General features: G+C 36.0%; 11 protein-coding genes and 3 pseudogenes across 13 annotated transcripts in view; 12 read left to right on the top strand and 2 right to left on the bottom strand.

The window, feature by feature from the left end:
- Nucleotides 1-1,275, bottom strand: part of LOC143558017 (zinc finger BED domain-containing protein RICESLEEPER 2-like) — a 2,280-nt gene extending 1,005 nt beyond the window's left edge. The window contains exon 1 of the mRNA XM_077046951.1: nt 1-1,275. This exon is cut by the window's left edge and continues 583 nt beyond it. Coding sequence (XP_076903066.1) covers nt 1-1,275 — 1,275 coding nt within the window.
- A 1,948-nt stretch (nt 1,276-3,223) lies between these two features.
- On the top strand, nt 3,224-7,181 carry LOC143558036 (uncharacterized). Its single transcript, XM_077046966.1, has 3 exons — nt 3,224-3,603; nt 4,413-5,790; nt 5,900-7,181. The coding sequence occupies exons 1-3, from the start codon at nt 3,234-3,236 to the stop codon at nt 6,837-6,839; spliced, it is 2,688 nt and encodes an 895-aa protein (XP_076903081.1). The 5' UTR covers nt 3,224-3,233; the 3' UTR covers nt 6,840-7,181.
- A 1,378-nt stretch (nt 7,182-8,559) lies between these two features.
- LOC143558026 (protein neprosin-like) lies at nt 8,560-11,912 on the top strand. Its single transcript, XM_077046959.1, has 5 exons — nt 8,560-8,574; nt 9,748-9,834; nt 11,365-11,526; nt 11,621-11,674; nt 11,778-11,912. The coding sequence occupies exons 1-5, from the start codon at nt 8,560-8,562 to the stop codon at nt 11,910-11,912; spliced, it is 453 nt and encodes a 150-aa protein (XP_076903074.1).
- Nucleotides 11,913-12,066: 154 nt separating this feature from the next.
- LOC143558027 (protein neprosin-like) lies at nt 12,067-18,136 on the top strand. Its single transcript, XM_077046960.1, has 8 exons — nt 12,067-12,343; nt 14,120-14,175; nt 14,261-14,347; nt 15,306-15,390; nt 15,562-15,698; nt 15,782-15,835; nt 16,242-16,376; nt 17,777-18,136. Exons 1-8 carry the CDS (start codon nt 12,067-12,069, stop codon nt 18,134-18,136), a joined length of 1,191 nt encoding a protein of 396 aa, XP_076903075.1.
- Nucleotides 18,137-25,655: 7,519 nt separating this feature from the next.
- Nucleotides 25,656-26,629, top strand: LOC143558028 (protein neprosin-like). Its single transcript, XM_077046961.1, has 4 exons — nt 25,656-25,799; nt 25,883-25,936; nt 26,033-26,164; nt 26,246-26,629. The coding sequence occupies exons 1-4, from the start codon at nt 25,656-25,658 to the stop codon at nt 26,627-26,629; spliced, it is 714 nt and encodes a 237-aa protein (XP_076903076.1).
- Nucleotides 26,630-51,648: 25,019 nt separating this feature from the next.
- LOC143558037 (endoglucanase 25-like) lies at nt 51,649-55,104 on the top strand. Its single transcript, XM_077046967.1, has 6 exons — nt 51,649-52,039; nt 52,715-53,028; nt 53,107-53,568; nt 53,634-53,769; nt 53,841-54,013; nt 54,632-55,104. Exons 1-6 carry the CDS (start codon nt 52,018-52,020, stop codon nt 55,031-55,033), a joined length of 1,509 nt encoding a protein of 502 aa, XP_076903082.1. The 5' UTR covers nt 51,649-52,017; the 3' UTR covers nt 55,034-55,104.
- A 618-nt stretch (nt 55,105-55,722) lies between these two features.
- Nucleotides 55,723-60,245, bottom strand: LOC143558039 (DEAD-box ATP-dependent RNA helicase 3, chloroplastic-like). The gene is made up of 10 exons (XM_077046968.1): nt 59,804-60,245; nt 59,177-59,313; nt 58,634-59,048; nt 58,452-58,550; nt 58,024-58,248; nt 57,575-57,952; nt 57,342-57,485; nt 57,158-57,253; nt 56,076-56,392; nt 55,723-56,010 (listed from the first exon to the last, which is right to left on the bottom strand). Exons 1-10 carry the CDS (start codon nt 60,221-60,223, stop codon nt 55,932-55,934), a joined length of 2,310 nt encoding a protein of 769 aa, XP_076903083.1. The 5' UTR covers nt 60,224-60,245; the 3' UTR covers nt 55,723-55,931.
- Nucleotides 60,246-62,040: 1,795 nt separating this feature from the next.
- Nucleotides 62,041-67,201, top strand: LOC143558040 (uncharacterized). The gene is made up of 6 exons (XM_077046969.1): nt 62,041-62,229; nt 64,453-64,526; nt 64,741-64,890; nt 64,987-65,272; nt 65,374-65,607; nt 66,636-67,201. The coding sequence occupies exons 1-6, from the start codon at nt 62,083-62,085 to the stop codon at nt 67,023-67,025; spliced, it is 1,281 nt and encodes a 426-aa protein (XP_076903084.1). The 5' UTR covers nt 62,041-62,082; the 3' UTR covers nt 67,026-67,201.
- A 3,815-nt stretch (nt 67,202-71,016) lies between these two features.
- LOC143558018 (glycine-rich domain-containing protein 1-like) lies at nt 71,017-74,368 on the top strand. Its single transcript, XM_077046952.1, has 7 exons — nt 71,017-71,199; nt 71,313-71,430; nt 71,894-72,277; nt 72,366-72,617; nt 72,777-73,297; nt 73,383-73,507; nt 73,756-74,368. The coding sequence occupies exons 1-7, from the start codon at nt 71,018-71,020 to the stop codon at nt 74,316-74,318; spliced, it is 2,145 nt and encodes a 714-aa protein (XP_076903067.1). The 5' UTR covers nt 71,017; the 3' UTR covers nt 74,319-74,368.
- A 9,044-nt stretch (nt 74,369-83,412) lies between these two features.
- LOC143558020 (F-box/LRR-repeat protein 3-like) lies at nt 83,413-88,750 on the top strand. The gene is made up of 7 exons (XM_077046953.1): nt 83,413-84,045; nt 84,128-84,253; nt 85,915-86,019; nt 86,123-86,519; nt 87,296-87,425; nt 87,509-87,803; nt 88,441-88,750. The coding sequence occupies exons 1-7, from the start codon at nt 83,413-83,415 to the stop codon at nt 88,684-88,686; spliced, it is 1,932 nt and encodes a 643-aa protein (XP_076903068.1). The 3' UTR covers nt 88,687-88,750.
- A 3,789-nt stretch (nt 88,751-92,539) lies between these two features.
- On the top strand, nt 92,540-97,474 carry LOC143558029 (phospholipase D zeta 1-like; annotated as a pseudogene). The gene is made up of 17 exons (XR_013139660.1): nt 92,540-92,654; nt 93,352-93,453; nt 93,545-93,660; nt 93,746-93,897; nt 93,976-94,040; nt 94,169-94,272; nt 94,355-94,504; nt 94,577-94,733; nt 94,849-95,313; nt 95,635-95,745; nt 95,840-95,986; nt 96,131-96,328; nt 96,424-96,525; nt 96,606-96,737; nt 96,816-96,881; nt 96,977-97,038; nt 97,246-97,474. The product of XR_013139660.1 is annotated as a phospholipase D zeta 1-like (transcript).
- A 3,466-nt stretch (nt 97,475-100,940) lies between these two features.
- LOC143558030 (disease resistance protein RPV1-like) lies at nt 100,941-106,321 on the top strand. The gene is made up of 8 exons (XM_077046962.1): nt 100,941-101,474; nt 101,664-102,762; nt 102,856-103,218; nt 103,322-104,080; nt 104,918-105,503; nt 105,608-105,668; nt 105,842-106,035; nt 106,140-106,321. The coding sequence occupies exons 1-8, from the start codon at nt 100,972-100,974 to the stop codon at nt 106,319-106,321; spliced, it is 3,747 nt and encodes a 1,248-aa protein (XP_076903077.1). The 5' UTR covers nt 100,941-100,971.
- Nucleotides 106,322-110,384: 4,063 nt separating this feature from the next.
- LOC143558031 (phospholipase D zeta 1-like) lies at nt 110,385-116,242 on the top strand (annotated as a pseudogene).
- Nucleotides 116,243-119,711: 3,469 nt separating this feature from the next.
- Nucleotides 119,712-122,005, top strand: LOC143558032 (disease resistance protein RUN1-like; annotated as a pseudogene). The gene is made up of 3 exons (XR_013139661.1): nt 119,712-120,246; nt 120,436-121,534; nt 121,628-122,005. The product of XR_013139661.1 is annotated as a disease resistance protein RUN1-like (transcript).
- The last annotated feature ends 22,174 nt before the right edge of the window (nt 122,006-144,179 follow it).

Consider the following 144,179-nt stretch of genomic DNA (forward strand, 5'->3'; position numbering starts at 1 on the left):
GTCTTTTGCCATGTTACTAATAATATCATTTGTATTGCGAATTGCTTCTTCAATATGCAATTGAATTTTCCACACTTGATGAAAATATAAGTTGGAAGTCGGATATAAGCTTCCAGAAAACAAAGTAGTGATATCATAGAAAGGTTTCAAAAATTTTGTGATTACTTCCACCCTTTCCCATTCCTCTTCTGATGGATTACTCTTAAAATTGGAATCAACTAGTGCTAACTGAGAATAAGCCCGACGATAAGCCAATGCACAATCAAGCATAAGATACGTAGAATTCCATCTCGTTACGATATCTTGACGAACATGTTTACCGCACCGTAATGAAAGTAATTCGATGCATTCTGCGAACTTACACTTCCTAGCAGCACTTCCTCTCACATACTTAACCGAATCTCGAACCTTTTCAATGGCTCCTTCAATTACTTTAATTCCAGCTTGAACAACAAGATTTAATACATGGGCAGAACAACGCACATGAGTATAATCACCATCACACACTAATACGTTATTCAAACGCAAATGACTTTTCAAAGAAGATACCAAAACATCATTATACTTTGCATTATCTAGTGTTACTGTGAAAATCTTTTTCTCAATACCCCATTCTGCTAAAAAGTTGATCATGTGCTCTGCTATGATGAAACCAGTGTGTGGAGGAGGTATAAATCTAAAATTTAGTACCTTTTTTCTTAGAACCCAATCCTCATCAACATAATGAGCTGTCAATGCCATATATCCGTCCGTCGTGAGAGAAGTCCATAAGTCAGAAGTCAAACATATCCTACTAGTTATGCTTTGTAATTTATCTTTAAGAATCATCTTCTCCCGATCATATACTCTTAAGATATGCGACTTTGCAGTGTTTCTTGTCATGTCCTTCACATCAGGATGTAAGAATTTATGCAAATCTCGTGTTCCCTCATGTTCAACATAACTAAAAGGGTAGTTATGTTTGATGATTGAAATTGCTATCTTCTCTTTATACATTTCTAGATCTAAAGGGGCGCGCTTTATTGGTGGACCTAGCTCATCAATATCAAAACACTTAGGGATATGTCGTTTTAAGTTCGATGTTCCCAAATTTGAACCAACCTTGTACTTCTGTCCACACGCTTTACAACTTACTTTCTTCGTCCCATCAGGTTCAACCATTACGCAACCAAAGTAGTCCCAAACATAAGAACGTTTACTTGAATCATTTGAATTAACTTCATCATCTCGTTCCTCACCTATACTATGTTGATCAAAACCAGTGTTGCTTGACATATCGCCAAATATTCTTGAATCTTGACCTACCAAAAGTCATGTAAAAAATATTAACAAAAGTCAACATTTCGGTTTTTGGTTCGGTTTTCATGTGTGCTCTAATCCCTGACAGAAAAAAAAAGTGGCAATTTGAACAATCTAAGTTAAAGTAGACCACAATAATACAGTTATAAAGGTACATTGCAATTAAATAAATCAATTAGTAAGTTAAATACTACTAATCTAATTCAATAAATGAGCAGTTGCACCTGCTGCTTTAGTATAACAATAGGATATTATAAGTTACCGAATTGAAATCGAAAAGGTTACCGAATCAGGAGTGTGGAGGATTAGAAGACGATGAATCAGGATTTGATCGGCGAAGATCTGCGATAAGATCGCCTAATTCCTTCCGTGAGGTTTCTCTGCCGAACATGAATCCATACCGGAAGAATTTACCCACGGCGGTGGTGATTGGACGTCGAATGGCGGCGACGGCGGGGCTGACGGTGATTGAATCTGCTGAGGCGAAGATGAACTGATGAACTGATGAAGTCACGAACCCATGGTTTTCACTGGAGATCTATTCCCTAACCCTAAACAACCCATTCTAATAAAACTATCAACCCAATTTGACCCGTCATTCTTAAACGATTTTTCATATTTAACCCATTTCAACCCTTACAATTAAATTACCCAACCCATTTCAACCCAAAAGGTTTTAAATTTAACCCAAACTGACCCAATTAAATGACTTTGGGTCAGAATTGCCCCCTCTAATATAAACGAACCCATGATGAAACAAATAGTTAAGACTTAAGATCCTGTTTGGTTCTAAAACCAACTTTCGTTTAACTATTTGGTTCATTTAACTATATATCTTAATTACTCATCTTGATTTTGATCATATAAACGGCCCATTCATGATGCTTGGTTTTCTTTACACAAATTGTTACGTGATAAACCGGTAATCAAGCTATAAGGCATTAAGACCGATAAAGAGTAGAACACTTATGATATGTTCGTTTAATTAAATGAAAGAATGAAAATGGAAACTAAATCCCATCAAATCCCACATTTCACGGGATTTCAAAATCCCACCTATTTTAAAGGATTGTTATGGAAAATAAAAACCTTCCAAAAAAAATTCAAAAAAATTAATAAAAAAATCATAACTCAAAATATAAATCAAAAACGAAAAATGTAAAAAAACTAAAATGTTTCCTTCCTTGTCCTCGTTCTTCAAAAAAAAAAAAATCTCGAGAATGAAGAAGATTCCAATTCCAATACATATTAACCAACCAAACACATGAAAGGGATTCTCAAACATTCCATTCCAATTCCAATTCCAAATCCAAATCCAATTCCAGTTCCAATTCCAAATCCTTTAAAAAGTCTGTGAAACGAACGGGCTCTTAGAGAGAACAAGGGTATAACCCAATTAAATGAATCGATACCTTGCATTTCATCATGCATCACTTTTTACAAACTCGTAATTAAGATCCTCACATTAGTCTACCTATACAAATGCGCCTCTAACTATTTGACACCTAACAATTTTTCACTCTTCACACCACTAAGATATGTTATAGAATCTGTTGGGGCTTTATGTGAAATATAGTATTTAGTTGCGATAATTTTATATGATTTATTATATATTATCTAAAATGATAAAACAAATATAAAAAAACATCAAATGGTGCCTCATACTCAAGCCAAGCCCCCAACTTACGCTCCCGTCCATGATGGTGTCTGCGCTACGTGGTTAGAGCCCGTAACACATAGACTAACATTTTATTTATAAAACATAAAAAGAAATGTGAGTCACCAAGAAACGCTAACAAACCGCAAAACTCGGTCATGTGATGTCGTCTTCTTAATAACCAAACACGTTAACACACCGTAGGGTTTTAACCCATAAACCTTTTGCTCCCTTCGTCAAGCTTCCATCAACGGAAGCCTAACACACACAAACCGCCATGAAACACCTCACTTCCATAACCATCTCCCTCTCTCTCCTCCGCCGTACACCATCACTAACCACCATCACCCATTTCTCAACCTCATCACCTGACGCCACGTCATCCTACCCCTCCCACTCAAGACGTAGTAGTAATCCAGAGGACGTGAGGAACGTTAGGGTTTCGGTTTGGTGGGACTTCGAAAACTGTCAGGTGCCGTGTAATGTTAATGTGTTTAAAGTTACGCAGTTTATAACGTCTGCCGTTAGGTCAGTTGGAATCAAAGGACCGATTCAGGTGACGGCGTTTGGTGACGTTATGCAGCTGTCTAGGGCGAATCAGGAGGCGTTGTCTTCCACTGGGATCAACCTTACTCATGTTCCCAATGGTTTGTTTATCCCTTTATTTATTTATTTATTTTTTAAATTTCTGTTGATTAATTGTGAATTAGGTTTTTGAAATTGATTAGTTTACTTGAGAATGATTTATTAGTGATTTTATATTCAATTGTTGAAATATGTTTATATGCAACTTGCTTAAGAATTATGTTATAATTTTTTGCCCAAATTGGACCAGCAAATAGAGTTTTAGTATTGGCTTAGGGCTTAATAATTAATACAGCTAGGGGTGTGCACGGTTTGGCTTGGGTCGGTTTTGGGCTAAAATCGTAATTTCGGCTTTTGAATTTTTGAAAACCGTTCAGTTTTCGGTTTGGTTTTGTCATTTAAGCTTGAAGTTTTTGGACCAGAAAAAAAATTTGGCCCATAATAATGTACTTCAGCTTAATTCAATTTGTTAATTAATAACTTATTGGTTATTATACATTTGGGCTAAAATATTAGAGTTACATATTTATTAAATTCTTATAAATTACTTAAAATAAAATATAAAAAATGGGAATCTATAAGTTCGGTTCGGTTTTTTCGGTTTTCATTACAAGCAAAACCAAAACCCATTCTTAAGTTCAGCTTTCACAAAAAACATGAAACCAAACCGTCGGTTGTTTGTCGGTTTTGCATCGGTTTTCTCGGTTTCATGCACACCCCTATGTAACAGAGTAGTCATCATGATTTGTTGGTTACTTGGATGAACTGGTTACAGAAAGTACTCTTTGCTCCTATAATTTTATATGCAGAATCATAGTCTTATTAGAATGTGTACAGTTAGTAACTGTTAAGTTTCTATTGTTTCATACAGGTGGAAAGAACAGTGCAGATAGGTCTCTTTTAGTAGACCTAATGTATTGGGTATCTCAAAATCCACCACCCGCTCATCTTTTTCTAATATCTGGTGACAGAGATTTTGCCAGCACGTTACACCGCTTAAGAATGAATAATTACAATGTATTGCTTGCTAGTACAGATAATGCTCCTGCAGTTCTTTGTAGTGCTGCAAGTATCATGTGGCAGTGGCCTTCATTGGTCAAAGGAGAAAATTTAACTGGAAGGTATTTCAACCAACCTCCAGATGGTCCTTATGCTTCATGGTATGGCCATTATAGAGTCGCTCTTGAAGACCCTTTTGCAGTTTGTAACCATGTTTCTAACCAAACTTCATCTGTGCAATCAGACGAGGTTTCTAATTGTTCAAATTCAGACAATATTCGCCCAATTCCAAAAGCAGTTATGAATGCGGTACGCAGCACATTGAGTTTATATCCTAAAGGGATACCAATTACAGAACTTAGAGCTGAATTAGGAAAGAGTAATATTACAATTCAAAGGGATTGGTATGGTCATAAAAAGTTCTCAGCTTTTCTCATGGCCATGCCAAATTTGTTAAGACTTCAATCTCAGAAAGACGGTCAACATATAGTACATGGAATTAGCCCAAAAAGCCAAGGTCCCGATACTGTTTCTGGTCAGGGTACTACAAAAGATTTAAAGGACTTGGTTCCAGTTGTTGATGTTAAGGAGGATGTTGCTGACAACACTTCTGTGCCTCCAAAATCAGATGATCAAGTATTGCCAGCATCTTCCAAATTAGATGATGAAAATGTCAAAACAGAGTCGCAAGCAATTCCTATAAAACAGGAGCAGCTGCCACAGCAAGCTGTAGAGCCGCCTCCTGTTATTGAGAAGAAGATGGAAAAAGGTGAACTCAACTCTGGTCAACTGCAATTAGTAAAGATAAATAGAGGTGAATCTGAAGCGGGAACTTTTAAGTCTATGTGGAGGAAATGGTTTAGAGGTAATGATGGTCATCAACTGATGATTTCTCATACTGATACGGTTAGTGTTGATGAAAACTCTTCGGTTTCAAAAGATCAGTCATCTTCTTCATCAGCTAATGAAGTTGTTCAAGATGCAGAAATTGGTGAGAAATCTACAAAAAGTGGTGAGAAAGTGGTGAGAAATTCAAGATGCAAGCCTCCTGGCATCTTTAATCGGATTGTTAAATGGTGTAAATTTTGGGAAAGTGATAAGAAATCTGATGACCTGAAGGCAGAATTGAGTAAAACTGATGAAAAGATATCAGAGATGCAGGAAGTTTTTACAGAAAGATTTTGGAATGACATGCTGGCTTTTTTAGAAAGCTCCAAAGGTTCAGCCTCAGTTTTGCAGTCTAAAACCAGGTACATACTTCTTGTAACATATAGCTTGTAATATGACATATTTTATGACAGTTTTAAGAAAGGGTTAACTAAAGTTGTAGCTATTTCATGTGTTTTTGGTTTTAATTAGACAGGAGATGGTGCACAACTTCCAGCAATTCGGGCCGTCTCAACTTCAATCTCTGACTGAAAATCAAATCTCACACCTCATGGACTCGTTAATTTCAGAGAAAAAATGGGTGGTAGAAAATCCGTCCAGAATTTTTCCTTTCAGAATTGTCGGACCTTCTAGAAGCAGCTCATCCACCAAACCTTCAAATTCAAAAGGATCCACGAACACCGACTCACACGGGCAAAACTATGAACCTGAAGTGAAAACCTCTTCCAAAAACCGAAGTATGATATTACGTGATTGCCAGAAGCTTGTGAACGAGGTTGTTAAAGAACATCCAGATGGTTTCAAAATCAGCAGCTTTAAAGAACTGTTTTTTGTGAAGTACGGTTATCATTTGGAAGTTCAACAGCTCAGTTACCAGAAGCTTGCAACTCTGCTTCAGATCATGCCTGGGGTGAAGCTAGAATGCAGTCGTATTTTCCCATCTGGCGCTCGTGTTCATTCCAAAAAGGCTGATTTATCAAGAAAGGAGGATGATAATGATACCCAATGGGAAGAACTGGGGCCCATTGAACAAATAAAAACCAAGAAAGATGACTTTGAAACCGTTTCAGATAACGATCTGTCTGATTCAGATGCAGAGAGTTCACCAGCAGGATTACAGAACCAAGCTAAGGGTAAGAAAGAAGAAAGCTCGTTACTGCAGATACTCGATTCATGGTATGGTAACAAAGAGGATACCACCAACAGGATAACAGCAGACGGATCTGATAGGAGTATATATCACTTGAACAATAACAAACCGCCTGCGTATGATGACACGCAAAAACCTGCTAAACGGTACTCGTTTGTGGCCGATAAACCTGTGGATGGAAATGAAAACTTGATTAATGGCATATTGGGCAGCTTGAAGAAACCAGGAAATGGTTCACCAGAGTCCAAGTATGAGGGCTGAATGGTAATTAACTAATACAATGATTTGGCCAAAAGGGTTTTGTTGCAGGTCATCAATCTCTAAAAGGCAATGCATAACCTAAGATCATATTTATTATCAATGTTGGCATTGCCACTACATATTTTATGTATGTATTGCCATTTGGTCTAGGTTCACTGGTGAGAACCATGCATAATGCTCGGTATGCATGAAACCATTAAGCAACTCATGTCTTGTTTTCGAGGTTTTTGGTAATGTTTTAGTTCACAGCTAAGGAGAAGTCTTGATTTTCTATTCCCATTTTTCGAAGGGGGAGTCTGTTATGGTCTTAATAGTTTAGGGGCTGTTATGTTAAAACGTAGTAGTTGGGAGTCTTTATGTAGTAAACTAGTAATGAACCAGCCAACAGGTAGTTCATTGATACTGTGGTAACAAAAGAGACGTCAGAAATAAAAGTAGACCATTGTTTCTTTATGTCATAACAATTTGTTGATGACTTGAGTGGAACTCATCTATGTTTTATTTCTCGCTCTAAAATCGATCACAAGGCCATGTGTTATGAAGCATGGTTAGTTAATGTAAAGTGCTTCCATGTTGTTGCCACCTAGGCAAGAGTTTTTAAGAGAATCTACATGTCTTGGTCCACTTAAACAGGGTTTTCGACCTTGTAAAAGGGAGTGACTTGGATTGAATGAAGCTTTCGTGAAGGGCCCACGTCCGGGCAATTGTTAATTGCAGTGGGTGTGGTCCCGTGTGAATCCAAATAACGACATGTATCCGCTTGCTTATGCTACAGTAGAGGCAGAACGTTTAGATTTCCTAGAAATTGTTTTTGGAAATTCTCGACGAAAACCTTGATTTGGATGGCCAATACAATTTTACATTCATAAGGGATTAATTCTAGCTCTAAAAAGGGTACTCCAATTAGCTAAATATCGGTATTGTTTTACGATACATACATAAAAATATGAAGCCCAAATGGAGAGGCAATGCTTATAAGGACATGTTGTGGAGTATTGCAACCACCATTACAGTACACGAGTATCATAAACAAGATGGATGAATTAAAAGCGTTGAATGTGGAAATTCCATAAATGCCCTCAAGCTTTTAGCACTTGACCACGTTTTCTGTTAAAAGTTAACCCCGATGGCCCCAATGTTATAAATTTAAAACTATTAAGCCCTAACATGTTACTAAAAAAGGTTAAATCCTAAATATGTTACTTTTTAAAAAATCACAAGAACCAACAGTGTAATTAACTCTTTTCTACTGGTTTTATTATAGTTAAAGAAGTAAAAGTAGTATATGAAAAACAGGTTTCCAACTTAGTCCAGTATATTTTAATGACCTACCGGTGCTATTATTAAAGTATATCTTGACCACGATTGACCATAGTTGACTATGATTCACTAAATGATCACGTTTGATTACAATTTAAATGTTTAAATATGATCGGCCTAAGTATTTATTGCATTAAATGCCGGGAAAATAAATAATAAAATTTATTGCCTTAATTTTTACATCAAATGTGGAGTTTGGAGATATATCTTTACATGAAATTTGATGTTTTAATGCATTCATAAAAAATGGTCTAAACATTTAATTATTTAGTTCTTGGTAAGAAATTTAAAGTCTTTTTTTATTTTTTTAACCTTTTATCTTATCTCGTAGACACATAAATATATAAACATTTGTCCATATTTAACAATTTTCTTATTTTCTATAAAGGCAATGAACATAATGGTCAATCAAAAGGTAAATTGTTTATATCAAAAAAATATATTACAGAATCTTATTCATATCACAAATATTTAATTACATTAATTGTTTGCATATAAATAATTGGTACCATTTTTCATCTTCATTCACATTCATTCATTTGAAACATGGAATTCAAGCTTATTATCGTGTGTCTATTGATGCTAGCATCCATTGTCACGTCAAAGAAAACAAACATTGCCAAAAGACATGCAATAAAAACTATTATGGTATGGGGTTCTTGTACTCATTTTTTTTGTGTTTTATTTGTTTGTGTCCATTCTTCATAATATATTATTAACTGCAGGACCGGCCCAACCATTTTGGTGGCCTAAAGCAAACAAAAAATACGGGGCCTTTTTTTACAAAAAAAGTTGAGTTTGTAGTTTTCAAATTTTTATTCATTCTGCTTCACATTTAATTAAACGAATAAGTTAAAAAATATATATCAAAATAGTTTTATTTCTCTTTAGATAATATATTTTGTAATAGTAGATGACAATGTTAAATTTGTTTTTAAAAGAAACCAACCAACACGAATGTGTTGAAATACGAAATGAAAGCAAGTTGCTTGGAAGATAATGAAAAATATCTTGAGAACAACACCAAACACATTTTGGACACCTTCAACATGGGCATTTACAATTATAATGTCCATATGACATTTTGTCTTGAAGAAAGTGAGTGTTATAAATAATATAATTTAATCTTCTAAACTTGAAACAGTTTTGCCATTTGAAAACTACGATATACACTTAAGTTATTGAATTAAATTTTGTTTTAAAAAAATTATAGGTAGTTGAAGTACTAGAAAAAAAAGGTATTGAGTTGATCTTTATTGTGAAAAAAAGAATAAAAATATTGATTTCTTGTTGCGCCAGCTGTTTCCCTCTTAAGAGAGGTATATCCAGAAAAAAAATAGTGATCGCAACGAGGTTCGAACACTCGTCAGCCACCAACCAACTAATTTATATAGGTTTCAGTCTACCAACAGACTAGAGTTGCTTGTTTCTATCCAAAATCAAACTATCCTTATTTCATATTAACTACATATATATTTTTTTAATTTGGGACCTCAAAAATTATGGGGGCCCAAAGCCCTAGCCTTAGTTTGTAACACTAACGGGCCGGCTCTGATTAACTGATCGGTCGTTAAAAATGTTTACATAGGTTAAAGGTGGAGATTTAGTTGACTGCATTGACATCTACAAACAGCCTGCTTTCGATCATCCGAATCTAAAAAATCATATTATTCAGGTATTTTTATACTTTACATACTGAATAATTTATTGTTACTTGTTTTAGCATTATAAAGTAGACAATTTATGTCATAACTTATATCAACTTGAAATTTGAGAAGTGGCGGCGTCTATTTATGATACAACACAAACATAACATGTAATCTACACTGTTAGTTTAGACTAAATGAATGGATATTAAGTTTGACTCAAACCTTTGAAAACGATTACTAAAAAAATCAAACTCTATTTTATGTCATAACTCAAACTATTTGGCATTTTAGGTCAATATTTAAAAGATTAAAGACAAATGTGAACTGAGTGTGAACTGTATTGTAATTTATAATAGGTTTGCTTAAATTTATATTTTTAGTCATATATTTGTAATCTTGAGTATTAATTAATAAGCAAACAATACCTAAAATAAAAAAAATGTCATGTTAGAAGGGTTATATTGTATTATTTATGATAACTCTTGTCTTGTTCGTGTTTATATGTATGTCATGATTTTTTAGTATAATATATTTTTGGTTTAACCATTACCTACACATGACTACTTGTTTTAAAGGTCTTTTTATTATTTTTCCTTGCGTTGTAGTTGACTAATAAATTAATAGATAATTATAGTTGACCACTAATTAATATATGTGTGAAAATATAGATACTAGCTAGCTGTATATATACGATCATGTAGCTAATATTACCATTACAATATAATTATTATATGATTGTTTATTCCAACAAAAGAAAATGATTTGTAATAAAAAGTTTTCTGGTAAAGCCAATTTGAATGAAAAAAATTCCTATAACGTGTATTTGAAAAGATTTACCTCAATAAAACAGATTATTTCTATTATATATACTCAATAATATTCTTTTAAATGAAAGTATATACACAATGTTTTTAGAACACAACTGGCGCATAAGGCCAGAATTTGGACACTATGGCTGTGTCCAACTTAATTATTTATTTTGTTTTGTTTCTTTTAAAATACAAATTAATGATCTATTTATACTTTAAAATTATTTTGTTTATGCATGACTTTATAAGTTATTAATATTGCAAATGCACAAAAATAAATAAATAAAAATTTTGTTATTTTAAATTATTTATGACGTTCTCCAGTTTTTTAAACTGATCCAACTAGTGAAGCATATTGCGGCCGAATATATATGAGAACATTGTATATACACCTATTAATAACTTCATATGAATAGATACATATTAAATTTGAAGCATGGGTATGAATACATATGTATATATGTTTTAGATGAAGTCCAGTCATCTTGATCCAACAAGGAAACACCGAGGACAATGCACAACTCAAGTTCTTCTACGGTACCATCACAAGTATGGCTGCAGTTTGGAAGGTGCCCAAAGGGAACGATCCCGATTCGTAGATCCTCAAATCAAACTGATGTCCATCCAAGCAAGATCATCATAACCAAAGATCACTCGGTATCAATCACATCAATGGCTAGCTTCAATCTTAATTCTTGAGTAGCCTCACATACAAGTCTACTTTTAACTTCTAACTTATATCTATAGTTTTCAGTGGTGATAATCGAAGGACTCAGTTACTCAGGAGCTCAAGGCAACATTAAAGTATGGAACCCCTTCGTTGAATCGATCGGTGACTACAGTAGTTATCAAGTTATGCTCAGGACCGGGCCTTTAAAAGCCTTCGAGGTCGCACAAGCTGGCTGGGCGGTAAGTATATTACATTAATTGATCATGTCACATTTTAATACTAGGTGTCACAAGTTTTATAAAAAAATCACATTATATATTTGATAACGTTCAGGTCAATCCCATTGTTTACAATGATGCTAAAACTCGCTTATTCGCATACTGGAGTGTAAGTTCTAAAAGCAAAATTTCCGTGATACCATAAATTACAAATTAACAGCTTAATTCAAAGTTTTGTCAAGTTTAGAAAATAACAATATCACACGTTACAGGTTGATGGTATGACAAACACGGGGTGCTTTGATCTCACTTGTCCTGGATTCGTTCAGACATCCAGCGAGGTTCTTCTTGGAGGAGATATTACGGGTGTTGGTTATGAAATCACAATTCATATCTCCAAGGTGTGAGTACTTTTATGTAGATATTGTACTTTTATATATGTATGTTTGATCTTGTACATTTATACGTTACATCTATATATAGGATTGAAACACAAATAACTGGTGGCTTAGATACAACGACAACGAAGTTGGGTACTGGCCTGGCGACATTTTTCAGCTAATGAAGTATCAAGCGACCTCCGTGCAATGGGGTGGCGAAGTCTACAGCCTGAAGGTGGGAGCCCATCCGCATACACAAACCACAATCGGCAATGGAGAGTTTTCTAACCGCTTATCTAGACGTTGTGGAACGATCACATGGATGTTAATAGAATCGAATTCGAATCCACCAATGCGTCCAGATTCAGATACGCTTTTCATCAGCTCTGATGAGTGGTCTTGCTACGACGCGTATCTATTGACAAGGCGTGTCCCCGAACCCGTGTTCTTTTATGGAGGTCCGGGGGCTCGGGATAACCCTTATTGTAGTTGACCAATGGCTAGCTGTAATTAGTTAAGGATCAATGAACTTTTTGGAAAATGATGTTACAATCATAATAATATTTTCATGTTTGATTCTGCCCATGTCTATAGCATTAGTTTCCAATTGTCGTATAATACTGAATTCCTGATGTTAACTTTAGTTAACTATGATTGATATAAGGTTGGATATACACTATTATCCAAGGTCTATCTGTGTTCAGGAGCTCGATTAACTGCTAGTCCCCACCCACCACTGATTAATTTTGGGCTAATAAGCCAATTAATTGTTAATGGTCAAATCCATCCAAATTCAGGATTAATCAGGCTTGGTCAGCGTTTTCTGGCAAGGTTCCAGCCAAAATCGGCGGTTTCAGGTGACATTCCGGCCGAAATCAACGGTTTCCAACGATATCCCAGTCAATTTCCGGCCAAAATGTGTATCACTATATCTAAAACTGAAAATTACATATAAATATGTACGTGTATATATAAAATTGAAAAATATACGTACATTAAAGTCCAATCTAATTAATACTGATTAATCGATAGTCCCCGTCCACCCTTCAGACAACTACCACTGCAACCTTTTCTATGCTTGACCAATGCTGACTATAATTGACCAAGATTTTATCATGTTTGACGTGTGTGACCAAGATTGACTTATAAATAACTATATTTTGTCGTATATGTGAAGTTAAGAAATGTTATAATTTTTTTTAAAGACAAATGTTAGTCCTGCTTCACTATCACACACACCAACAAATATAGATTACACTATTGTCCAGATTCGATAGGATCGTTTAAGAGGCAAATTCCTCTTTGGGCTGGCCTTGCATTGGCAAACAAATAATGATACCGCATTAAATGTTACATTAATTTAGGATTTTTTAATTTTAATGTATGCATTAAAGTTGGTGTTTTAATGCATACACTAATAACGGTATATATGAAATTTCATGCTGGGAAAAGAATTAATTTTATTAAAGCTTTTGATTTTAAAAATGACAAACTTTTAGTTTTAAGGATTATACCAGTTAAAAATGATAGTCTATGGTTTCAAAATAAAAACCTTTAAAATGATTTTTTTTTCTTAAAAAATTAGGACAGAATTTGTGATTCACTTTATTTTTTTTAAGTTGCGACCAATATTTTTGAATTAGTCACTAACACCATGTTTTGTAATAGTTGTTAACTACTACCGTATTAGTTTTCGAGTTTCCTGAAATATTTAGACTCCTCTTATAAATATAGGTAAATTTTATGTTGTTTTGATGATACAAAGATTTTGGAAAAGGCTAATTGCTCTTGACACTTCTATATCCAAGCTTTCATATAATATAGAGAAAACTAAAACTTTCGTAAAATTAGATTATCTTTTATAGAAAAAAAGTTATACAAAATTAAAGCATTCTTCTATACCTGGAGTATCATATTCAAATCTTTATATTTAGTACGTGTATACAAATGAAGATAATAATAAAATAAGTATTTGTAGGTAAATTAAGAGATGCAATATTGGATATGAAAGGTTTTTAAGATAAACAAAATTTAAAGAAAAATAAAATTTTTTTAAATTAAATTATAGAGAATTAGAGACCGAGAAGAAGATTTCAATGTGAACGCTCTTATTTTTATTTCTATTTACATATAAATAATATATATTGGCTATCATTTTTCGTATTCATTCACATCCATTTGAAACATGGCATCCAAACTTATAATTCTGTTTCTATTGATCTTAACAACCACAGTCGTCATATCAAAGAAAACAAACATTCCTAAAAGGCGTGCAATAAAAACTATACGGGTATGTGGCTAATTCTTGTTCTCTTTCTTTTGTGTATAGTTATCAGGTTATGATTATATCGGTGATTAAAAGTGTGCACATATAGGTTAAAGATGGAGATGTAGTCGACTGTGTTGACATATACAAACAACTTGCTTTTGAACATCCTGTTTTGAAAAATCATGCAATTCAGGTGCTTTTTTTAACACTTCGCCCACTGAATAATTTATTCATTTTAGCATTTGATTAAATTTGATTATATGACTATAAAAGTATTTATTGTTTGATTTTCAAGTTTCCAAATTCTGTAATTTCTCTTAATTATGCAAAATAAATTTTTTTAATTTCTATTTTTGTAATATTTACTTATGCTATATAAAAGTAAATAGTTTATAACAATTAAGTTTACAAATACTTTTATTTTTCTCTGAAGATTTGCAATACATGACCTTTTTTGCTAAATATGCATACATAATTTTGTTTGATATTTTTTCTGCGTTCCAATAAAATTAGATTCTATAAAAAAAAACTTAGTTTTTTTAGAATAAAGTATTTTCTGTCTCGCAGTTTTATAAAATACTTTACTTAGCAAAAAGTCAGTTTTTAATTTAACTCATATCAGCATGTCAAATAAATAAGGTATTTTGGGTTTTAAAAGAACATAAATTACAATTTAATAGAGAAATATCAAATTATACGTTAAATGAATTACTGTTAACAGAAAAAAAAACGAAAAATCAATATTTATTAAATTGATTTCTTCCTTTATAAGCAAATTTGATTATCTATATATTACCATGAGTAACGAACAACCTACAAACCAAAACACCATGCATGGAAATACTTAATATTCTGTTAAACAAATAACCTACAAATAGAAAAAAAAAATTACCTTATAATATGATTGCTTAATCCAATAAAAGAAATCTAAAATATTGAACAAATATTTGCCTAAAACAGTTCATTTGGATTTTTTATTTTTATTTTTATTTCCTAGCTAATTAATTGCTTGGCTGATTTTTACATGGTATGATTGTTATTATATTTATTGAATGTTGACGATAGATATTATTATATATATTCTTCATTTAATACATATATGTTTCAGATGAAGTCCAGTCATTTTGATCGGATGAAGCATACCTTAAAAGACATTGGGAAAGTCTAGTTCTTCCAAGGCACCATCACAACTATGGATCCAGTATGGAAGCTGCCCAAATGGAACCATCCCAATCCGTAGATCCTCAAACAAATAACTATTCCACCAAGTTCATCCATACCGAAAATCGCTCCCCCATTTCACATCAATAATCTTATACATATATTGTGATATCGCCTAACTTTTTCTAACTTATGAAATCTATATATAGTTCACTATCACTTTTGAGGGAGGATACAATTACACAGGAGCTAGAGCCAACATCAAAGTATGGACCCCCTACGTCGAATTGACCGGTGATTACAGTAGTTCTCAAGTTATGCTCTGGGGTAACCCTCCAGTAAGCCGCTTTAATGAGTATGAGACTGTGCAAGCTGGATGGGCTGTAAGTACTAAGTAGTGCTTTCATTACGTTAATACTTGTTTTCATAAGTTTTATAACACAAATTAAGTATTTGATGATTTCAGGTACACCCGACTCTTTACTGCGATACTAAAACCCACTTGTTTGTAGCATGGAGTGTAAGTTTGAAACGAGGATCTTAATAGGCAAATCACAAATTTGTTGTTTTGTGTTGTCAACGTAAGCGATGGGCTCCACAATTAAGTATACTCGCGTGGGAGTAGTAGTGTAGTACTATGATGGGTGACATTGTAGGAAATCTTCACTCGAGTAATAAAAATCAAATATGTGAGCTTCTTATGTATATGATACTATAAATTATCAAATTCTAAAAACAAAAATTGATCGAGTAAACCTATAAAAAGGTAAAAAAATAAAAATAAAAAAGCTAACAGTTTGTAAAATCTTTAAGCAATCTTAAGAAATTTTTATTATTTATTATTTTTTAAAAGTGCATAATCTATGAGAATTTGAGCATATAATTTGTTGCATGACAACTTATATCAAGTCATACGTACGTTACAGCTTGATGGTAAGAAGAAAACAGGTTGCTTTGATCACACTTGTCCTGGATTTGTTCAGACATCTCCTGCGATAATGCTGGGAGGAGATATTGGCACATATAATAATGGAACTGAAATGACATTTCAAATCTCCAAGGTAAGTATAAGTGGATATTTTTAATACAGCAACCATAAAGTTTGTTTCCATCAGACCCTGTGTGACATATATATAATCCCACATCATTTTAAACATCCGTCCTGATAGAGGTTAAACCGGCCGTCTTGACTAAAAATTTTCAAAGCTTGACGGCTTTTGATCAAAATTTTTCAAAATTATATATATATATATATATATATATATGTTTAAGTTCAGGAGAGAAATGAGATTACTGTGAGAAATGTGATAAATGAATATGGGCCACTAGTTTTATTTTAGGTTTTAAATGTTTAAAAACAAATAAAAAAAATGTAAATGAAACAATAAATGCATTCTCTCTCTTCAATTAATACAACTAAAATAACCATAAGTCCATAATAAATCACTCTCTAGTTATAGATACACATATCCTATACGTGTGTAGGTTATATGTTTTTCGTGTGTATGTAATATGTTTTCTTATTCTTAGAATAAATGTATGTTATATGTTTTTGTTTAGGTTGTATATTTTTTATTGACATTTAATGCTAACACATGTAAGATAGTTTTTTGTATTATTCATCACAATGTACCTGCGTGTTGATTGATATTGATATATTGAGTCGGAAGAAATTGTTTTTTGATAGAAAAAAAATTTAATATATGAATAAATTGTATTTGTGTAGGATAAAATTTTCGAGTGTAAGTTATATATTTTTCGTGTGCGTGTGTAGTTTATTGATGCTGAATTTTGTGTCGGTTATATGTTTTTCATGTGTAGGTTATATGTTTTCTTATTATTAGAACAAGTGTAAGTTATATGTTTTTGTGTAGGTAGTGTACTTTTTTGTTGATATTTAATGCAAACACGTGCAAGATAGTTTTTTGTACTATTCATCATAATGTAACTACGTTTTGATGGATATTAATATATTGAGTTGGAATACATTGGTTTTGGATAGAAAGAAATTTTAATGTATGAATAAATTGTACTTGTGTATGATAAAAATTCAAGAGAGAAAAAATGAGTTATAAAAATAAATGAATTCTTATTATTTTTCAATTATAATAATTTGATTAGTTATATTAATTGAATAGATAACTATTATATTTATTAGTTTTATTAATTGAAGAGAGACATGCATTAATACTTTCCTCATTTATCTTTAAGCATTTAAAACATAAAGTAAAACTAGTGGTCCATATTCATTTCTCACAGTAATCTTATATCTCTCCTGAACCATCCCATATATATATATATATATTTCAAAACGGTCGTCCGAGTGTTTTGTGTACAGTAGTTTGATGATGTGAAATCAGATGGGGTAAAGTAGTTTGATGGTGTGAAATCACATGGGGTGAAGTAGCTATAGCATGACCCATATATTTTTATTCTATAGGATCCGGAAACAAATAACTAGTGGTTTATATACAACGACAACGAAGTTGGGTACTGGCCTAGCGAGCTTTTTAAGCTACTGAAGAATCATTCAAGCATGGTCCAGTGGGGAGGTGAAGTCTATAGCTCGAGGGTGGGAACCCATCCGCACACAGCAACCGCCATGGGTAGTGGACACTTTGCCGACCGAGTAAATAGACAGTCGGGATTGATAACAGGGATGCTGGTAGAAGTAGATTCATATCCACTAAAGAGACCAGGAGCCTTTACCACTTCCTCCAATGAGTGGTCCTGCTATGATGCAGATCTGTTGGATGAAGATGTTCCTGAACCTGTCTTACTTTATGGAGGTCCGGGGAGTCGCAATAATCCAAATTGTTAACCACTGGTGGTAATTGTCACTTGGTGATCAACTTACAAAACTATTATAGCCTGCATAATAATTAATCGTCCTCATATTTTTTTTTTACCAAGACTAATGTGGAATTACTTAGATAAATATCAAGTTCAGTTTTTACCAAAAACTTGCATTGTAATCTTTTGATTTGCATACATCAACTCTATGATAACATAAACAAAGTTGATGATGCTCGTGCACGCCACAAGCTTGATGATTTTCCCAAATGATAACATTATCTCAGATTATACCCTTCAAATGATAGCATTAACTAAGTTAACCAACACTAGTTTACATGTGAACTAGTGTTAATCGAAGTGAATAGTGTTAATCGGATGTATAGAGTCACATAGGAAGCAAAATGAATTTCATGCAATGAGTAAAAGTAGAATCCATAAGTGAATTTACTTTGGATTTGAACCAAATTGGCCATTTTTAAAATGAAATGTTTTGACATGTATTCATTTTTGTCAAGATCCATTATGACTGAAACCAAAAACTTCGCCCACTTTAATTTTAGATCTGAAAACACATTTAACGCGTTTAGAACATCCACCGCTCCTCTCCAACCATATTTGCTTATGCTCTCCGATCATCACGTCGCTGCCTCCAATCATCGCCTCAGCACCATGCCGATCTCCAGCGCTTATATTTCTCTTCATTTTGATGATTAAAACATCCCTAGATAGTGTATGCAATTCCTTATGGATGGTTTTGAGATTTTTGTATGTGCATATAATATATGTATGCGAGTTTATAATGTATGTATATGGTATATATGTATGTGTATAGTATATGCTACTATGCATATGCATTTATGATTTATGTATGTATAATTTATGTATGCACGTATATTGTAATACGTGTGTAGGCTGGCTCTCAAGCTTCAAGCATGACCGCTGATTTCTTTATAAAATTAGAATCCACAACACTTTGACGTTTTTCTTAAGCTTTAAAACAAATTGAGATCTCCTTTTTACAGCATAAAAGGAAGATGTATGTGTAAGAATTTCTATAGCATTTTATTGAGTTAATTTAGTCACTAAAACTGAACATACTGTCATACACACTAAGGAGAATAAAAGTGTATTCTATCGTGGATAAAGGCAAAAAAAAAAAAGGTGCATAAACACTTCTTAAGTCACCCCTTGACTAGAAATCTCCATATTTAAATACGCACTATGATTGGCTTCTTTAGAGAAGGACAAACCATCGGCTATTATCATATATATACAAAAGAGCATTTTTAACACTCTTTTAGATACTTGAGCATTTTCATCACGGGAGATGTGTTTGAACCATGTCTAAAACCAGATACCTTCACAAGAGTTTATTATTCATTATTGTAATTTAATTTTAAGTTCTAATTTTATATTAATTTTGTGGATTTTGTATTAATTTGTTGACTTTGTAATAATTAATTTTTACAGATGTTTGTGGTAGTTTTTACAGATATTTCCTTTAAAAGAAATTGTATTTATATCTACATATGGGAACAAGAGATTTAAAAATGTTAAAAGATTAACTGCTCGACAAATCACATTACGGAATATCATTCATATTACGATAATCTAGTTACATTGTTTGCATATAAATAAGTATCATCATTTTTCATGTTCATTCACAGCACATCCATTGAAGCATGGCATCCAAGCTAATAGTCGTTTTTCTTTTGATCTTTGTGTCCATGATCATGGCAAGGAAAACAAGCATCCCCAATAGACATGCAATAAAAACTATTCGGGTATGCTTCCGGTAACTTAGTGTTGTTTTGTAACGTCTATTTATTTTGTATATTGGCATGATTCTATGCTCTTGCACGCTACTCGTCGAGTACTATTTTCTCTCACCATTATCTTGAGTATGCTTGTACATCCTTCGTTAACTTGTCATAAGTGTTTATATAGGTTACGAATGGAGATATAATTGATTGTGTTGACATTTTCAAGCAACCTGCTTTTGATCATCCGGCTCTGAAAAATCATACCATTCAGGTATTGTTTTTTCCCTAATATTTTAGGATTTATCTATCAAATAATTGATATGTTTTAACATTTATTAGTATAAGAAAACATTTATACGTGTGAGATTTTGACCAAGTTTGTAACAAGAATTGGATTTATTTAACAGGCATATTTTTTTATTCCACATTTACTTTCATTGCACTTTTCATTTAGTTAATTAGCATATATACTATCTTTTTGTTTAGCTTTTAACTTCTAAGTTACATTATAAGCAGTGACGGATTCTAAAAAAAAATTCACAAGAGTTAGAAAAGGGTCGGTGTCCAAATTTCATATGGTCGACTAGGATTTTAACATATATATACCTTTGAAATTATTTTTTCACAGAGGTAGGCCGACACCTACACCTTAGGTGTAGCTCCGCCACTGATTATAAGTTTCATCGGTGACAAAATTAAGACTCATTGCAGTTGACACTTGACAATCACTCAACACTTAATTTTTATCTATAAAAAAACCTCAAAGTTTTATAGTATTGCTTAACTTTTTTATTGAACAACAAAATTTTTCACCAAAAATCCCCTCACCACCTCAAGCTTAGTCGTTTAAAGGGGAAAAATCATTAATGTCTTTCTATATATTTACATTCTAATATTCTAATAATTTACTATTTAAATTTAATAATAATATGATACGCTAGCTATATTAATTACTAACTTTTATTCTAAATATATGCATTAAATGCATTATATTTCTACTAAATAATTCAACAAACACATATTAATTAAGGATTTTTATATTTAATTGTTATATTTAAAAAGCAAGCAAGTGTATTAATTAGTTTTCATATCACTGTAAAATACATATATGCAATTTAAATAAAACTATGGTGTTAGTAATATGTATTTATAAAATAAAAGGGAGTTTAATTTTATTAGTTATAATGCAAAGTAAAAGGTTAAAAACAACCCTATTTATATTTAAACGACTCCGCTAACCGTTAACCCAAATGATACACATTATTATTATTATTATTATTATTATTATTATTATTGTTTATTTACTTTGTTTTATTATTTGTTGTTTATTCTTTAATATTATTTAAGAAGTTTAAAGTTGGCTTTTACTCTAATGACATGAGGGTGATCGTTGAGTATTAAAAGATCCTTGAGATCAAAGAAAGGTTTCTCACAGTGGTGGGTTTTCTCCTTGATAGTATTCTTAGGTAATCAGTATTGACGGTTGAAAAGATTGACATCATAAGTCATATAAAATGTGATTTCGATAATATGCTATCCAAAATAAAATCTGAATGAAAGTATATAACCTTTTTTTATTATTCAATTTGAGTTATGTTCATATGAATGAAAGAGTATATTTTTTTTAACTATGAATTCACAAGTATGTTTCAGATGAAATCCACTCATCTTCAATCAACGGAAGATACACCGAGGACATTGCGAAACTCTAGTTCTTCCAAGGCACAATTACACCTATGGCGGCAGTATGGAAGTTGCCCAAATGGAACGATCCCGATTCATAGATCCTCATACAAACATCCAACTCCCGGGAAGGTCATCGTAACCAAAGATCACTCGGTATGCATCCCACCCATGGATTCAATCTTCTTGCGTAATCTCATGCTTAAATGGCCGGGTAGTGTTCCTGGTTAGCGTGTCAAAGCCAACACGTACATGGCTGGAAACGTTACACAAACCTGAGAATCAACAAACATTACACAAACTTGAGAATCAACATGAACACATGTAGGGATGGCAATGGGTCGGGTTTAGGTATTCCCAAATCCATACCCCCGTTATAAAAGTCCGTCCCAAACTCGTCCCAAATCCGTCGGGTTTCTACCGGGTTTTGACAAAATATAACTAATCGATTACAAAGATGGTTACCATAAAGGTAAAATAATTGGCATAAACCAGTTTTGACAAATAATATATTTGGAATATATATATATATATAGGAGTAGGTTATAGTAAAAAGAGATAGTTTTTTAGAAAGAGTAAGAATAAATCTAGACCCTTGGATCTAGGATCTAGTGGTTAAGATTAGTAGTTTCAAAAATACTAAATAGTTTCCTAGGATTAGGATTTAGCCTACATAGTTCCCTAAATAGGGTCAAATAGTTTCCCAACTCTAAATTTTATGTCCTTCCTACTCTTCATACAAAACTATGTATTTTTATTTTAACCCTTTTCTATATATATATATATATATATAATACATATATATATATATATATCTATAATATATATAAACGGAGACCCTAAAATCCTACATGTCACGATGTGGTCGCTCCCCCCTTTTATGGAAGCTCCCAAATTGCTTGATTTTGGAGGCCTCTTATTGATTTAACCTAAATTCATGGGTATGGGTCTTACCAAAACCAAATAGCTCTTAAACGAGTTATAACATCTCATTAAATTAAAAATTAACCTTACCAATTATTTAATATGAAAATCCTATAAAATAGGGATATACTAAAATTTAATATAAAATTTAAAAAGAAAAAGATATTATTTAAAATTAATAAACAATTTTATAGTTAAAAACATAAGCGGGGCATGGGTCACAAACTCCAGATAGCTTTTAAATGAGTTATAGCATATCATTTATTTATGAAACCCTTTTATCATAAAACCCTTAGTATATTATTAACTTTCTTACAATAAAGAAAATTAAAATTCAAAAAATAAATATTAAAAAACAAAAAATGTAAAACAACTATTCTCTCAAGCCATCAGATTGTTTTATTTGTAAATGAAGATTTCTCACGTATTTAACCCGAATTCACGGATAAAGGTCTCACCAAACCCAGATAGCTCTTAAACGGGTTATAACATCTCACTATATTAAAAATTAATCTCATCAAATATTTGATATGAGAACCTATAAAATAGGGATATACTAAAAATTAATATCCTATTTTATTTTAAAAAAAGATATTATTTATAATTAAGAAACAATTTTATAATAAAGAAAATAAACGGGTAATGGGTATCATCAAACCCAGATAGTTTTTAAACCGGATTATAACATATCGTTTATTTGTGAAACCATTTTATCATCAAACCTAAAAGTATATTAATTATTAGCTTTCTTAAAATAAATAAAATTAAAATCCAAATATATACATATATAAATATTAAAAACGAATAATGTAAAACAACCCCTGTAATACAGGGGATAAAATCTAGTATATTATATAGGGGAAGGTTATTGTACAATAATATATTATCGTACATTACGTACGCGACCTTCTAGAGCGTTGGATTAAAAAACACGCGGTGGAAGTTTCATAAATAACCCAAAATAGTTCATGATCAAATTCGTTGATTACAAATCCAATCTGATTCAAATTCTGAACTCATCGTCTCATCCAATTTCTAAACCCTAATCAAAGCATAAAGTACGAAATCTCTAAAGTCAAAAACCAAAATCAAAATGAAACGTCGTTGAATATCAAGAATCTTCAAAATTTGATCAAAAATGATGATTTAATCAATCAAATTGATGTGTAGAAGGATTTAGATTCATCAATCGATTATGAAATTGCATAATACTATACTCAGTTGAGCTCTTATTACGGTTCAAAATATCAGGTTTAAACGTTCTGAACAAAACTGAAGACACTAAAACGTTCTGACCAAAACAAATTTAAACGTTCAAGTTAAACGTTCTGACCAAAACGAACACCTTTAAACGTTCAAGTAATACGTTCAGTTACCCTCAATTAATACTCTTAAACTAATACGTTCAAGTAATACGTTCAAAAGTTCAAGTTTAAACGTTCAAGTTTAGAAGTTCAATTCAAAGATTCAAGTTTAAACGTTCAATTCAAAAGTTCAAGTTTAAACGTTCAAGTTTATACGTTTAGCTTATACATTCAAGGTTAACAAAAAAAGTTTAGAAGTTCAGCTTATACATTCAGACCTTTAAATGTTCAGTAACATAAAACTTGAACAAACCTTAAACATTCAGAAGCTCATATATGAATTTAAACATCTGTAACATGAAATTTAACACTGAAATCACTTCATATAATCTCGTAATCATCAAACAATCATCAATTGACCTTTAATTTTATCATCGATATCATCATATGAACAAAATATGGAACGTCTGTAACTGGGTTTCTACAAATGGCGTATTTCATTCAATTCAATTGAAGCGTGTGTCTGCAAATGGCGTCGGTAACGATGGTTGAATCGACGCAACGGTTAATTAGGATGAAAACGATTTGAAATAATTTACAAATTTGCCACCATGTGTTTTTTGAAATCTAGGGCTGAGGGTGTCCCGTACGTAATGTACGATAAACGATTATTGTATTATATCCTTTATCTCTCTCTATATATATATATATCATCGTCATCATCATACTCAGTAAATCTCACCAATAGCAAAGCTATGGTAGGGTCTGAGGATGGTAAGATGTAGACAGCCTTACCTCTACCCCATAGAAATAGAGAGACTGCTTCCGGTGAGACCCCTGGCTCGATAGTAGTTTTACATCAAGCCTTGGAGATAAGGCACATAACACTCGATAGTAGTTTTACATCCTTTATCTATCTCTCTCTCTCTCTCTCTCTCTCTCTCTATATATATATATATATATATATATATATATATATCATCGTCATCATCATACTCAGTAAATCTCACCAATAGCAAAGCTATGGTAGGGTCTGAGGAGGGTAAGATGTAGACAGCCTTACCTCTACCCCATAGAAATAGAGAGACTGCTTCCGGTGAGACCCCTGGCTCGATAGTAGTTTTACATCAAGCCTTGGACATAAGGCACATAACACTCAACCACCAGGACACTGGCCGATTGGTGCGTGTACCCTTGTCTTTCGGCTATCAACGCCACCACATGATGCCTGATTAACCTTCCGCTACTTTTAACGTTATATATATATATAAGCTATATCGGGTACATCGGGTAAATGAGTCTATGTTATTGGGTAATCGGGTATAATAGAAATCCCAAACCCGCGAAAAATTTCAAAACTAATCCCAAACCCTAATGGGTCGGGTATTACCCGTCTCATTTATGTCGGGTTTTGGGTTTTTCCATCAGGTTCGGAATTCATTACCATCTTAAACACATGAGCACGACTTGTTAAACCTAAAAAATTATTTTATTTACTTTTTGCTTTTGCATATTAATATGTAATTAAAATACTAGATTTACCTATGATTTCTTAAGCACTTATGTTTGAAAAATACCAATTTCTTTTTAACCTTTAAAATTATTTAATAAAAAATAAACAAATAGTTTAAGTTATTACATAAACATGATTATTAAATACATAAATATATAAGAGGGTTAACCAGGTCAGCTTGTGAACACGAACATCGCCCATTTAGCTAAGCATGTTCAGGGGATTCGACGACTAGAAACTTGCGCAAACTCATTTAGACCAAACTCAAACCCGTGATTTCCATGTTAATGTTACTATCATATACATATGTCTATCCTTTTTTAACCTACATCTATATAGTTTGCAGGGGCTGTAACGATGGGATACAGTTACTCAGGAGCTAAAGGCAATATCAAAGTATTTAATCCATACATTGAATCAATTGGTGCTTATAGTAGTTCTCAAATTATGCTTAGGTCTGGCCCCTTACAAACCTTTGAGACCGCGGAAGCTGGATGGGCGGTAACTACTACTCGATCAATCCCATTACTGCTACATACAACACATTTTAAATCTTGATATCATACGAAATTTTTATGTTTCAGGTGAACCCGATTGTTTACAACGATCAGTATACCCGCTTATTTGCATACTGGACCGTAGGTTTCTAACATACGGATCGTATAATTTTACACATTTTTGAGATATATTTACTTGTTTCAAACGTGTTGAATTAACAATTCCACACATTACAGGTTGACGGTATGCAGAATACAGGCTGCTTCGATCTCACTTGTCCTGGATTCGTTCAAACATCCAGAGATGTCACTCTCGGCATGGATATCGGTTCATTCTATGGATCTGAAATCACAATTCAAATCTCCAAAGTCGGTAAAAATATTTCATTTTTCACAAAGTTTTCATCCAAGAATCTTAAATATCATAGTTTTCGTGTATCTACTATCTAGGATCCACAAACAAGTAACTGGTGGCTTAAATACAACGATAAGGAAGTCGGGTACTGGCCCGCAGACATCTTTGAGACAATGAGACATCAAGCGGTGTTGGTCCAGTGGGGAGGTGAAGTCTACAGCCCTAAAGTTGGAACCAGTCCGCATACAGCAACAAATATGGCCAGTGGAGAGTTTGCTGATCCAATAACTGAGACCTCAGGAAAGGTAACAGGGATGTTAGTAGAACAGAATTCAAATCCACCAAAGCGACCAGAACCGCTCTATGCTAGATCCGACGAGTGGAACTGCTACGACGCGTATATATTGAAAGAATATGTCCCGGAACCTATTTTGTATTATGGAGGTCCGGGGAGTCGCAATAATCCAAAGTGTAGTTAAGTGTCATATATATGATGATGAACTTTCTGTTTTGTTAGCAATAATAATCCCAAACTAACAGATCGTTAACTCTGTTTTTGAATTTCATACATAATTCTTGAAATTAAACCTTAGACCATCGGGTACGAAAAAAGTAACTCATTTCATCTCCGGCCACGGATAAGGGAAAATGGCAAATTAATAGAGTGAATATAAATTCAAGGATTTCATAAGAGAAATTTAGGATGTCTTTTATTTTATTTTTATAATAATGAGACCATTAGGTAGCGTTTGGTATGCAGTAATGACAAGAGAAATGGAATGATTTATTACGTAGGAATGAAAAATGTGATATTTGGTTGCTCAATGGAATAAAATCATCAATTACACATTGAATTCCATTCCATCAAAACAATTTCTTCCTACCCCCCTTCTTTTTTTTTCATTTCATTCCTCCTTCATTATACCTTCTCAAAAACTCCACCACTTAACAACAACCACCACCACCACCACCTGATCGCTACTACCAACACCGTCGCCACCACCACCACCTTACCACCAGCTCTACCACCGTTGTCGCCACCACCACCGCCGCCACCGCCACCTTACAACCAGCGTTACCACCGCCACCGTCATCGCCACTATCGTTGCGGTAACCATCGCAACCATTGCCATCGGCTCCGCTTGGCCATCACCGCCATCACCATTGTCGTTGCCTGATCACCACCACTTGCCGCCGCCCTACCATCAGCATCACTACCAATGCTACCATCGCTTGACCACCGGGTGGTCCACCGCCACCCCCACCCCCACCGCCGCCACCGCCACCACCACAACCACCACCCCTGCCTCTTGACCGCCACAACCATTTTCGTCACGGGAACTACCACCACCACCGTCGCCAATTTAGTTTGTTTTTTTTTTGGTAAAAGAAAAAATTATTTTGAGATATGAGTGTTTTTATTATTTTTATTTCATCCATATAATTTTTTTGAATACCAAACAATATAAAAATAATTCATTTCATTCCTATAGGTTAACCAAACAAGACAAAATAATGTAATAATCCATTTCATTCACTTGTCAATTTCATTCATTCTCGTATTCCATTACCTCCAAGAAGCATTACCCTTAATGTTTTATGATTATCATCATTGTACAAAGTATTGAATTGAGTGATTTCTCATTAATGTTCTACTTGAATATAAAAATCATAAATTTGGGATGTGAAGGGCTGAAGGTTTCAAACAAAAGCGTGGAATGGGCTTGGCCCATTCTGTCGACTTTTGTAGATCAGGTTATATAATGCTGCATTATTTTTTTTATTTATGCATTTTATTTTTTGAAAATGTAAAATCAGAATACATAAAAAAATATATGTATACTACATATGTGTTTCGCACATTATATATGTGTAATATGATATTACATGTATTACATATTACACCTATTTTAATAGGCATTAACAAGTTTAAAATTAATTTTTTATTAAAGTTTTTTTTAAGCATTAGTTGAGTTGTAAAAGGATTTGCAAATTTCATTGTATATAAAATAAAATTAGACAATAGATAACGAATGTGATTTTTGACTCTAGAAAATTTAGGCCAAGCAAAATGTCTATAATACCTTTGTGTCCTTTTGTTTTGTTTTCAATCGATAAAACCTTACATCTCTGAAGCACGGGGACGGCTTGGAGGTTAGAGTATCGGTCCCGGGGACGGTATGGGGACGGAAACGCGTCGGAAATGTTTCTTAAACGAACCCGTTAAATAGGGACGGTCAACAAACGATTCCGAGACGTTTCTATAGCCAATAGCATGACGGAGCGGCGGCATGGCATATTTCAGTGAAGAATTCCGGCGCCGGAAAACCAATGAAGAAGAAATAAGAAAAAGTAGGCGGCTGATTAGTATTTTTTTCTAGGGTAATTTTACCATTTAACCCCTCGATCTTTCATCTGTTTACATTTAGCTCCTAAAACTTGTTAACTTTTACATAAAATGTTAAATTAGGTTATGCAATTTAAAATTTAACCCTCTTTGTCTAAACTAGTTTACATTTAGTCATCAACTTATAATTTTATACATAAAATGTTTAAAATTGATTATATATATAGATAAAAATTATATATTTATTTTATTTTTTATTGATAGTTACTTACCTAAGATTGATGTAGGTTTTTTTTTGAAGTTTGCACTTTATATTAGTATAAATCTATTTTGAACTTTGATTAATATGTTTGTATTTTTTTATATATTTTTTTGTCGTACCCTAGCCGTACCTATATCTTGGATTTTTTATTTTTGCCGCTTCCCGTACCCGTAACGTCCCCGTATCCAGCTCCCGTACCCGTTCCCGTGCTAGTTAGGCTTACATTTTAATATGATTTAATCACAATCAAATATCAACTTCAAATGAATGACTATTAATAGTAGTTCCTTTAATTCTTTCATCTAACCCTTGCTCTCAAGTTTTATTTTGCTTAAGATAGGAACCTAAGTCCGTGGCATGAAAGATTTATAACACTTTCTTTTATCATAATGTGTCATAAAAAAGAAAAATCCCAAAAAGTGTAGGACTTCTTTTCCATAGTCCCTTTGCCATATTTAGGTCTTGTGGTCGATCTCGGATAAACGTTGGTCATGTTTAGTCAAGTAATAAGATATAAATACAAATTAAACGAATTTAATATGTAATTTATATATATATACACTTTCCATGAATATAAATGGTTCTATTAACCTAGAAAGCAAAGTATCTAGGCTCTCTCTCCATTTGAGGATTACAAAGAAAACGAGGCCGGTTGGATACATAATGTGGGCAAGGGATAATTGCTTGGGTATCCTTTAAGCAAAAGTTATCCCACCTCATCATATAAAATATCCATATTTATTCCATCGTTTATTAAAGTTTTCTAATTTGCTTCTTTATACTAAAAAAAAATTTTGTAGACTTTAATAGAAATATTTTAATTTAATATAAGTATTTATTTCCAAAAATCAAGTTAATTAGGGAACAGACGTAGAGAAAAATAATTTGAGGAGGATGCAAATCATGTAATTTGCAAATAATCTTTTTATAGAGGTAGGGCTATGCACGGTTCGGTTTGGTTTGGTTATTAGACGAAACCTAAACTGAAACCGAAGTAATCGGTAATTTGAATATGCAAACCGTTTGGTTTTCGGTTTTCCGGTTTTTCAGTTTTCGGTTTTTCGGTTAATTTTGGTTTCGGTTCGGTTATTTTCGGTTTTTTTCAATTATGTATTGACATTGCAAAAAAAATAAAAATAAAAAAAGGAAAATGCATATTTTAAGCTTGTATAAGAACGTGTTAGAGTATCATAGTCCACATATATATTGAATCCAAAAACAAAAATAGGCACGTGCTATGTGGAATCATACGAATACAAAGTTGCTAAATAGAGTTTAAAAATTAAAAAGCATTAAACATTTTGTCCCGATCTTCATTCATCATCTTATTTATTTATCTTAAAAGTTTAGTCCATTTCTCATCATCTTGATAATCTTTATCATCATCAATTGGTTCGGTTCGGGTTTTTTTTGGTTTTTTAAAAATGGATAATTGAATCGAAACCGAAATTTTGGTTTTTCAAAAAACAAAAAATTAACCGTCGGTTAATGCTTCGGTTCGGTTCTTTCGGTACGGTGTTTTCGGTTAATTCGGTTTCGATTCGGTTAATTCGGTTTGCTGCTCACCCCTATATGGAGGTACATGGTTGTTTATGTTTAATAACTTGAAGACAAATTGATAAATTAAGCAATAGATGAATTATAAATTTAAATGTAATTTTTACAACAAAGTTAATTATAAAAAAGAAAGAGAAAATTTTCAAAATGTCTCTCGTTTAGAGATAGATTCCAAATATGTCATCATAAAATTCAAATTCCATCTTTGTCCCTTTACTAGCGTGTCGTCGCCTCTACGCTAGGAGTTTGAAACGACATGTTTCTTAACTCATCGCCTCACCGCAATGTTAGCTCAAAACTCGTCGTCTCAACATCATGTTAGCTCAAAACCTGTCGTCTCTCCGCCATATTAGCTTAAACATTAAATTTAATAAATTTTGTTATTTAAAAATTTATATCTAAACAAGGTACAAATAAAATGATTTTGATAGTATGCATTAGTTTTCTTAATTGTTTTATTATCGAAAATCTTATATACAATAATTTAAAAACCAATAAAATTAAAAATATTTAAATATTTTTTAAATTAGTTTAGGATCCATGTTTTTAGTAAGACAAGGTAGAAGTTTTTTTAGCTAGCATGGTTAGAAAACGACGAGTTTTGAGCTAATATGACGGGGAGGCAACGAGTTTTGATGTAAGGCCTCGTTCCCGGTAACCCTACTTTGGTGTTGGATTTACTCATAAACACAGTTCTAAAATCAGAGTAAATTAAAACTTCGCGGAATAATTAAAAACTTCAAGCATCACATTACAAAACATTCATTCTTGTCTTAACATACAAATTGTCTTTTCATAAATAATTAATTAAAAAAGTCATAACACTTCATCATGGATGTCAGTCTCTTCAGTCCATGCCATGTGTCCCTCCTTAATCCAGCTACCTCAACCTATTTGCATGCGTGCATACTAAAAGTCAGCTACGCTGAGTGAATTCTAGTTAATCATTTAACATACAATACATTCATATCCTTACTCATACGCATCCGAAGATACGTATGCATATCTTATTTACTCTTACTTCTTTCATACAAACTTTATATACATGCACACGCGGTTACATACTTTCTTTAATAAGGCCTTGTGATTTACCATAGCCTATTCTATCTCTAGATATTATTAGGGTCTGGTCCCTTCTGTCTCAGATATTATTAGGGTCTGGTCCCTTCTGTCTCAAATATTTTCAGGGTCTGATCCCTTCTGTCTCAGATATTATCAGGGTCTGGTCCCTTCTGTCTCAGATATTATTAGGGTCTGGTCCCTTTGTCTCCAATAACCATACATGTCACGTCACTCGATCATACATTCATTTTTATTCAATACTTTACATATCTTCTGGCCATGTATATACGTATATGTACATATTCATTCGTATAAACATTCCATAATAACTTTCAATACTTAGTCATACATATAACATACACATATCATACACTTACCACTTAAGTTAAGTGTATTAACAACTATCACAAAGGAGTATGCACACAACCCAAAAATATAACAGATAAAGGGGCTAGAAACTCACCCGGAGTCGGTTTCTCTCGCTGTTAATGGTAATGGCCTTCCTTAATTGTGCACGCCTAACTGTACAATACATTACGCGTGTCAATTATCCATTACTACTACTTCCTACATCTAAGTTAATGAAACTCTCAACTAACGGGGGTCCGGGGGCAGCGCCCCTGGTAGCGGGGTCTAGGGGCGGCGGCCCCTAGCAGGGTCCAAGGGGCAGAGCCCCTGGCTGGGGTTGAGCTGCATCAGAAAATTAATCGGGTCACATTTTAATAACAACTTAAACAGTTTCGCATGGGAGGAATTTCGCAAAGAATTTCGCTTCGCATAACCTGTTTCGCTTCTCAAGGCTGAGCGAAGCGAAATGCCTGTTTCGCTTCTCATGGTTGAGCGAAGCGAAATGCCTTCCTTTCTTCGTTTTTTACCATTTTAAAGCCATTTTACTTCGTGGCTCTTCCTCAGGACCTGATTTTTACTCTTTCTCAACTTTCAACACATTCTGACCCCATGCACCTGATCCTGAACCCATCTCTCAAAGTCTAAACGCCACTTTTTTACCTTAAAGTGCACCCAAGTGGTTATAACTTACCAAGTTTATATTTTTCTTACATTTCACAACCCGATCTATCATTATATCTGTTTGCATGCCGATTCTAACCATAAAACTTAACCATTTAAACCGAAATCTACCTTTTGCTTCGGGTTCGAGTTCAGATCCGGACAATACGTAGATCTGGACGTGATTCTTGTTATTTGATGATGTCTACACACGAGATTCTTCCTCTTTTTACACGGATTTGGATCCGGAATGTAGAGAGAAAGTGTGTGTGTTCTTGAGTGTGTGTGTGTGTGGTGAAAGGTACAAAATGGTGAAAGGGTGGAGATGTTAGGTTTATATAGGGCCATGGGCCCCACAACCCAATCACAATTCCAAATCCAAATATTATCCAAAACTTAACACACGACTAACTTAACGACACACAGTTAATAACTAAACTTTCCGTCATTTATTATTTAACAAAAAGTTGGATGTTACATAATATATAAATATTCCCTACGTTTTGGATGCTTTTAAGCCAAGTTTTTAATGAATATTACTATTATTTGGTTCATGGGTGAGTTTAATGGTTTCAAGAGACGATGGGCTAAAATAGAACACTTTTAATAAACTTGAGACCGACGAATGACGAGTCGAGCATTTGATATATAATACTAAGTATTATTATAATTATATAAAGTACTTAAAAAGAAAAAAAAGAAAAAAAATAATAAAAAATAACATAAACAAAAATATATCATAATAATAATAATAATAATAATAATAATAATGAAAGTCACGTCGGAAAAAATTTATTTTCGTTAACAGTCCTTTAATAAAAATGCATCAGAAAATGAATTTTATAAAATTTCGCATGGAAGAATTTCGCTTCGCATGCATGGAATTTCGCTTCGCATGCTTTTTCGCTTCGCATGGAACTGTTTCGCTTCGCATGACTGAGCGAAGCGAAATGCCTGTTTCGCTTCTCATGGCTGAGCGAAGCGAAATGCCTGCCTTTCTTCACTTTTACCATTTTTAAGCCATTTTACTTTGTGGTTCTTCCTCAGGACCTGATTTTTACTCTTTCCTAACTTTTGACACATTCTGACCCCATGCACCTGATCCTGAACCCATCTCTCAAAGTTCAAACACCACCTTTTTATCATGATATAACGTTTATTATACTTGAATCCAGTGTATATTTTATCTAATATTTTATTATTTTTGGTCGGTTTCTTGAAAGATTTGTATACTACTAACTTAGTTTTATGTTTTATGTTTTAGGTTTCGGGTTATAATTCCGGTGAAAAGAGGGCGATAAACGAGCAAAAACAAGCCGAACCGGAGAACCGACGCGTCAGGAAATGAACAGGACCGAACCAGGATTGAACCAGACCAGACGAAGTGAACCAGACCCCCCCTTTGGCCGGTGCGCCGCGCGACGGGGGAGGAGAAGCCCGCCGCGCGGCGCGGCATGGTGTGGCGGTGCCCGACTTCCAGAATCTTCCGTGTGTTGGCCGACTTAACATATTTTTGGACCCTTGTTGCCTATATAAAGACCCCTAAACTCACCATTAATCATACCTTAACCCCACATCCGAATTTGGTGAATCCCGAGGCAACCGAGAAGAGTTTTCAGCAACTTTGGAATCGAAGAATCAGCTGGTGTTGAAGACGAAGAACACGGGTTTTATCTTTTGTTTCTTTCGTTTTCGTTTATTTTACACCATGAATTCTTGTTTGTTTGTTTCGTTTAATTTTAAGATGCTAGGCTAAACGTTATAGACTGCCTAGGCTTATGATGAACTTACGTTGACGTTTTGATTTAACTTGGGATTTATTTAAGTTATGTTTTTTATGATTTAGTAAAAGATTTGCTTATAATTAATTGATGCGTATGATTGCTTAGGATTGTTTGATGAGTTTTATTCCATAGTTTTCCTTGATTATTGTTTGTCATCTGATAGGATTGCTATTAGGTCAATTACTCTGTGTTCTTGATTATTTTATGATTTGATTTCGCGATAAGATCATAGGAATAATATTGTTAAATAAATTTAAGTGAGCTGCTAACCTAAAATCTGTAAAGTGCTAGGTTATTGATAAGTCTTTACTATTTAATCTCACTAGATTTAGTTCTTCGTGAGGAGTCCGTCTAGGGTTGATTATTTATTATTGTTTATCAAATCAATTAATCATAGTAAATTGCCTTTGATTTCCGCGCTGTAAGGTAGGATTTCGTATAAAGGAACTAAATTGTAAACAATTGGGTGACCGTAAGCGAACTTGATTTTTAATACTGGTATGCGTTAAAACTTGTTAAAAATCCATAGGTTTTCTCTTGAGAAGGGTCAAGGGTCCTATTTGGTTTTTCTTTTAAGTGTCTATTTTACGATCCAAGTCCATAACTAAATATCTTCCCGAGTCAATTCATTACAGAAATTTAGGGGAGTCTAGCCTAGGTAGTTTTCTCATCATCATCTTATTTTCATAACAAACTTTGTTTTCGTTTAATTTACTTGTTTTCTTAATTAGTTTTAATTACAGTATTACTTAAGAATTTTAAACAAAAACTCCCTTAAACAAATATAAATAATAAGTCATGTTTTATAGTCGAGTCTAATTAGCTAGTAAACGTAATTTAAAAAGTCTCGTGGGTTCGATATCCGGACTTACTTAGCTTTACTAGAGTCGATCGGTTCACTTGCCGGTTAGTAGTTTAGTCGGGTTTTAGAGAGTCTAGGGTATTACTTAGTGTTTATTTTTAGTTAATTTAGTTAATAATTATTAAACTACTTCAAGCACATCATATCACAAGGTGCACCCGAGAGGTTATAACTTACCAAGTTTATATTTTTCTTACATTTTACAACCCGATCTATCATTATATCTGTTTGCATGACGATTATAACCATAAAACTTAACCATTTAAACCGAAACCCACCTTTTGCTTCGGGTTCGAGTTCAAATCTGGACGATACGTAGATCTGGACGTGATTCTTGTTGCTTGACGATGTTAAACACGAGATTCCACACTTCTTTGGCTTGGATTTTAAATCCGAGTGCTAGAGAGAAAGTATGTGTGTGTTTCTTGAGTGTGTGTGTGTTTGGATGAGAAAGGAAAAGAAAAGGAAGGAGTGGTTGGGTTATATATAGAGGGGGGTTTCATGGGTCCCAAACACTTAACACAAGACCTAGCACAACGAGTAATAAAAACCTAGAATACCCTAAACCAAACCACTAGCAACAAGCAAGTGAACCTATTGGGTGTAGAATAGCTATGGAAAGTCCGGGAATATCGAACCCTAGAGACACTAATTAAATTAATGAAACTAGATTCTATAAGCTAATATTAATAATTAATAAAATGATTATTTTTGGATTTTTTTTATTTATTTTATTTTTAAACTAATAATTAATTAAACTAATTAATTAAGCTAAAGTGAACTAATAAATTAAACTTAAAATTCTAAGACTTGGATGAAAACCACTAATGAGAAAGACGTTACCTAGGTTTGAAATCCTATTTGTAAATCTTGGATGCTTATCGGCTATGGAAATTGTGATGGAACCGGGATCTAAAGGTACGACGCCCTAGACATCCTAGTGGATCCCTGATCATTCTCTGGGTGTCACCTAAAAGGAATACCTAAGGGGCGTATGATGCAAACCGGTTGGTTGGATTACCTCTCAGTCTCTCCAACAATATTAAAGTACTCTAATGACTAGATCACCTCTCAGTCTCACTAATCACAATACATCCGGGAGTGTAAGGGACGTAAGGAGTAACCTAAAGATGCTTAAAAAGACTTAGGATAGCAAAAATCAAAAGACAATAAGGGGGAAATCCACTCTCGTGTAATCTATACCCAAACCGCCTAATGAATAAGACAACCCCAACTATCTATTACCTCTCAGTCTCAAGATAGGCAGAACACTTAAAATCTCTAAACCCTCAAATAATAGTTCCTATGGATTATGTCGACTATAAACCATAAACTAGTTACGAACACACAATAGGTAACCTAATATGCGTCTACACATGAAAGACTTTCACAAAGACACATATGGAACTATTAAATAAAAGTAATTTAATATTAAGCATGCATATTCATCTTAAAAACATCAAAAAGTCTATTACAATAATATTAGTCCAACACCAATAACCCAATACCGACAAGCAAACCAAAAGTCAACAAATATTCATTCAAAGCCTAGGCAACTAAAAATGGTTTAGTCGATAACCATTTCAAAACAATAATAAAATAAATAAGTTCAATACCCAAGTTCATAATAAGATTTAAAAACAAGAGAACCGTATTTGAATGAGTAGGTATGAACCCGAACACCTTTAAAAGAAATTGACTTGTGGCTGCTTTCAAAACCCAAACAAATTTAATAATATGAACGATGTCTGCTGCTGTGTACTTTGTTCCAAGTCTCACGAAAATAACACAAATTCTTCAATGGACTTCCGAATCCCAAAGCTCCTCCCGAAAAGAATAATAATATGTATATGTCGACTGTCCTCTATAATGAATATATATGTGCAGTGGTTGCCGTGTCCTATCTCTTCTGCTCCACGAAAGAATCTCTCTTTTTTTATTGGGGTTCTCCACTCATGAACATATATCTTAGAAAGTGAATTAATTTCATATTTTCACAATAGCCCCTTCATGTGTCCTTTCATATTTATTTAGCTCCCAAAGTACTTTCCATTAATAGTTTCGTATGACCACTTTAATATGCGCACTGAGCAACGGCGTTTACGAGAATTTGGGGCGTTAAAACACCAAGCTTCAATTATGTATCTTTAATGCTCCATAACCTGAAATGCAAAAGCATGCTTAAAGTACCCACTTTCTTACTAGTAAACTAAAAGAGCTAAATACAAAAATTATGCATGACTTATTCATTCGTTGGTTTCAAGTTTATTAAAAAAATTGTTTCATTTTAGCTCATAGTCTCTAGAAACCATTAAACTCGCATGTGAACCAAATATTAATAATATTCAATAAAAACTTGGCTCAAAAGCATTTAAAAGTATGGAATATTCATATAATAATATGTATATTTTAGACCATATCAAATATCCCCACACTTAAATCTTTTTCGTCACTGAAAAAGCTATTTGCAATGGAATCATAATCGGAAAACTGATTTTCAAAACATTAAGGTTATTTTAATTATTAATAGATAAACGCAGAAACCGTGATTATCGATATTGTTGTCCACTTAAACCCAAACCCAGCCACCAACCTATCAGGCCCCCCATCATATTCAGTGATTAAGTTCAAGTTAACACTCAGTCTAAGGGTCTCACACCAAAAATCACAAAGCCACCTAATTTGTTTCAGGCATGTTAAAGCAAAGAGAAAACCATAAAGATTTTATTTTACTAGTGCACCCTAAAAACTTGTAACTATTAAAATTTAACTTCATAAATAAATACTGAATTATTTTGAGCAATTTTATATTTCAACATAACTTAGACCTCACCCATGGATGTTCTCACCGTGGTTGCTAGCCCAGTGAGAAGCATGTAAGCTGTTGGTCATTACTCATGAACGTTCTTTTAATCCTCACCCAGAGGCCTATCAGTCAAGCTACCAACTCGAAAGAAAACACATAGGTTGTTGGATTTTATTTATTATTTTTATCGATCCTTATCCATTGATGTCATCTCCAAGTCACTATCCCAGAGGGAGACACATTAAATTATTGGATTTTTTTTTCAGCTTTATATATTTATATGCTCAATACTTATGTAGATGAAATCAAATTTTAAGATTTACAAGGTTTTAACCTACACTGGTGCTTTTCAATACCTTAGACGTTTCAGTTTTTCTGTTTTCCTAAGATGAAAACCCACAAAACTTAATGATTTAATTATAGGTATATTTATAATAATCAAGGGAAACCTTTCAAGGCTAGTTGGGCCTACCGATACATCCAAATTAAGTGCGCTTTCTATTTTTTTTATCTCGTATATATTAGTAGTTTTGAACAACCAATCCCCAATTTTTCTATCATTTTCCATTTTGTTGCAAAATATTTAATTCAAGGGACAAATTTTTTTTTATTACTTTTTATTTTATTTATTTATTATTATTATTATTATTTTAAACTACCTAAAAAAAAACGTCAGTTTCTCATCCCCACACTTAAATTTCACATTGTCCTCAATGTGAGACGGGAAAAAGACCAAAATAAAGCAGAAATAAAATAAAATAAAATAAAGCAAAGTATAAAGAAAATGGAACAGACTCCCCTGGTAATTAGGCAGTGACCTTCGTAAGTCAAGTTGATAAAACGACCGTATAGCATTTCATTCGCGGCCGCAGCTTTTGGGTCCCCTCCACAATCAAATAAGCTCAGAACACCCTCGCCCGAATGGAGATTGAGTACGAACGATAGCATCCAAACCTGCAAAACAAAACTCAAAGCACCCAAAGCAGACATCAAACAGACTCTAAAACTTAAAAATCGACTCAAAATACAAAAATAACAGAAAACAAATACAAACATATACAAACTCTACACTCGGCATTACCCAAAGTCCTATCCCTATCAAACAGTCAACCTAGGGATATCGAGGAGATACATGTCCTTCTAAACCGAATTAATTGGCCCACCAATATAATGCTTCAACCTATGGCCGTTCACCTTCCACGAGCTCCCATCAACATCCTGAAGTTCAATCGCACCATGTGGGAACACCTCCTTGACCGTATACGGTCCTACCCATCTCGATCTAAGTTTACCTGGAAATAACTTCAGACGGGAATTATAAACCAACACTCGATCCCTACACTTAAACTCTTTCACCTTCTTCAACTTCCGATCGTGCAACGCCTTCGTACGCTCTTTATAACTCCAAGATCTCGCATACGCCTCATCTCTTGTTGGGTTCGTAGGCCTTGTTGGCCCGGTTTATTATATGAAGTCAAAAGAGGAGACGGGTGTGGGCGGTCGGGCCCAAGCCCGGCCCGGTTTAGATTTCTTGCATAATACTTTACTAACCCTAGTTCAGTCTCTATATAAACAACATTATGTACTTGTAATATTTGGTCACTCAATAAAGATATACCTAGTTGCCACCCGTGGACGTAGGTCAGTTTAGACCGAACCACGTTAAATCCTCGTGTTCGTTTACTGCTTTCGTGTCGTGTTCGGTTTCGTGTGTGCGTTTAATCCTAACAAGTGGTATCTAGAGCTTAGGTTCGGATCACACGAAGAACACGGTGAACCAGTTCCGCGTGTCGCCGCCGCACCAGTGATCGGGGCTAGGGTTCCGCCGCGTTACCGCTAACTGCTGCTAGGGTTTCGCTGCCACCAGTTGCCACAGGTCAGATTCAGGTTGTCGATCTAGGTTTTCGGTGTTGGCAGCTAGCCGACGTATCCAGCGATCGACCGGAAGGTTGAAAAGAAGGCAGAAGTTTTGCGAGTCGAGATCCTACTTTGCAAAGTACGAGTCAATAACAGCGAATCAAGATCCTGTTTTCGTTGAAGAACAGTTTCAAGTCAGAAGAAATTTAAAGAAACTTAGAACCAGTGCCAACCGCGTTTGTCAGGTTTATCGTTTCAGTTTAAAGTTTCGGTTTCTGATTTACAGTTCGTTATTCCGCTGCACGTTAAATAGGTTGATTGTTTAACAGAGTTCAGTAGAACAATCGTTAAGTTCAGGCTCGTGTTGCTGTGTCTGTCTCTGTTTTTTATCCAGTTTTTTCGTTTTAGTCATTGTTATGGCAGAAGACGGAAAGGTTTCGATACAGAAGTTTGACGGACAGAAGTTCGGTTGGTGGAAGATGCAGATTGAGACACTACTATGTCAGAAAGACTTGGATGTAGTGTTCGAGGATGAAAAACCAGAAAAGTTGTCAGAAGCAGATTGGAAGAAGTTAGACAAGAAAGCTAGGGCTTGTATTACATTGTCGTTGTCGGAAGATGTGGCGTTTAACGTCATGAAAGAAACCACAGCCCGTGGTATGATGGACGCACTATCCAACATGTATGAGAAGCCTTCGGCAGCGAATAAGGTCTATCTTATCAGAGAGCTAGTGACAACTCGAATGAAAGAGGGTGGGTCAGTTACAACTCATATCAATAATCTTAATTCGATCTTGTCCCGCTTAGTGTCAGTTGACATTAAGTTTGATGATGAAGTTCAAGGCCTCTTGTTATTATCCTCTTTGCCCGACAGTTGGTCGCAAACAGTGACTGCAGTTTGTAGTTCGTCTACAAATATTACTTTCGATGGGATTCGAGATCTGATTCTGGGAGAAGATTCAAGACGTAGAAGTTCAGGTGAATCATCAGGCAATATGCTAGTCACAGAAGGTAGAGGTAGGGGAAAACAGCGAGGCAATGGGAGCAGGAAGAGGAGTCAGTCTAAGACTCGTAAGGATATTGAATGTTGGGGTTGTAAAGAGAAAGGACACTTCAGGAATCAGTGTCCGAATGGTAAGAAAGAGGTGAACGTTACAGAAGACGACACAGATGACGGGGTCAGTAGTGATGAGGCTTTGGTTTGTAGTGTTGAGAGTAGCGTTGATGCTTGAGTGATGGATTCTGGTGCATCGTTTCATGCCACTCACTGTAGTGAAACGATGAAGAATCTTAAATTTGGGGATTTTGGAAAAGTTCGACTAGCGAATGATGATATTTTAGAGGTTACGGGTATGGGAGACGTTGATTTGATAACTTCAGCCGGTACTTTTTGGACTTTGAAAGACGTGAGGGTTATTCCAAGTTTGAAGAAACGTTTGATTTCAGTTGGGCAGTTGGATGACCAAGGGCACGATGTTAAGTTCGGGAATGGGCAGTGGAAAGTAGTCAAAGAGAATCTCGTGGTTGCTCGTGGCAAGAAAATGGGTTCATTGTATATGGTCGATATGTCATCGAAAGGAGTGGATCCACTTTTGGTGAAAGACAAAATCCGGTTCACAGAATCTCGTGGGCAGAAGAAGGTTCGTTTTGCAAGTAACAAACCCAGAGCCAAAGTGAAGATTCAGGATGAACGAGCTAGGAAGGTTAAATCAGTTGGGGGACATCGTGACAGTGGGAGCACAGGTCGTGTTTCAGTTACAGTTCCAGGTCGACAGTGGATTAAGAAAACCAGTATTCCAGCTGTAAAAGTCTCTCCAATGAATTACTTGCTGAATATGGAGAGTGTTTGTTCTCAGGTTATCTCAGGATCCGGTAGTTCGTTACAGTGGGAGCCGGTAGGGACAGAGAACGGGTCAGGGGCAGTTTCAGCCGTGACTGACGTGTTGGAGCTCCGGGGAGCTTCAACGGGCCTTCAGGTTAATTGATGATAAGGCGGTGGCAACTAGAAGAAGTTTAATGTTCAGATTACAGAAGTACAATCAGGAGTGCAGACGAGAGTACTCAAGGCCTCCGAGTGGGAGATTGTTGGGTTCGTAGGCCTTGTTGGCCCGGTTTATTATATGAAGTCAAAAGAGGAGACGGGTGTGGGCGGTCGGGCCCAAGCCCGGCCCGGTTTAGATTTCTTGCATAATAATTTACTAACCCTAGTTCAGTCTCTATATAAACAACATTATGTACTTGTAATATTTGGTCACTCAATAAAGATATACCTAGTTGCCACCCGTGGACGTAGGTCAGTTTAGACCGAACCACGTTAAATCCTCGTGTTCGTTTACTGCTTTTGTGTCGTGTTCGGTTTCGTGTGTGCGTTTAATCCTAACATCTCTCAGCTCCTCAACCTCATGAATTTGGAGATACCGGTTTTTCACAGCTTGGGTCAGGTCAAGATTAACGGATCTCAACGCCCAATACGCTCTATGCTCTAACTCAACCGGTAGATGACACGCTTTCCCGTAAACCATCCTAAAGGGTGTGGTCCCAATAGGCGTTTTAAAAGCTGTGCGGAAAGCCCAAAGCGCATCATCCAACTTATCGGACCAGTCCTTGCGGTTCTTGCCGACAGTTTTCTCTAGAATTCGCTTATTGCCTCGGTTTGCGTTCTCCACTTGCCCGCTCGTCTGTGAGTGATAGGCGGTGGACAAATGATGGGTGACCCCATACCGTGCCAACGTCTTCTCCATCTGGGCACTGCAAAAGTGCGTGCCCCTATCACTAATCAAGGCCTTGGGAGTACCAAACCGACTGAACAACCTCTTCAAGAATCCCATAACAACTCGGGCGTCATTAGTGGGAAAGGCTTGAGCCTCAACCCACTTGGAAACGTAATCGATAGCCACGAGAATGTATCGGTTCCCTCGAGAAGAGGGGAACGGACCCATGAAATCAATGCCCCAAACATCGAAAACCTCACAAACCTGAATAGGGTTTTGGGCATCTCATTACAGGATGAGATGTTACCAGTGCTCTGACATGCGTCACACTGTCTGACAAACTCGTGTGAGTCTTTGAAAATCGATGGCCAATAAAAGCCAGAATCTAGAACTTTCCTAGCGGTGGAAGACGGACCATAGTGGCCTCCAGTCAAACCCTCATGACAATGTCTAAGAATCTCACGACCCTCTTCCCTACTCACACACCTCCTCAACACTCGATCGGCGCCTACACGAAAAAAATACGGTGAATCCCATATGTAATGGCTGGCATCTGCGAAAAACTTCCTCCTCTGCTGATAACTCATGCCCTTGACCACCACTCCTTCGGCCAGATAATTCGCAATGTCGGAGAACCATGACAGACCCTCCTCTTCAGCACTCACGTACAAAACTGGCTCGCTCTCAGATCTCACTCTCACCATCATCAACGACTCGTAGGGAAACCTATCCCCGATGGTGTACTCTCTAATCTCCTCTCTCTTCGGATCCTCCAATCGTGATAAGTGATCCGCAGCAACATTCTCCGCTCCCTTTTTATCTCTAATCTCAATATCAAACTCGGAAAGCAAGAGAATCCATCGTATCAAACGAGGCTTGGCATCTTTCTTGGCAAACAGGTATCGCAATGCCGCATGATCAGTATAAACGATGGTTTTGGACAGCACAAGATAAGAACGGAATTTGTCGAACGCGAAGACCACTGCTAGAAGCTCCTTCTCGGTAGTCGTGTAATTCTCTTGAGCATCATTGAGGGTCTTGCTCGCGTAATAGATAGGATGGAAGTGCTTGTCCTTCCGCTGACCTAGAACTGCACTGACTGCAAAATCATTTGCGTCGCACATGAGCTCTAAGGGTAAGCTCCAGTCGGGTGCTACTAAGATAGGGGCGTTAACCAGCTGCCCCTTGAGAAACTCAAATGCCTTTAGACAATCAGCATCAAAGTCGAATGTGATGTCTTTCTCTAGAAGGTGAGTCATGGGCCGGGAGATCTTAGAAAAATCTTTGATGAACCTACGATAAAAACCCGCATGCCCGAGAAAACTACGAACGGATTTCACACTAGTCGGTGGAGGAAGTCTACTGATGGTGTCGATCTTAGCTCTATCTACCTCAATACCGTCTCGTGAAATCTTGTGCCCGAGCACAATGCCTTCAGTCACCATGAAGTGGCACTTCTCCCAATTCAGCATCAACTTCGTATCTATGCACCGCTTCATCATTCTCTCAAGATTAGAAAGACATTGATCAAAAGAGTCCCCATATACCGAAAAATCGTCCATGAAGACCTCCATGGAACTCTCGATCATGTCCTGGAATATCGCTACCATGCAACGCTGGAAAGTAGCTGGAGCATTACATAACCAGAAAGGCATACGTTTTTACGCGAAGGTACCGTATGGGCATGTAAAGGTGGTCTTTTCCTGATCCTCATGCGCGACTGGGATCTGGAAATAACCTGAAAATCCATCAAGAAAACAGTAGAACTGTCGTACCGACAGACGCTCCAACATCTGATCGATGAACGGAAGAGGAAAGTGGTCTTTCCTAGTAGCATCGTTAAGCCTCCTGTAGTCAATGCAAACCCGCCAACCTGTGGTCCTAGTCGGAATAAGCTCATTACGTTCGTTAGTGACAACTGTCATCCCTCCCTTCTTAGGGACGACCTGAACAGGACTCACCCATGAAGAATCAGAGATGGGATAAATCAGGCCAGCGTCGAGGAGTTTGATAACCTCCTTCTTGACCACCTCCGACATGTTAGGGTTGAGCCTCCTCTGAGATTGGATTACAGGCTTGTACTCATCCTCCATGAGTATCCTGTGCGTGCCAAAGTTCGGGCTGATGCCCTGAATGTCCATAAGTTTCCACGCAATAGCCTGTTTGTGTGCCTTAAGCACATCAACCAACCTCGACTTCTCATCATCCGTCAACCGAGAAGAAATGATGACGGGCAAATCGGCCTCACCGTCCAAGAAAGCATACTCCAAATGAGGAGGTAGCTCTTTAAGCTCAAGGGAAGGTGGTGCCTCAATCGATGGTCTCTCCTTCGGTCCCTCGGTGCTATCGGAAACCGTGAACACCTCGAGGTATTCAGAAGGTGAGCTAGCAAGAATGCTCAGGTCATGCTCCGGGGGAACATCAACCTCGTCCTCTTGATTGAGCAAATCTGCTCCAGAGATGTACTCAAGACAGCGCTCGAACTGGGATATGAACGTGTCAAGAAAGTAAACGGAATCGTCTTGACTACTGGAGTTTCTCATCGATTTGACGACATCAAAGGTGACGTTCTCCTCCCCTACACGAAGTGTAATTTTGCCGTCGAAGACGTCAATAAGCGCTTTAGCAGTACGCAGGAAGGGTCGTCCCAAAATGAGCGGGACCTGATCGTCAGCCTCCATGTCAAGAATAACAAAATCCACAGGGAAAACGAATTTATCGACTTTAACGAGTACGTTTTCCACGATTCCCCGCGGATATTTGACCGAACGATCGGCCAAGGATAAACTCATGCGTGTTGGGACCGGCTCGCCTAGGTCTAGCTTTTTATAAAGAGAATATGGCATCAGATTTATGCTAGCACCTAAATCGGCCAACGCGTAGCTCTCAGTCGAGCTGCCAAACAAACACGGGATCGTGAAGTGACCCGGGTCTGCTAATTTCTCCGGCAGCTTGTTCTGGACTACCGCTATGCATCCTTCATTTAGACATACGGTCGACAGCCCCTCCAGCTTCTTCTTATTCGAAAGAAGATCTTTTAAGAATTTAGCATATTTAGGCATATGCTGGAGTGCTTTGACAAACGGAAGATTGATTTTAAGCTGTTTAAACATGTCCAAGAAATGTCCATATTCCTCCACATACTTCTGCCGCAGAAGACGAGCATGATACGGAACTCGAGTAAGATCGACTTCGGGACTCTTCTTCTCTTCAATCTTCTTCTCAGCAACCTTCTTCGCAGGAGACTCGCCGTTTGACGCGGTACTTCCTGGGGCTCGCTTCTCGTGCGTCCTCACAGGAGCCTCCATCTCTATCTCCTCGTCCACCGGCTCCTCATCATCTGCCGGTGGTTGCTCTCTATCGCTTCCTCTACCGCTACGGGTGGTCACCGCATTCAACTGTGCCTTCGGGTTAAGCTCGGTGCTGCCCTGAAACGCTCCGACCTGCTTATTAGGTAGCATATGCTTCATCATCTCATCCATCTTTCGAGACATCTCCAAAATTGACGACTGATGGTTCTTCAATAAGGTGTCGTGCTCAGCCAGTCTATTTTGTGTGTTATTATCTCTATCAATAAGGTGGGAAAGCATGGTAGATTGCTTGGATAGAAACTCCTTAAGATCTGGGTCCATACCACTGCTCTTCCCTGCACTCGAACTCCCTGCCACCTCTGTATCTCTAACTTGACTTTGCTCCTGCCTCGGCTGAAAGCCCTGAGCATTACCTCCCGACCTCCAACCATAGTTGGAGCTGTTCCTCCATCCTGGGTTCCCGTAAGCATTCGGTCCTCTATTCTGATTTCCCAAGTAGTCCACCTGCTCCTGCTGATCGACCGGACAATCAACCGTGTCGTGCCTTCCTCGGCAGATCTCGCACCTATTAACAACCTTCTTCAAGTCCTTAATTTCCCTTTGAATTGCCTCTAAGGCAACCGTGATGCTAGTATCATTCGAGACTTGATGGGCGCCTCGAGGGGAAGAAGTGGTGGTCTTAGAAGTACCTCGGGCGGACGGCCCCCGCTGCTCGGCTAAGGCGAAGCTCTCAAACATCGACTCACACTCATCTATATCCAGCTTCTCTAACATGTCCCCTCCAGCTGACGTGTTGAATCTCTGCTGCATCTCAAAAGTCAGCCCGTTATAGAATTTCTCGACTACGGCCCATTCAGACAGACCATGCTGGGGGCATCTACTAAGCAGATTATGGAACCTTTCCCAAGCCAAATGGTACGACTCGTCAGGGTTCATGCGGAAGGAGTAGATTTGATCACGAAGTCGCGAGGCTTTAGATGGCGGAAAATACTTCTTTAGAAATCTATCTTGAAGTTCGTCCCAGGTAGTGATGGACCCAGGGGGTAGGTTTTCCAACCACGATGAAGCTCGACCCTCAAGAGAAAATGGAAAAAGATGAAGGTAAATAGAAGCACGAGTGGCGTTGGCGATATGAAAAGTGTCGCAGATGCGAGTGAATTTGTTTAGATGGCCCGGCGCGTCCTCGTCTTCAAGTCCGTGAAATGGGGAGGAATTAGTAATAGAATTCATGACATTGGGCGGAATATGCCAGTTATTAGCATCAGGCATCGCTGGACGTGTGATAGCAGACCGTCTACCCATAACCCCCTCATTCGCTCTCGAGTGAACCGTACGCCTAGGGGGAATAACGTCACCCATATCTAAAGTGGAATCTGAAACGTGTACCTTGCTTTTGCGTAGAGCACGTGTAATCTCCCGAAGCTCCCTACGGCGCTCACGAAAATCTCTCTCGGGTTCGTCAGAAACAGTGAACTCTGGTGGTCCTAGTGAACGAGAACGTCGCATACGCTGAAAAACAGATAAAATAGTGAGGACCCAAACTTATCCCTAAAGCACAGATAGCAATTAAGAGCAATTAAGCAATAAAATAAAATAAAATCTAATTATTTAAACTAAAACTAAAAACAAAGAAAAAGCAAATAGAATCTAATTCGCCAATTACAAAGTGTCCCTGGCAACGGCGCCAAAAACTTGATGTGCCTAAAAGTGGTATAAAAATAATGCAATAAATCAACCTAGCACAACGAGTAATAAAAACCTAGAATACCCTAAACCAAACCACTAGCAACAAGCAAGTGAACCTATCGGGTGTAGAATAGCTATGGAAAGTCCGGGAATATCGAACCCTAGAGACACTAATTAAATTAATGAAACTAGATTCTATAAGCTAATATTAATAATTAATAAAATGATTATTTTTGGATTTTTTTTATTTTATTTATTTATTTTATTTTTAAACTAATAATTAATTAAACTAATTAATTAAGCTAAAGTGAACTAATAAATTAAACTTAAAATTCTAAGACTTGGATGAAAACCACTAATGAGAAAGACGTTACCTAGGTTTGAAATCCTATTTGTAAATCTTGGATGCTTATCGGCTATGGAAATTGTGATGGAACCGGGATCTAAAGGTACGACGCCCTAAACATCCTAGTGGATCCCTGATCATTCTCTGGGTGTCACCTAAAAGGAATACCTAAGGGGCGTATGATGCAAACCGATTGGTTGGATTATCTCTCAGTCTCTCCAACAATATTAAAGTACTCTAATGACTAGATCACCTCTCAGTCTCACTAATCACAATACATCCGGGAGTGTAAGGGACGTAAGGAGTAACCTAAAGATGCTTAAAAAGACTTAGGATAGCAAAAATCAAAAGACAATAAGGGGGAAATCCACTCTCGTGTAATCTATACCCAAACCGCCTAATGAATAAGACAACCCCAACTATCTATTACCTCTCAGTCTCAAGATAGGCAGAACACTTAAAATCTCTAAACCCTCAAATAATAGTTCCTATGGATTATGTCGACTATAAACCATAAACTAGTTACGAACACACAGTAGGTAACCTAATATGCGTCTACACATGAAAGACTTTCACAAAGACACATATGGAACTATTAAATAAAAGTAATTTAATATTAAGCATGCATATTCATCTTAAAAACATCAAAAAGTCTATTACAATAATATTAGTCCAACACCAATAACCCAATACCGACAAGCAAACCAAAAGTCAACAAATATTTATTCAAAGCCTAGGCAACTAAAAAGGGTTTAGTCGATAATCATTTCAAAACAATAATAAAATAAATAAGTTCAATACCCAAGTTCATAATAAGATTTAAAAACAAGAGAACCGTATTTGAATGAGTAGGTATGAACCCGAACACCTTTAAAAGAAATTGACTTGTGGCTGCTTTCAAAACCCAAACAAATTTAATAATATGAACGATGTCTGCTGCTGTGTACTTTGTTCCAAGTCTCACGAAAATAACACAAATTCTTCAATGGACTTCCGAATCCCAAAGCTCCTCCCGAAAAGAATAATAATATGTATATGTCGACTGTCCTCTATAATGAATATATATGTGCAGTGGTTGCCGTGTCCTATTTCTTCTGCTCCACGAAAGAATCTCTCTTTTTTTATTAGGGTTCTCCACTCATGAACATATATCTTAGAAAGTGAATTAATTTCATATTTTCACGATAGCCCCTTCATGTTTCCTTACATATTTATTTAGCTCCCAAAGTACTTTCCATTAATAGTTTCGTATAACCACTTTAATATGCACACTGAGCAACAGCGTTTACGAGAATTTGGGGCGTTACAACACCAAGCTTCAATTATGTATCTTTAATGCTCCATAACCTGAAATTCAAAAGCATGCTTAAAGTACCCACTTTCTTACTAGTAAACTAAAAGAGCTAAATACAAAAATTATGCATGACTTATTCATTCGTTGGTTTCAAGTTTATTAAAAAAATTGTTTCATTTTAGCTCATAGTCTCTAGAAACCATTAAACTCGCATGTGAACCAACTATTAATAATATTCAATAAAAATTTGGCTCAAAAGCACTTAAAACTTGGCTCCTATTTGGGAAACATTTTTTAATTTGTTGTTTTGCTTCGTTATAATGTCAATTTTGGTAATTACATGTTACCGGTAATAAAAAAAGGTGGAATATTTAGCACTTGCTTTTGAACCCCGTGTATTACACGGGATTTGTTAAATAATAAAAATAAATAAGACATGCTATTTAAAACAAATGAACAAAATTAAAGTTAAGAAGAGAATAAAACATATACAACAAATAATAAGAAGTCCATAGTCTCAAATTTACAAATTAGAATGAGATGACCCATTACAACAATGTACAACATTTGTTAAAATTGTTTTGACTCATTATAACTATAATGAATGAGATGAGATATTAGAAAATTAAAAGGGAAATTATAACCCATTTGTCAAAATTGTTTTGACCGTGACCCATGGATATAAAAGATGAATAATATGAGGAATTAGAGAATTATAAAATAAATTATAAATCATTTGCCAAAATTATTGTGACTCATGACCCATAGATATATAAGATGAATGATATGAAAGATTAGAAAGTATAACCCGTTTGTCAAAATGGTTTTGCTCATAAACTATGGATAGGTAGAATGAATGAGAAGAGAGATTAGACAAATAATAAATATGGGATTGCCACATCATTCTCATTATTTTCTTTTATTAGTAAAGTTAGATTAGATTAGATGTCGATTACAAATGAAGGACACATTACTTATCATACAATATCATAGAGAGTTATACTAAAAGACGTTTCAAGAGTTATATTAAAAGACCTTTCATGATAATATGCAAATGCAAATTTGATAAGTGAGATAATGTGACTAATTAATTGCATGGTCTTGACGAAAGTTAGATTGATACGTGATAAGCCGACAATACAATGGATAGGCACATGGTTATATCGATTAATATTGTTCTAAATTTGTTATAGGTGTATAAAAAGTAGAATTTTTGTTATAACCATTTATATATATACACATTTTTTGTTGCCACCAACCGTTCAATAGTCAATACCCAAGTATTCGACCAACCCATTTATGATTTTTGTAAGATTTTTTTTTTGAATGGCAAGAATTTTTGTCTAACTTGTTCTCTATCTTAAATGGGCATAAGAATTTTAGTCTAACTTGTGTTCTTATTAAACTTGCAGGTAACGTTTCCTAAAACTCTTGAATTACGTTTCGTTTATTACACATATATTCAGTTAAATAGGTATTGTCATGTTAAATATTGCTTAATGACATTAATTAAGTGTAAATAACAGAAAATAAATATTATTACATAATAAGAAAAACAAGTGATAAAATCAATATATACCAAATAAAATAAACATGAAAAGATCATCAAGACTCAGTAAATCAACATATTTTATCATTTCTATACAATAATGGTTTGGAACGCATCTTAGACATACAAATAATCGTTAACTCAATTACAATATACAAATAATCGTATAACTCAATTCCAATTTACTAACGTTATTTTTTAAGTAAACTCATTATCCAATAAATTTTTTAAAATAAGATTATATAAAGCTTACTTGCATAAAGGTTAAATGTTGCATTGCATCATCAAAATTTATTATATTTAAGAGGATAAGAGACATAATTTCAAATATTTTCATAAAAAAAATGCACTTTAAACATTAAGACAAATGTAGATGCTTTAATATTACCAAATTGAGTAGATTTATATTTGTATGTGTGTGTATTTTTTTTAATATTTGGAAATTGTGATATGCCAAACTGCCAAAGCCACGTGGACTCATTTTATGTGAAAAATAAAAGAAAAACATGTCGGTTCAATTACACACCCCCAATTAAAAGTGCTAAAGATTGAGGTACGTTTTGCTAGGTTATCAGTTCAAATTTTGAGCTCACTCGGGTTTTCGTCTTATCGTGTGTTACGTTAGAGATTCTGCTCGGCACAATGGCTGTCAAGTGACAAATAACGGCATGGTTATCCGGGGAACGTCCAAGCCAATTTCTGAAAGCAGCATGAGTCCGACTAATACAACATAGACTTATTATAATAGGGCAACATGCCTCTCTGAATTTAAGAAAAATGGTAGTTTAACACTCAATAAAGTGGCCGTTCCAAAAGAGATTAAATAAATAAATTTAAAAAAGAAATGAGCTATTTATTTTTCTTAAAAGAAGAAAACAATAAAATAATAAGAATATTTTATTATTGGCAGAAAGAAGTTGCATTAAATGAAAGGAATAAAACAGCAAATCCATCAACGGCACATTGCATTATTCATTAGTATTATTATTGCCACCGTCTCCACTGTCCACTTTACTCCAGTCTTCAGCACCACCTGCTCTCACCAAACCTAACTGAACAAATCCAACCATGAGTATGTACGGCCGAGATCCATGGGGCGGCCCGTTAGAAATCAACACCGCCGACTCCGCCACCGACGACGACCGGAGCCGAAACTTGAACGAGTTCGACCGGGCGGCATTGTCACGGCGATTAGACGAGACGCAGTAGAGCTGGCTGCTGGGTCCTGGAGAACAGAAGAAGAAGAAGTATGTGGATCTTGGGTGTATTGTTGTCAGCCGGAAGATCTTTGTTTGGACGGTTGGAATATTGTTAGCTGCCGGATTTATAGCTGGGTTTGTCACGTTGATTGTTAAGACTGTGCCTAGGCATCATAAACACCCGCCGCCGGCTGATAATTATACTGTTGCGTTGCAGAAGGCTCTTATGTTCTTTAATGCCCAAAAATGTAAGCTTTTTTGGTTTTTAATTAGATCTTTATGATTTTGAATTATGATCTGTTTGTTATTAGGGTATAGTGAGTAGATTTAGTTGCATAATGCATAATTGGTTTCACCCAAAATTATTTTTTTATTTGGATTAAATTGTTTTTTTTTTTTGGGTATTTTGGGATGCACACCAAGTGTTTGATGAAAAGCTTTTTTATTGAAGCATGTAAAAATTTAAGTTTTTTTTAATTAGGTTAGATCTTTATGATTTTGAATTCTGATCTGTTTATCTTTAGGGTATAGACTGTAGATTTAATTGCAGTTACCCAAAATCATTTGTTTATTTGAATTATTATTATTATTATTATTATTTTTTTGGTAATTTGAGATGCATACCAAGTGTTTATTGTTAGGGCATAGATTGTAGATTCAGTCACAAGAGGCGTATAAAAGGTGGTAAACTAAAATTGGCTTAAAAAAAGAAGAAAAGACTGTAGATTCAGTTGCATAATTAATTGCATAAATGCGTTTACCCAAAATTATTTTTTATTTGAATTAAATGTTGTGTTTTTTTTGTTTTTGTTATTTATTTTTTTTTTGGTAGTTAGGGGTGCATACCAAGTATTTGATGAAATTTTTTTAAAGTTTGAAGCGCGTGAAGATGAATGTTAATGGTATGATTGGTATTTGTGCAGCTGGAAGACTGCCGAGGCATAATAATGTATCATGGAGGGGTAACTCGTGTTTGAATGATGGGAAGTCGGATAAATCGGGGGCGGTGTTGAAGGATCTGGTGGGTGGGTATTATGATGCTGGAGATGCGATAAAGTTTCATTTCCCGAAAGCTTTTGCCATGACCATGTTAAGTTGGAGTGTGATCGAATACAGTGCTAAGTATGAGGCTGCGGGTGAGCTTAATCATGTTAAGGAGATTATTAAATGGGGCACTGATTACTTTCTCAAAACTTTTAATTCCACTGCTGATTCAGTCAGCCAAATTGTAGCTCAGGTAGATAATGTTTTATAGCAGTTTGAATGACAGAAAATAATTACCATTAAACCTTTGGATTTTGGTTTTAATTTGCAGGTTGGAAAGGGTGACACATCAGGTGGGACGAGTGATCCAAATGATCATAGTTGTTGGATGAGACCCGAGGATATTGACTACCCTCGACCTGTGACCGAATGCTCAAGCTGTTCTGATCTTGCTGCCGAAATGGCTGCAGCTTTAGCTTCTGCATCGATTGTGTTCAAGGATAATAAGGCTTATTCAAAGAAACTGGTGCACGGGGCTGCAACTCTTTGGAAGTTCGCTCGTGATCAACGCGGTAGTTATAGTACTGGTGGTTCAGATGCTGCAACATTTTATAATTCTAGTATGTATTGGGATGAGTTTGTGTGGGGCGGAGCTTGGATGTATTATGCAACGGGTAATTCGTCATATCTTTACCTTGCGAGTCACCCGAAACTTGCTAAACATGCTGGTGCATTCTGGGGTGGGCCCGATTATGGTGTTCTTAGTTGGGATAATAAGCTTACTGGAGCTCAAGTAAGTATGTTGATAATTAAAATTTTGATAGCACATGCTTTATAACTTATTATTAATCTTGCTAGGTACTGCTTACTAGATTGAGATTGTTTTTGAGTCCTGGTTATCCGTATGAAGAGACATTGAGGACATTTCATAACCAAACGAGCATAATCATGTGTTCATATCTTCCATACTTCAATAGTTTTAACAGAACACGAGGTCAGCGGGTTCTTGAATTTACAATGATAATACAGGTAATAATTATAATGTTAAATTGTTGTTAATTGCAGGAGGGTTGATACAGTTAAATCATGGTAGACCGCAGCCTCTTCAGTATGTGGTGAATGCAGCGTTTTTGGCTACACTTTATAGTGATTATCTTGATGCTGCTGATACTCCCGGGTGGTATTGTGGGCCCAACTTTTACTCGACGAATGAACTGCGTAAATTTGCAGAGAGCCAGGTATGAACTTACTATAGGTGGCAGTCTTGACCCGCTTACTGTAAAAGGGTTGGTATGGGTTGGGTTGTTTCTCAAACGGTTCAATAAGGAATTAACTATTGATAGGGCTGTAAACAAACCGAACGAGGCCCTGTTTGTGTTCGTTAAGCATTTATTGGACGAATGAACGGTTCGCTAACACAAAATTGACGCAATTTATTGTTTATTTTTTAATTTAAAGAAATCGTTCTGTTCGTGTTCGTTCATTAATTTCATAAACAAACAAAAAATAGGCATAAATGAGCACAAATGAAAACAAGCGAACATATATTAATTTCCAAAATAAATATAAAGTTAAGTACTTGACATAATTATTTGTTTATACTTAGACATTATAAACTAAAAGTTAGAAAACAATATATGAAAAAACCTTTAATGACCAGACGTGAACAAATGAATATAAACTAATGAACATTAACGAAGTTTAACTCATTAATCCTGTTTAATAATTATTATTAACTCAGGACCTGTTTATGAAAAAGTGTCAAAATCTGTTTTCTTGTCAACCCAACCCGTTTTGATCCGTTACCCAACCCGCACTTATCAGTTGCATGTAATAACTTCTTTGTTAATATGCAGATTGACTACATTCTTGGCAAGAACCCAAGAAAGATGAGTTATGTTGTCGGTTACGGGAACCACTACCCAAAGCACGTCCACCATAGAGGCGCATCAATCCCCAAAGACAAAGTGAAATACAACTGTAAAGGTGGGTACAAATGGCGGGACACTAAAAAACCAAACCCGCACACCATCATTGGCGCGATGGTTGCGGGGCCCGACAAACACGATGGTTTCCATGACGTGCGCAGTAACTATAATTACACCGAGCCGACTCTTGCTGGAAATGGAGGTCCAGTTGCAGCCCTGGTGGCACTATCGGGTGACAGGACAACTAAGATTGATAAAAACACTATTTTTTCAGCTGTGCCGCCAATGTTTCCGGCTCCACCGCCACCACCAGCACCATGGAAACCTTGAGATGCTGGATGGGCATTGTAATTCTTTTTGTGACTTATAGTTTTGTGGGTTTATTTAAAAGGGTAAAAGGTACAAGATAACAAATATTGACGATGAAGAATTTGGACCAGAACTTGAAAGCTGTGATTACATGAGATCTAATTATGTATGCGAAGTAAAATATTATCAGTGAATTCTTTTGTTTTTTTGTTCATTTTAATGAGACTGAAGATTATGCTTACTAAGAAGAATCTATAGTATTGTGATTTGGCGTTGTTTACTATTTGGTAACACTGGATTAGACTATTATTTAGATTTTTTTTAACTTTTTTTAGAAAATCACTAAAATAATAATTGACCAATAGGAAAAGCCAAAATAAACATGAAAGCGTTTTTGTATAGGGATTTCACCAAAAACAAGACAGTTCAGAAGGTAACACTTGGCTGAAACGTCTAGGCTGTATGGGTTTCCTTCGATAGGAAACAGCTACATAGAAAAGGCTAGATTGCAGCTAAAACAAGCCACCCATTTAAAAATCCTTAACCAAATGTCAATGCTATGGTTTAGTTTGCTTCGAGGATGAAGTGCTCAAAGTAACGCCTTGGTTTCATACAACTTAGTCCAATATCACAATCTCAATCAACATATAATACTCCATATATAGCATATAGTTCCAAGAAAAATTACAAGAAATAGCAATCCACATAAGTTATAATCGAGTCAACATATCATGATCTTCAAAATGCTGCCAAAACACTGGAAACAAAAGTGATGCTGCAACCTAAAGCTATCTAACGCGTATGCCAATTCTCGTTTCTTTTAAACCTTTTACCCATGTCCAGAAGCCGGCTAAACACAGCACCGAGGCCTAAAATAGATCTATGAACGTACGGGCTCTAAACAGGACTGAGGGGCAAACTAGTAATCTTGCTTCTTGGGACATTCCGATGCCCTGTGTCCAGACCGTCCACAGTTAAAGCATGCACCATCAAAATTCCTATCATTTAACATTTATTATTAGTTATTTAAGTAAGTTCCAAAAATAGGCAAATAATTTAGTACCTGTCCCTTGAGCGAGATAGAGAGCCCGAGCCCCTAGTCCCAAACGAAGGGGTGCGTGAAGACCGTCTTTCACCAATTAACCAATCACTGCCACCACCGCCACCACTTCTAGAACTGCCTCTAGACCAACTGCTTCCGCCACTCCTACCACCTCGCCTGTAACTATCCCCATCGTCATCTGACGAGAACCGACTGCCGCCTCCCCAACCACCACGCGAGCTATCCCTTCTTGAACCTGTCCCCCGTGAACTTCTCTCTCTGTTCGAAAACCTACCATAAAAGTCACCTGCAGGACCATCATCTTGCAACGCAGGCAACTGCAAATACCACCAAGTCATACATCAGTAATCCAATAAATCAGAACACATAGATCATAGTATTTAAAACTTGGTTTTAAAAGGCGCTTTGTGTACTTCTTGATAAGGCTGTGAACGAGCCAGGCCTAACAGGTTGGGTTGGGCTCGCACTTAAACGAGCCAATTCATCTCCGCTTGTTTTTTTAACGAACTGAAAGAGCGAGCTCAAGCTAGGCTCGTAATAAACTCAAGCCAGCTCGAGGCTCGTTGAGCTGGCTTGCTATCTTTTTATTTATTTATTTTTTTATTTTTTTTTGTAATTGCTTTTACATGATATGCAAAAGAAAAAAATGTATTTTTACCATACAGATAATACAAAATTTATAACCAACAGACTATATAGTAATATAACATTATACATATTACTTTTGCTTGTTTTTCAACTTTTTTAAAGACTTGAGAGGCAGATTCAATATATGCGGGGTTTGTTTTTTCAACCTTTTTTTTCATTATTTATATAAGTTATATTATTATTATTATTATCATTTATATAAATACAAGAATTTGGGGTTTAACCCAATTGAGCGAGCCAACGAGCGGGACAACAAGCAGATGGAACCCTGGGGACTCGGCTCATTTACAAACTGAGCCAGCTCGGTTCAAAGTTTTCGACCAAAACTTTTTGGACAACTCTACTTCTGTGTCAAAACTGGTCAAAATTAGGATCAAAATAGAGCAGCACATCACGTATGTGCTATGCGCCTCTAAAAAGTAAACAGACCATACCTTTGTAATTTTTGTAATAGTGTTGCCAGGTGGCAAGTCCTTATTCAAAAGCTCTTTGGCAATCTCTTCTGGAAGATCAAAAACCGCTCCTTGAACCTGATAAAACATATAAAATGTCATAAAACAAACCAACAGGAAAGAAGACGCATTAATCACCTCACATAAATAAATAACAAAAGCACACCCTTTCATCAGCAATAATATGTATCTTTCCTAATTCATCAGCAGCAGTGACATAAACATCAGCCAAGAATCCCGTCACAGTTCTGGCCGACATAAACCCTCTTGATAAAGCGGGATCCCGAGTCAATTGCAATGTAGTCCAACCCTGCAATAAAATCAAAATAAAGATAAAGATTCCACATTACAGATATCAAACAAGCTTCAAGCTCACGCAAAATGGTTAAAACAAACCACCTGCTCATGTGAAATAAGTGAACGGGATGATGGAGGCTTTGAGAACCCGCTCAATTGTGCAAGAGCAGCAGCTAGAGCACCAGCACCTTGTTCTTCAATAAGTTTTTGTGCAGTTGGAGTGAAGAACTCAATAGATTCTTGATGAACGCCCGCGAGTGTAGCAACAACTTGTTGAGCAGAGGATTCCAGAACATCTTCAACAGCTGGAGGGCTTACAAAGTCAAATTTGCACCCGACATCGCGTTCAAGAGACCTAATTGTCCGCCTTTGACTATTTGTAAACATCAGAATAGCCGTGCCTTCCTTCCCTGCACGCCCCGTTCTTCCCGATCGGTGCACAAAGGTTTCAGGGTCGTTTGGTAGTTCATAGTGGATAACCTAGAAAGAAAAGACATGTTAAAGATAGTGCTTGGATGTGTCTTTTGTTGGCCAAACGACGGCAAACTTACTAAGTCAACATTGGGAATATCAAGGCCACGAGAAGCAACATCGGTAGCAACAAGCACGGTGAACTTTCCTTGTCTAAAGCCGTTCAATGTTCTTTCTCTTTGGTGTTGAGATATGTCACCGTGTAATGCCTCTGAAGTTATACTATTGGTCAATGCTATTGACACCTCATCAGCATCCCTTTTGGTCTGAGTGAAAACAATAGTCTTCCCACCCTTTGCATATACCTACAGATAAAATAATTCAAGATTCAAGATATAATCTTTACATAGTAAAGATTCAAATTTTCATCTTTACAAAATAAAAATTCAAGATACAAGATTTGATCTTTACAGAATAAAGATTCAAGTTTTCATCTTTACATTATAAGAATTCTAGATTCTAGACTTGATCTTTACACAATAAAGATCCAAGAATTAAGTCCTCATACCGTGACAAGATCACCGAGTATTGTCCGCTTTGAAGTTGAGGTTGTTGGTATAGCATATAACTTAATACCCTCTGCTAGCTTTTCATCTTGATCACCAACCTTTTTAGGTTCAACAAAAACAATATTTTTATTAGACAAAAGCTATAATATAATCCAAATACCACTATAAAGTATAAACTTACCAAATCAATCGTCAACGGATTATTCAAATATTTCCTTGACAATTTCTTGACCCAGCCAGGCATAGTTGCAGAGAAAAGCATGCTTTGTCTCTTAGACGGAAGCTTTTCCAAAATATGTTCCACATCTTCCTCAAAACCAACAGCAAGCATTTGATCAGCTTCATCAAGAACCAAAAACTGAACCTCGCTTAACTTTAAGCTATTGCTTCCAATAAGATCAATAAGTCTTCCAGGTGTGCCAACCACCACATCAACCCCACGAGACAAAGCATTCTGTTGTGAAGAATATGAAACGCCACCATACACACAAACCGTGCTTAAATATGGGGCCGACGCTTTGATCTCTGTTTCCACTTGCTTTGCTAGTTCCCTTGTTGGTGCAAGTACTAAGACTCTAGGAAGTCGTTGACCACGCCTTTATGTTAAAAATATGTATAAGAAAGCAATTAGTGATCAAAGTCAACATGTCATTTTAGTTATCATTTATAAGATGTTTTAGAATGAAGATGAAAAGAAAAGGAAAGAAACTTGGATTATAAGTACCTCGGAGCAATTCTTTCTTCATCGTCTTCGGTAAGTCTTTTGATTATAGGAATCCCAAAAGCTAGCGTCTTTCCTGTTCCAGTTTTGGCACGGGCAATAATATCTCTACCTTCTAATGCGGGGACCAAGACAGCTCTCTACACGATTGAAACAAAAACAAGTCAACACATATTTGACTTGAAAATACTGGAAGTAAAAAAGTCAATATGCGGTAAAGTATACGACTTTTGGTTAAAAATGTCTATAATGAACTTTTTGCTACCATAGGTTTCACACCATTTTGTGTTATCAGTAGTTGTGCATCAAAAAATCTCAAATTTAATAAAAACCAACTAAAATTTGAACTTTCTTCCTTTGAACAACAATAGAAACCAACATGCTTACAAGTTACAGTGACTCATACATCTGCATAGGCAAACAACTAGTGCGCGCACACACGCACACACACTATGTTAAAACTTAAAATACAAATTAAAACATTAATATTAGCAGTCACAGATAAGTGCTAAAGTGATAAGGTTGCATCTCAAAACTAACACAGTAACACCAATTCCAAATTAACAAGATAATGATAATAATAAACACATAACAAAAAAAAAGAGTAAAAAAATTAATAAAAATCATTACTTGAATTGGGAAGAGCCTAGTAATCTCTCTTTTCTCAAGAGCCTGCACCAGCCTTTTCGGCAAACCCAATTTCGTAATCGCCAGTTCATCATCATCACCAGCACCATCTTCACCAACTAAAGACTCGTTTTCAGACACATCATCATAAAACTCATCCTCCGAATTACCCTCATCAAACCCACCAAAACCCTCAAACGCCTTCTCACTGAGTATGTTATTCGGTGTGGCAGTGGCCGATGTGACAAACCCAGAACTGGTTTTGTGAGTGGGTCTGGGCTGGGCTTTAATTGAGGTGAAATGGGGCTTATTATCGGTGGACCGAGGGAGGTGGAGTGGGGTGGTGAGCTTGCGGGTGAGGTGGTCCAGTGATGGGTTCTTGGGGAAGATGCCTATGAGTGAAGAAGAACATGAAGAAGCCATGGGTATGATTATGGTTATGGTGGAATTGGGGTTGTAGATTGAGGGATAAGGTGAGTGGTTAATGGATGGATGTGGTGCTCTAGAGAACACCTTGTTGGCTACAGCTAAAACCTCTCCTATTTATGTCTACATTTATATATCACATTTTTTTTTTATTTTTTTCTTTTCCGGAAAACTGGAAAAGTAATTGAAATGATTTTAGTTTGGTTCAATGGCTCAATGGTAATGGTAGAGTATTTACTTTACTAGTGAGAGGTAGGGGGATCAAACCTTACTATCACCAATTTATATGTTAGATATGAGCGATGAACTTGGCTTGCCAGGGGTTCGAATCCTGATCTCACCCGGTTTTACCGGCCCCTCGCTGTCGTGCTGTTTGGCGGGCGTGGGGTCGGGTTTTATCCGGGGAATCCCTCAATAGGGGGACCGCTAGGGGCTCCGTCCGTCCGGACTCGTGGCCGGCTCGGGCTACCTATAGCCGTTGGGGGCCGCATACGGAGTACCCGGCGTTACTTAGTTGGTCGTTCTCAAAAAAAAAATGGCGTGGGTGGGTTAGGATTTAAAATATTTATAGTCTTGGGTTTAAAACCTAGTTGAATGAGGTTTTTCACAGTAATTGGTTTGTTTCTCGATAGTGTTACCGAATGAGTTAGGTTTGAAACGTCAAAATCAGTATAAATGGTTGACATTCTATCTTAAAAAAACTCACTTGAATATCGGGCATAGTTCCAAACGCAGTTAATTAGGTATTTTGAAAATACATAAATATTTTTATTTCTTGCAATGATTTATTCTAGCCTCATACTTCTTAGAATATGGCCGTTTGTTGAATAAACAAAAGGCTGATGGAGCTTGTTGGGCTTAAAGGTTGTTGCTAGACAAAAGGCTGATGGGCTTTGGAGAGAAGAAAGAGGGTTGACGTAATTCAGATTGCTTCAAAATAAAAGGGGGGAGATTAATACAATTTGTATCCTGTGGTTTCTGGGAGACCACCTTGGGTCCCTCAAACTAAAAATAAACCGGTTGAGTTTTTGTTGCTTTTTGGCGAAACAAAACGCATTCCTTCGTCATTTTTCCATAAACGTCTAACATTAAAGATTGTTTGCAACGTCTTCTTGTATGAGGATTTGTATTACGTTAGCATACGAGACATATATTTGGAACCAAATTGATGTAGCAAACTCATACGTGACTAGGAAACAATCGACTTAAGCAGTTTCACACAATTTATGCACAAACAAAGTTTTATTAGTTTTTAAATGAATCCACATGGTATAATTCACATGATTAAAAGACCATGCCCTGACCATGAATTCCTTTTCTTTTTTATTTTTTGAGTGGTTTGGTTAGCATAAAAGAAATATTTTTTGAATAATATGGTAAAGTAATGTAATTACGCGTTTAAATAAGTTACATACGTTTTAGCTGGAAAACTGGCCGACAATAATTAGAAACCTCCAAAATCCATATCAACGAGCTGCAAGATACAAAATACAAATCGCATAGCATCGTAACTGGAAGCCGATATATTCGCTCCATCTCTAACATTCCATTTGGAAAGCAACAACACCAGATCCCATTTCCTAAATCACAACAACACCAGATCCATCATCCTCCCCAATCCCCCTCAAATCAATTCTCACAAAGGTAATATTAATATCCAATTCTCATCGTTTTTTTGGGGGTTAGGGTTTTGTTTTCGACGAAATCTCATTAACTAATTCCAATACTGACTTCAAAAGGAAGTTATTGCTATTATTATTTTTGTTGATTTATTATTATTATTGTTAATAATATGTTGTTGTTGTTGTTGTTAGGGTTTCAGGGGGAAACGGGGGTGTGAATAGGGACGGGTAACAATGGGGCCGGTATACTATATATTAGTGGCGCTTCCCTGCACCATCGGTGCCATTACGCTGGCGCTTATTCATATATACCGGCATCTGTTGAATTATACTGAGCCTACGTATCAGCGATACATCGTTCGCATCATTTTTATGGTTCCTGTGAGTTGCTTTTGCTTCTTTCTGTTTGATCAGTTAATAGGTTGTATTTACTTAATGTTGCCTTCGGTTCGGGATCATGCTGCGAGCATTCGAAATCAATTCTAAATATGAGTTACATATTTTGTGATGGATTAAAGAGTAGACTTGTATAATATATAATTACAATACTATGATTTATATTCTCTTAGTTTATTATACATATCGTGGCCTCCATACCTAAGAATTGGCAGGCAGCTTAATATGATGGGGAAGCCTCATCAAAGAAAGCAAAGATTTCTGTTTTTGTTACTTTTCAATCCTAATATACTTTTCTACTCCCTGATGGTCGATAATGAAATTAGTAGCATTAAAGTTTCGTTACCTGTTCTCTTTATTTTGTTCTTCTTAAAAGGGATTTTTACATATTTCCCCTTACTAAACCCACTAAATTACATATATCCCCAACTATAAAATTCAATTACATATTTCCCCTTTTCCATATCAATTTACCAATTTACCCTTGAATACCATATAATAATTTAAATTTTAAAATACATAACAAAATAGTTAGGGCCACCATCAACCTATTTCATCCCCATAGAACCACCATTGAACCATCGTCTCTCACCATAGAATCACCGCCGACACCGACGACCTCCATCGCTTTGATCTTTGTTTCAACCAACTGTGATCTTTGTTTCAACCAACTGTCGACCACACTAACCATCACCGCCACTGCAACCAACTGGCCAAACGATTTTCCATCAACCCAAGTGTATCTATTTTGTTCTCACACCTAGATCTGAACCTGGCAACTAAGAAACCTTCACTCGCGGGGAACCTGCAACTTCGAAGAGAGATTAAGAAAGTCATATATGGACTCGTTAAAACCATTGACAATGATGTACGACGATGATGGCGAACGCCTACGGCCTTGAGGGTGATGGTGAACGCCGATGATGGGGTAACCCGGTGATTTCCGGTGGAGGATTTAAGAGTTTTTTGGCTTTGGACTTTGGATGAAGATAATAGACAAGGACTTATTTCTTTTGGCCTCTGTACTTCTTTTTCTAATATAAATCGATGGATTTAAGAGTTTTTTTTATTTTTATTTTTACTTTTTAAACTATTTGTATTTTGGCAAATAAAATAAGGGTAAATTAGTCAATACATATGTTAATTTTAATGATATGGGTAAATATGTAATATGTATGTTTTAAAGAGGGGATATATGTAATTGAATTTTAAGGAGTGGGGAAATATGTAATTATTAATCTTAGGGAGGGGAAATATGTAAATGCCCCTTCTTAAAAAGGGCAGGTTACCCATTTAATAGCTAGTCACCATAAATATTGAACTGTGTGCTAAGTTTTTCTTGTTGGGGCAGAGTAAGCGTATTCGTATTTCTTAGTATGCATAAATCTGTTATAGATGTAATTGACTTATTAACTAAAGTCATGCATCTGGCTTATTTCCTATCAAATTAGGGAGGAGTTTCATGTATAATGAAGCGTATGTTTCATCTCATATGGAATTCTCCTAACGTGAGATTTAATGTGATAACTTGCTATGTTGTGCCTTGTTATTAGGTCATCAGAAGGTGACATAGGCTTTTTAATCTAGCAGACTTTAATAGTAGCCTCACACACTGCGTACTTGTTAGTTGCTATAAATAGTGGCTGATAAAAAAACTAATAAAATGATCAACTGCTCAAGTATAATTAGACAAATGCCTTTCATATACATGATAAGGGCAATTCTTACTTGAGTGTTAAGAGACTCACAAAAACCAAAAATAGCTGCTGAAATTGTAACAAAAATCGTCTGAAAACTTTGTTTCAATATCACACAAACTTTGTGTATGAACCACATCAAACAAAAATGGCTAGTAACAACCAGGCATGCCAATTTTGGCTGTTAAATTTGTTTAACAAATGCATGTCTTGATGCTTAAAGCGTACTTTTGATTGCAGTGTGTTCTTGAGAGAATATGGCATTTTTCAATGTTGAAGCTTGTAGTAATATAGAACAATGGTTTTGGTTTTAGTTTGATTTTTATGCCCATTTTAAGCTTTTTAACTAGTCTATTCTAAAATGGTGATGTTCTTGATGGCGGTTGATGTTTTAATCTTTGTCAATATTTGTTAATGTTCAATATTTTATCATGTTCTTGTCATATAGTTTGTTTTGTGGTTTTAAGTTCAATGCATGCTGCAATTACAAGTAATTCATTCTTATTCACAGGTTTACGCCTTGATGTCTTTCCTGTCGCTTGTGTTCAATAGCAACTCAATCTACTTCAATTCTATCCGAGAAGTGTGAGTACGCTATCCTTAATTTTACAATACCATATATTTGTGTCATTTTCTATAAAGTATCTGCCAGCCAAAGTTGTTGTTACATGGATTTATATTCTGGTAATTGTCATTGAACTTTAGATGCATAAAAACTGAAAAGGAATTTGATCACTTAATTGTGTATGTATGAAACCTTCAAGTAATATGATACTAATCTATTTATATATTATTTTAGGTATGAAGCCTGGGTTATATATAACTTTCTGTCACTATGCTTGGCATGGGTTGGTGGTCCCGGTGCTGTTGTAATAAGTCTTAGTGGACGCGCTCTTAAGTCAAACTGGTGTTTGATGACATGTTGCTTCCCTCCAATTCCACTAGATGGGTAACTTCTATGAAACATCCTTTCTATTTATGTAACGGGTCAAATATGCTCTATTGACTTTTTTGCATATCTTTGTTTGCTATTTTTATGGTGCAGGCGATTTATAAGGAGGTGCAAGCAAGGGTGTTTACAGTTTGTGATTCTTAAACCTATATTGGTGGCGGTTACTTTTGTACTTTATGCCAACGGGAAGTATCATGATGGCAATTTTGGTGTGGCACAGTCATACCTATATATAACAATTATATACACTGTTTCTTACAGTATGGCTTTGTATGCTTTGGCCTTGTTTTACATGGCGTGCAGGGATATGCTCCAACCTTTTAATCCCGTTCCAAAGTTCATCATTATCAAGAGTGTTGTCTTTCTGACATATTGGCAGGTAACACGTAACATGTTTGTTATTTTGTAGGCATGTAATAAACAATGGTAGTTGAAAAGTGTTATTTAATGTTTATTTATTGGTGTTTGTTTGAGTTTCAGGGTGTTTTGGTTTTTCTTGCTGCAAAGTATGATTTGATAAAAACTGCAGAGGAAGCAGCTGAGTTTCAAAACTTTATTATCTGTGTTGAGATGCTTATTGCTGCAGTGGGCCATCTTTATGCATTCCCTTACAAAGAGTATGCTGGTGCAAATGTTGGTGCATCCAATGGGTTTACAGCTAGTCTTGCACATGCTTTGAAGCTCAATGACTTCTATCATGACACTGTTCACCAGGTTTTTTCTGCTTTATCTCCGGATTAGGCTTGGCTTTGTACCGTTTTAGTTAACTTCTATTTTCAAAGTATTAGTGGGGTAAACCGGTTAAGGAAACCAAAATCGAATCAACCGACAAAACCAAATCGTGATAACCGACGGTTCAGTGTTGTTTTTTGTTTTTAAAACCGGTAATTATGGTATCGTTTCTTTTGGTTACTCGATCCAAAACCAAACAGGGTAGAACTGCACCAAACTTGTTTGAATGTTTGTTATTGGATTTGTGGCCCAAATTCACTAATAAGTGGTTAACAAAATTTTAGCCAGCCGTTCTAGCCCAAGTTTATTTTGGACCAGTTTTTTTTAGCCCCAACCATTTCAAGCTCAAATATAAAACCGACAGTGAACCATAAATGAACCGAACTTATAGGTAAGAAGGAAAAACCAAAACCGTTTGGTTTACTGGAACCGAAAAAAATAATATTCGGTTCTGGTTCAGTTGAGCCCCAAACCAACCAAAATCAACCCATGCACACCCCTAGAAAGTATAAATGGCTAGAAAAGAGCAAAAAATGAAGGACATTTCAACTATGAATTTGTTATTAGAGTAGACTATTTTGACCTGTTTATCTATGAACAGTCAATTTGGGTCATGTGTTATCTTGATCAGGTCAAATTAAATAAATGTAGCTAAAATGGAAGCTGGTCAAATGGGTGGAATGTCGTCCAATATTTATTATTAATGCATGTACTTATTCAAAGTTTTAGTTTATTATTGTGAAAGTATGGTTTTTGTAATCAAGTTTAAGGCTATACTCCCTGCTTTCCAAAATTATTGTTTTACTTTACTATTCTAGTTTGTCACAATACTCTTAAAAGACAGCTTTTAGTAATTGGTAAAAACGTAAAACTGTCATTTTACCAAGTAATAGCTTCACTACTTATTGTCACTATAAAATGACAGTGTTTATGTATCTACATCATAATGATGGTGTGATTATCGTTAACGTGCAGTGCTTGCCATTTGACTCATTTCACAATCCTTGCAGTTTGCACCAACATATCATGATTACGTGCTTTACAACCATAGCAGTGAGTCGGGTGAAGAAGGCGGTACAAAATACCGGGCCCGCACCTTTGTCCCAATCGGGTCAGAGATGGACACTGTTAGAAGAAGCAAGGACTTTGCACCAAACAAGTTAGACGACATACAACTAGCCACCCTATCATCTTCATCATCATCTTCAGGTGACATCACACCCGAAAATAATAATAACAAAAACAACAATACTAACCGTGCGGAACAAGCTGAGGCCATGGACTCATCATTGCTAGCCAATGTCACAGATTCACCACCCTTTGATCTTACACTGGTAGATATTGATATGTCTAGTTACTCACAAGAGGTACCTGCAGTGAACGAATCAGAGAGTAGATGATCTGGCAAAGATTTAGCTTGTTTAACTAGTGTGTGTTTAGTGCTTTGTGAATGTTATTAATTTGTTAGAGGTACCATGCGATTGAGGCTTTCGGTTATCTCGGTTTACATAAAGTTTAGTTGCCCGTGTAAGGGTTTGTAAATGTAATGAAAAGAAACACTTTTCGTCATATAGTTCTTTGTGGATGTTGCCTGTTGTGTGATTTATGCGTGCTATTTGTTGGCGGGGTTGTATATGAAATGACATTACATGTGCTTAGCAAAACGATTACTTGTATATACTAAATGGTTGATCTCTTTTTGCTTTTAAGTTTGCAGTATGCTATGGTGTGTGAAGAATTTGAAATTTGATTTGAAGATAAGTGCATGCTTTCTTCAAGACTTGCATGGTAGTACGGATTAGTGATGTTGAAAAACTTTTGAAACCTATCAAACATAAGCAACTCGGCTGGTTTGATATCCAACTGGTTCGGTTGGCTTTGATAGCTTGTTTTGAAACTAGGGATTGGTCATGTATAACAAACGGTATATATAATTTAAAATTTTTGGAATTTGTTATGCATATAATAAGCACATTAGAGCGTTCACAACGGAGGCTTTTTTTTGCTAGTCCGAATTCAAGTTGCGACCACGTGAAGAGAGAGATATGAAAGTTTGAAATCCAGACGGTTCCCACTGTGAGGGGAGGAAGGAGAGAGGAAAGAGAGAAAGGAAGAGAGAGAGAGAGAGAGAGAGAGAGAAAGGAAGGGAAAGGAAGAGAGACTGAGTGACAAATTGTGAGCAAATTGTGAGGTGTCATCGTTCGAAAGACACTGTAATTGTTGTTGCTATTAGTTATATGTATTATAATCAAGAACCATATTTACTAGTTTAAAATTTTAAATATAAACTAATGGTTAAAAAAAGTTCAAACTATCAAACCTCTAAAAAAAATAGCAGGTTTACTTTGTTGTTTTAAGAAACTGATGTGACTTGAAAGTTTAGTTAAAACCGGTAAAAAATTGAACCAACGTAACAACACTCTTAGCTTGGATGAAAAATTTGTGGAGAGTATATATTTGGTAATATATTCTGTTGTGAATTTGTGATTAACAGTGCATTCTCAGGTTTAAAATACAAGGAAAAGAAATGATAAGATTGGATAAGGGAATAAAAGAAAAGAAAAGAAAGTGTTAATCACATTCTTGAGTTAGATAGGAAGAAAAAGATAAGAAAAAAAATTATAACTTTACAATTATGCCCTCATTCTTGAGTTAAATAGGAAAGAAAAGATGGGCAAATTAGTAATAAATAAACTTTTCCTTCACAATCCGGCCATATTTGGCAGGAAAGTTTTAGAGGAAAAAAGGCCTAACTTTTCTTTCAATTTTCTTTTAATAAAAAAACTCAAGAATGAAACAAGAAAAATTTTCTTATCTTTTCTTTTCTAAACCCTTACACTGCATTCTAGGATTTAAACTACAAAGAAAAGAAATGACAAGACTGGATAAGGGAAGAAAAGAAAAGAAATTATATGCTTAAAAGGCATTTTCAAGTTAAAATAAAAGAAAAGAAAAGAAAGTGAATTACATTCTTGAGTTAGATAGAAAGAAAAAGATAAGAAAAAAAATTGTAACTTTACAATTATGCCCTCATTCTTGAGTTAAATAGGAAGAAAAAGATGGGTAAATTAGTAATAAATAAACTTTTCCTTCACAATCCGGCCATATTTGGCAGGAAAGTTTTGGAGGAAAAAATGCCTAACTTTTTTTTCCATTCTCTTTCTTTTCCTTTAATAAAAAAACTCAAGAATGAAACAAGAAAAATTTTCTTATCTTTTCTTTTCTAAACCATTAAATAAAAAACTCAAGAATGCAGTGTTAGAGTATGTTTGGTTGGGGGTAATAGAATAAAGGGGGAATGGAATGAGAAAATGAATGGAATAGACAAGGGAATGAAATGGATCATTACTATTCCTTTGTCTTTTTTGGTTAACCTATGGGAATGAAATGGATCATTACTATTCCTTTGTCTTTTTTGTTATTTGGTATCCAAAAAAAAAATTGTAAGAATGAATTAGAAATAATAAAAACAGTCCTATCTAAAAATATTTTTTTTACAAAAAAAAAAAAAAAAATCCACATCGACAATGGTGGTGGTAGCTCCGGCGACGAATACGGTGGTGTCGGTGGCGACGATGGTGGGCGGTGGTTGTGGTGGTGGTGGTGGGGTGGGGGTGGTCAAACGGTGTTAGCATTGGTAGTGATGGCGATGGTAGGGCAACGGCGACGGTGGTGGCGGCGGTGGTGGAGGCGGTGGTGACGGAGGTTGTGGCACGACGACGGTGGCGGTCAGGTGGTGGTGGCAGTAATGGTAGTGGTGGTGGTGATTATTAGGTGGTGGTATTGTTGAGAAAGTATGGTGAAGGAGGAATGAAATGAAAAAAAAAAAAAGAATGGGAGTGGGAAGGAATGGTTTTGATGGAATGAGATTCCATGTATAATGAATGATTCTATTTCATTGAACAACCAAACATCACTTTTCCTAATCATTCCATTCCCACTATCAATACTGCGTACCAAACGTTACCTTAAATAAAAAAACTTAAGAAGACAGTGTAAATGTTAACATTCGTTAACACCAATGAAACATTTAATGTAGAATATAGCATTAGGTTTCGTCAAAGATCTTTAATGCAATATTTAAAAACAGAATGGATAATTCCATACCAAATCCATGTGGTAGTTGCTCCAATTCATTTAACTAACGACTAATCCCTTCACATGCCATATTTCCCAAATCATAGCTTTGTTTTTGTTTTATATATACTTTTTAGAATTCTTTTTAAATATTACACATATATTTTTTACACTTCATGCTAAAATATTCTGCGTAGCATTTTACGTTCTTTCGTATAAATATATGTCACGTACCAACTTTAAAAAAAAAACATGTATTTTTTATCTCTATTACATGTGAACATTTATTATTTTTGTCAAAAGAAAAAAACAGTTCTATGCCAAACAAAAAAAAGAATTTTATAAATATTATTGTTTTAGATAATCATTTTTAATTAATTGATTGTATGTGGGTTTAACGGATAGGAAGTGAGTTCCCTTAAAATAATCGAATGTTGCATGTGTCATGTGGTGTCATTTCAATGTCGGGAGATATATGATATCATAGTATGCTCAATCAATAAGCCTCAAAAGTCAAAAGTATAGCAATCTTACAAAAAGCATGTTAATTTAAAAAACAGTTTTATTTCCGTTTCACGTGATACTTTTTTTTAACATAATTTATAGATAAATTTGATATTTGATAAAATTGGTTTTTAATGGGTTTATTATTAATGAAGGTAGGGTTATTAAAACTTCTTGTTAGCTAAAATTTGTTATATTATATGCATGAACTGAATTAGGGTTTAGTAGGAGATATACGAAAGAAAATGTATCAATTTTTTAAGTTATATTTTGTTAATTAATTCGGGATGCTCACGTTAGATTTGAACTTGATATACTACTAGTCAAAAAATAGTTTGCTCATCTTCAATTTCTTTCAATTATATTACAAGAACGAAATTAGTAATGGTTTCTTTTTGCAGTTTCCAATATAATAAAATATCCTTACATCTATCCTATGAAAATGGAAGTATGAGCAACATGAAATTTCGCTATCAGGTTAGTTAAATCATCATATTCCGTCAACTAAAAGAGAATTATTGTAACTTCTCGAGTGCACTTTCTTAAAAAAGTGCCTCGAGTCTCCACCACTCCACAAACCTCCTCTTACACTCCACTCCAAAATACATTCATTAAACAAATATATATAGGGACCTTCACATGCCAATGTCAATGCCAATACACTAGTGCTACACGCCCACTTTCCCAACTTCTTAATCAATCAATCAATCATTTAATTAATTACAACACATCATTCAACCTTAATTTCTTTCTTGATTCCATGAATACGACGACCACTGTTGTTTTCCACACTTGTTAAAAAAAAACATTCATGTCTTGTTCCGACCACTCACCGCCGTCAACTAGGACCCTCAGTGAGTTGTCGGACGATGAACCTATCCGGCTGAGCTTAGATCTGGTGGCGGCTGCTAGACAAAACATTGTGTTCTTGAGAGATGTTGCAGAATCACATTGGCTCCACCATACACATGTTCTTGTTGAAGCTCTTCGTAGGTAGGTACATAACAATAATAAAGACATACATGACACATATACATGACATACTCACAAAAACTTAATATCTGTGAGTTTATTTATTCATTTTTTTTAAATGGATTAATTTGTAGGTATGATGAGTTATGGATGCCGATGATATCTGATCTTACGCCGGAGTCCGGCAAGCCACCAATGATTCTTCCTCCACTTGATGTTGAATGGGTTTGGTTTTGTCACACTTTAAATCCGGTATATATTTGTTGATCGACTTTAACGAATGCTCAGATATCAAAATCAATCCGGTATCATCCCATACTAGTATAGCCTGGGCTGACGGTCCGGATAGAGGTCAGACTACAAGTACCAAGCACACTGGCATCCATGAAATAATTTGTAAGTACTTAATACTTGTAGTCCGGCCTTTTATCCAGACCGTCTGTAGCCTGACCAAAAGGTTGGGACAAGGTCAGACTACAAGCATTAAGTACACTACACTGACATCTATCAAATAACTACTTGTAGTTCAACCTTTTGTAGAAGGTCGTGACAGATGGTTGGACTACAAGTACAATACACAGGGAACTCGGTACTTCTAGTACGGCCTTCTCTCCCGACATTTTGTAGTCTGACCAGAAGTTGTACCCGTATGGAGGTGATTTAACATTAATCCATCATAACACAATTTTAATTAATTTTTATTACTATGTTTTAGGTAGTTTACAAGCAATACTGTGATTCAAGATTCTCGAAACTCATTGGAAAACCGGCCATTTTTAACCAAGAAAATAAAGATTATGCTTTAGAAAGATGTAAAGAAAGGTGGATTTCAAAATACCCATCAGAATCTTTTGAAAATGAAGCTGATTCCGATGATCTTCGCATGAGCATTCATCAAACCGATTATCTTTTAGGAGAAATATCAAAGCGAAGATGTCTCCTCACCAAATTCTCAAAACCTTATATGCTAGAACTCGTGTACTTAATAGCCGCCAAAAACAGATACAAGGGATTTCTGTTTATGCTGCAAAAATTCGCCGGTAGCAACACATATTTTGTTCCCACATTGGATATTCTACTAATGTGGATCACTCATAAGGTAATTACAAACATTAAAAATACCAAATTTACTAATTTAACATCTAATTTTATAGACGTGATTCAACAATTGTTGTTTGATGAATCAGAGCTACCCAATAGCATATGCAATCGATTTAAATGAAATGGAGGACAACATGTTAAAGATAACCGAATCAGAATGTGTAAAGGAGGAAGATTTAGAGGTGATGAAGAAGCTTTGGGAAAGAGTGTTTGATCAGCCATATGAGAAAGCTGGTTGCCCGGTAAATGATAATGTGAAGCCATCGATTCGTTGGGAAGTTACGGATAATGATGTTAATGTCAAGTATCGGCCATTGCTGCCTCGGTTTTTGCTTGAGGTCAGTTCGAATAATGATAAAGCTAACCAAATAATTAATGATTATGATAAAACGCCAATAACTATCATAATACTGAATAATGTAGGCAAACAAACTTACAGAATAATATTTAATCAAATAATAATAACTATAACAGATAATAAACTCTTTACATAACAGGTTAACATGGTGGTGAAGCAAACCCCAATGTCAAAGACAATGCAAACAGACGTTTTAAAGGAGTTTTTACTATTCCAATTTCTGAGATGCCACCGAGAATTCAAACTAAACAACCCCATATCCACCATTCCATCTGACTCATGGCAAAATGTGGTGGATCTTTACTGTGAATTCGGGACAAAAGGGATGGTGGTGGAGCTAAGACGAAAAGGGGGAGTTTGCATCAAAGGAAGTAAACTAATCGAATCCAAAACGTTTACATGGAACGAGCTGCTTAGAGCACCATCGATCACATTAGACGGGGTCATTAGTCAAAGATTCAGGGTATTCGTCTCGATCACACCACCAGCACAAGCACCATACTTGCTGAAATCCGTGCCAGACAGAGTAACTGATGACTCAGGAGCCATGGTGTCCGAGGTGATCCTGAAAATGAACCAATATCGACCTCAAGAAGGCCGGTGGTTGTCTCGTACAGTTCTTGATCACGCTGGAAGAGAATGTTTCGTTATTCGAATGAGGTAACATTTTTGCTAGTTTCACATTTAACAGATTTGAGCTCGACATTCAAAATAATAACATAATTTAATCGTTTATTGATCGCAGAATCGCGGGAGGGGTTTGGAGAAGAGGTAGTAACAAACCTACTGTCGTAAATTGGGAAGATCGGTGTGTAGAAATACGTGCAGGCTCGTGGTCTTACGTTGCTGGCTCTATAGGCAAAGCTCCAGGTATGTTCTGTTAGATGTAACCGTTGGAATGCAAGGATTATATGTTAGTTAGGTTAGCTTGAGCTAATAAATGAAGTTCGGGGCTCTTTTATCAAGCAAACTTATTTTTAGGCTCGAGCCTGTTTAAGTTGGGCTCGGTTCGAACTTTTAGCTAGCCGAGAGTAGCTCATGAGCGGACTTGACTCATTTACTCCCTAACTATCCCGTTGCGTATATAATTAATTATTAATAAATAATATTCTGTACAGAAAAAGTAGTAGCAACAGCAACACCAAGCAAACCCTCAGGAGAATGGCGCGCTTTGTGGATCTTTTCAACCGGACACGAACTGTTAATCTCAACTGACATGACATTCGATCTCAAAACCAATAATAGTTCCACTGATTTAGAGATCAAGTTGCTAAACGGGCGACATTTGCACTACCAAAACGAACAAAACAAAGAGCAGGGACAAGACGGGTTTGTTACAATTGTTCGGGTCTCAGATGATCACCCGAGCGGGAGAGCTACTGGGCTCATTAACTGGAAACTGTCTGCTATGGAATTCTTGCCAGAGGAAGATGCAGCATTTGTGTTGCTGCTCGGGACGACAATATTAAGGAGTGTTACCGAAATGAGGAAGGAGGATGTGGGGAGTTTGTTGATTCGGAGGAGGTTGAAGGAAGTGAATCATGGCGATCGCGACTGGGGGTCGGTTATGGTAGTTGAGGAGTCCTTGAGATCGGTCTATGTGAAGCCGTGGTATTGGAATGCTGAGGCTGTGATGGCACGACAAGGTGTGGAGTATGTTGAACAAGAGTTATTCGGTTGAGGAGTGTGGTGATGACTTGTATAAGCAAGCTTTGTTTGGGAATTAGATGGTTTTTTGGTATATTTATTTAGAAATAATAATATTATTTATCTTGTGAAACTTTTACTTCATACTCACAAATATAAAAAAGACTGGCTTTTGATGTGGAGTTTTGGTATATAGATTGAAATCTCATATGGCCCATATGTTCGGTTATGGAATTTAGAATGAATAATTTTCACATGTTATTGATGACCATGGGCCCTTGACTAACCGGGCAGTCCAATGGTTTTACATTCGTAATCATAATGTCAAAACGAATTTAGGAGGCCCATTGGAAGTAATAATATGTTGAAACTTGAAAATAATCTGTCAGTGATGTTAATTGATAACCAATCAAAATCAAATTACACATGCGTATCTTTTCAACAAGTATCACTGATTGATTTTCGCCAGACAACCACCTTGTTACAAATAGAACTTTGATATTTAAAGTCAAGTCCATTCTTAAAATGCTATTATTTTATGCTATATATAACGTATCTAATGGCACTTTTTATTCTAGCTGAACGAGTAAACATGTGGAGTTATTGAAACTGAGGTTAAATGTTAGTAAGCCGATCCAAGATGGCTAATCTCCCAATTGATGTGCCCTTTGAGCGGGTTAGACTTCAAAGAAATAATAGTGAGAACGAGACATTGCTTTATCAATTTTTTTCTTATTTTAATACTCAATGATAAAGCCCTTAAATGTACAAAAATGTAAAATATTAAAGGTGCATATGCAACTAATTAGGAGAACATGGTTCTAATGCATATCCCACTAACATAATAAACTAACCACTAACATGACTTAAAAACAAACAAATAAAACATATTGATAATAATAAACGTGGTCTAGTTCATTGTTAACTTAGACACGTATCATTAACACACATTCATTTTACAAACGAAACATGTTAGTTTGTGTATACTTTTGTTCCAAGCCTGTAATTTCTCAAACTTAAATATCAAAATCAAAATTTTGATATATCATATGGACCATTTCTGCACTTTACTATAAAATGTTTGGTGATAGTTTAAATATTCGGCTGTTACCTTCTTTATTGCTAATGGTTAGATAATTATAATTAATTATAGTGCTAGTTGTATAATATGTATTAATGACGCCGTTCAAAATATCAATAGTTTAACACCGCTTGCATATTATTATGATGTTGAATTTATTACGGTATTCCTTTCAAATGAAATACTTACTAATTTAGGCATTCTTATTCTTATTCAACATTAGATGAGGATGACGAATATATGCATGCGAGAATTAGAAACAAGTACTTTTCCGTAGGAACTGTCAAAAGTAATTTATACAATTTTCTAGTTCAATGGCATGAGGTGATTGTTAAAGCTTGGAAATTGGAATCTTTTTGGCCTATGGTTAGGAACCTGACTCAAATGAGGTTTCCTCAGTAGTGAGTTTCTTTCTTGATGATGCTCCTGAATGAATAAGGTATGAAACGTCAAAATCAATATGAACTGTTGACATCCTCTCTCAAGATAACTCAGTTGGGTATCGAGAATAGTTCTAAGTGCTGTTAAAAAAACTTGATGCTTAAGATGAATTATATGGCGTAAACATCTAAATTATTAATAGTTACATAAAGAAGGTTGGAAACGCAAACATGAGTAGCCATCATTGTTGATATGCTTTTTATTAGATTTAATTTCATCAAACTTTTTTTAAATCATGTTTGATCAATGTGACATTCGTCAATTTCGGATCTTGTTTGTATTCGTTTTTGTATTTGTTTATTATGTAAACCGACCCGATTTGTAAACCGAAGCTTATGTTATAATCAAAATGATGGATTTATGTTACAATAATGTTTCACACTTGTTGGGTCTTGAAAATATCCTACCTTTATTTTTATTTTTATTTATTTATTTATTTATTTTATTATTTTTTTTTTTTTTGTGTTTTTGTCTTGATCCATTTTGCATGAAAACTCTTGTGTCTCACACCCATATTTGACCACCAACATTACCCTATATATACACCACATTTCCTCTTCATTTTCCCTTGCTACAACTCCAAAAAAAAAAAACTCTCTCAAACATCAAAGATTCAAGGTTATCTTTTAAGTGTTTTTGAAGGTTTTTAGTCTTTCATCTTAATTAGTTTATGTAGCCTTATTAATACTTGTTTATGGTTGTGCAACATATATATAATATACACCCCTTGTTTACCTTTGGTAGTTACTTCTCCGATTCCGGTCGGTGAGGTTTCGGACCTCATAAGGCAAGACTTCATGGAGGACTTTGTGTCCTTGATATATATACATCTATATAACTTGTTCATACATATTAATCTTGCTTATTTTAGTTGGTTGGTCATGTTTACAAGTTCTATGGTTATGGGTTTTTAAGAGTCTATGCTTCGGTTTAACCGTAAATAGCTCTAAACCGTAAACCGAACTTTGTTACTAGTTTTGTTAAATAATTGTTTAAACATGCTTATTGTTAGATCTAAGTTTCTAAAATCATTTTTACAAATTCTATGGTTATGGGTTTGTAGAATCTTACCTCGGTCTTAACCCGAAACACGATCTGAACCGAAAACCGAACTTTTGTTTAAAGACTTTATTGTTAACTTTTGGTTATAAAACTTAAAGTATTTTTTTTATTTGTACATTATTATACAAGTTCTTTAGTGGTTGGACATGTGGAAACCAAACCGATTCTACTCGCTTAAGACACACAAGTGTGTTTTTTTAGCCATCAAGACTTGTATATTTCTTTAAAAATAGTTACAAATTGATTTTTAAATATTTTCTTAAGTACTTGGAAATGTTGGATCCAACTTGATCTCATAACAAAGTTTGGACCGACAAAACCGAACACTCGCTTAACGTGCGTTGTTAGTTCTAAAACAATGGAACTACATACTTGGTTAAATCTTATTAAATTTTATTGAGTTATCTCATAACATTCAATATTTTGGAAAGTTGACTTTGGGTTTGACCAATTATCAAGACCCGAACCGACAACCCGAACACTAGATAAAAAAAACCGTTTTAGTATCTTTATTCCAAAGGGATTTGCATTCTTGCATTTTACCCACCTTATTACTTAACATAGGTTGAGTAAATATTAAGGTTAGATACTTTAACCCGGTTTCGAGCAAACTTACATTTTTAAAGGGTTATTATTATAAAATCTTAAATAGTTACATTTTAAACCTTGAACTTTAATTATTTACATTTCTTAACATTTATTTTGTTTAAAGACCTTCAAGACAACCTTTCTAAATTCAAGACTTCTTTTCTTTTTAGGCATTGTGCGTTAAACTCGTCGTTCTGACAAATCTCCAAATTATCATCTTTCAAGTTTACCACTTGAAGGTGAGTACTTCATACCCCATTTTCCATCTTTTATTTTGGGGGTGACATTTCATACTTATTCAACAAAATGCTTTATATTTGAATCTTAAACCACAAACGTAGTTGTATACTTTACCTAAATAATTGCTCGATTTGGTGTTCTATGCTTATATGCCTATGTGTTTATCGCTTTTGGTTGGTGGAACTATAAAATCCTAGACTATTTGACATCCCCTTATAGCAAGGTGTCGTTAACGTAATGCAATTAACGATAACTATAAAATCCTAGACTATTTGGCATCCCCTTATAGCTAGGTGTCGCTAATGTGTTTAGCGATATCTATCTATTCAAATTACCACTTTTATTTATCGTTTCGTATGCAAGTTTTGTGGCTATCTTTATTATATACTAATATGATTAAACTTATGAATTGCTCACCAACCTTTGTGTTGACAAACTTTATTTTATGAAATGTTGCAGGTTTGCATATTGGTTGATTTATGATTGTGAAGAAAACGACATCAAAGACCGATATTAGTAAAAATGAACAATATCAAATTTGTCATATTTTGTGATATCTTGTTTATGGTTATTTTATGGATAATTGTTGTGTGACATTTTCGATGTTGTGAAATGAAATGAGTTTATTAAATACTGTCACTTTAATTAGTGTCATGTGCTTATGGACAATCGTTACACCTCGGCATGTTCCGCCACCTTTGGTCGGGGTGTGACAATCAATTTCTAATAATGGCATTTTCTAATCATAAATGGTAGCATATGAAACTATTTTAAATTAGAAATATTGGTTTTAAATAATCTTAACTATGGCCTATTGGTAAATAACAGTCCTAACTTTAAGCTTGCCTGGTGACGGTCCCAACTAAAAAGATATTTGTTTATAATGAACCTGCGACTAATGGATGCTAACTCAGTTAGTCTGTTGCTTACGGGGCATGCCTACTTGTCAAAAACTTCATATGTGGCATAAGTGGGCCCCAATCCTCACCTTTCTTCTTCTTCATCCCATACCCCTATTGTTATTTACTTCATCTCAAAACAAACAGAGTCCTTCAAGGCATCAATCTCAATGGCAACACCATAGCAAGCACAATCCCGGAGCGACGGCAAGCACCGCCAATCCCCAAATACCAACCTCTCAACACCATTCCCATCTTTAATCAACAATCCTACCGGTGAAACCCTAAATCCAACCACCACGCAACCGTCATTCGTGGTCGTCCGGACCCTAAATCCAACTACCACACCACCGCCACTCGTGACCTGAACGTCACAGCCATGGCGCCCATCACCATTGATCGGAAGACTTCTGGGTTACGCCGGCCAAGAAGAAATCTGAGAAGGATAAAAGTGTGCCTCAAAAATTGGATTTGGATAAGGAAATTAGGGTAATTTGTGGGAGAATTCGAAGGTAAGATCGAAATAGGGTTTTCAACCGAACCTTCCGGAGGAGGTGGACATTGGAGGTTGCGGGTCAGTGGTGGTACGTGAGGTTGGTAATGGTGTTTGGAAGTCTGGAATGAGGGAGATGGGGTGAAGTGAGGGCTTGATTATTGAGGAATGATAAAGAATGAGCTGAGAGATGAGATGGTGGTGGTACGTGAGGTTGGTGGTGTTTGCCACGTATTCGCCACGAAAGCAACTTTTGATAAGTAGGCATGCCACGCAAGCAACAGACTAACGGAGTTAACATCCGTTAGTCGCGGGTCCGTTATAAACAAATACCCTTTTAGCTGCGACCGTCACCAGACAAGCTTGAAGTTGGGACTGCTATTTACCAATAGACCATAGTTGGGATTATTTAAAACCAATATTCCTTTAAATTATTATACACATGTAAGACAACTAAGCTTACGCAAATTTTGGAATTACACATATGTAAATTAGATAATAATTACAATTGAATTTAGTTATAAAACTAAATATCCGACGTGAAGCATTAAATAACTGGAGACGGTGAATGCTTGTCGCGGAGAGACTTGAAAAGAACATGGTTAGAAAAAAATTAAACTTACAAAGTAGGTGGAAGTTTCCACTTACAATTAAACTAGTGAGCCAAGAGCCAATCCATGATGGCATGATTCATGCAGCTGGCTCCATGATGGCATCATTCATGCAGCTGCAACATACCATCAAAATCCGAATCATATCTTCTTTATTTGATTTGAATTATAACCGGTCAAGATTGTTATCTACATATAACAGTACTATGGATATGGTTTAAACTTTAAAATGATACATTAAGGATGTTGGTTATTAAGGACTCATAAGCAAGCTTTTCTTTTCTTTCTTTTTCTCTTTTACAACATTGGTACTTACCCTCAATACCCAACGAGCCTTCTTGAGATGGGATGTTAACCGTCCATACTGATTTTTGACGTTCTAAGCCTGACTCATCAAAAAACACCATTAAATAGGAAACTCACTACTGTAGGACAGTAGGAAAACTCCATTGAGTCAAGTTTCAAACCCAAGGCCATAAGATCTCAAGTCTTAATCATCACCCATGTCTAGAACCATATTAAGCAAGCTTTAAGACTTGATCTATAACAAACCATAAAACAATCCAAAAAGAAATAAAATAATTAAAAGAAGAAGTGAAGAAATAAGAAGGAAAAAGAGAAAGGAAGAATGGAGAAATGTAAAGGAAGTAAAATTCCATCTCACATTGGTGGAGGAAAGAAAACGGAAGGCTTCCACTATGGTATAAATAGGATTTCTAATTCTTGTCCCATATTGTTAGATTATAAAACTTGTAAGCTCTTTATAAGCAAAAGAGCTCATATGACAATGTTCTTATGTGCCAAATCACACCCAGTAGTCCTAGCGAAGGGTCCGAAGCACCCGACGGCAAGGGGGAATGGCGCAATGTGGCGCTTTGATGGCACACTTCGCACGCTCGCATCGCCGCGAGCCGCTTAAGGGCCGCCTTAGTATTTTTGCTCATTCGCGTGACGCGAAGACGTGGAAGTTACACAACGGTAACACGTTACCTGACACGTGTCGTGCCACGTGGCAAAGCTAGGGCTGTCTCGACAACCCTATATCAACTTCGCGCGATGCGAAGATGCTCAATTTCAAGTATAAATTGGGAGGAAATCTGGACTTCACAACTCGTCCAAAATTTCTGATATCTCTCTAAAATTTTCTAGTATTATACCCGAGTAGTTGTAACGGTACCTCTCCGATCAAAAGGAACCTATACACGAATCCAAAAGCTCTACCTAACCAAGGTATGACATTGTGCCATCGTGTAAAGTTTCATGTCTCGTGATTATCGTTATGATTATGGGTTATACTAATCTAGATATACTACATCGTGTTTAATATAGGTGCTTAATACCAGAAGACTTGTTAAATATAAATTTGTAAGGTGAGACATTCGAGTTTTTGCACAACTCATATTTGCGTGAGACAATTGATTTTCAATACTGTCATAATGCTTTTCTAAACTCACTAAACTCATGACAGATAGTCCAAATATTTTCAACTATATTTTCAAAGGATTTAAACTACATTATAGTGATTAAGTCTCTGTAGACTTACGAGATGGTTACTACTAGTATTGTGGGATTTTGTATACAAGGCTTGCCTACTAGGCTATTACACGTTACTTATTGGACAAGTGTTAGCCAATAAGTAATATGACCACAGTCACATATACGGTCAAGTGACAAGTATCTTTCGGTAATTTGTAAGCAGGCAGATGTAAAAACATCTTAATGCCGTAACTGTAAAACGTGTCATTTATAAATAAATATACTCACCAGTATTTTTTGCTGATAAGATATTTTTAAACATGTTTCAGGTGACTTGTTAGAGACAAATGAATGATGTCTGCGGGCTTCCAGCTTAAATAAGTGGATTGTCACCAGAATAAAAAATCGTGTTTTGTAAATTAGGGTTTATCCTTATAAAATTTATGTTTGTATCAAAATGGTTTTTTATCCCAGTTTATGAAATAAGAATTATGGTGTTTTTATAACCCTGATCAATTTTTCATAACTACGGTTCTGATGAAATATTCCGCTGCAAATTATTTTAATAAACACCGATACCACCACTCAACGTTCACGACTCCCTTCCCGGGGTATAGGAGTCGGGGGCTGTGACATGATCCAAGTCATGCTAAACTAACATGAAGTAGTGAGTTTTAGGAGAAAAAAGGATTTCCTTCGACCAATCTTTTTCACTCTTTTAAAATGCAAGTTAATTAAATGAAGAAAAACTTAACATGCAAAAGACTTTTAATGAGATAGGTGTTTTGATTGAAATAAAAAGAAGTTATATTTTTCTCGTCATTTTTAATTAAAATCTAGAAAATATACGACTTTTCTCATTTTCTTTGAAAAACATTAATTTTCGTATTACTTTTTGTACAATAAAATAAAAATCTATACTAAAAATTACATTATTATAAAAAATAAGTTGATCAACTAATTAATTAGTGTAGAATAATTTATAAAATAAAAGTGATGAACGCAAATAAAATAAAATAAAATTGAAAAGAAATGTGAAAGAAAAAAAATCATAATAAAAAGAAAAAGAAAAAGAAAACAATTAAAAAAATCACCATTTAAAAAAATAACTAAAGTTTTTAATGCTAGCTGTTGTAAAAGAAGTAATACTTACAAAATATTAACATAAAGGATGTTCTACATGACTTCTGATGATAAACGATGAAACCTACAATTTTATATAAACGTAAAAAAGTTTTCCATAATTATATCTATTTTAATTAAGTATTAGGGTTGGATCGTATTCTAACAAACTTCAGAATATAAATATAAGCATAATCTAATTTACTTTTGACATAAGTTTTCGTTAAACAAATGAAGAAAAGAAAATATTCATCCATATCCTCCAAATCCTTCAAAATACATAAAACTTTTTAATTATCCGAATCCAAGCTTGAAAACTAAGCTGCACTTGAACTTTATAAAAATATTTGAAACGAGCCGACCCAAAATAGAACTCGACGTTAGTAATATGTGATAGAAAATGGCTGACCTAGGGAGGTTGAAAAACCTCGCAACTCGCTAAAAAACTTGAAAACGCTCGCCAAGCTAACTTGGTTTATAAACAACTGGAATCCGAACCAAGGTAAGCTCGACTAGCTTATCTTGCTTGTTAGGCTTGTTTAGCTAACTCAAGCTCAACATTTTAGGTAAGTGGAAAGATTTGTAAATTGAGTAATATCTAAGGGACTATTTATACAACTACAGAACCTTATCACCCAAGTTCAAACTAAAGAGAGATAGGTACGGTCGATGCACGTTCACGGGCCCCACTGTACTCCTCACCCGCACACCATCTCATCCTCCATCACTTTCCATCCAACGGCCCACAATCATTTCATGTCTCTCCTTTGCCACGTGGCGTGAAAGTTTAGATTAAATCCAGCTGCACAGCTTAACCCATTGTTTTCAGGTTTTGACGTTTTCTCTCTCTCTCTCTCTCTCTCTCTCTCTAAACATGATGATCTCATGACCGTACTCTCCCCGTACAAAACTAACCGCCGTCACCGTCAATTCGCCGGAATCTCACCACCGCCGGAGAAGATGACCGTTATTCGTAAACGTCGATTCGCGGCGTCACGATTACTCTCCGGTACTCAGTTATCTAATATCCTTATATTTGTTTTCCTCTTCGTTCCGACTTAGCGTTTTGAATTCCGATCGTACTTAGTTTTCGTTTTTGATGTCATAAATTAATAATGGAGTCGTGTTTAATACTCTCTGTCCTCTCCGACGACATCCTGTCGCGGATACTCGATCGGTTATTAGACGATTCCGATAAGAAATCGTTCCGTACAACCTGCAAGTCGTTTCACCGAGTCGAATCGGTGAACCGGACTCGGATTAAATTCCATCGACCGGAGTTTATTCCGCGTCTGCTAAAAAACTACACGTGTACGGACACGATTGATTTCTCCGCCTGTCCACGGATCCACGACGGATCGGTATCCGTGTTGCTGAGTGACGTCAGCTGCTTAGGGTGGGCCCGGAGGTTGAGGAAGGTAGTGTTGTCTAGAACGACCTCGTTGAGGTTTACTGGTTTGGAGATGCTGGTTAATTCGTGCCCTAGGTTGGAGGCGGTGGATGTGTCGCATTGTTATCAGTTTGGGGATAGAGAGGCGGCTGCGTTGTCGCGTGCCGCGGAGTTGAGGGAGGTTAAGTTGGATAAGTGTTTGAGATTGACGGATGTCGGGTTGGCTAAGATAGCTATTAGGTGTGGGAATTTAGAGAAGGTGAGTTTGAAATGGTGTTTGGAGATTACTGATTTGGGGATTGATTTGTTAACTAAAAAGTGTGCTCGGTTGAGGCATCTGTCGGTTTCGTACCTCAAGGTAAACTATTCAGTGTTATGTTATCTTGTAATGTTGTTAGACTTATCAGTACAGAATTTGGCTTAGGTTCTTCTATTTGCAGATAAGTAATGAGTCACTGAGGTCGATAAGTAGTTTGAACAAGCTGGAGGTGTTACTAATGGTGGGATGCGGATTTGTAGGCGATGAAGGCCTGCATTTTATTGGAAATGGTTGCCCTTCACTTCAGGTTAGTCGCCTTTCTGTTTGTTTATTTTATTTTTTGCATTTATTGTGACATTTTGGATGATGCTTAATGTCCTACAGAATGGCTTTATGATGCACTTGTTCGGTTAGATTTATGTTTAGGGTTACGTGTTAACCTGAATCTTGTCTGCACTAATTTAACATCAAGGTAGTATTAACTGCAATGCACACAGAACCACTTCCTCTGTCCACAAAAGTAAATTCTTAAATTCCCTAAATTATGTTCACAATCATCTTCCGAATGCGACTTTTGGAGGCACGTGGATTGTTGGCAGATGTCCATTTGGAGGATTTTATATTACTCTAAAATGTGCAATTAAATTTAACTAGCACATGGTTTGATAATGATTAATTATTGATGAAATGTCCATAAGCCATAAGGCACATTGTTTGGTTTCAGTTAGTGATTAGTGAGGATCATAAAAGTGATGTAAATCTAGTCCAGGCCTAAAAGGAAAACTTCACATTATTCGGGACAACCAAAAATGGAAAGTATTGCCTTCGTGTACAGAAATATCTGTTACTTTAGAGAGTTGGATTGTTGGTATTAGTGCATTACCACTTGATTATAGTATAACTAATAACTGGCCGAAACTCATTAGATTGTGCGGCTATGCTAAACACAAAGGTCAACCCTAAAAGCAGCCTCTGATATTCTTAAAATCAGCATATGATCAGCTCTAGCACACTACTTACAAGTGCAACTACTTTAATTCAATCTTGCAAATATATTTTTAGTAATTTCCTTTATTAAATATATCTCGCTACGACTTTCTTTTCGTGCAAGTCTTACCTTTTAATGATCCTTAGGACCTTAGCAAGTTCCGGTCCAAAGATAGCGTCCGCCTCAGATAGCTGTAGCCTTTTGTCATTAACTTAAGATTCTTCCATGCATTTGCTTCATAATCACATCTCTTAACACAAAACAATGATCTTGCAACGTTTGTTGTTGTGAGGCATTTTATCATTGCTTTACATGTTATCACTCAGATCTGTGCTGCTTTTATCCTATGAACATTTTCATCAAGTAGCTATCCTTACTAATGTTCAGATATGCTTCTTGGATCTTACCTTTTCTAATCTTTCGCATCTAGGCTCTTTTGTATTGTAGTTTGACCTATAGTTTGCTTATATTTGAAGGTGTTTTTCTTATGTATGATGGAATGGGTCTAGTTTCCCTAACACAAACTGCTTTTACTTCTCTCAAGCCCATTGACAACTAAAACATTGAAAGTACTACCAATTGGCGTATACTAGGGTAGTAGGGAAGATATCTTCTTGTCGCTTGCTTTTAATAATTGTTATGCACAAACACATATATTTTTAAACATTTTGACATTTCAATTAACTTTTCTTAAGATCCCACCACATCACTGCTTTTAGCATGTCTATGTATGCTGTATCTCGATTGATAAATACAAGACTCACATGCCAATCTACATGTATCTATTTATATGTCCATTAATAGAGAACATAACATCAATCGTTTAATCTTTCATGTACAATCTATTAACAAAATAATTGCATAGGTAATTAAAGATCTCTGTGATGTGAGTAAATCATGAAAATATTGCATTAAGATTAGCCATATAAAAGCTACTTGACTTTTAGCTTATACGTTATAGGTGCAATTTCTGGTTGCAGGTATTAGACGTATCGAGGTGTGAACACGTAAGTTCGGCTGGCCTCATTAGCGTCACTAGAGGGTGCAAAGTCCTTCAAAAGCTTAATGCCGGATACTACTTTCTCGTGAGTCTATTTAATCTCTTCCTATATACAAAGCTTGTATGAAATCGGCATATAATAAATTAGTAGTGTGTTTCCACACTAAAGTGATGTTTTGTTGCATCAGGAGCTTTCCACCAATGTGTTTCAAAGTTTTAAGGACTTGAAGCATCTGAAAACAATTAGAGTTGATGGAGTGCGGGTTAACGATTCTTTCTTCCAAATCATAAGCACTAACTGCTTGTTTTTGGTTGAAGTTGGTCTGAGCAAATGTGAAGGTGTGGATGATGCAGGTGTTATGCAACTTGCATATGGACATCCCGGCTTGAAAATACTTGATTTAACATGCTGTAATGATCTCACTGATATGGCAATATCAGCAATAGCACGATCATGTACTAAACTTGTGTGCCTCAAATTGGAGTCCTGCTCTTTGCTCACTGAAAAAAGTTTCAGTTTTATCGGGTTATCATGTGTGTTGCTTGAAGAACTTGATCTAACAGAATGTTGTGTAAATGACAAAGGTTAGTAATCTGAAATCCGAGTAAATTGTGGTTTTCGTCCTCATGGTTTGTTAAAAATAACTATATCTGTCCTATGAATTATTCAACAAAAGTATCATTTCATTGAAACATAAGTAGGCCTGGGTGTAATCATCATCGTACTCAGTATATCCCACCAATAGCAAAGCTATGGTAGGGTCTGAGGAGGGTAAGATGTAGACAGCCTTACCTCTACCCCGTAGGAATAGAGAGGCTACCTCCGGTGAGACCCCCGGCTCGATAGTAGTTTTGCATCAAGCCTTGGACTAAGGCACATAACACTCAACCATCGGGACACCGGCCGATTGGTGCATGTACCCTTGTCTTTCGACTATCAACGCCACCACATGATGCATGATTAACCTTCCGCCACCTTTACCGTTATTTTCACGAGATTAGTAAAATAACGTCAAAATTAGTGCAATTTCACTTTTGCCCTTCCGCCACCTTATATGCGCGGACCGGAAGCAGGGCGCAAGGCCTGGGTGTAATGAAAACCAATATTTAACTCAGTACTATTGTTGGGTTTAAATTGGAGATATATTTAATTGTTACTATTAAGAAGAGGATATATATAAATAGTTCTTTAAATAGTTCATTAACGGTAAAACAGTCATTTAATTATTTAATTTTAATGAAATGGGGAGATGTGTAATATATGTGGTTTAGGAAGGTGATATATGTAAAAATGAATTGAAACTCATAACTTTATAAATCCATCATCTTTAACATATTTCATTATTTATATCATTCTTCAGGTCTTGAATATTTGTCTAAATGTGTGGAGCTCCAATGCTTAAGATTAGGGATCTGCACTGATATTTCAGGCACGGGACTATCCTATATTGCTTCAAACTGCAAAAACCTTAGAGAACTTGATCTATACCGGTACCATGTGTTCATTTATTACAATAGCTTTTGATCTGAATGTTGTGTTTTCATTATATAATCAAGTTCTTGTTTTGATGTAGGTGTTTAAATGTTGGTGATGACGGGTTAGGTTTTTTAGCAAGTGGTTGCAAAAAGATCAGGAACCTAAACTTGTGTTACTGCACTAAAATTACAGATGTAGGGATGACATATTTAAGCCAGTTGGAGGAGTTATCTGATTTAGAGATGCGTAGTCTTTTTAAAGTGACGAGTGTGGGTCTGACAGCTCTTGCATCGGGTTGCAGGAAACTTTCAGAATTGGATATTAAACATTGCGGGAATATTAGTGATGCTGGTTTTTGGTCTCTTGGTTACTACTCTTGGAAATTGCAACAGGTATAACCACATAATATAACGTTACTTCTAAAAGCTAGTTATACATTGGTTTGATAATTTAACTATTTCTCTATTTGAGGATGTTAGGATTTTGGAGCTGATTATCTTGTTACGGCAGTTTTGAGTCTCAAATCAGTTTTTGATGTTTGGATATTAACAAACTGTCCAATTTTTTATTAATTATAGTAAAATAAACCATCTGTTTGTTCACAAAAAAGTGTCCTTTTTGGTCATTTTATTTGTTCGTTTATCAAATAAACATAAATGAACACGCAAAACATCCGATTATTACAAAATAGAGAAGCGGATCCAGCTTAATATTTGAGGATTATTTGATAATCAATATCATAATCACTTTAAAAACGCTCCTCCAAACACGACCTATAGCCATCAACAATATATATTTTTGTATATATTTTCTTGAATACTTTATCAAGTCACCACAAAATAGATTTAGAAACACATTGAAATCGAATTTGTCCCAACAAAAACCATTTTGTCAGAGTATTGTTGTGTAAAGCTGATTTTGAAGATTTTTTACAATATCTTGGCTGCTATAGTTTTGTATTTATGCTTTCATCTTGATTATGTGACTTTTCAACCATTGTTGCTTTAAGTTTTGCCACTTAATGCACAGATTAATTTAAGCTTCTGTGGAGTATCTGATGTGGGTTTGTGCATGATGATGTCCAACTTGACATGCCTGCAAGACGTGAAGCTGGTGAACCTGACAAACGTGTCAGTGAGAGGGTATGAACTTGCACTTAGGACTTCTTGTGCTCGGCTTAAAAAGGTTAAGGTGCTTGCTTCACTTAGGCCGCATCTTTCGGTTGAGCTACTCGAGGCTCTTGGTGCAAGTGGTTGTAGAATTAGATGGGATTGAGTACATGCTTTGTAGTAGTGCTATATGACTTTGTGTTGAATGAATATATGTGTGTATGGTTTAGACTTTAGAGGTTTTCTTTTTAATGAAAATGAACATGATCTATTGTTGACACCACCATCCTGTTGAATGCAGGAATGATATTTTGGGTACTTTCATTGTCTGATTTTACATTAAAATCTTGAATGTCGACGCCTCTACTTTTAAACTGCATTCCAGAATAACCTTTTTCCTGCTTGATCACATTGGATGTAAGTGTTTGCATTTCTAACACACAATAACTTGTATTGCTCCTAGTAATTTCCCTACACCCATTTGGTACCTGCAGTAATGCTCACATAACTGATACTGGCACGGGTCTCGTATCCAGCCAAGCTTGGTCCGAGTTTCATATACTAAGTTTGAATGGGCTCACAAGTGTAAATGTATTATTATTATTATTATTATAAGACATATATTGCTTAATTAGGTTCATCTAAACACATTAAAGAATAGAGAAAACGTGAAAAACAAATGGGCAAGAATAGTGTCAGCCTTGGCCTACCAGTGCAGCAATAGGCCAACATACATTACTAAACATGAAAATGTTGCATTATTATTGTTGGTATTTTAGAAAAATAATAGAGCAAACACAAGAAACTTGAACACAATAATAAAACGGAAGCTTTAGGATTTTTTTTATTACTTTAAAAGTGATACCGAATGCTGCAGTACACATTATTTAAATACTAAGAGAAAGAACATAAAAAGCTCAACTACTAAACAGAAACAACCGAGTCAAGTGGGGACTCCACTTGCCTATTATTGAGGAATTTAAATAACATAAAATAACAACTAGCACGTGTCAAAAACTTATTCAACAGCATCCATGCAATACGAAAAGCTTCCAGAAGGTGTTTGAATTACTTAACATTAATTATGAGATGAGTTTTCTAATTAAATCATATTTGACATATTAATTATTATCTAATAAATTAAACTTTAGACCTAACTGAAATGCGGTTTATTGAACCATTCTCGTTTCCACCGAACCATGGTTAACCGAAGTATCCCAATGGTGCTTTTGCTTGAATGCTTAGAAAAATATATAGTTAATACTAAAGCCCAAAAGTTGAAAGCAAATGGTTATAAAAAGCTAAGGCCCAAAAATTCTGGTCCATGTTCACTATTTTGGGTAAATTTTAAATTTGTAGGCCCAAATTCTTATGTGGTTTACCGGATGTCTGGATTACCGGACGCCAGTTATCAAAACCGATTATTGGTCTATAACCGTTCAGTAAAGCATATCTTTATTTATTTATTTTTTATTATTTTTATTTTAATGGTAAATTTCTTTTAACTTTTTGGAACATGTTTGGGGTTGAGTTTGAAAAATGTTATTGGCTTATTGGTGTTTTAAAAAAGATAATAAGTTAACCCAAGACCTCCCAATCCAATGTGTTTAAAGACTTTGCATTTGTCAATTGATCACCAACCCTATTGATTAAAATCATATCATATCATTTCTAATAGTATGATACCCTTTTTCCCTTTGGAATATATAAACAAAATAAGTACGTGACTTGCACGGTGGGCCGTGGGGGCCAGTTAACAGTGACAATAAGGAGTTTGTTATTTGGTCAAGTAAGCTATACAAGATCAACAAAAACAACCACCTTGCTACATATGGTGTTCCGTTGTGGTTTTCGCATATTGCCGTCATCCTTATGTCTTATAGCTGCTAAAATGTCACGCCTCATCGTGTTATTCCGTTACATATATTTCACCATAATCTTTTGATCATCTGGCCAATCTCATTGCGTATGAATCCCTCCATATGTTGAGCGAGTGGATGGCTATGTTCATTAGACATCACCCGCAATATCCAGCCATTGTACTCTTTGAAACATTTGCCCACTAATTGAATGGACAATCAGTTTTTAACATACCATAACGCCTAACTGTCATTATAGGCTTGTATTTCCCACCACGATCGCACGTAAAAGAAACTTTGATCACGTCGCTAGCGGAGGTTTCTTCAACCGTGGTCTCACGAGACTACTGATGTAATATGTACTAGTATATAATATTTTTTATTATACTAAGTAAAAGGTATTGTATATAAATAATAATTTTAGTTTTTAACTAAAAACTATTGTATTTTACATAAACCATTGTACTCATGAGTTTTGGCAAAACTCGTTTTAAAATGCTCAAACTCGAGTCTAATTCAGATGACCTTAATTCGCGATCAATTTCAAGTATTCATGAATCTCATAACGAATCCACCCATAACACACCCTAGTGATTCCTAATAAGATTGAGAGAAAGCCTATAGTTTTTAACATCCACAATTCCTACCCAACTATTAGTTTGCAATTTTTTAGAAGTAAAGGGTAGCGTTGTGTAATGTGAGATGATAGTTGAATATGTAATGCGAAATAAGAACACGCCATGTGGGAATCTCATGTAGAATATCCGGTTGTTCCATGGTTTTGTGCTCATCAATTGGAATATGCTAAAAGCTACAAATGATTGCTAATTTGCTACAACCGCAGCCTTTTAGACCTTTCTGTAGTTAATCATGAGTTGTTTTCCTATAACTAAAATACAATTTTAATTAACTATCATCATTTTACGTGAAAAAAACTATATTTATTATTCTGTTATATTAAAATAGACGATTTACTTTCGTTACTTATTCCAAGTAACAACATAGCTAGTTTAGATAATTAGCATTAAAAACAGTAAGGTATATTGCGTATTAACAAGTTAGTGGCATATATATAGTAGAAGTTGACATGCAATAAATTTGTATTCTATGCATTTAACCCAAACATACACACATTCTAATGCTCTAAGACGCCCCACATGGGCATACGTAAATATTTCTTTATTATTTTATCCTAAATACTTTTTTTCACCTTCAATGATTGAAATTCGATCTGTAGTCTAATTCTAATTATCGATTTAATACATTAAATATTGGGGGTGGATAGATGATTGTTTACTTCCCTTTGGGATGCAAGCTACCTTATGCAATCAATTCATTTCAAGGAAGATTAATTAATATCTTAGCTTAAAGGGTCCTTATGAGTAGATGTGGATTCGATGTTGTGTCCTTTGTGTGTTATGGATTGTGATACAATTTTGTTGTAGTTAAGGTTTGGAACACTACTTTGAGATGGCTTGATATTTGGTTACATGACTCTACATACCCAATTGTCCTTTTGAGTTGGATTACGATGGCTAGGTTTAAAAAGACCAAGAAAGAAATGCTGGAAGCGATATTTTTGGTGGATCTTGTGGCGGTTCATGAATAATGCTGCACACTTTTAAAACTAAACCAAACATAACAATTTAAGTTGGATTGGGTGGTTGAAAAATCCGCTCATGTTTATCAATCTCTACTAAAACTAAAATCTAAATATGAAAATGTTTCGTTTTTTTATAGTACCCGCATATGTCAAGTTAATTAAAAATTTTAAATTAATAAAAACAATTCATTTTTAAACTTTTTAAAACTAAAAAGTAGCATACACTTTTTCTTGTAACAAAATAAAGGTGTTAGGTGTGAATATCATAAGTTTAATTTAATAATATATAGGAAAATGGTACGATCCAACAAAAATATTCCTTCCAAGTTTCAGCAAAACCACATAAAGTTCAGAAACAACGCCCACACTTTAACACACATATGTATGTCAGAACCCACCCTCTTCTCCTGTCACTATAAGCTTCCAACCAGTTTCAACTTTCCATTTTTAAACATACCCCTACCTTGTTGGATGCCAAACTGGGCATGCAAACCCGGATATTTCTGATCCATCAGAGGTGCATGCTGTTATAACTTAACTGGTATATATAAATATAAATGTCGTCGGAGTGGTTACTTCCTAAAGGTTCTTCGCAGTCCCACCATGGCTCTCAGTTTCGCCGTTGTTCCTCTTTTGCTTCTGTCTTACACGATTCAGATAGAGTATAAACAGGTAATTAGTTAAGACATTGTTGAATTCAATATGAAGACTGTGAATTAATTTGTTTTATAATTAGATGGGGACATAATACCTCTACATCACATGCTTGTGTGTGTATGTTGTGTGATGAAACAATCTGTGTGTGGTGCCCACTTTTAATACTTGATTGAGTGTTGGTGGATCATGTTGGAGAGAGAGATGAAATTTTTAATTATTGAAAATTACATGTAGTTAAGATTAAGCATCTGTAATTAGTAATCAATTAAAGAAAATGATGATGCATTTTAATGTAGTTAATTACTAAATTGTTAGGGCTCAGTTCCTGGAACTTAAGTCATAATTGTTAAGTTCTGTAGTAAAGAGTTGGCTTTGTAAAAATCGCTTGGCGCTAACGAGCAGTGGGGTAATGACTACCGATTAATCGGATTGGAATTTTATATATAATTTTCAAACTTGTTAAAGATTTGGACCAATTTTGACCAGTTTTGACAGATTTTGAATAATTTGGACCAGTTTGGACCAATTTGAACCGGCTACCGATTTGTTGGCCCGATTAGGTGAAATTGATTAATCAGTGACTAATCGTGATTTTTCAAGACTCGTTACATGCTAAAATAGCAATAGAATTATGGGGCTTTTTAAGTAGTGTGCATAATTATTGTTGTACATGAACGGATGTTTAAATATCTAACCATATTTAGTTCAACAGTTCAAGTGGTGCTTATTAAAGAAGGCGTCACAAGTGATCTACTTACATTTTGCGTTAAAGAAACGTGCGATAGTTGAGGAAATTCATGAGAAGCAAGGACAGGTTCGTATCATTAACTTCTATATTGAATGTTGTTTTGTTGGTCAGTTTAAATTTCCTTATTTTTGAGTTTATTCTTTTCTGCATATTAAAGGTTAAAGATTGGCTCCATCACATAGGAATAGGAGATCAAACATCGGTTGTGCATGATCATGATGAACCTGATGATGGAGCTATACCCGTGCATAATGACGATAGCATTAAAAAGAGGTAACAATGTACATAATGATGATACCATAGATTCCATTATAAATTATTTATACCAGATATGTTCTTACCATAATCGTCAATACAGATCAGTCCCAACAAGGGCCGCTCTATCAATTATAAGACCATCAATCGGGAGGTCAACGGTTTCAGAAAAAGCAAAAGTTGCAATGCAGAATTATCTTAATCACTTTCTTGGGAACATAGACATTGTGAATTCTCGTGAGGTGAGTATAAACTGTTTCTGTTAGGATCCTTAATATGGTAGCAATATACTACCATATTATATATAAAGAACAATTTGATATAAAGAGGTAGCAACACATAACACATCCTACATCTGCATCATCTCTTTTGATATGATTCAAATGCTGAACCAAAACGTAGTCCTCTTTCAGCTTTGCGCCATACTCTGGAGAAAATGATAAATTAGACACCTCCAGAAATTTGCAGACCTCCACATATGTTGAAATATAAATTTTAATATTAAAACGATCAAACAAAAAAAAAGAGAGAGAAAAATAGCTTATACAGTCAGAAAAGGCTTCTTCAGATTCATGAGAATGTGAAAGTGTTGCGCTATCCTGACCACTTTGCTGCCGGCATCTACTTGTGGTATGCATTTTACTAATTTTATGTTTCTTATAATTTACATTGATTATTGTATCTTGTTTGGTCATAATTTCTAAAAATGCAGGTCACACCATGAAAAGATTGTAGTTGTTGATCACCAAATTTGCTTTCTAGGGAGATTAGATCTATGCTTTGGTCGGTATGACACTATTGAACATAAAGTCAGTGATCGCCCTCCTTTCATATGGCCTGGAAAAGACTATTATAACCCCAGGTAAATCCTAAAAACATGTGAGTAGTTCCAAATTCAAACCGGTTTTTACACTTGTCATTTATGTTTCTTCAGGGAATCTGAACCGAATTCTTGGGTAGACACAATGACTGATGAACTAGACCGCAGAAAGTATCCCCGAATGCCATGGCATGATGTTCACTGTGCTCTTTGGGGACCTCCGTGTCGAGATGTAGCAAGGCACTTTGTACAGCGTTGGAATCATGCTAAGGTTCATCTCGTGTATACGTATACACATATTCCCGCTTGAAAAAATTTAATTATTTACTACAAAAACTATTCAACCAGATGTATTTCTTTCACTAATACATTACAATTTTGTTCAGAGAAACAAAGCACCGAACGAACAGACAATACCACTACTAATGCCGCAACAACACATGGTCCTCCCACATTACATGGGAAAAAGCCAGGAGTTAGACATTGAAAGTAAGCCTACTGATGGGAACCCAATAGGCAAAACACAGGATTCATTTTCCTATGAGTCATCATCATCACAAGATATACAGTTTCTTTTACCTCAAGAAGCTGATGACATATATTCTGAAAATGTCAATAACAAGTTGAATGGGTTGGATCTGAGAAATGGCCATCTTGATCAATCACATGTAAACCATGCTATGCAAGCAGTAGATTCTGCAGATGATTTTGATTTGTTTGGTCATCAGCGTGAAAATAGCACGGGGACAGCTAGTTTTGGATCTGACATGTCTGATGAGGGGTGTGAAAGTCAAGAAGTTTCTAGAAGTGATATTTCGCAAGTTGGTCCCCGTACGCCTTGCTCTTGTCAGGTTAGCTATTATATTAAAGTTCATTTGCATATAATGAAAAAAGATTGCAAAATAGTGTTTCATAATATTTCACTTGATGCTAACTTTTGGGTCTGACTTGATCTTTTTTTAACTCCAATGGGTCAAAAGGGTAAAGTTTAAAACTTGGCTATAAAGAAAACTGGTCAAACGGACCGTCCAGGTCAAATGGGTCAAAAGTTGCTTGAAGTGTCATCATATGCTAATTGAAATAGTAAGATTATAAAGTACTAGAGATAGCAAACGAGTTACATAGCATAGGCTGCATAGCTTGCATTCATGTTTATCATGTGTGGTTTTCAGGTTATTAGAAGTGTCAGCCCATGGTCTGGTGGAACGAGTCAAACCGAAGACAGCATTCATAAAGCTTATTGTTCTCTTATTGAAAATGCAGAAAAGTTTATATACATTGAGGTAAGCCTTGGGATATATAATTTGTAGTTATAAAGCTTATTGTTTTACATTTCTTAAGCTAAAACATTTTATGTTTGTGGCTATTTTCTTCCAGAATCAGTTTTTCATTTCTGGCCTCTCAGACGATGATGTCATACAGAATCGTGTATTGGAAGCTTTATACAGACGTATCCTGCGCGCACATAAAGAGGAAACATGCTTTAGAGTTATCATTGTCATACCACTCTTACCAGGATTCCAGGTACACCTTGCTCTGGCTTCATCTCCTAGATGGTCAAACTGGTTAATGTAAAGGACTTGATCAAAAAACAAACAAGTCAACGGGTCAAACATATCGAAATCTTTCCAAACTCACTAAACCTCTTATTCCTTCTATTAATAACAGGGGCGTCTAGATGATTATGGGGCTGCAACAGTGAGAGCTATAATGCATTGGCAATACCGAACCATTTCCAGAGGACAGAACTCGATACTACACAATCTCAATGCGCTTCTTGGTCCTAAAACAAACGATTATATATCATTTTATGGCCTCAGGACATATGGCAGACTTGGTGATGATGGTCCCATTGTTACAAGTCAGGTAATGCAATGTTTTTGTGTTGTTTAGTAATTTGTTCAAGCAGTTGCAATGAAATAACAAAATAACTGTATCTTCCATTTTTTATTTTCATACAGGTGTACGTGCATAGTAAAGTGATGATTGTTGATGACCGTATCACCATAATTGGATCATCCAACATAAATGACAGGAGTTTGCTTGGACATAGGGATTCTGAGGTGCAAATCACATTCTTTAGTGATCTACATTGTTTTGATGTAAATATATATGTTTTTGCTAACACAAATTGGTGCATCAGATTGGGGTACTAATTGAAGATAAGGAATTTGTTGAATCAACAATAAATGGAGAATCATGGAATGCTGGGAAATTTGCTAATAGTCTCCGGCTTTCACTATGGTCTGAACATCTTGGTCTTCAAGGTGAAGAGGTTAGTATTATTTTACCAACTTAAAAATGGTAATAAACATCTGTTTTTTCATCATCAAATCTCTTCCTTATGTTTCAGATAAGTTTGATTAGGGACCCCATAGCTGACAGCACATACAAAGATTTGTGGTTAGCAACTGCAAAGGTAAAAAAACCATGAAACTAAAATGCATAATAACTTCTATTGTGTTTTTTTACTTATTTAATTTAACCTTTAAGTGATTTTGTTAATGCTTGCAGGAAAACTCCCAAATTTACCAGGATGTGTTTTCTTGCGTCCCAAATGATTCTATACACACCAGGTGAAATATATATATATTTTCATGTAACTTTTCTTTGCTAAAAGTAAAAACTAGCTTCTACCTAGAGGTGCCATATTCTGAATTGGCAAAAAATTGTCTGGTCAACCTATCCATAACCAAGATTATCCATTTTGACCCGTTTTCCATTGTGCTGGTTTTACCACCTCCAGTTCCACCTATTATTCATTAATTATGTTCCTAATGCAGACATGCTTTCCGACAAAGTATGAACTCTTGGAAAGAGAAGTTTGGACATACAACAATCGATTTAGGTGTAGCTCCTGAGAAACTTGATGGAAACATTCCCCCAATGGAGATGATGAAAAGAGTGAGGGGGTTTCTTGTTTCATTTCCGTTACAGTTCATGTGCCATGAAGATTTAAGGCCGATGTTCAGTGAGACCGAGTTCTATGCGTCTCCTCAGGTCTTTTATTAGATGACAAGCAATAAATGTATATGGGTTATAGCGATTGTAATTTATGTATTTTCATTCGTCCTTTTGCGTTGTCAGTGCAGATCATTGGTTTTGGGTGGAATAGAATAAATGTAAATTGTAAAACTCATTGGTTGGCACAAGTTATGAATAAAAGCAGTTACTGTACGGTTGTGTTTGCTTATATGATGTTGGGAAAGCATTTTAAAAAAGATGTGTGTTTTTTTTCTTTTTTGTCTTAGGAAATGAAAGTGTGTGTTTGAAACATGTGTGTTCCACATTGGTGGGGGATAAACCCTTGAAGGTTTATAAGGCCAATCCAACCGGTTGAACCGAGAGTAGCCAATGTAACCAGTTCAATTCGCACACTACAAACCACTATGCAAATAAGTGGCATGTTTTGTGTTGAACCGGCTAAATCGTTTTCAGGTTGACTCAGTTTATTAATTACTCAAATCTTTTAACTGGGATACTTTTATATAGGCCATAATTCTTTTTCCTATCTACTGAGTGAGGAAGGATGAACGCGTGAAACGGTTTTTTTTTTGGAGCGATGTGGGACTCATAACAACTCAAAGAAGAAATAAGAAATTAAGAAATTGACATTAGCTCTTAAAAATATAATGGTTTAGTGGCAAATGGTATAACTTCCAACCAAAAGGTTATGGGTTTATAGTCTCTTTGAAACATTTTAACCGTTATACAAAAATATTAAAAGAATTGAACTTGTTACCTACTATATATAAAATCACTATATCTATCTATAATATATATAAACGAAAGCCTTTAAAAGCTCTCTGGTTGCTCCCTAAATTCTCCAAGCCACCAGATTGCTTTATTTGTAAATGAAGGCTTCTCATGCATTTGACCCGAATTCACGGGTATGGGTAGGGGTGTTCTTCGGGTTCGTTTTTTGGGTTTCGGGGTTTTCTGGGTCGGGTTATTTGGGTTTCAAAATTTTAAATCTTGACCCGAAACCCAACCCAAATCTCTCACAGGTTTTTCGGGTTCGGCTAATTCGGGTTCGGGTTTTTTCGGGTTGGGTTAACGGGGTTTCGAGTATTCTAGAAAACAAAACAAAAAAAAATTAAAAAACTACAATGCTAAATGTAAAACATATTCTTCTTTGCTCATAACGCAAATAATCAAATAGAAAACCCACATAACTTGATAAAACACTTCAAAAGAAGAGTAAAACTAATTCGAACCATAATCGTCTTCAGTAGAGCGTGATTTGGTTGTTCGATTATGGTTGCTATTAGTAGTACACGGAAAACATAATTAACAATAAACGATCGATCCATAAGAGTTGGAATGACAACATTCTACAAGGGCCAGATTCTTCTGATAACTTTACTGGTTAGAACTTAGCATATTATACCTAAAAGTATATTTAATTTCAAAACTAAAGGTTTATTCGGGTTGACCCGAAATTTATAAATCAAACCCGATAACCAACCCGAATTACTTTGGTTCGGGTTTGGGATCTGTCTTTTCTCGGGTTCGGGTTTTTCGGGTCGGGTTAGTTCGGGTTCGGGTACATGTTTTCTCGGGTTGGGTTTTGGGTTTCAGGTAAAAGTGGCAGCCCTAGGTATGGGTCTCACCAAACCCAGATAGCTCTTAAACGGGTTATAACATCACAGTAAATTAAAAATTAATCTTACCAAATATTCGATGTGAAAATCCTATAAAATAGGGATATATTAAAAATTAAGGGGCTTTTACATATTTTCCCTTCCTAAACTTTGAAATTACATATTTCCTCAAATCATGCTTAAAGAGCATTGTACATTTTGCATTAAAAACTTATATTTTAGGAAAATATGTAATTTCAAAGGTTTAGGAAGGGGAAATATATAAAAATCCCAAAAATTAATATCTGATTTTTTTTTTAAAAAAAAGATATTATTTATAATTAAGAAACAATTTTATAGTAAAAAAAATAAGCGGGTCATGGGTCACCAATTCCATATAGCTTCTAAACGAATTATAACATGTCATTTATTTGTGAAACTGTTTCATCATCAAACCCTAATGGGGTGTTTGGGATTCCTTATTTTTTCCTTCTTGTAACTTATTAACTTTTATAAGTTAAAAAGGTGTTAGGTAATGTGACTTTTTTAAGTTTTTAAAGAAGGAAAAAGGAGGTTTTGATAAGTTTGAAGGAAGTAACTTATCAAAAACAACTTATATAAGTCAAAAGGAGGTGCAAATAAGGAATTCCAAACATGGCCTAAGTATATTATTAACTTTTTTTAAATAAAGAAATTTAAAATCCAAAAAATAAATATTAGAAAACGAAACATGTAAACAACCCCCGTAATACGGGGGATAAAACCTGGTGTGTGTACGTGTACACACACACACCAACTAGACTAGAGAATCTTAGCGGGGAAAAGTTAAAATGCAAAATATATAAATAAAAAGCGAAAAAAATTTAAGACCAAAATGTTTCCCTCGTCATTTCCGTACAAAATAAAAACACCGAAAAGACACAATGCCGAGAAAAAAGACACAATGACGAAAATGAACAAACAACACAATGATAAATAGAAAAAGACACAATATGTCGTAAAATATAACACAATGCCAAACAAAATAAAACAAAATGTTGAGTAAAATAACACAATCTAAAGAAAAAGAGACACAATTTTAAGGAAAAAAGAACACAATCAATAACGAAAATAAACAAAAAACACAATGATAAATAAAAAGACGCAATGATCTTTTTTACTCAACATTGTGTCTTTTTTTTTGTGAACGAGGAAGACGATGAAAACATTTTTGTGTTTTTTTATTAAATTTTGAGTTATAATTTTTTTTATTAATTTTTCATTATTTTCTAGAGGTTTTTTTTGCTACAAATCATTCTCATCCTTTTTATTTTTGTCTCCATTTATAAAATAACCTAACCCATCTTACCTTTCCATATCTAAGTTGATTTTTAAACACCAACTATGAAAACTGTAATTACATATTAATATATTATATGTTTAAGGTACAACAGGGTTTGCGGTCGCAGAAGCGTTATTGCCACCACTTTGCAACCGAAGCCGTGATGGGAAACAGAGACAACAAAGCAATGCCACAACATTTGTGTGTGTATAAAAAACTTTTAATGATATACCTGTATGGATACATCATACATGCATGATCAATCTGAGGTACCATGTGTGGGGGCACTAAAGTGGTGCATCAATGCCCATAATCAATAATGCAGTCCCTGGTTCTTAAAGTACTTAAATCTACCGTCCATCTGGAGAATATGAGTGTACAAGTAAAGCTTTATGTCTTGTGTTTAAAACACATACTATAAATCTACAAATCTCTGCTGAACAAAAAAAATGGGTGGACATGGTTACTTCTTTTCACAGAATATATTCTCCTACAGTACTTTAACACTTTCCCCTCTTAGAAAAGTTTTTCTATAGAACCTTTTAATTTCCATTTTAGCTAGTCTAAGATCCCAACAGACACTGGCTTCTTCTCCATGTGCATCCATGACTACTAGTCGTCCTTGTTTCAGTTATGATGTATTTTTAAGCTTTCGAGGCGAAGATACCCGTAAAACATTTACTGATCACCTCTATGCAGCCCTACAGCAAGCAGGAGTCCGCACTTTCAGGGATGATGATGCAATGGACCGAGGAAGACTGCTTGGCCCAGAGCTGAAAAAAGCTATCCGCGAGTCCGCAATTTCGATCATTGTCTTCTCAAGTAATTATGCTTCTTCCAAGTGGTGTCTTGATGAGGTATTAACCATCATTGAAGAACAAGAGAGGCTTGACTCTAAGCATGAAGTTGTTCCTGTTTTCTACAATGTGGAGCCTTCTGATGTCCGGAATCAAACAGGAAGCTTTGAAGAAGCATTTGGTGGATATGATGATATGATTGAGGCAGAAACAGATCATCAAAAAAAGCTTGAATGGGTGGAGAAGGTGAAGGCATGGAGGATTTCTCTTAGAAAAGCCGGAAGCTTGACGGGAATGGTATTAGCTAACGGGTATGCGTTCTTCCTCTTGCCCTCTATAAAACTTTCACTAACAATAAAGCACATACGTTTTGAAAAGCACTAATTCATCTCTAGATCTGTTTGGAACTTCAAGGTGGTCTCTCTTCGGTTGAGGTGACAACACCATAAATTAAACATATCCCAAACTACCAATAACTGTTAGAATTTGATCTTTTGCAGATACGAGGCCAAATTTATAAGTAAGATTGTCAAAGTCGTTAAAAAGAAACTCGACTACAAGCTCTTGTACATTGACAAACTAGTTGGAATACAGAACAATGTTGCTGAGATCGAATCATGGCTACAAGATCCATCACCTGATGCAGTTATTCTTTTTATTCACGGGATGGGAGGCATTGGAAAAACAACCATATCCAAATGCATCTTTAACTTGAATTACAAGGAGTATGATAGCAGTTGCTTTCTTGCAGACATTCACGAGACATCAAACCAGCACAATGGATTGTTGCGCTTGCAACGTCGGCTCCTCTCCGAAATATTAAGGAGTAACAAGAAAGAAATTATATGGAATCTTGATGAGGGAACCAGTAAGATTACAAACGCCTTATGCAACAAAAAAGTACTCCTCATCCTAGATGATATCTCGACAAGGCATCAATTAATAGCACTGCTAGGGCCACAACAATTTCATCATGGAAGTAAAGTGATCATTACAACTAGGCACAAATGGTTGCTAACAAATTTCAAAGTACATCCAACAGTCCATACTATTGAAGATTTAGGTCCCAATGACTCAAATAAGCTCTTTAGTTTGTATGCCTTTAATAGAGATCACCCTATTGAATCCTATATAGTCCAATCACAACTTGTAGTAAATTACTGTAGAGGTCATCCTTTGGCTCTTAAAGTATTGGGTTCTTTTTTAAATGGAAAGACCATCGATGTGTGGGAAGATGCAATGCGCAAATTAGAGGCAGTTCCTAATCCCGAGATTCAAAAACTTCTACAGTTGAGCTATGACACTTTAGAGGATGTGAAAGATAAAGAGTTATTCCTACATATTGCTTGTTTTTTTGTTGGTGAGGATAAAGAATTCATTGTTAAATTGTTAGCTGAATGCGATCTATACCCTATAGTTGGGATGCAGAATCTAATGGATAGATGTCTACTCTACATTGAAAATGGGAGAGTGATGATGCATCAATTAATCAAGGAGATGGGCCAAAAAGTTGTTCGCCAAGAATCACCAAAGGATCCCGGGAAACGTAGTAGATTATGGCACCATCAAGATTCATTTAATGTACTGAAAGAAAATGAAGTAAGCAATCCATATCCAGTTTTGACATCTCTACTTAATTTATTGTATATTTTAAGTGGTAGCTTACTTTTTTTTCATCTAATTTCTTTCTAGGGTACAAGGAAGGTAGAGGGACTTGCTCTTGATATGCAAAGGATCAAGGGAATTAATTCAACTTTAATAATAAAGATTAACAAAGAAAGAAAACGTAGCTATGAAGATTTTAGCGGTCGTACTATGCAGACAATTAAAGAAAACTTCAAGGTTGGAGCAATTGAAAAGATGAAGAACTTATTGCTACTTCAACTTGACTATGCAACTTTCTCTGGAAGCTACAAGAAATTGCCCAAAAAATTAAGATTGCTCCGCTGGCATGGATTTTCTTTAAAATCCATACCAGGTGATGTACCTTTGGAGAACTTGGTAGTTCTTGACTTACGTTATAGTAAATTAAAAGAAGTCTGGGATGGGTTCAAGGTATATTTTATTACATTCTTCTAATTTCCAATTGATTATTGATTATGAACATTATTTTGTCATGGGAGTTATGTGCATTTACACTTTGGTTTTCATGTTACAGATAGTTGGGTCCCTAAAAATCCTTAATCTCAGTTATTCCGTGGAACTTATAAAAACCCCTGATTTTGATGGGCTCCCTAGCTTGGAGAGTTTGCTCCTTAAAGGATGCTTAAGTTTGACTCAGGTATGTGAATCCATAGGCTACCTTGAAAGGCTGGTCTTGCTAGATATAAGTGGTTGCAGAAGTTTGAAAGATATTCCATACTTACCAAGATCTCTAGAAACACTTAAAATGTATGGGTGCTCAAACGTTGGAGTTTTTGGACAAGTTAAATGCTTGGAATCATGTTCACTATCTTCTCTATTAGTAGATATTGACGTCTCAGAATGCAATCTCTTCAATAACTCTTTCCCAGAGGATTGGAGTAACCTCATCTCATTGAAGTTTTTAAATATAAGCAGAAATAATATAACTTCATTACCAGGTTGTGTTAAAAGTTTACCAAGTCTTAAATCACTGGATGCTTACGAGTGTTCACATCTTCAGTCAGTTCTAGATGTCCCAAAATCCGTAACAGACCTAAGTACCTATCAAAATATGTCCTTAGAAATAGTGCAACCAACACCAAATCCCTTAACCCTTATGTCCGCCGGTCAATGCGAAAAACTGTGTGCAGTGGAGGGTTGTTTTAAGCATCAGTCAATCAAAAATGTTGACAGGAAGATTCTGAGATATCTTGGCTTAGAATTGATTTCAGAAGATGGAATGGGGTTCGAATTTGATAAACAAAATGCGTATACAGAAGATATCTCTATCAAGGTCCTCTTTCTCATTCTCTTAATCTTTATTGTAAGTGTTTTTCTTTTACCCCAAGGTAACTATTAAACAGTGGTTACTCCAAGAACGTGGATGATTTTGACATGATTCAATTTGAATGTAAACAAACATGAATACCTTAAACGAATTGATAAGCACAAGATTGTATTTTAAATAACCTACTCGATCATTATATAAATTTACAACCGGTGTAGATGCCTTGAAACGTCGTGATGGCATACTAATAGATAACCAATCATCACACTGGCTGATCTATCCATGACCAGGATAAAGCTTGGGTGAAACTAAGTGGAGGTCTGAACCGACTAACGCATGGTTCACAAGGTTCTACCACTTTAGGGCTAAATCATAGTTAAAAGAAGAATTTGGTAGTTTTCAAATCTCCTCAAGTAGGATGAACCTACAACCAATCAGCTAACAGCCAATCGCAAGTCAAGGTTCTCGTTGCCCAGAGCCTTGACTTTCCATGACTACTAATCCTTAATTTTTCAAGGAATCTTTCATCAGCGGTTGTGAATGACCGATTAGTATCGGCAATAGGTTTGAAAAGGTATCTGGCAATAGGTTTGAAAAGGTATCTAAAAATAAAAACTCTAGATATCTACACATAACTACCTCATCCGCAACCTAATAACCCAACTAAACGAGGTTTATGGGCTAGGTAATAACCAACCCATAAGTGTAAGTCTTAATTACATAAAGTCTTAAATCCAATAACAGAAATAAAAGATAAAAAACAACTTGTGTTTTGAATAGACCTAAAGATTAAATAGAATAATACTAATAAAAAAATAAATCAACCAATGTCTTGTGCTGCAGGTTTCATATGAGTTTGGTATATTCAGTACCTATGTTTCAGGGAAAACACTTCCATGTTTTATGTATAAAGAAACTGGATCAACAATATCATTTAGAGTTCCTTCACATCCTAATGGTTCGAGAATAAGTGGTATGAATATGAGTTTCATGTCTACTTCAAATTTTGGAAGATCAATCATTTGGGAGATTGAAGTCAATAATAAGACCAAGGACTTGGTATGGAAATACACTCCTACAATACACGTAACATGTAAAGAAAAGGGTGAGTTTAATTATGTTTGGTTAAGCCTTTGGCGGACTAACAATCTACTAGATGATGGGGATGAAATTGCAATAAGCATCGAGCTGCTTGGAAGTGATGTAGTAGAGGAGTGTTGCGTAAACCTGGTGTACAATGATGATGAAGTTGGGGAGGATAACCAAGAAGAAATGCATGAAGAAACAAAAGACACCCATTGTATCTACAACTACATTTCATGGAGTGACAGACTACGAGTTGAGATATCAGATTATGTTCATAGTGGGAAAACATATTGCTTTAAGATTGGTGGTGCAATGGACGTTCCTAATATGGATGGTATTTCTGGTAAGCTTCTAAATTAGTAAATTTTTTTAACCATTTTTAACACGATTGCCAAGATAACTGCACTAATTATACTCTGTATATGAAAATTCTATTGCTGAATTTAGATTTAATAGTGGATTGGTGGGGCCTAAGAGTAGGTTGGAGGTGTAGAAGGATTGACGCAGGGTATGCTTATGTTATTCCCATCATAAATCGAAGTTTATACCTTGATGTTTGCTTACCTTGTTTTGTTGTGCAAAAGCAGTGTTCCGAGTGCGATTTGAAGAAACAAAATGGTAACCGCTAGCATCTTATCAACCTCGATAACCATCTGATTCATCTTCAACTACCCATAACAGTGATAGCCAAGAAGTTGGGGAGGATAACCAAGAAGAAATGCATGAAGAAACAAAAGACACCCATTGTATCTACAACTACATTTCATGGAGTGACAGACTACGAGTTGAGATATCAGATTATGTTCATAGTGGGAAAACATATTGCTTTAAGATTGGTGGTGCAATGGACGTTCCTAATATGGATGGTATTTCTGGTAAGCTTCTAAATTAGTAAATTTTTTTAACCATTTTTAACACGATTGCCAAGATAACTGCACTAATTATACTCTGTATATGAAAATTCTATTGCTGAATTTAGATTTAATAGTGGATTGGTGGGGCCTAAGAGTAGGTTGGAGGTGTAGAAGGATTGACGCAGGGTATGCTTATGTTATTCCCATCATAAATCGAAGTTTATACCTTGATGTTTGCTTACCTTGTTTTGTTGTGCAAAAGCAGTGTTCCGAGTGCGATTTGAAGAAACAAAATGGTAACCGCTAGCATCTTATCAACCTCGATAACCATCTGATTCATCTTCAACTACCCATAACAGTGATAGCTTTGTTTCAACACTTACGTTCATTGACGTAATCAAGGCATTATTATAAATCACTAAAAGTTATTTTTATGAATTTTATTGCGTACATCATTTGTTGTTAATTTTATTATCATAATGGTAGGGATAACACTTAATAAAATAGTACCGTTGAGAGAACTGGTCATTTGAATATGGCCTAGCTTGCGTATGTTAATACTCATCGATGAAAGCCTTAGACAACTGGTCCTTTTGTATTATTATTATTATTATTATTGTTGCTGCTGCTGCTGCTGTTGTTCCTGCTGCCGCCGCCGCTGTTGTTGTTGCTACTGTTGTTGTTATTGTTGTTGATGTTGCTGCTTTTGTTTGCTGGTGCTGCTGTTATTTATATTATGATTATACAAATATTTAGTTATGATGCGCTGCTATGCCAATTTTTAAAAACCACATTTTAACCCAAGACATAAGTTTCCCACTGCCGGTCAAAAGTCAAAACCATTATAAATGTAGTTCCTCGCAAGGGGCGGCCACAATTTTGAGTAAAAGGGGAGAAGTTATATGAAGTAATCAACGGTTATACGAACTCCTATATAGAGGAATTAATCCGAATTAAACAATTCGATTTCATTAAAGTAAATCATTCTTTGCTTATTACTTTTGTCTTATCTTTTTTATTATTGGATGACCAACAAAATTTTATTAAAACATGGTAGAAAAGCTACCCCATATAATATACAACACTAATCAGCTATATAAAAAACAAGAAAGTCAACCAACTAGACTACGACTTACAAATAAGACTAAAACATGGTAGAGCATTCCCATCTTTTCATGTATCCCCGGATCTAAAATTTAACTAAAGAATCACTGTATTTTCTCTCTTTTGTTTTTAATTAAATAATATTTCTTATATATTTATCATTATATTTTCTTTTTCATCCACTCACAACCAATTATAAAAACTATTAAAGAATTATAGTAGGTGAACATGGACTTTTAAAATATACAGAAAAAAATCATTGTATTTTCTCTATCTCTTCCTCTCACAACACCTTAAACCACTTCCTACGTTATAAAAACACCCCTCACAAAATTTATCTCTCAAGTTAATGCATTCACCGTAGAACAACTTCTAATCCACTGGAAACAAACGCTTTTATTAATTTAAAACGAATAACTTTTATTCTCGTTTCCACCGAACCATGGTTAACCGAAGTATCCCAATGGTGCTTTTGCTTGAATGCTTAGAAAAATATATAATTAATACTAAAGCCCAAAAGTTGAAAGCAAATGGTTATAAAAAGCTAAGGCCCAAAAATTCTGGTCCATGTTCACTATTTTGGGTAAATTTTAAATTTGTAGGCCCAAATTCTTATGTGGTTTACCGGATGTCTGGATTACCGGACGCCAGTTATCAAAACCGATTATTGGTCTATAACCGTTCAGTAAAGCATATCTTTATTTATTTATTTATTTTTTATTATTTTTATTTTAATGGTAAATTTCTTTTAACTTTTTGGAACATGTTTGGGGTTGAGTTTGAAAAATGTTATTGGCTTATTGGTGTTTTAAAAAAGATAATAAGTTAACCCAAGACCTCCCAATCCAATGTGTTTAAAAACTTTGCATTTGTCAATTGATCACCAACCCTATTGATTAAAATCATATCATATCATTTCTAATAGTATGATACCCTTTTTCCCTTTGGAATATATAAACAAAATAAGTACGTGACTTGCACGGTGGGCCGTGGGGGCCAGTTAACAGTGACACTAAGGAGTTTGTTATTTGGTCAAGTAAGCTATACAAGATCAACAAAAACAACCACCTTGCTACATATGGTGTTCCGTTGTGGTTTTCGCATATTGCCGTCATCCTTATGTCTTATAGCTGCTAAAATGTCACGCCTCATCGTGTTATTCCGTTAAATATATTTCACCATAATCTTTTGATCATCTGGCCAATCTCATTGCGTATGAATCCCTCCATATGTTGAGCGAGTGGATGGCTATGTTCATTAGACATCACCCGCAATATCCAGCCATTGTACTCTTTGAAACATTTGCTCACTAATTGAATGGACAATCAGTTTTTAACATACCATAACGCCTAACTGTCATTATAGGCTTGTATTTCCCACCACGATCGCACGTAAAAGAAACTTTGATCACGTCGCTAGCGGAGGTTTCTTCAACCGTGGTCTCACGAGACTACTGATGTAATATGTACTAGTATATAATATTTTTTATTATACTAAGTAAAAGGTATTGTATATAAATAATAAATTTAGTTTTTAACTAAAAACTATTGTATTTTACATAAACCATTGTACTCATGAGTTTTGGCAAAACTCGTTTTAAAATGCTCAAACTCGAGTCTAATTCAGATGACCTTAATTCGCGATCAATTTCAAGTATTCATGAATCTCATAACGAATCCACCCATAACACACCCTAGTGATTCCTAATAAGATTGAGAGAAAGCCTATAGTTTTTAACATCCACAATTCCTACCCAACTATTAGTTTGCAATTTTTTAGAAGTAAAGGGTAGCGTTGTGTAATGTGAGATGATAGTTGAATATGTAATGCGAAATAAGAACACGCCATGTGGGAATCTCATGTAGAATATCCGGTTGTTCCATGGTTTTGTGCTCATCAATTGGAATATGCTAAAAGCTACAAATGATTGCTAATTTGCTACAACCGCAGCCTTTTAGACCTTTCTGTAGTTAATCATGAGTTGTTTTCCTATAACTAAAATACAATTTTAATTAACTATCATCATTTTACGTGAAAAAAACTATATTTATTATTCTGTTATATTAAAATAGACGATTTACTTTCGTTATTTATTCCAAGTAACAACATAGCTAGTTTAGATAATTAGCATTAAAAACAGTAAGGTATATTGCGTATTAACAAGTTAGTGGCATATATATAGTAGAAGTTGACATGCAATAAATTTGTATTCTATGCATTTAACCCAAACATACACACATTCTAATGCTCTAAGACGCCCCACATGGGCATACGTAAATATTTCTTTATTATTTTATCCTAAATACTTTTTTTCACCTTCAATGATTGAAATTCGATCTGTAGTCTAATTCTAATTATCGATTTAATACATTAAATATTGGGGGTGGATAGATGATTGTTTACTTCCCTTTGGGATGCAAGCTACCTTATGCAATCAATTCATTTCAAGGAAGATTAATTAATATCTTAGCTTAAAGGGTCCTTATGAGTAGATGTGGATTCGATGTTGTGTCCTTTGTGTGTTATGGATTGTGATACAATTTTGTTGTAGTTAAGGTTTGGAACAATACTTTGAGATGGCTTGATATTTGGTTACATGACTCTACATACCCAATTGTCCTTTTGAATTGGATTACGATGGCTAGGTTTAAAAAGACCAAGAAAGAAATGCTGGAAGCGATATTTTTTGTGGATCTTGTGGCGGTTCATGAATAATGCTGCACACTTTTAAAACTAAACCAAACATAACAATTTAAGTTGGATTGGGTGGTTGAAAAATCCGCTCATGTTTATCAATCTCTACTAAAACTAAAATCTAAATATGAAAATGTTTCGTTTTTTTATAGTACCCGCATATGTCAAGTTAATTAAAAATTTTAAATTAATAAAAACAATTCATTTTTAAACTTTTTAAAACTAAAAAGTAGCATACACTTTTTCTTGTAACAAAATAAAGGTGTTAGGTGTGAATATCATAAGTTTAATTTAATAATATATAGGAAAATGGTACGATCCAACAAAAATATTCCTTCCAAGTTTCAGCAAAACCACATAAAGTTCAGAAACAACGCCCACACTTTAACACACATATGTATGTCAGAACCCACCCTCTTCTCCTGTCACTATAAGCTTCCAACCAGTTTCAACTTTCCATTTTTAAACATACCCCTACCTTGTTGGATGCCAAACTGGGCATGCAAACCCGGATATTTCTGATCCATCAGAGGTGCATGCTGTTATAACTTAACTGGTATATATAAATATAAATGTCGTCGGAGTGGTTACTTCCTAAAGGTTCTTCGCAGTCCCACCATGGCTCTCAGTTTCGCCGTTGTTCCTCTTTTGCTTCTGTCTTACACGATTCAGATAGAGTATAAACAGGTAATTAGTTAAGACATTGTTGAATTCAATATGAAGACTGTGAATTAATTTGTTTTATAATTAGATGGGGACATAATACCTCTACATCACATGCTTGTGTGTGTATGTTGTGTGATGAAACAATCTGTGTGTGGTGCCCACTTTTAATACTTGATTGAGTGTTGGTGGATCATGTTGGAGAGAGAGATGAAATTTTTAATTATTGAAAATTACATGTAGTTAAGATTAAGCATCTGTAATTAGTAATCAATTAAAGAAAATGATGATGCATTTTAATGTAGTTAATTACTAAATTGTTAGGGCTCAGTTCCTGGAACTTAAGTCATAATTGTTAAGTTCTGTAGTAAAGAGTTGGCTTTGTAAAAATCGCTTGGCGCTAACGAGCAGTGGGGTAATGACTACCGATTAATCGGATTGGAATTTTATATATAATTTTCAAACTTGTTAAAGATTTGGACCAATTTTGACCAGTTTTGACAGATTTTGAATAATTTGGACCAGTTTGGACCAATTTGAACCGGCTACCGATTTGTTGGCCCGATTAGGTGAAATTGATTAATCAGTGACTAATCGTGATTTTTCAAGACTCGTTACATGCTAAAATAGCAATAGAATTATGGGGCTTTTTAAGTAGTGTGCATAATTATTGTTGTACATGAACGGATGTTTAAATATCTAACCATATTTAGTTCAACAGTTCAAGTGGTGCTTATTAAAGAAGGCGTCACAAGTGATCTACTTACATTTTGCGTTAAAGAAACGTGCGATAGTTGAGGAAATTCATGAGAAGCAAGGACAGGTTCGTATCATTAACTTCTATATTGAATGTTGTTTTGTTGGTCAGTTTAAATTTCCTTATTTTTGAGTTTATTCTTTTCTGCATATTAAAGGTTAAAGATTGGCTCCATCACATAGGAATAGGAGATCAAACATCGGTTGTGCATGATCATGATGAACCTGATGATGGAGCTATACCCGTGCATAATGACGATAGCATTAAAAAGAGGTAACAATGTACATAATGATGATACCATAGATTCCATTATAAATTATTTATACCAGATATGTTCTTACCATAATCGTCAATACAGATCAGTCCCAACAAGGGCCGCTCTATCAATTATAAGACCATCAATCGGGAGGTCAACGGTTTCAGAAAAAGCAAAAGTTGCAATGCAGAATTATCTTAATCACTTTCTTGGGAACATAGACATTGTGAATTCTCGTGAGGTGAGTATAAACTGTTTCTGTTAGGATCCTTAATATGGTAGCAATATACTACCATATTATATATAAAGAACAATTTGATATAAAGAGGTAGCAACACATAACACATCCTACATCTGCATCATCTCTTTTGATATGATTCAAATGCTGAACCAAAACGTAGTCCTCTTTCAGCTTTGCGCCATACTCTGGAGAAAATGATAAATTAGACACCTCCAGAAATTTGCAGACCTCCACATATGTTGAAATATAAATTTTAATATTAAAACGATCAAACAAAAAAAAAGAGAGAGAAAAATAGCTTATACAGTCAGAAAAGGCTTCTTCAGATTCATGAGAATGTGAAAGTGTTGCGCTATCCTGACCACTTTGCTGCCGGCATCTACTTGTGGTATGCATTTTACTAATTTTATGTTTCTTATAATTTACATTGATTATTGTATCTTGTTTGGTCATAATTTCTAAAAATGCAGGTCACACCATGAAAAGATTGTAGTTGTTGATCACCAAATTTGCTTTCTAGGGAGATTAGATCTATGCTTTGGTCGGTATGACACTATTGAACATAAAGTCAGTGATCGCCCTCCTTTCATATGGCCTGGAAAAGACTATTATAACCCCAGGTAAATCCTAAAAACATGTGAGTAGTTCCAAATTCAAACCGGTTTTTACACTTGTCATTTATGTTTCTTCAGGGAATCTGAACCGAATTCTTGGGTAGACACAATGACTGATGAACTAGACCGCAGAAAGTATCCCCGAATGCCATGGCATGATGTTCACTGTGCTCTTTGGGGACCTCCGTGTCGAGATGTAGCAAGGCACTTTGTACAGCGTTGGAATCATGCTAAGGTTCATCTCGTGTATACGTATACACATATTCCCGCTTGAAAAAATTTAATTATTTACTACAAAAACTATTCAACCAGATGTATTTCTTTCACTAATACATTACAATTTTGTTCAGAGAAACAAAGCACCGAACGAACAGACAATACCACTACTAATGCCGCAACAACACATGGTCCTCCCACATTACATGGGAAAAAGCCAGGAGTTAGACATTGAAAGTAAGCCTACTGATGGGAACCCAATAGGCAAAACACAGGATTCATTTTCCTATGAGTCATCATCATCACAAGATATACAGTTTCTTTTACCTCAAGAAGCTGATGACATATATTCTGAAAATGTCAATAACAAGTTGAATGGGTTGGATCTGAGAAATGGCCATCTTGATCAATCACATGTAAACCATGCTATGCAAGCAGTAGATTCTGCAGATGATTTTGATTTGTTTGGTCATCAGCGTGAAAATAGCACGGGGACAGCTAGTTTTGGATCTGACATGTCTGATGAGGGGTGTGAAAGTCAAGAAGTTTCTAGAAGTGATATTTCGCAAGTTGGTCCCCGTACGCCTTGCTCTTGTCAGGTTAGCTATTATATTAAAGTTCATTTGCATATAATGAAAAAAGATTGCAAAATAGTGTTTCATAATATTTCACTTGATGCTAACTTTTGGGTCTGACTTGATCTTTTTTTAACTCCAATGGGTCAAAAGGGTAAAGTTTAAAACTTGGCTATAAAGAAAACTGGTCAAACGGACCGTCCAGGTCAAATGGGTCAAAAGTTGCTTGAAGTGTCATCATATGCTAATTGAAATAGTAAGATTATAAAGTACTAGAGATAGCAAACGAGTTACATAGCATAGGCTGCATAGCTTGCATTCATGTTTATCATGTGTGGTTTTCAGGTTATTAGAAGTGTCAGCCCATGGTCTGGTGGAACGAGTCAAACCGAAGACAGCATTCATAAAGCTTATTGTTCTCTTATTGAAAATGCAGAAAAGTTTATATACATTGAGGTAAGCCTTGGGATATATAATTTGTAGTTATAAAGCTTATTGTTTTACATTTCTTAAGCTAAAACATTTTATGTTTGTGGCTATTTTCTTCCAGAATCAGTTTTTCATTTCTGGCCTCTCAGACGATGATGTCATACAGAATCGTGTATTGGAAGCTTTATACAGACGTATCCTGCGCGCACATAAAGAGGAAACATGCTTTAGAGTTATCATTGTCATACCACTCTTACCAGGATTCCAGGTACACCTTGCTCTGGCTTCATCTCCTAGATGGTCAAACTGGTTAATGTAAAGGACTTGATCAAAAAACAAACAAGTCAACGGGTCAAACATATCGAAATCTTTCCAAACTCACTAAACCTCTTATTCCTTCTATTAATAACAGGGGCGTCTAGATGATTATGGGGCTGCAACAGTGAGAGCTATAATGCATTGGCAATACCGAACCATTTCCAGAGGACAGAACTCGATACTACACAATCTCAATGCGCTTCTTGGTCCTAAAACAAACGATTATATATCATTTTATGGCCTCAGGACATATGGCAGACTTGGTGATGATGGTCCCATTGTTAGGCTGAGGGGTGTGGGGGGCGCGAGAGGGGGCGTGAGTGGGGGCGCCATCCAATAATATTGTGACGTGTGGCAGAGAGAGAAACTTGATAAGATGGGTATTGGTAGTGGTGATAGCGCCCCGGGGCATGGTGTGGAGGGGCGCGAGAGGGGGCGCGAGCGGTTTATTTTTTTATTTTTTTATAAATGTATTAAAAAACGTATTATTAAAAAAACAAGTAATTATTTAAACAAACACACATTAATTAAAAAAACACATTAATATATAAAAAAAAATTAATGGTTTGGTTTCACGCATTGAGTTTCAATAATAAGTTTACAGTCCGGTCCGGTTTTATATGGCCTATTTTTGATATAAACCATAAACCGAACTGTTTTCTATGGTTTGAACATTCATAAACCAGCTAATCAAAAGTGGCGATTGGTTTAAACGTTTTCAAGATTTCAAACGAACTTTGAACATCAATAATTGTTACATGATAACCAGGATTTTAATAATAATATTTTCAAAGCAGCCTCCGAACCTAACCTTTTATATCTTAATAATAATCTGGTGGTGGGGTTTGTTTCTTCACCGGAATCATCTCTCCCTTAACTGCCATGGCGACCAATAATTCAGGTTTTCTTTACTCTCTTTACCAAGTTGTTTATTAATCCATCAGAAAGTTGGTTAGGGTTTTAATCCTTTCGAAAGTTGTTTATTAATCCATCAGAAATTTTTTTATTCATTATTAAAGCCTCCAACGGCTCTTTCCCATTTCCCACAGTCCATTCACGCGCGCGAGCCTCCTGGCGCCTGCCTCGTTTTCCGCTCTCGCGCCCCTCTCGCGCCCCTCTCGCGCCCCGGTGGTGTGGCTCTCGCGCCCCGGGGCGCGAGCGAACGTCCTCTCGCGCCCTGACTAGCGCTCCGCACCCCTCAGCCTTACAAGTCAGGTAATGCAATGTTTTTGTGTTGTTTAGTAATTTGTTCAAGCAGTTGCAATGAAATAACAAAATAACTGTATCTTCCATTTTTTATTTTCATACAGGTGTACGTGCATAGTAAAGTGATGATTGTTGATGACCGTATCACCATAATTGGATCATCCAACATAAATGACAGGAGTTTGCTTGGACATAGGGATTCTGAGGTGCAAATCACATTCTTTAGTGATCTACATTGTTTTGATGTAAATATATATGTTTTTGCTAACACAAATTGGTGCATCAGATTGGGGTACTAATTGAAGATAAGGAATTTGTTGAATCAACAATAAATGGAGAATCATGGAATGCTGGGAAATTTGCTAATAGTCTCCGGCTTTCACTATGGTCTGAACATCTTGGTCTTCAAGGTGAAGAGGTTAGTATTATTTTACCAACTTAAAAATGGTAATAAACATCTGTTTTTTCATCATCAAATCTCTTCCTTATGTTTCAGATAAGTTTGATTAGGGACCCCATAGCTGACAGCACATACAAAGATTTGTGGTTAGCAACTGCAAAGGTAAAAAAACCATGAAACTAAAATGCATAATAACTTCTATTGTGTTTTTTTACTTATTTAATTTAACCTTTAAGTGATTTTGTTAATGCTTGCAGGAAAACTCCCAAATTTACCAGGATGTGTTTTCTTGCGTCCCAAATGATTCTATACACACCAGGTGAAATATATATATATTTTCATGTAACTTTTCTTTGCTAAAAGTAAAAACTAGCTTCTACCTAGAGGTGCCATATTCTGAATTGGCAAAAAATTGTCTGGTCAACCTATCCATAACCAAGATTATCCATTTTGACCCGTTTTCCATTGTGCTGGTTTTACCACCTCCAGTTCCACCTATTATTCATTAATTATGTTCCTAATGCAGACATGCTTTCCGACAAAGTATGAACTCTTGGAAAGAGAAGTTTGGACATACAACAATCGATTTAGGTGTAGCTCCTGAGAAACTTGATGGAAACATTCCCCCAATGGAGATGATGAAAAGAGTGAGGGGGTTTCTTGTTTCATTTCCGTTACAGTTCATGTGCCATGAAGATTTAAGGCCGATGTTCAGTGAGACCGAGTTCTATGCGTCTCCTCAGGTCTTTTATTAGATGACAAGCAATAAATGTATATGGGTTATAGCGATTGTAATTTATGTATTTTCATTCGTCCTTTTGCGTTGTCAGTGCAGATCATTGGTTTTGGGTGGAATAGAATAAATGTAAATTGTAAAACTCATTGGTTGGCACAAGTTATGAATAAAAGCAGTTACTGTACGGTTGTGTTTGCTTATATGATGTTGGGAAAGCATTTTAAAAAAGATGTGTGTTTTTTTTCTTTTTTGTCTTAGGAAATGAAAGTGTGTGTTTGAAACATGTGTGTTCCACATTGGTGGGGGATAAACCCTTGAAGGTTTATAAGGCCAATCCAACCGGTTGAACCGAGAGTAGCCAATGTAACCAGTTCAATTCGCACACTACAAACCACTATGCAAATAAGTGGCATGTTTTGTGTTGAACCGGCTAAATCGTTTTCAGGTTGACTCAGTTTATTAATTACTCAAATCTTTTAACTGGGATACTTTTATATAGGCCATAATTCTTTTTCCTATCTACTGAGTGAGGAAGGATGAACGCGTGAAACGGTTTTTTTTTTGGAGCGATGTGGGACTCATAACAACTCAAAGAAGAAATAAGAAATTAAGAAATTGACATTAGCTCTTAAAAATATAATGGTTTAGTGGCAAATGGTATAACTTCCAACCAAAAGGTTATGGGTTTATAGTCTCTTTGAAACATTTTAACCGTTATACAAAAATATTAAAAGAATTGAACTTGTTACCTACTATATATAAAATCACTATATCTATCTATAATATATATAAACGAAAGCCTTTAAAAGCTCTCTGGTTGCTCCCTAAATTCTCCAAGCCACCAGATTGCTTTATTTGTAAATGAAGGCTTCTCATGCATTTGACCCGAATTCACGGGTATGGGTAGGGGTGTTCTTCGGGTTCGTTTTTTGGGTTTCGGGTTTTCTGGGTCGGGTTATTTGGGTTTCAAAATTTTAAATCTTGACCCGAAACCCAACCCAAATCTCTCACAGGTTTTTCGGGTTCGGCTAATTCGGGTTCGGGTTTTTTCGGGTTGGGTTAACGGGGGGTTTCGAGTATTCTAGAAAACAAAACAAAAAAAAATTAAAAAACTACAATGCTAAATGTAAAACATATTCTTCTTTGCTCATAACGCAAATAATCAAATAGAAAACCCACATAACTTGATAAAACACTTCAAAAGAAGAGTAAAACTAATTCGAACCATAATCGTCTTCAGTAGAGCGTGATTTGGTTGTTCGATTATGGTTGCTATTAGTAGTACACGGAAAACATAATTAACAATAAACGATCGATCCATAAGAGTTGGAATGACAACATTCTACAAGGGCCAGATTCTTCTGATAACTTTACTGGTTAGAACTTAGCATATTATACCTAAAAGTATATTTAATTTCAAAACTAAAGGTTTATTCGGGTTGACCCGAAATTTATAAATCAAACCCGATAACCAACCCGAATTACTTTGGTTCGGGTTTGGGATCTGTCTTTTCTCGGGTTCGGGTTTTTCGGGTCGGGTTAGTTCGGGTTCGGGTACATGTTTTCTCGGGTTGGGTTTTTGGGTTTCAGGTAAAAGTGGCAGCCCTAGGTATGGGTCTCACCAAACCCAGATAGCTCTTAAACGGGTTATAACATCACAGTAAATTAAAAATTAATCTTACCAAATATTCGATGTGAAAATCCTATAAAATAGGGATATATTAAAAATTAAGGGGCTTTTACATATTTTCCCTTCCTAAACTTTGAAATTACATATTTCCTCAAATCATGCTTAAAGAGCATTGTACATTTTGCATTAAAAACTTATATTTTAGGAAAATATGTAATTTCAAAGGTTTAGGAAGGGGAAATATATAAAAATCCCAAAAATTAATATCTGATTTTTTTTTAAAAAAAAGATATTATTTATAATTAAGAAACAATTTTATAGTAAAAAAAATAAGCGGGTCATGGGTCACCAATTCCATATAGCTTCTAAACGAATTATAACATGTCATTTATTTGTGAAACTGTTTCATCATCAAACCCTAATGGGGTGTTTGGGATTCCTTATTTTTTCCTTCTTGTAACTTATTAACTTTTATAAGTTAAAAAGGTGTTAGGTAATGTGACTTTTTTAAGTTTTTAAAGAAGGAAAAAGGAGGTTTTGATAAGTTTGAAGGAAGTAACTTATCAAAAACAACTTATATAAGTCAAAAGGAGGTGCAAATAAGGAATTCCAAACATGGCCTAAGTATATTATTAACTTTTTTTAAATAAAGAAATTTAAAATCCAAAAAATAAATATTAGAAAACGAAACATGTAAACAACCCCCGTAATACGGGGGATAAAACCTGGTGTGTGTACGTGTACACACACACACCAACTAGACTAGAGAATCTTAGCGGGGAAAAGTTAAAATGCAAAATATATAAATAAAAAGCGAAAAAAATTTAAGACCAAAATGTTTCCCTCGTCATTTCCGTACAAAATAAAAACACCGAAAAGACACAATGCCGAGAAAAAAGACACAATGACGAAAATGAACAAACAACACAATGATAAATAGAAAAAGACACAATATGTCGTAAAATATAACACAATGCCAAACAAAATAAAACAAAATGTTGAGTAAAATAACACAATCTAAAGAAAAAGAGACACAATTTTAAGGAAAAAAGAACACAATCAATAACGAAAATAAACAAAAAACACAATGATAAATAAAAAGACGCAATGATCTTTTTTACTCAACATTGTGTCTTTTTTTTTGTGAACGAGGAAGACGATGAAAACATTTTTGTGTTTTTTTATTAAATTTTGAGTTATAATTTTTTTTATTAATTTTTCATTATTTTCTAGAGGTTTTTTTTTGCTACAAATCATTCTCATCCTTTTTATTTTTGTCTCCATTTATAAAATAACCTAACCCATCTTACCTTTCCATATCTAAGTTGATTTTTAAACACCAACTATGAAAACTGTAATTACATATTAATATATTATATGTTTAAGGTACAACAGGGTTTGCGGTCGCAGAAGCGTTATTGCCACCACTTTGCAACCGAAGCCGTGATGGGAAACAGAGACAACAAAGCAATGCCACAACATTTGTGTGTGTATAAAAAACTTTTAATGATATACCTGTATGGATACATCATACATGCATGATCAATCTGAGGTACCATGTGTGGGGGGCACTAAAGTGGTGCATCAATGCCCATAATCAATAATGCAGTCCCTGGTTCTTAAAGTACTTAAATCTACCGTCCATCTGGAGAATATGAGTGTACAAGTAAAGCTTTATGTCTTGTGTTTAAAACACATACTATAAATCTACAAATCTCTGCTGAACAAAAAAAATGGGTGGACATGGTTACTTCTTTTCACAGAATATATTCTCCTACAGTACTTTAACACTTTCCCCTCTTAGAAAAGTTTTTCTATAGAACCTTTTAATTTCCATTTTAGCTAGTCTAAGATCCCAACAGACACTGGCTTCTTCTCCATGTGCATCCATGACTACTAGTCGTCCTTGTTTCAGTTATGATGTATTTTTAAGCTTTCGAGGCGAAGATACCCGTAAAACATTTACTGATCACCTCTATGCAGCCCTACAGCAAGCAGGAGTCCGCACTTTCAGGGACGATGATGCAATGGACCGAGGAAGACTGCTTGGCCCAGAGCTGAAAAAAGCTATCCGCGAGGTCCGCAATTTCGATCATTGTCTTCTCAAGTAATTATGCTTCTTCCAAGTGGTGTCTTGATGAGGTATTAACCATCATTGAAGAACAAGAGAGGCTTGACTCTAAGCATGAAGTTGTTCCTGTTTTCTACAATGTGGAGCCTTCTGATGTCCGGAATCAAACAGGAAGCTTTGAAGAAGCATTTGGTGGATATGATGATATGATTGAGGCAGAAACAGATCATCAAAAAAAGCTTGAATGGGTGGAGAAGGTGAAGGCATGGAGGATTTCTCTTAGAAAAGCCGGAAGCTTGACGGGAATGGTATTAGCTAACGGGTATGCGTTCTTCCTCTTGCCCTCTATAAAACTTTCACTAACAATAAAGCACATACGTTTTGAAAAGCACTAATTCATCTCTAGATCTGTTTGGAACTTCAAGGTGGTCTCTCTTCGGTTGAGGTGACAACACCATAAATTAAACATATCCCAAACTACCAATAACTGTTAGAATTTGATCTTTTGCAGATACGAGGCCAAATTTATAAGTAAGATTGTCAAAGTCGTTAAAAAGAAACTCGACTACAAGCTCTTGTACATTGACAAACTAGTTGGAATACAGAACAATGTTGCTGAGATCGAATCATGGCTACAAGATCCATCACCTGATGCAGTTATTCTTTTTATTCACGGGATGGGAGGCATTGGAAAAACAACCATATCCAAATGCATCTTTAACTTGAATTACAAGGAGTATGATAGCAGTTGCTTTCTTGCAGACATTCACGAGACATCAAACCAGCACAATGGATTGTTGCGCTTGCAACGTCGGCTCCTCTCCGAAATATTAAGGAGTAACAAGAAAGAAATTATATGGAATCTTGATGAGGGAACCAGTAAGATTACAAACGCCTTATGCAACAAAAAAGTACTCCTCATCCTAGATGATATCTCGACAAGGCATCAATTAATAGCACTGCTAGGGCCACAACAATTTCATCATGGAAGTAAAGTGATCATTACAACTAGGCACAAATGGTTGCTAACAAATTTCAAAGTACATCCAACAGTCCATACTATTGAAGATTTAGGTCCCAATGACTCAAATAAGCTCTTTAGTTTGTATGCCTTTAATAGAGATCACCCTATTGAATCCTATATAGTCCAATCACAACTTGTAGTAAATTACTGTAGAGGTCATCCTTTGGCTCTTAAAGTATTGGGTTCTTTTTTAAATGGAAAGACCATCGATGTGTGGGAAGATGCAATGCGCAAATTAGAGGCAGTTCCTAATCCCGAGATTCAAAAACTTCTACAGTTGAGCTATGACACTTTAGAGGATGTGAAAGATAAAGAGTTATTCCTACATATTGCTTGTTTTTTTGTTGGTGAGGATAAAGAATTCATTGTTAAATTGTTAGCTGAATGCGATCTATACCCTATAGTTGGGATGCAGAATCTAATGGATAGATGTCTACTCTACATTGAAAATGGGAGAGTGATGATGCATCAATTAATCAAGGAGATGGGCCAAGAAGTTGTTCGCCAAGAATCACCAAAGGATCCCGGGAAACGTAGTAGATTATGGCACCATCAAGATTCATTTAATGTACTGAAAGAAAATGAAGTAAGCAATCCATATCCAGTTTTGACATCTCTACTTAATTTATTGTATATTTTAAGTGGTAGCTTACTTTTTTTTCATCTAATTTCTTTCTAGGGTACAAGGAAGGTAGAGGGACTTGCTCTTGATATGCAAAGGATCAAGGGAATTAATTCAACTTTAATAATAAAGATTAACAAAGAAAGAAAACGTAGCTATGAAGATTTTAGCGGTCGTACTATGCAGACAATTAAAGAAAACTTCAAGGTTGGAGCAATTGAAAAGATGAAGAACTTATTGCTACTTCAACTTGACTATGCAACTTTCTCTGGAAGCTACAAGAAATTGCCCAAAAAATTAAGATTGCTCCGCTGGCATGGATTTTCTTTAAAATCCATACCAGGTGATGTACCTTTGGAGAACTTGGTAGTTCTTGACTTACGTTATAATTTACAAGCTAAGCAAACGATTACGTGTTTAAGTTATGTTTCATGATGAGCAATGCGAACAGTTATCTATGGTTTTTCGATGATAGTGCACCAGATTCGAGTAAGTGATCACTTTACCATTGGAACTCTAAGGGTAGGGACTGCTGGTTTGATCCGCCCACTCGTAGGGGTCGCACCTCTTACACAGACGAGTGCCTAGTATGGTCATGGGGCAGTACTATGGGTTTGAGCCCGCTCGTAGAGGTCGCTCCTCTTACGCAGAGCGCCTTGTTTTCCGGCACAACGTCCGCGCGTAACCCGCGGGACGGTATTACAGCATATATTCGCTCGTAGTGGCAGCGCCACTTACACAGACGAGCACAGTTTTCCAGAAGTGTCCTCCGCGTAACCCGCGGGACGGTATTACGTTATTTTAGCTCGTAGTGGCAGCGCCACTTACACAGACGAGCACAGTTCCCAGAAATGTTCGCAGCGTAACCCGCGGAACGATTTTTATCAGAATATGTTGATAGAGCTATGTTTTACCAAGCATGTGTTTTAATGATGCTAACAGAATTATGTTTCAGAATGATCATGATGCAATACGATTTATCAAGTTACTAAAACTTGTGAACTCACTCAGTTTATACTGATTCAAATGTTTTTACGTGTCTTTCAGGAGATAACTAGGTAGCGCATGGAGTCACACTTAGAGCACCACACGCTGAACATCTAAAACAAGCTTTTTGGAAGATTTTGGTTTTATCCCCTCGATGCGCACGGTTACCCGCCGCGCAAGGGGATATGGCGAGGAAATCTTCAGTTTTATACTTGGATGTTTTTTTTTGTAATCTTTGAACAATGTAACGTGTTTGTACTAAACTTCTCATGCGCAATAAAAATCTTTGAATGTTTTGCAATGGCCCGTGCTTAATTATCAATCCCCACTCGTGCGCGCCCGGCTGTTTCCGCCGCTCAGGGCCGGGTGTGACAGATTGGTATCAGAGCACTGGTTATAGCGAACTAGGAAAAGAAGTTTTTAACCTAGACTATACCTTTGGGGAATCGCATGAAATATTTTTCAAAGAATATTTTCAAAAGAAAAATCACACACGCACTTAGGAACACGGGTCACAGTGTCTAGAGATAAGAACATTATGTGCTCTGAGTACATGCGCTAAGTTTGTTATATTTTCTTTTTATGAAAAGAATGCCTCCAACCAGAGCCAAGGGAATTACCATGACACCCGAGGAGCTCGCAGAAATAATCGCGCAGGCGATTGCAACGCATGAGGCCAGCAAGGCCGAATCTAGTCAGGGTCGCCAAGAGAACGAGACCCCAGAACCCGAATCGGGAGCCTTGGACAAAGGATGCTCCTATAAAACATTCATGGCCTGTAGGCCTTGGCCGTTCAAAGGCACCGAAGGAGCCATTGGGCTCTACAATTGGATTGACAAGATGGAGACAGTTCTCTCCATCACCGGATGTAGTGAAAACCAGAAGGTCCTTTACGCGACCTGCATGTTCCAAGAAGCAGCTTCATCTTGGTGGAAGCTCCAAGTAAAGACTTTGGGGCGAGAAGTTGCTCTTCACAAGACCTGGGAAGAATTGAAAGAAATGTTGATGAGAAAGTTCTGCTCTCGCGCAGAAATTCAGAGCTTGCAACAAGAATTCTGGAACCACACCATGGTAGGAACGGATATCGATGCCTACACCAATCGTTTCAACGAGCTTTGCCAGCTGGTGCCAGACATGGCAAACACAGAAGAAAAGAAAATCGAGAGGTACATCCTTGGGTTACCTCCTGTCGTTAGGGTCCCGCTCAACGCCGCCGCACCTCCGACCTTTGACGAGGCGGTTGCGCGAGCCATCACCCTTACAAGGGATACGGTTCGTGCGGGTATGTTGACTGCTCGCTTGAACGAGCAGCGAACCTCTGACTCCAAGAGGAAATGGAACTCCCACCGAGGATCAGACTTCAAGCAGCCACCGCCCAAGAAGCAGGAAAGCACAAGGGTTTACGCGATTCAGGCCGCGGAACCATCAAGGAAAGGATACAGCGGGCCTTACCCATGGTGCAACAAATGCAAGTACCACCACGAAGGCGAATGCGCGAACGTCACGTGCGCCAAATGTGGCAGACCAGGACACAAGACGGTGAATTGCCGTGCTAAAGAAGCTGGAGCCAATGACAACTGCTACGCATGCGGGAAGTCTGGACACTTCAGTCGGGATTGCCCACAGAAAGGAAACCAAGCTCGCGGGAGAGCTTTTGTGATCGGCGCGGGTGAAGCAAAGGAAGAACCGAATGTGGTAACCGGTACGTTTTTGCTTAACGGTCATTATGCATCTGTCTTATTTGATACTGGCGCTGACCTAAGTTTTATATCCCATGAGTTTAAAAACTCCCTGGGCTTAGCGACCAGTAGGTTAGACAAACCTTATACTATAGAACTAGCCAATGGTAGGCAGTTATGCGCGAATGAAAGGACTGAGCAATGTGTGTTAGTCATGGGAGGTCATGAGTTCAATATAAACTTGTTGTCAATAGATTTGGGAAGTTTCGATATTGTGGTAGGTATGGATTGGTTGGTCAAAAATCTCGCGGAGATTGTTTGTCATGAGAAGCAGGTTCGAATTCCACTGATGAACGGAGAAACTTTGATGATTCAAGGGGAAAGAAGGGGAGTTGCGACGAAACTGATTTCATGCCTAAAGGCGCGTAAGTGCCTAAGGAAAGGGTGCTACGCCTTCCTGGCGCATGTAGTAGAGAAAGGAGATGAGCGAAGAATTGAAGACTTACCAGTAGTACGCGAATTTCCAGAAGTTTTTCCTGAAGATTTGCCGGGTTACCGCCGCCGCGACAAGTCGAGTTTCGTATTGATTTGGTCCCAGGAGCTGCGCCAGTAGCTCGAGCGCCTTATCGCTTAGCTCCATCTGAGATGCAAGAGCTATCCAATCAGTTACAGGAACTATTGGATAAGGGTTTCATACGCCCAAGCTTTTCACCTTGGGGAGCTCCAGTACTGTTTGTAAAGAAGAAGGATGGTTCGTTCCGGATGTGTATTGACTACAGGGAGCTGAACAAGCTGACAGTCAAAAATCGGTACCCCTTGCCGAGGATTGACGACTTATTTGACCAGTTGCAGGGATCCAGTTATTATTCGAAGATAGATCTACGGTCAGGATACCACCAACTTAGGGTCCATGAGGAAGACGCACCAAAGACAGCCTTCCGAACCAGATATGGCCATTATGAGTTCTTAGTGATGCCTTTCGGGCTAACTAATGCGCCAGCTATATTCATGGATCTGATGAACCGTGTGTGCAAACCATACTTGGACAAGTTTGTGATTGTGTTTATAGACGATATTTTGATTTACTCTCGAACCAAGGCCGAGCATGAGCAACACCTGAGAATGATTTTGGAATTGTTAAGGAAAGAAAAGTTGTATGCGAAGTTTTCCAAGTGCGAGTTCTGGCTTAGAGAAGTTCATTTTCTCGGTCACGTTGTAAACGAGAAAGGAATACACGTCGATCCTTCTAAGGTTAAAGCCATCGAAAACTGGGAAGCGCCAAAAACCCCAACTGAGGTGAGGCAATTCCTTGGGCTAGCTGGCTACTATCGACGCTTCATTGAGAACTTCTCCAAGATAGCTCTACCTCTGACCGCGCTAACTCAGAAAGACAAGGCGTTTATTTGGGGCAAGAATCAGGAAGCGGCATTTCAAATGTTGAAACAGAAGTTATGTAGTGCGCCAATCTTATCCCTGCCCGAGGGGACAGATGACATCGTTGTTTACTGCGACGCTTCACACCAGGGACTCGGATGTGTCCTTATGCAGCGAGACAAAGTTATAGCGTATGCCTCGCGCCAACTTAAGACCAATGAGAAGAACTACACAACGCATGATTTAGAACTTGGAGCTGTTGTCTTCGCGCTAAAGATTTGGCGCCATTACCTCTACGGTACGAAATGTGTAATCTTTACGGATCATAAGAGCCTTCAACATATATTCGATCAGAAGGATTTAAACATGAGGCAACGAAGATGGGTTGAATTGTTAAATGATTATGATTGCGAGATCAAGTATCATCCGGGGAAAGCGAATGTGGTAGCAGACGCGCTAAGTAGGAAGGAACGAATAAAAACGCTACGAGTCAAGGCTCTAAGGTTGACCATTCACGCAGATCTCTCTACCCGCATCCGAGACGCTCAGCAAGAAGCCTTGAAACCAGAGTTTGTTAAAAACGAATGCCTTGGGGGTATGATTAAGAATTTGGAACTTAAAGGGAACAACACTCGATATTTTGCCAACCGCATATGGGTCCCTCTCAAGGGAGGATTGCGCGAGCAGGTATTAAACGAAGCTCACAAGACGCGATATTCCGTACATCCTGGCGCAGACAAGATGTACCAAGATGTTAAAACACTGTATTGGTGGCCCAATCTTAAAGGCGCCATCGCGATGTATGTCAGTAAGTGCCTGACGTGTTCAAAAGTAAAGGCTGAATACCAGAAACCATCGGGGTTGCTTCAGCAGCCAGGAATTCCCATGTGGAAGTGGGAACAAATCTCTATGGATTTCATCACCAAACTACCAAGGACACCTGGGGGTTATGACACGTTATGGGTTATTGTAGATCGGCTAACTAAGTCAGCACACTTCCTGCCGATTAAAGAAACTGATAAAATGGAAAAGCTAGCCCGACTATATATTCGAGAAGTAGTTTCAAAGCATGGAGTCCCAGTGTCCATCATTTCTGATAGAGATAGTCGGTTCACATCAAGGTTTTGGAGATCGTTACAAGGAGCTCTAGGTACTCGCCTTGATATGAGTACAGCTTATCATCCTCAAACGGAATGGGCAAAGCGAGCGAACAATCCAGACATTGGAAGATATGCTGCGCGCTGTGCGCGATCGATTTTGGAGGTAGTTGGGATACCCACCTCCCGTTGGTTGAATTTTCTTACAATAACAGTTATCACACAAGCATTAAGGCTGCGCCGTTCGAAGCTTTATATGGGCGCAAGTGTAGATCCCCACTGTGTTGGGCTGAAGTGGGCGACAAGTAAATGACTGGTCCAGAAGTGATCCAAGAAACAACAGACAAGATTTTTCAGATAAGGGATCGCCTTAAGGCAGCACGCGACAGACAGAAAAGTTATGCTGATATAAGAAGGAAACCGTTGGAGTTTCAAGAAGGGGATAAAGTACTTTTGAAAGTCTCTCCATGGAAGGGAGTCCCCCGTTTCGGTAAGCGAGGAAAGCTAAATCCGCGCTACATTGGACCTTTTGAGATCCTGGAGAGGATCGGTCCAGTTGCTTATAAACTCCGTCTACCCGCCGAACTCAGTGGAGTTCATGATACGTTTCATGTATCCAACCTCAAGAAATGTTTATCTGACGAAACGTTGATTTTTACCGGTGGAAGAAATTCATATTGACAAACAGCTGCACTTCGTAGAAAAGCCTATAGCAGTAACCGATTGGAAAGAACAAAGGTTGCGCAGAAGCAGAATCAAGTTGGTAAAAGTTCAATGGAACTCAAGGCGTGGGCCTGAATTCACTTGGGAAAGAGAAGATCAGATGCGCATAAAATACCCACACCTCTTTCAGAACATGGCTTCTGCCAGCAACGTCTCCTAAATTTCGGGACGAAATTCGTTTAACGAGGGGAGAATGTGACACCCGGTAAATTCCCAACCCCTTAAACTAAGTAATCAACCTAATAATTAGGTGATTGTAAATATTATGCGCGCCATGATAGTCAGCGCGTGCATTTGTTATGTGCGCCCTGCGCGAGCGCGCTATGTTAAGGATCAGTGCGGGCACATTATGTGCGCCCGGCGCGAGCATATGTTAGAATCAGCGCGGGCATTTATGTTTGCCCTGCGCTGAGCGCGCCATGTTAGTCAGCGCGTGCATGTGTTATGTGCGCCCTGCGCGAGCGCACCATGTTAAGAACCAGCGTGAGCATATGTTATATGCGCCATGCGTGAACGTTTTGGCCTTATGTTTTCATGTAACTTAAACGTTATGTTGTCTATGGGTTGACCATCCCGCATGATGCTAAGGCGGGTGCATCCTACATCGTTTATGCGCGTGCGGAAGGGAACTAACCTACCCGCATGGCGGGAACGTTGAGAGCTAGTTTGTCTGAAGCTCCAGGATGGAATTGACTTCAACATGACTGATCACTATGTTGAAATACCAAAACCACCTGGAGAATCTACAAATGAAACTCAAATGTCCCTAACTGCGAGAAGGTTACGCACCTACCCGCAGCAAAGAAATGTTCTACACGCAGAAAGCTATGCGCACCAAGTTATACGCGCAGAACACTTAGTCAAAATGATCAGATTTAAGGAAATTGTCCCCGCCCAAAAGAGGGCGGTTGCGTGTTTCAGAAAACTTCTACTTTTTACTGTACACTGTCTAAAGCACTGAAAAAGCAAACTGTAAAAGTCAACTGCCAGCCACCCACTCTCACCAGCCACAGCCCTGCATGTCCTGTCCATATCAAATCAGAATCTTTAATCTACTTTTCTACTCTTTTTAATAAATAATAATAATTTCCATACTTTATCATCATTTCAAAAGATTACAATTCCCTAAAGCAAGGGATTATGTTCCCTTGAGTTTGCCTATAAATTTGTAGCCTAAATTATCACCCAAAACACACTTCAAAGAACTACAAACTTGCACTAATCCTTTCCCAAGCATCCGTTGTTTCCAGCTCCGATCCTGTTACTAGGTAAGCCGAGATTATAACCTTGAGATCTACTTTCCAACCCCTATATCTTGATCTTAATATATATACTTGTTATTTAATCGTATTCTAGACCTTCGATTCCGAGGCCAACACCAAGAAAACCTGAATCTCGATTAATCCCTTAACAAGAACCACAGGTGAGTCTCACAGCCCCTATTTTCACTGTTTTCACCATTTTAAACTGTTTTCGGGGCGAGGGACACGTATTTAAATAATGTTTTATCATGGTATATTTACAAGCTAAGCAAACGATTACGTGTTTAAGTTATGTTTCATGATGAGCAATGCGAACAGTTATCTATGGTTTTTCGATGATAGTGCACCAGATTCGAGTAAGTGATCACTTTACCATTGGAACTCTAAGGGTAGGGACTGCTGGTTTGATCCGCCCACTCGTAGGGGTCGCACCTCTTACACAGACGAGTGCCTAGTATGGTCATGGGGCAGTACTATGGGTTTGAGCCCGCTCGTAGAGGTCGCTCCTCTTACGCAGACGAGCGCCTTGTTTTCCGGCACAACGTCCGCGCGTAACCCGCGGGACGGTATTACAGCATATATTCGCTCGTAGTGGCAGCGCCACTTACACAGACGAGCACAGTTTTCCAGAAGTGTCCTCGCGTAACCCGCGGGACGGTATTACGTTATTTTAGCTCGTAGTGGCAGCGCCACTTACACAGACGAGCACAGTTCCCAGAAATGTTCGCGCGTAACCCGCGGAACGATTTTTATCAGAATATGTTGATAGAGCTATGTTTTACCAAGCATGTGTTTTAATGATGCTAACAGAATTATGTTTCAGAATGATCATGATGCAATACGATTTATCAAGTTACTAAAACTTGTGAACTCACTCAGTTTATACTGATTCAAATGTTTTTACGTGTCTTTCAGGAGATAACTAGGTAGCGCATGGAGTCACACTTAGAGCACCACACGCTGAACATCTAAAACAAGCTTTTTGGAAGATTTTGGTTTTATCCCCTCGATGCGCACGGTTACCCGCCGCGCAAGGGGATATGGCGAGGAAATCTTCAGTTTTATACTTGGATGTTTTTTTTTGTAATCTTTGAACAATGTAACGTGTTTGTACTAAACTTCTCATGCGCAATAAAAATCTTTGAATGTTTTGCAATGGCCCGTGCTTAATTATCAATCCCCACTCGTGCGCGCCCGGCTGTTTCCGCCGCTCAGGGCCGGGTGTGACATCAGCACTATTCACGATATGTTTCATGTATCAAATCTGAAAAAGTGTCTGACTGATGAAACGACAATAGTACCACTGGAAGATGTTCAAATCAATGAAAAGCTCCACTTCGTAGAGGGGTAGAAATTATGGACGGGAAAACTAAACAGTTACGACACAACAAAATCTCATTAGTAAAAGTTCGATGGAATTCAAAACAAAGACCCGAATTTACTTGGGAACGAAAGGATGAATTCCGAAAGAAATACCCACACATGTTCCCTAAAAAGAAAACCGTTGACACATCAAATTTCGGGGGTGAAATTTCTTAACGGGGGGAGAATGTGACATTCGTGACAAAACGAGGTATACCTTATTCACTACGTAGCGAGTAAACGATAAATCGGTTAATTCGTAGCGATTAAACGAGTAACCGACCGATACTGATTATGACCTGTATATATACTAAGGGGTCATACACGAGTTATATATATAATATAGAGGCTAACATATTGATTTTTAGGCCCCGGTACGTTTAAAACCATTTAAACGAAAAAGGTTTCATTTATTGATACGCTATAAGTTTAAACGCAATCGTTAACATCAAAACGAGCATTGTAGCATCCGTTAAGCCGAAAAAGATTTATAAAACACTTATATGACATGTTTTAAGCAATCCGTGAAAATATTTTGGATTTTTACAAGGAGTCAATATGTTTTTCTTATTTTGTAAAAATGAGTCGAAGAATGTCAATTTTTGCGCTATTTTTCGCACCCGAACTATTTTTATCGCGAAAAATAATAATAAAAAACGATGCCAAATCGAAATTAACCCAAGACTTATACATCTAACACAATATATATATATATACATATACATATATATATATATATATATATATATATATATATATATATATATATATGAAAAGGGGGATCACCCCTTTATTCCGATCAGAAATAAAGGGGGCACCTCCTTCTTGATTTCTTCATTTTGAAGACTCCACAACTCCTAAATATGTTGGTGCATGATGTCAGTAGTTCAGTATCTTGTGTTTTGTCTGTGTCTGTAATTGTTTAGTTTGTTTGTTACGTGTCGAATACTGTTGATTATGTAAGTTCGCTGGTATGTATAAGCGAACATGGGGACCATGCGAAGTTATGACAACTTCGCCTAGCTTGTAGGCGAAGTTGTCGAGGTCTATTTAAACCTCAACTTCGGGTTTTAGGTCAAGTTTTTTTTTGGAAAACGAGTTGTTTTTTGTGATCTTCTGTATCACGGGTTGGCAATAGTAATACATCAAGTTTACAGTATTATCCAGTGTGTTTGCGTTACCAATTCAACGTACTAATTGTATTGACACTCGTATCGTATTACGTGGGGATTCCGCATCCTCGTGTTACGAGATACTCCTGTGTAGATCTGGCTGGGAACCTACAAAATATCTAAACTATCTCAAACACAAATCTGCTCCAGATTTTATCCATCATTTCAACAAAAAAACAAGAGGTAAGATCTTATTTTTAAGTGTTTTTGATCATATTTTATCATACTTAAACATAAATAAACATGTCTTGATTAGTATTAAGCATGTTTAACCATCCCAAAACCTTAAAAATCACATAAAATTATGTTGTGATGTTAAACATGTTTACAAAACAGTAACATACAGATTTTATCCTATCATTTCAACAAAAAAACAAGAGGTAAGATCTTATTTTTAAGTGTTTTTGATCATATTTTATCATACTTAAACATAAATAAACATGTCTTGATTAGTATTAAGCATGTTTAACCATCCCAAAACCTTAAAAATCACATAAAATTATGTTGTGATGTTAAACATGTTTACAAAACAGTAACATATAGATTTTTGGTCAAAAACGCGGATTATAACATAAATACAATGATTTTACGGTTTGAAAGTTCGGTTAGAAACCAAAACTGAAACCCTAGTTAATAAGGCTGTTCAATGGATTATTTATGCTTGGTTTGATGTTATATGATATGTAGATACACTGAGTTTGCAACCCAATACCCAGAGAGTCGTTTAAACCATCAAAAACCACCGAAAACCGACACGGTAATACCGTATTACTCGTTTAGGGGCTGTTTGTTCTTAGATTGTGACGTAGTGGGTTTTAGGTTATGCAACTTTTCAGGGACATTAGGGATTACATAACTGAGTCCCTGTTAAAATTTCGTAATTTTTCGATAAACGGAGAATATTTGGTGAATTTATTACCGTTTATGGGCGTTTATTTGGTAAAAATAGTTAAACTTCATGAAAAATTATGAAATTTGGATTGAAAACATTAAAGGTGATTTTAATATCACTGGTAAATTTTGGGTACAATTGGACATGTCTAAGTATGGTTTGTGCAAGGGTGTTTATATCGAGTTTTAACAGCCGAAAAACGCACAAAACGGCATTTTGGCCAAAGAGTTAGATCCTGGAGATTTTTCAGGAGCTATGTGATGATATTGAGACCACTTGGAAAAATTATCGTATTTTTCGGATGTCGTTTGGTATAAACGGGCTATTTATTACTTAATTATAACACATTAAATGAATTTTTATAAATAGATAATTAATCATAAAATTTCTGAAAATATATTTTCTTAATTATCCATATTTTAATTTATTTTTAAAATTTTTTTCATAATTTATATATAAGTACATTATTAGTTATAATTAATCAAAGATTTAAACTATATTTGTTTTAACGAAACCGGCAGTTTTGTGTTTAACGGACTGGCTTGTAAGTCAAAATGTCAAAAGTGGTCAAGTATCATAGTTTTAGACGAATTTGATAAAAACAAACTTTTTACGAGAATTTCGGACAATTCGGGAAGGATTGTACGCGTTTTGTATAATCAAAATCGTAAGAAAACGGAAACAAACCCTGCAATCAATCCAGATACCGAAACCTTAACATTCTTTCATAAATCAAATCATTTTATCAATCAATATGTTTACTTAATTTTATGTGATCTTACTTAATTTTGTGTTTTGATTACAATTGTTCATCCTATTATTGATTGTTAATCAAATTAGGCTCTCTCCCAATACACCTCATCAGTCCAAACATCTTTCAAGAGTTAATACGAGTGTGATTAGATCCTAACCCTAGATCCGAGCTCCACACCGTTATTTAATACCAATTATTTTCACGCTTCCGCACCGGGGCTAGGTTCATGATAATACTATTCAGTTCAATCTTTAAAGAAGCTTAAAAGAATTTTCAATGAAAAGTATCAAAAAAGTACATTTGCTGAAAATTATGTCATTTGCTCAAGTTGGATAGGCATATACTTGTATATGTTTGGTCCTGTCATCTGTTATCAGAATTGATAGGATAGCCATTACCCTAGAAAACTGAAAACATTTGGGGCAAACTGTAACTTGTTTTCTTTTCATTCACTTAAAATCATGTCAATAATTCTGATTTGAAGGGACATATACTCACATATATGTTTGGTCCTGTTGACCACCTGTGGTCAAACAGGATAGCCATTTACCAGTCAAATAAGAGATATTGGGGTGTTTGAACTTAAAACTGTTTAATTATGGGAAATGATAGTACATTGACTACTTAGCCAATCATACGGATTTAATTAGTACAGTCATTAACATGTATGGTTGCTTTCTCATGATGTGTAAAATCTAAGGTGATATAAACATAAAGAAACTGCTATATCTTATGTGGAGATACATTGATGTCTATCCATGTTCCTATATATATCTTTCTAAATGATAGACAGAAAAGTGATTATCTAGTCATACACAAGTCTGTTGGTATTTGGTCACCAATATGAAATGTCTGATTTAAAAAGAATGACATAGAACAACTATGAACAACATACTTTTTAAATATTTTAACAACCAAAAGTTGATTGATGTTCACAGAACATTTTGAAAGAAAATGCAAACATGAGAGTTAATTCTAGAACTACAGGGGTGGAGGCAATCATATAAGTCCTTTAAACATCCTGAATGAAAGGCCTGTAAGTCCGAATTGCATGGCATGTAAGTCCAATGTTCAACCTCACATATGTTTGTAAATTTGAAATGAAAAATCTCAAAATTTTCAACAAAAATTGTTCTGTCATTAAAAGTTTTGACCAAATCCAGGAGGTCAAAGTCAAATTTGGGTGATCTGGAGAAAGCCAAATAAGCCTTGAGAATAGATAAAGAGCATCATAAAACATCATGTGTTATCCATTAATAATCATGCATATTAACTGAAATTAAATCATATCACCAAAGAGATAAAATTCATGTTAAGTCTAGACCTGCTGTTGACCTGTCTAAGTTGTCATAATAATGCTAAGAATAAAGTATTGAGAAAGCTACTTAGTCAATATGATCCCATTATTGAGATCTTTTCAGCAAAAGAAAGAAATTGTTTTGAAAGGAAACAAGACTGAAATTTGATCTCTAAATGCATCATTTGCTTTTAGACAATGATCTTTAATGAAAAATGCAGTTGAAAAATTGGTTTAAATCAAAAAGAGATGCATTTTGCCTTCAAAAGGTTGAATATGTATTTTCGGGCAAGGTTTGATGTTTTCTAACCTTCCAGGGCACAAAACAGTTGAATATGTATTTTCATTTAAGGTTTGATGTTTTATAACCTTTCCGGGCAAGCTTAGTCATTTTGGACTAAGTTTATGATTTTCGGGCATGCTTTAAAGTATTTACACTTTCGGGGTAGAGTACACTGAATGTATTAAATTCCCGAGCAAGCTTGAAGTCAATATGAATATGTGAATAAGCAAGCTTTCAAGATATTTCTTGTTCCGAGCAAGCTTTGCACACTATATGTTGCATGATGTACCGAGCAAGATCTAGTGATATTAGACTTTCTAGCGAACTTAGGTGTTTTAATGTTTAGTTTCATTCCGAGCAAGCTATGTGTTAGATGTGATTATGATTATTTGATATTACAAGTGTTTCCAGGCAGACCTTGCTTTCCGGGCACACTTTATATTCCGGGCACACTTTGTTCCCTCAATATACTTGCTAATTTCAAATTTGACTTTCCGAGTACACTGTCTGCTAGATATCTTTTCCCGGGCATACTTTGCACTCTAGGAAGGTAGTTCGAGTATACTTTGCATATGAAGGCTGTTCGGGCACACTATACTCTTAGGAAGGTTGTTCGGGCACACTTCGCATCAAAGTATGCTTGGTTGAATGTGTTTCTTATTCTAATAGGGTTTATGCTAGATTAAGCTTTTTAATTTAAATTTGAGAAATGTATACGAGTAACTTAATTGATTCCTACCAAGGATGCTTATTTGATATTTTATACTTGATTTTTATCTTGTGATTGGGTTCTCAAGAGATCTGGTATTTCGGGTAAGCTTTCTTCATTATCACTTGACTTTAAATTGTTTATCTTGACAGATCAAGCTTAGTAAGTGGATGGTACCGGGCAAACCTTGTCAATATCATACCGGGCAAGGTTTGACACTTGAACTTTATCTGATAAAATTTAAATGGATAAGTTTTAAATGTTTGACAGCTAATAACTCACTACACGACAAAATGCATTTAAAACCCACTTTTAAAAGATATATAAGAGGGAGTGAGAGATATTTTTCAACATTATTTTCCCTATCTCTCTCTACTTCCACTTCTTACTCTATGAAAGTATAACCGACTCATCGCATTCACTTTAATCCAAACCTTAACTTTACCAGCCCTCTAATTCCGACTCGGTAAGCATTAATAATATGTTTTCCGATCACGATTAGATGATTATGAACTTTGATTATGTACTTTCGCTAACTCGCTGTTTTGTGTGTAGGATTTAAATTTGTCGAAGAACAGGTTCTTAATGAAACTTCTATCCTTTCTTCTTCAATTTTATACCTTGAAATTGTTTAAAGTGATTAACTTTATGACTATTTTTACTTTGAATATGTTAGATTGTGATTTCCAGACATGGCAGATGAAGAAATTCCGAGATATTTCTTTGAGAAAAAGCACAACATGTGCGCTCTTTTGCAAGTAACGCCCAAGAATGAAGATGTTGCTACAGTTATACAGTGGTTACAACGATCGAATATCCGGTTCGCTCTAACTGAGAATCCTGTTATATACCGGAACCATTTGTTAGACTTTTGGAACTCAGCAACGTTGATGGAAGATGTGAATGGCCGACGGATTGAAGCCACAGTTTCTAATCAAGAAGTACGGGTGGATGAGGCTGTAATTTGTAGATGTCTACAGTTGAACGACAGTAACCCTAATCCTATCCATCTTACAACTACTCAACTGTACAAGATATTTGTCAAGTGTATGGGTTATCAAGGGAATACAAAAGATGTACAATTCCAAAAGGGCATGTTCCCTACCCTGTACATATTTTGATTCACCATATAATACACGGGTTTGCACCGAGGAAAGGGTCGTGGACCCTCATGAGCAGAGACTTGGCAAATTCCACTGTTGAAGTCTTATTTAACTATCCTTTCAACTTTTCACGAATGATATTTGAAGGATTAGTGCAAAATCTGGAGAAGCCAATCAAGCAAAAGTTTCTTGCATACCCGAGATTCCTACAAATAATTTTCAATCAAGAGTTGGAAACTTACCAACTACATGAATCACTCATATCCTGCAAAATACAGATACATTTAAGAGAATAGAAAATCTGGCTAGCACTAGCAGATTTGATCCAGAGCAGGTGTTTGAGGAGCTGCCATGGTTATTGATTGATGATATTATGATACCTCAATTGAATGTGTTATTGTCTGAGGATGAGGATGTGCAAGGAGGTGATGAGGATGGGAATAGTGATGGAGACGGTGGAGATGATGATAATGATGGTGATTGTTGGATCCCGAAATCGTATCAATCTCAATAACAATAACACTAACAGATCTCAGATCTGAACGTAATCGATTAATACTTTAACAATAGATCTAACTCATAATTACGTATGATTAGGTGTTGTGTATGTTTATATATTATCAGTATAATATTACGGTTGAAGATTGAGAGAAGATTTGGACAGAATATAGTTAATTAAAACTCTCAAAACTTAAATAATGTGTGAACTGAGTTCACTATAAATAGAAGATAGGACTGGTTCGCTAACATCCCCTAGCGAACCAGATCCTACTTCATTACATACATTAAATAGGCGAAACACCCCCTGATTCGATAACATCCGCTAACGAATCAGAGGGGACTTAACTTAAGGAATAGTTCTCTAAACATCCTTAGCGAACTGGCCTGATACCTTAAGGAATTACATGAAATATTAATAGTTTATTACATTAAACAAACGACAAATATGTTAACGATAAATACAGAGACTCAACACGCAAAACCGTGCACTAACAGACACCCCCTCGTCTTGCGCTCTTTGTCTTTAAGTTACTTGAAGCGCTTGGACCGCCAGTCTCTGCAACTATGAATTCCATTTTTATGACAAACACGCACAACGCGTTGGAATTGCATAGCTAGGTCGTAATCTTCATGGCGCTCGATCAGAATCTGCTTCCTGTGTAGCACATCATTGTCTGTTTCAGATAAATTAACCAACCACATCGGGTCGATTATCTTGATAAGTTCAGTCTCCAGTCCTCGACCAAGAACAATGACGGCCTCGCCCGTACGATTGTCATAGTACCATCGGTTGAATGAGAGATGCATTTGTTGGGGCATCGTCTTCACCGGCACTCGTTTCATCGTCTTCGACGGCTTTACTTTAAGAACAAGCTTCTTCCACCCAGTCATTGGATCAATCTCGTCAATGCGTTTACGTCTCGGGACCTGGGGCTTGAAGAACTTGAACCCATGATTAACTTCGAACAGCAAGTGTTGATGAAACCGCTCAGCTGTCCGGATGCCACCACGATTGATAAATGGACGCCTCGCGAGGGTACGAACATCCCAACGCGGTAGTGTAAGAACATCCATTATCCTCTCGTAGTACTGAACTCCCTTCTCCCATTTAACTATACATACCTTAAGCTCGGAATCGTATAGCCATGAGACGATGTCACCATGAACCTTGGGTACAGTCTTGAAGGTAGTTACTTGATTCTCTTTGACCCATGCAGCTGCTGTGTCTTTCCGTTCTTGATTAACAGATCGACACGCCTTGATAATCTTAGCCGCAGCTTTATGACTGAACCATTTAGCAATATCAGCATCAGTTGGGTTCACAATAGAGTCAAAACGAGTATCCACAACTTTCTTTCCCTTAGACATCTTCTCCAAATCATCCTCAGCTGCTTTAAAAGTCTGTTCATTAAATACCGGAGCACCTTGATCAAAGTTCGTGTGTTGATACAAGTCAGGATACCATCTCAACATCCTCATCTTCGTAAATAAAATCTGTATTCATTTGACTAGACAGATCATCCTCTATACCTTCCTCATTCACCACTTCGACATTAGGCTCAGTTTCTAACACAGTCAACTGTTCATCATTCAACCCAAGCAAGATGGAAATCTGCTCTCATGTCAGAGACCTGTCGACAAACTCACCCACCTCTATCCATAAATATTACCGTGTCAGCTTCAATCATCTCAATTGGCTTAGCAGCTGAATAATCACAATAAACAACAATCTGTTTTTCAGAATCGTCAATAGAGCTCGTACTTGCACCAGACGCAAGGTCTTGAGCTTGTTTAGGCTCACCACCAGCACCAGACTCATCATCATCAGGATCTTCCTCATTATTCTTGATCTTCTTTAAAGCATCATATTTACAAGTCAATTGCAGGATCAGATCCTCTTGCTCTTTAATCTTCACCCCCTGAGACTCAACAATCTCACGTAAGGCCTTTGTTTCCTTTTGACAGAAAGAAACATAGCTGAGAAGTTTTTTCTGATTTTCCATTAAGCGTTCTTGATTCAACCGATCAGCAGACATCTGATTCTCATATAAATGCAAAAGATATTAAAGCATTTCTCTCTGACGGTTTGGTGGCAAAACATACAAGGATGGATGAACTGGTTGGATTGGACCTTGAGGCCTTGTAATTCTCATAAATGAGATATCACTAGGAGGAGGAGGCCTCAGAGATATTGTTGGAGGAGTTGTAGCCACAGTATCAGTCGGCAAAGGTATTTCAGTTAATGCTGACTGAGGTGTCATACCCAACTGCTCATGTGATACCATCGTCATCGTCAAGGTCATCGCCGGAGTGCTAGTTGTAATTGGCACTACCGGGCTTTGAGGCGTTGGTTGACGAGGTGATGGCACACCAATGATTACACCAGACCCAGCAGACACACGTCTCTTCTTTGATGGCTCACCAGTTGCCACTGCCTTCCCTTTTTTCTTTCTTTCTAACTGAGCAGGAATGGTGGCAGCTAATGCAGCATCAACTGCATCTTGTTGTTCTTTAAGAGCGGCATCACCACTACCACTATTTCCACCATCATTACCCCCGTCACCATCATTTCCATCATTACCATCATTTCCATCATCACCATTGTTCCCACCTTCTCCTTCCTCACGCTCGGAATCTGAATCATCATGAATCCAGCGATCCTCGGAAGGACATACATAATTATGATTAACGATATGACCAATCATTCGTTTATCCACTGGCCTTGCCTTTCGATAAATCACCATTCTTCGTACAGTATCAGCCATCATGTGTTCCATATGAAGCTTATCATTCACCAAGGTTTGATCAATTGCTAAATTAGGTATCAAATCTTGAATAATCAACTGCAAAAACCGATGATACATTAAAAATTTCTACTTCTGGTCCGTCTGCTGAACTTGTTCTGTCAAATGATCGAATACAAGCTCAGAATAGTTGAATGGCTTGTTGGGGATTAAACCTACAAAGGCTGATTGCAAACTCAGTCGACATTCATCAAAGCCACCACGACGACCACTCATACAGTGAATAAGAACATGGAGAAGATACTTATATGGTGGACATAATCCATTCTTGTTCAACATAGATTTATTAACGTCTCCACCATACCGCACACGTGTAAACAAACCCCTGGCCAGTTGCCTATCAAATTCACTCGGATTGTCATTAGTATCAGCAAATCGAAGCACACGCCTAATTACTTCAACATCAATTGTAATAGGAGTTTCATTAATCGTGGCTCGAATATGATTCTCTTCCTCCACATACGCAACAGTATCCCAAAACTGCCTTATAATACTCAGATACACCTTAGGTCGAGCATTGATGGCGTAAAGTATCACTGATCTTCTTAGAAAACTCAACATATCTCCAAAAGTAGCAACATCAGCAACATCTTGGTCAACGTAGGCACATATGTTACGTTTTTTATCATACGACAATAAAATAACATCGTCATGTTGCCCTTGATCAGGAACTGGTGGATCTTGATGCACTTGATCAGCCATTTTACTGAATGAATATACACAAGATAAGTAATATGAAAAGATAATATACATATATATAGTTATCTATGTATGTCTAAACGATGTATTTAATTTCATATGATATGTGGAATTTATTTACTCGTTTAGACGGTTGGAGTAATATTATTTTCGTTAAAAATGTAACTTTAAAATGAATAAATAATTACAATTAAAAAAAATAATGTCGTTATTATTCGTGTGAGATATTACTTTGATTCGTTACTATTCAGTAGCGAATCAAGTGATTCGCTATCAGGTAAATAAGCTAACGAATTAAAATTAGCGAATTACTATAAAAGAGAACGAACTAGAAACCAGTTCGTTAAGAATTGATGAATCCACAGCTGATTCGTTAGATAAATTATTCGCTATTCTAATTTGTTTGATTCTTTAACGAATGGGACACGAAATAGTTCCAATTCGCTAAAGTTAACGAATGGTCATAAAATTTTAATCTTTGACTCTCCTGGTCAAAGTCAAAATCATCAAGAACATCGACGATCAACTAAGCCAAACCAAATGCAAATCACTCATGCATATCGTTGAGTAATCCGAAGCTCAAGGTGTGAAGATTGAGGCTTTACACCATGATATAAACAACACGAATAAATAAGCTAAACAGAGGCTAAAACCCCAAACTGATTAATGAACAATCAACCTAGCAAACGATAATCAATCGATGATTAACATCTACCGAAGGTCTCGGAATCACATTCTGGTAACATTGACACAAAAATAAGCTCTATTATCACTGTATTTCAAACATAAATTAGGATTTAAAACTCGAAAAAACCCTTGAACACAAAAGTCCAGAATTAGTGTAGTAAAACACCATCATTTTTGACGAAAATCACATCGTTTTGATCGTTTATACCTTAGTGTCACAACGATATCCTAGAAATGTCAAGATTTGAAGATCGAAAATCAGAGGAAAAAATTTGAAAAGGGTGACTTAGTGTTGAAGAAAGAAGATGAATAGTGAATAGACGATTCGTTTGCTTTGTCTTATATAACCTTACACGATTCCCAAAGCACCTTTTGTACGAATCAAGCATTTCGTATAAATTTTAAGTTAACGAATTAGGCAAGTTAACGAATTAGACAATTCGCTGTTCTAATTCGTTGCCTCAACAGACATAACTTATATCCTGATTCGTTAAATATGTATAACGAAGTAGAGATGATTCGTTACAGAGTGCGGAAGCGAATTAGGTGAGCGAACAAGAAAGTAGTTCGCTAAGAAATCACGTTGTTCGTTATTCATATTTAGGGAATTAACTCTTAACGAATTAAAAATCATTATTTAATTTTAACTTAAATAAATAAATGAATTAAATAATGAATAGATTTAACTTAAAAGGATTACCGAGTACCTTTTATCCCGGTAATTGAATACTTTAAAAACGTTTCACTTTTACAAAACATAAATTAAATTATTTATATAATATGTAAAGAAAGAAAGAAAAAAAATTGTTTTGGTATTTTTGTAAACAAATTTAAAGAATGTATGTACAAAGAAATATCCGAATCGTTTAAAAATTGAACAATCTTTTTGTGTTTTTCTATGATTTAACAAAAGAAATACATATTTTTGTGTTTTTGTTGAGTTTGAGCATAGAATCATATTGACCAAATTGCCCTCACAGTTTTATATTTCAGCGATATTATGACTGGCGTTAAGTCGGTCATTGGTATTGTTGTCCACTTAAATCTAATAACAAATTTTCAAGTGTTTTTGTGATATGATTAATTGGCTCAATTATAGCACAGAATATTAGAAAATATCAGCCTCTAATCTCGGTTCAAGCTTAATTTGATTTTTGCCAAATCACCCCAACTTGACTTAAACCATTATAGTGTTTGATCAAAATTTTTGATACCAATTGTAGAAATGTTGAGCAATGAATCAAGTTTCCTTTACTGTGAGTGAGTATGCACGATTCCATCTGTCGGCTTACATACATTGTATCCCCTGGGGTCCGTTTCTTAATGGTATTAAGACGCGCACAAGGGATGAACAAATGTATTACTAACAGCGGATTTTGATCAAGTCAGTAATTTGGAAGTTTGTACTAAGTACAGCAGTGATCAAGTTTAATGACTTTGGGTTTGCTCTATAAAGCGAGTGAAATATTCATGCTTACGAATACCCGGATGATTAAGCCGCATAAAGGCTCACAGTGTCCAGAATCCTAACGCTTGTTATTTGCTTTATTATATTTTTGGAGATCAACAACTATAAGGCTTGAGTATGACTGGTTATTACATTTCTGCCATCCTCACCGAGACTTTTGCTAGAAACTAACACCCCTTTCAATTTGGCGTTTCTTTATGTTTATATCAGATACTTTACTCTACTTGGTTGTTTTAAGACCTACCAATGCACCAATGCAATTAAGCACACAGTCTTTTAAGCTTACTTCTTGCTGGACTTGGAGTCAAGATAATCAATGTACTATCATTTTCTCTTTTTTGCTTCAAAAACTCAAAATTTTGAGGAGCATAGAAAATAAAAATAAAGATAAATTTAATCGCCCCAGTTAACTTAAGTCTATAAATAAAATTGCTGTTCTATCAATTCAACAAGTGAATAATAGTACCAAGACATGCAAGCATGCTTCACAAACTTAAAAAAACCGACATAATTTTCAGCGAGAAAATAATCTAAAAACGCATAACGAACGCGCCAACTATTTTCCATTATCAGGTAAATGGCTAACCTGAACATTTACAAGTAAATGTCAGGACCAAACATATACACATACATGTCCGTCAAATGTAGATAATTGATATAATTTTCAGCAAACGCATGCAAAAATCTTTTTGGTTTTTCTCTATACATACTTTAAAAACACAATATTTTTGTCTTTTTCAATATTCTTATAAACAAAATAAACTTCACATTCTTTTTGGATTTTTGGATTTTTTTTGTACAAACTAAAAAATACATTCTTTTTGGATTTTCAAATTTTAAAATGTTTTTGGTTTTTCAAAATATTTTAAAGGAAAACATTAAAGAAACGAAATCACAATATTTTTGATTTTTCTGAATTTCTAATGTTTTTGGGTTTTATCTATACAAACGAAAAACACAATCTTTTTGTATTTTCTAGATTTTCACCCCCAAAAAACAAAATAAATTTAAAAAAAAATAACAGAAAATAAAGATAGACATCCTTGTTTAAGGATATCAGCAAGGTTCTTCAATCCGTTTAAACCAAGCAAAAATTTAAAACGTGTTTTGTCAAAAGCCTTGGTAAACAGATCAATTCTCTGAAAGTCATTATGTACTTTCTCAAGGTCAATCAACTTCTTCTCAAAGCAATCCCGTATAAAGTGATATCGAATTCGATATGTTTCATTTGCGAATGTTGTGCAAGATTCTTTGTGATAGAAATTGCAGCAGAATTATCAATCAGAATAGGAGTAGTAAGATACTTCAAACCGTAGTCGCGGAGATGTTGTTGTATCCACAAAACCTGGGAACAGCAACTCGAGGCTGCAACATACTCAGCTTCGGCGGTTGAAGTGGAGACCGTTGTCTGCTTCTTACACTGCCAGGAAACAAGCCGGTTTCCTAAAAATTGACATCCTGCGGTTGTTGATTTGATGTTGATATTGCAACCTCCAAAGTCCGAGTCGGAATAAGCAGTAAGATCAAAAGTATCATCCTTGGGGTACCACAACCTGATATCTGGATTTCCCCTCAAATACTGAAGAATTCTCCTGACTGCAACTAGGTGAGTCACTCGTGGACTTGCTTGATACCTAGCACAAAGACAAACAACAAACATAATATCAGGGCGAGAAGCCGTTAGATACATTAAAGAACCGATCATGGCACGATAGAGGGTAGGATCAACGATATACTCCAATTCATCCGGTGATAA

This window comes from Bidens hawaiensis, unplaced genomic scaffold (genome assembly GCF_021521415.1).
Source record: "Bidens hawaiensis isolate Kalapana, Puna unplaced genomic scaffold, B.hawaiensis_p1.1 tig00019314_1, whole genome shotgun sequence".
Taxonomy (NCBI): Eukaryota; Viridiplantae; Streptophyta; class Magnoliopsida; order Asterales; family Asteraceae; genus Bidens; species Bidens hawaiensis.

What these genes read in the sequence shown, in the direction of transcription:
- LOC143558026 (XM_077046959.1), top strand. An exon ending in TAAAAAATCATATTATTCAG is followed by an intron (nt 9,835 to 11,364) that starts GTATTTTTATAC and finishes TTATATCTATAG; the next exon opens with TTTTCAGTGGTGATAATCGA. An exon ending in TCGCACAAGCTGGCTGGGCG is followed by an intron (nt 11,527 to 11,620) that starts GTAAGTATATTA and finishes GATAACGTTCAG; the next exon opens with GTCAATCCCATTGTTTACAA.
- LOC143558037 (XM_077046967.1), top strand. Translation starts at nt 52,018, where the DNA reads ATGTTCTTTAATGCCCAAAAAT. An exon ending in TCAGCCAAATTGTAGCTCAG is followed by an intron (nt 53,029 to 53,106) that starts GTAGATAATGTT and finishes TTTAATTTGCAG; the next exon opens with GTTGGAAAGGGTGACACATC. An exon ending in TAGTTTTAACAGAACACGAG is followed by an intron (nt 53,770 to 53,840) that starts GTCAGCGGGTTC and finishes TGTTAATTGCAG; the next exon opens with GAGGGTTGATACAGTTAAAT.
- LOC143558040 (XM_077046969.1), top strand. Translation starts at nt 62,083, where the DNA reads ATGGGGCCGGTATACTATATATTAGTGGCGCTTCCCTGCACCATCGGT. An exon ending in CCTCCAATTCCACTAGATGG is followed by an intron (nt 64,891 to 64,986) that starts GTAACTTCTATG and finishes TTTATGGTGCAG; the next exon opens with GCGATTTATAAGGAGGTGCA. An exon ending in ATCATGACACTGTTCACCAG is followed by an intron (nt 65,608 to 66,635) that starts GTTTTTTCTGCT and finishes CAATCCTTGCAG; the next exon opens with TTTGCACCAACATATCATGA.
- LOC143558030 (XM_077046962.1), top strand. Translation starts at nt 100,972, where the DNA reads ATGACTACTAGTCGTCCTTGTTTCAGTTATGATGTATTTTTAAGCTTT. An exon ending in GGAATGGTATTAGCTAACGG is followed by an intron (nt 101,475 to 101,663) that starts GTATGCGTTCTT and finishes GATCTTTTGCAG; the next exon opens with ATACGAGGCCAAATTTATAA. An exon ending in TAATATGGATGGTATTTCTG is followed by an intron (nt 106,036 to 106,139) that starts GTAAGCTTCTAA and finishes TGCTGAATTTAG; the next exon opens with ATTTAATAGTGGATTGGTGG.
- LOC143558018 (XM_077046952.1), top strand. Translation starts at nt 71,018, where the DNA reads ATGTCTTGTTCCGACCACTCACCGCCGTCAACTAGGACCCTCAGTGAG. An exon ending in TTTGTCACACTTTAAATCCG is followed by an intron (nt 71,431 to 71,893) that starts GTATATATTTGT and finishes ACTATGTTTTAG; the next exon opens with GTAGTTTACAAGCAATACTG. An exon ending in TGTTTCGTTATTCGAATGAG is followed by an intron (nt 73,298 to 73,382) that starts GTAACATTTTTG and finishes TATTGATCGCAG; the next exon opens with AATCGCGGGAGGGGTTTGGA.
- LOC143558027 (XM_077046960.1), top strand. Translation starts at nt 12,067, where the DNA reads ATGAAGTATCAAGCGACCTCCGTGCAATGGGGTGGCGAAGTCTACAGC. An exon ending in ACCCGTGTTCTTTTATGGAG is followed by an intron (nt 12,344 to 14,119) that starts GTCCGGGGGCTC and finishes TAACAACCACAG; the next exon opens with TCGTCATATCAAAGAAAACA. An exon ending in ACTTGTTTGTAGCATGGAGT is followed by an intron (nt 15,836 to 16,241) that starts GTAAGTTTGAAA and finishes CGTACGTTACAG; the next exon opens with CTTGATGGTAAGAAGAAAAC.
- LOC143558020 (XM_077046953.1), top strand. Translation starts at nt 83,413, where the DNA reads ATGGAGTCGTGTTTAATACTCTCTGTCCTCTCCGACGACATCCTGTCG. An exon ending in ATGCCGGATACTACTTTCTC is followed by an intron (nt 86,020 to 86,122) that starts GTGAGTCTATTT and finishes TTGTTGCATCAG; the next exon opens with GAGCTTTCCACCAATGTGTT. An exon ending in AGAGAACTTGATCTATACCG is followed by an intron (nt 87,426 to 87,508) that starts GTACCATGTGTT and finishes GTTTTGATGTAG; the next exon opens with GTGTTTAAATGTTGGTGATG.
- LOC143558036 (XM_077046966.1), top strand. Translation starts at nt 3,234, where the DNA reads ATGAAACACCTCACTTCCATAACCATCTCCCTCTCTCTCCTCCGCCGT. An exon ending in CCTTACTCATGTTCCCAATG is followed by an intron (nt 3,604 to 4,412) that starts GTTTGTTTATCC and finishes TGTTTCATACAG; the next exon opens with GTGGAAAGAACAGTGCAGAT. An exon ending in GTTTTGCAGTCTAAAACCAG is followed by an intron (nt 5,791 to 5,899) that starts GTACATACTTCT and finishes GGTTTTAATTAG; the next exon opens with ACAGGAGATGGTGCACAACT.
- LOC143558028 (XM_077046961.1), top strand. Translation starts at nt 25,656, where the DNA reads ATGGGATACAGTTACTCAGGAGCTAAAGGCAATATCAAAGTATTTAAT. An exon ending in CCGCGGAAGCTGGATGGGCG is followed by an intron (nt 25,800 to 25,882) that starts GTAACTACTACT and finishes TTTATGTTTCAG; the next exon opens with GTGAACCCGATTGTTTACAA. An exon ending in TCACAATTCAAATCTCCAAA is followed by an intron (nt 26,165 to 26,245) that starts GTCGGTAAAAAT and finishes TCTACTATCTAG; the next exon opens with GATCCACAAACAAGTAACTG.
- LOC143558039 (XM_077046968.1), bottom strand. Translation starts at nt 60,223, where the DNA reads ATGGCTTCTTCATGTTCTTCTTCACTCATAGGCATCTTCCCCAAGAAC. An exon ending in ATATTATTGCTGATGAAAGG is followed by an intron (nt 57,254 to 57,341) that starts GTGTGCTTTTGT and finishes ATGTTTTATCAG; the next exon opens with GTTCAAGGAGCGGTTTTTGA. An exon ending in CTATCTCGCTCAAGGGACAG is followed by an intron (nt 56,011 to 56,075) that starts GTACTAAATTAT and finishes GTTAAATGATAG; the next exon opens with GAATTTTGATGGTGCATGCT.